This window comes from Sinohyriopsis cumingii, chromosome 5, assembly GCF_028554795.1.
Source record: "Sinohyriopsis cumingii isolate HCF-2022 chromosome 5, ASM2855479v2, whole genome shotgun sequence".
Lineage (NCBI taxonomy): Eukaryota > Metazoa > Mollusca > Bivalvia > Unionida > Unionidae > Sinohyriopsis > Sinohyriopsis cumingii.
The window spans coordinates 990,080-1,113,123 of NC_142965.1; the positions used below are offsets into that span (position 1 = coordinate 990,080).

Consider the following 123,044-nt stretch of genomic DNA (forward strand, 5'->3'; position numbering starts at 1 on the left):
AATCAGACGTCCTCGAAATAACTCAGCAAGTGCTGAGGCAGATGTAGAAATTAGCATATCCTAACCCAAATTAAAATCTAAGCTATAGCTTATTACTTGTATGAACTGTATCAGGAATTGCTTCGGAAAAAGGCAGTTGGCGACGGCATAAAATAAGTATGAGGCTTTCCATTGCCAGGCACGAGTCGTTCAATACCCAAGGACTGAGGTTTTCGATCACACAGTTATGGACGAGTTTGCATTTTGATTTCCATGGACTTGCGTCGCCATTCGAAGTGCTTAAATATTTATCCCGAGGTACTGGTGGAAGTAGACGACAAGGTCGTCTGCCGTCGTTTCATTCGATTATGCCAGTATACAGACGGTTGGTTGGTCCCATATGCGGTCATGTTTAGGAGTTGTGTGCACTGCAACGTTCATTAGCACCGAAAGCACTTTCGGTTTCACATTACAGTACGTGTGATGCTATTATACACAAATATCTTTCGGCATTCACGTGGCTATTCTGCTCGTCGACAAGGTGCTATTGTGGATCTGAGCCGATGTGTCACCAAAACGGATCTGTCTTAGTTTACTAGTTGTTTTAACATTGGTGTTGATCCAGGTGAGCTTGTGATTTTTGAACATCAATCTGGCACACTAGAAACGTTGAACGTGGAGATTCAAGCTATTCATGTCAAGTTGAAAGGCAACTTAATGGTGAAGAATGTGGTTGAGCTAATTTAGAATAGTGAAGTCAGAGACAGCAGCGGTTCGGTTGCTTTGATCAAAAACTCTGTTGATGGAGCTACTATTGCAACAAGACATTACTTGAAAGAAATAATCGCACATATATGCTCGCACTAATGCGTGTAGTAAATCCACAGAGCACATTCGCAAGCCTTTTGCAACATGTGCTGGCAAAGATAATAATGTTTACAAAAATCGTTCATATGTACAATATCGATGTCGTAGATCGCTAGAGTTAACATTCAGCTCGAAGCAATCAATATTTATGCGGACGGGTATTTATCCACCTTTAGCAGTTGTGTTTAAGATTGGATTTTTGTCATTATTACATAAGTAATGTAATCTGACCGTGTTGATAAAATTGCAGTATTTACCATCGACGGTGAGTTGGATCAGCTGGCTGCAGTTGTTAGCATCGAGAGCAATTTCGTTCCAATTGTAGCTGAATATTTGTGTCAAAACGGTGTTACTGTACCATCGTATACACTAAAATATGATCTTGTTGAAGGTCACGTAGAAATTGATAGCTGGAACTGCGCCCCCCCCCCCCCCACACACACACAATGTAGTATTGCCAACTCTAGGACAACATGGAATCATCGCGTGTGCACGTGAATGTACTGAAGCGTTGACTACAGCACCAGGTGCAAGGACACTCCGGGGTTGGTTCTACAATATCGAGGTGGCATTCACCGATGTATCCACTCCAGTAAAGTTCACCAATGAATATTTTAAACCAATTTTGACCAAACTGAGAAGAGGAAGATTTCGACTAGTTTTCAACAACACTTATTCAGGTCACATATATTGAGCAATGAAGATAATTTGATGTTGAACGTTCTGGAATAATCGGTTTGTTTTCAGCTGAAAGGGTTGCAAGGCCACCATAGCGTACCTTCCCCGGAGATTTAATTATTCATAAGGAAATATTATTTTTTTTTAAAACTGCTTGACCAATGAACCAGTCAGAAATGCGCGTGCGTATTGCACCTGCACGTGATGATGAAACCGGGCAAGATCTGCATATCAAAAGATTATAATTGAAGATTGTATTATTAATAGCATAATCATGACAAATGCTCAGTCTTAACGCTGTGAAAAATATTCGAAGCGGAACAACACTTGCGATATGCAGTCGCGAAGAGAACCACGTTGATCTAAGTCTAAGTGCTCGTGTCTGGTCGCAGATGGCATTAGATGGCTTGCTGTGGCAGCAACTGTCGGTCTAGATGAGAATGTAATCACGACAACGTAAACCAGTCTGGACACTAATCGGCATTCTTGTCGGAGCTATATCGTTAGTAACTGGTGTCTCTGCTCTCGCGAGCAAGAAAATTTTCTGCGACTACATTCATGAGTACGCATCGATTCCGAATCGATTGCGGACACACAGAGCAGTCAGAAAACGATCAGTAAACTGTTCTCGGTAGCAACAGAGAATAAAATAATCAGTGCGGCCAAATTCGAGTGAATGTTGTCAAAAATTGAAAATCTCAATCAACTTCGAGCACAAATAAATAACAGCGTGATTGCAGATTACACACAGCAACATCAGAGTATAAAAGCAATATTTAAGCAGAGCGTATATATATATATATATATATATATATATATATATATATATATATATATAATACAAATTATATGGCGAATAACAATTCTTTCAAGTTCATTGGATCCAGCAAGGGACCACATGTTTCACGGACTGGTTAAGATAAACACAATAAACTGACAACGAACAGTGCGAAACTAGTATCTAGCTAGCCTGTGTGTTTTCGACTCTTTAATGAGTCTTTTACAAAGGCAAATACAAAACATAGACAAGACAAACAAATAAAACAGAAAAACGGTTATGTTTGCGAAACTTTACATGGCTGTTTCTACAGGAATTCAACCTGTTAACTCTAGTATGTGTCAACTAGTTTATTTCAGCTTGTTGCTGCTACTGGAAATTATTTGTACTTACCTAAATATTGATGAGCCATACATGTACATAAAATAACAGATGTCGTTATGGCTCATTAATTTCTAGGTCAATACAAATATTATCCAGTACCAGCAGCAAGCTTAAACAAATTAGTTGACACTATAACTGCAAATTAATAACTTCCAAAAGGTTAAACACTAGATACTTGTAACTTCCGATATATTTATTGTAGGTAAAAGTAGAGAAAGAACAGTGTGATATGTACTTTATCTGTATTTAATCTGGCTTTCTGTGCAATTTTGTTTATCATTAAAGAAACAAATAACAAAATGGATGCCATGATTAGTCGTGCACATCTATTTGCGCCAGCAATTAATGCTACACGATTTGCCGTCTGAAATAATGTAGGCACCAGCTCAAACTTTTAATTTCTTTCTCACTAACAGCAGATAATTTCGAGCGTAATATGATCATGAGAGCTGATCTTGCAATTGAGAATAGAATGACATGGCAAAGAGTTGAATCTCTCCCAACTTCATGGCCATACCGTGATCTTGGACTTGGACTTTTGAGGTTCTATAGTTTTACATATATTTTCCTCTTAGAAAATCCTCAGTATGATCCAGTGATCACAGACATCTTCTACATAACATCTTCCATTGTTAGAAAAAAGAAGAAAAGAAATGCCGATTAAGCAACCCCATTGTATACACTACGGCGAGCCACTGATATACAACGCATAAGCTGATAGCTGAGATATTCTAAGAATATGCTGAACTTGAGGAGTGTTTGTTACACATCGTAAACATACGTCACTTAGGGTGTTGAATGTGTGCCTCTGTTGCTAAATTCAAGAGTGTTTAACATTAATAAATACTAGCTGTACACATACCAATATATTTCCTCAGTCCGTGATGCACCTGCGCTTTTCGCGAATATTAGAAAGATGATCCAGTCTAAACATATTCTTAAAATAAAGAAACACATACTAGATGACAAATCGCTTACATCAAGTTCCTTCAAATGACGGAGTGTAAAGTGCTGATGTTTGAGGTAAGAACTAATTTTCATGCAACTTAATTGCAATATCGTACGTGGATAGATTTCCCTATATGAATATTTCATCTTGTTGAAGTAGACATTTGCTCTTGAGCGTTTTATAATGTATTTCATTTTCCCGACAACTATACATTTAAGACGCTTCTTTCTAAATGCCCCCACCCCATTTACAACGGCAACATACATTGTATAGCTTCTTTGTTTTCCTTTTACAGCAAACTACACGACGTAGTACAAACACAAAACATATGTTTGCTCTTGTTCTACGCTAATGCATATGTATCCTATCAGAAGATAAACCCAAGCTAAGACATTTTTCTATCAGAAGATAAGCCCAAGCTAAGACATTTTCATTATATTCCATTCTCACACGAAACAAAACTAAAGGTGAAGATAACTTAATATCGCGCAACATGACGTTTATTTGTTTAGATGTAAAGCGTGTCACCTCTTTGTATTGATTACGTCATTTAGATATATTCCATTTATTTTACAAATAAGATATGGCACTTGTATGGAGTGAAAACGTCATTTAAGCTGCACTTGATTAGCGATTACACAGTTCCAATATTCATATAATTACATTGCGCACAACAAATAAATACATGTTAAGTAAATCTACCAGGTGTTACAGAAAAGATGTAACAGAAATTAAACTAAAAAGGTCATACTCAGGAAATAAATCTTTTGCGCTGAATGGTCAGTATAGAAATAATAATAATAATAATAATAATAATAATAAAAATAATAATAATATTAATACTAATAATAATAATAAGGAGAACAAGAACAAGAACAGGAACGAGAACAAGAAGGAAAAAATAAAAATAATTCATATTGCTCATGCACATAAAATTGACTAGCATATAAACACTCACTGACATAAAACGTTTCCTTCTTTTTTTTATTATTGTGTTCAGTATAAACGCTTCTTTGTTTGTTTAAAGTATCGTTCACAATACACATTTACCAAGCACTTGTAACACTAACCAGGATTGTTGTTCTGTGTCATGGCAGTATTGATTGCCAAGAGGGACAAAACAGCACAAAATACATATCGCATTTCGCGTACAACGAGCATAACATTTACCTGTCGTATTCAGTTGAGAATATCTTAAACATGAGTTTACTCTAGCTGGCTTGGTGAATCCAAAGAGACACATTTTATGTGTTTGTCATCGAAATCTATGAACTATGTAACTAACTTACATTTCAGCTAAAATGACTTATGAAATGATAAGAATAAGTCGGGGATCCAAATATAGTGACCAAAGTGGTTCCCTTGGGAGTTCGATGCAAAACTCAATCATTATGTCAACGAACACCGGCAGTTATGAACATGCTAGACATGAGGATGATAAAAGCCAGGTAAAGCACTAACCATTAGCATGTATGCATGTGTGTAAGTGAGCGTTCGTCTATGCATGTGTGTAAGTGAGTTTTCGTTTATGCATGTGTGTAAGTGAGTGTTCGTCTATGCATGTGTGTAAGTGAGTGTTCGTCTATGCATGTGTGTAAGTGAGTGTTCGTCTATGCATGTGGGTGTCTGTGTGCGCCAACCGTGCCGATGACATCATGTAGAATAGATAGATAGATGGATAGATAGATATATAGATAGATAGATAGATAAGTAGATAGATAGATAGATAGATAGATAAGTAGATAGATAGATAGATAGATAGATAGATAGACAGATAGATAGATAGATAGATAGATAGATATATAGATAGATATCAACATAGATGCATGGATACATCCTCTCATCCGTCGATAGTTTATATTTTACAAAATCAATTATTCAAACAAAGAATTATTGCAGAATGAATACAAAATGAAAACCTTAATGAATCTATTCTCAGTGTTAGTCATTGAACAATTTATAAGTGAATATCAAAATAACATAAAGACTCTAGTAATATTTTAGTTTATTTTTTAGATCCTCAGTTGTAGGCACAAACATGGAATAAACTTTGATATAATAAGAAATTGATATCTTCATCGATTCTTTGGAACATATTATCTGTGATATATACAGATAAAACAGTTGTTTTGCTTTATCTCATCTCAGATTCTTCTTGCTGCTTGATTTGCCATGAAGAAAATATTGGTAATGCTGACTTTAAAAAAAAATCAATGGTCATATTCATACAAATTAAGATACCCGTTATTTCTAAACACGTGTTGTTCAAACCTGAACTGACCTTTTATAATTACCCTTTATCCTGTGAATCTAACGAAGAGCAGCATAATGCCCTGGCAGATCAATGTGTACAATATTGGCCTGAAATTATACATGCTACAATGATATTCATGATCAGCGTGTGCATTATGCATCGATGAATAGGGATATATACTTTTAGAAACTGATATCCTGCTTGTTAGAAACGAGCAAATAAGACAAACACAATTATAGTAGTCGCTCTACCGGACCTAGTTCAGTATTTTAACCCTATAAGACTACTTACATACGGTTAATTTGAGGTTTGTGACTCTAAAATTAAACGATTTTAAATTATATATATGGTCCGGCTGTATGTGAATACTTTAAACAGATGGTTAGAACGTTTATTTGGAATAACTATTTTAACACGGAACAATATTATGTTAACTTAGCACAAATGCAAGAAGACTGCACTCTGACAAGCATTAATATTTGTAATTTCTCTTCCTATGCTAAAAAAAAAATGTCGGTAGTTTTATCTCAAATTAAATGTGGCATTATGTATTAGAGAATCGTTTTAGAATTAAACATTCTTTAGTTGCTGGGATTATTAACCATAAGTACATTTATTTTGTGTGGTATTGGTGCGTCCATTTGAGATGTAAGATTAGAACTGTTCGTCAATGGAGTCATAACTTAAGCGTTAAATACATATTCGATTTGTGCTAATACTTTACCTATAGTCCTGGTGTGTTTACCGTTGTTAAATCTAACACGGCATGGTCTTTATATCACGACATTCAAACTCACTCAGCAAATATTTAAGATTCAAGCATCACTACCCCGATAATTTAGTTTGATTTCAAACTGTGAATGAAATAGCTTCCTTTCAGGCGAAAAAAGACAAATCGAGTCATCACTTAAACAGAACACGTGCTATACAGATAAAACTCAAATGAGCAAGAGTACTTTTCTGTTACGTGTGTGTGTGTGTGTGTGTGTGTGTGTGTGTGATTTGGATTTTAAACGTAGCTTTAACAATTTTTTAGTCATATCGCTACGATGTCTGCAATGTGGCAGTTTATAGTGATGTCTAGCACTGGGGCATCATACCGCAGACATGTAACATGATGTCCCACCCAGTCACATTATCCTGACACCAGGCCGACCAGTCCTAACACTAACCTCTTAATGCTGAGCGTCAAGCCAGGCAGCTGTAAGTAACATTTTTGTAGGTCTTTAGTATGACTCGGCCGTGGATCGAACCCACGATCTCCAAAATCCGAGGCGGACGCTCTAACCACTAGGCCACCGGAGCGGTTTTCTGTTACGTTTACATGGACTATTCTCCGTGTGACATGATGTATTTGCTCCTCCCGAAACTAACCGTTCTACAATAAATCTGCATCTGCTAATTACTAGGTATGTGTATGGACATTACAAAGTTACTGTATTACGTTTGTTCTCAATGTATAATACATATATAGGCGATATTTTATGGTTTATTTTGCAGACCTTTATTAATGAAGACTATTTACAGTGATTCTGCTTTCTACAAATGTACATATTATATTTGAATAATGGAGAGGACACTATATTATGTAAGATTAGAATATGAGATTGAATGCACACTATGCATGCCTGCGCACTGAAAGGTAAACTAAATTTACACACACCATTATTTGCTAGATTGTTCAGCATAAGAGAAGGGATATGGGTTCCTTGCAGTTCGATTTATACAAGCACTGACTCATCCACACAGTCCTAATTAGTTTGCTTCTCCTCAATAAAAACTTTGTACAATCCTATAGGCATATTTCTAATATGTTACTTGTGCAATTAATGTAATGTCAGTGAATTATAAGCTCAGATTTGGTATGCGTTTGTCCCATTCCTCGTCAATATTGTACATTTTCGTAGTAAACATGCTGTTGTTGGCTTCTCAGGGACATACCAAGAAAGGCGTTTGGGGTGGATCTCATAGCAGAAAGCAAACATTCATAATTCAGGTCGCTTACCCGTGAGCAATCGCGGACCTTCCTTCAGCTTTGATAAAGTACAACTATTATATTACTGTGATTGACATAGTATGCAATCAAACCTCGACGAAAAATAAATACAAAATATAAACTTATCAGCAACCTTCATAAAAGGAAGAGCGAATTCATTCAACCACAATTCTATTTCACTTTCATCCTCTAAAAATGGCTCCTGAGACTAGATGACCATGGGTAAAAAATAAACTTGAAAATTATGATATCATGGTTAGTTTGCTGGATTATTTTATTTCCTTAAATCATTGAATATAATTTTAATGCCACAAATAAAATACAAAGCTTGTTCGCATTTTAAACAAATATCTCTAGTTCAATCTCAAAGTCAGATACAGAATTCAGACACAATATTTAAGAAAGGTTAGAATTACATAGTTTCCACTTTTCTTACCTTTGGTTTGTTTACAGACATGCCTGATGACATGTGTTACATGTGTGTACCCAAAACTATCTTAGTTTATTTAGTGGTTTGCTGAACAAGTCGAATGGTTACATGGTCATAAATCTACGTCAAATCTATTTCTCTCAATAAACATTAATAATGAATTTCAGCGACGATTGAACGTACTCCAGTTTAGAGGATACTTTCTTTTCCTGTGTTAATACAGGATATAATTCTTCATGGGGTTAAAATTTCTTGGTTTCACGCCTGTCTGTTGCATGTTTCCTAAAAGCATAAATATAATGTCCGATGTGTGTGTGTGTGTGTGTGTGTGTGTGTTTGTGTGTGTGTGTGTGTGTGTGTTGCTTTAACAATTATTCAGTCATATTGCTACCGATGTCTGCAACGTGTCAGTTTATAGTGATGTCTAGCACTGGGGCATCATGCCGCAGACATGTAGCAAGATGTCCCACCCAGTCACATTATCCTGACACCATGCCGACCAGTCCTAACACTAACCTCTTAACGTTCAGCGCCAAGCGAGGCAGCTGTTAGTACCATTTTTTAAAGTCTTTGGTATGACTCAGCCGTGGATCGAACCCACAACCTCCCGCATCCGAGGCGATAACGTCTGATGAAATGTCACTCTCAACATTGAAAGTTTGAAAATAGGCTCACCATCGTATTCAACAAGCTTGACGTGTCACAAATGTACGTATCAAATATATGAGTTTAGAAACCCTTTTCTCTTTTAAATGGCCAACTGTTGCGTATCTAATTTTGTTCTTCATGTATACATATATATATATATATTCAGGTCGGGATTACAATTGCTTCTCTCTACTACAAAAATAATCCCGTGAAAGGTTATAATTGCCAAGAAGTGGACACATCATTCATTGGGTTTACTTCCAACGCTGTGCAGAGTGAGCAGTCTGACCAGCAAGTCACACGGACATTGAGGAGACGCAAGATAGCAATTATCCTGGTTTTAGTTGTTCTTTTGGCTGTTGCAGCTGCCATCACTCTGCCTGTCATTCTTACCTTGAGGCATCCGGGTATGGCTGTAATACTACTACTACTACAACTATTACTTCTGCTACTACTAATACTAATACTGCTACGACTAATAATAATAATAATAATAATAGCATATGCATTCATATATACATCAAAACATACACACATGCAGCCATGATGGTTTATTTAGCGAAAGTGAACAGTATTTAGCAACAAATGTGAGATCCAATAGGAATTATAAAAATACATATTTTAAACGATACCAGCTTTTTAAGTTCTGTTGTTTCTTCCATTTCCACTGCCGCGACAATTGTATCATTCGCCATTGATATTACATTTAAGCAACACCTCAAGATAATCTGATACCAGCATGCTGAGCGTATTACGTAAATACGATATATTTACATTAGGCATGCATCACTGACATTTTTGAATGACATTGCATCTTAACATAGGTAAATATATGTACTATGTACTTTATAGGTGTCCTTAGACAATCTTTAGGTTTTACATATTGTTAATTATATCCATTTCTAATATATTTATTTGATGAAAATATTGAATACAAAAATAGTAGAGGAGTTGTATCATATGTGTCTGCAGCGTGATCAAATTTATTAATATTTATCGAGAAGATTTATCAAGATTATATATTAGTTTATCCAACGTTCTACATATATCCAATTTCCCATAAATAATATCAGACAATAGGATAAATAAATGATCGAAGTATTTTCCTTAATTTGTAAATATACATATGTAATTGTACAACATATGCATGACTAAAAAATACATTTGCTTAATTAGTTCACTTGTAATAAAGTACGATTTTGAATGTCGATAATGGTTCTTGGTTTAAAAAGCTTGGTTTCAATGCTATAAGGCGGCGTGTAGACTTATGATAAAGACGAGGACATTTTCTAGCACAGTGACTAGAGAAAAACTAAAAATACATGTTCCAAACAAAACGTACAAAACAGAGAATGTAATTTATCTCATCACATTTAAAACTGAAAAGCCACACAAAAGGATCAAAGTAGTAAGGTGGGGCACATTAGGGACAATGGGACTTAGCATTAAAAAGACCCCTGGGTCAGATTAGGGACAATGGAAATTTAACATGGAGAGAAATCGTGGGTCACTTTAGGGACAATGGGAATTTAACATAGAGTTTGGGTCTGTCTAGGGACAAGGGAAATTAACATGGGGAATAGAGTTTGGGCTTTTGGGATTTTTTTTTTTTTTTTTAAATTTTTTAAAATTTAAATTTAAATTTAAATTTAAATTTAAATAAAAGGGGTAGGCAATGGAAAGGCTATCTCTTTTCGAGAAATATGGCTGGCCCTGAAAAGGGCCTTTGGGTTTATGTTAATGTATTCATTAACATAAATGGTACCGCATTGGTCTTCTTCTTGTCCTTAGGCTACGTCTCACTGTTGGTCCGTAAATCAGCACTCTTTTCAGGAATCCTTGTCTTTCTACGTAGATCCTACGTATCCACAGGCTGGTGTTTGTCCTGTGGACAACGGTCCACTTGGATCGGACATACATGGGTATGTCCGTCCGGAACATCATGGAAGACACAAGCGTAGAAGATTGCACATCGGTCCACATCTTGAAGCGACGAGAACAAGTGAATCAATGCACTGAACTGCGCTTATTTATAGGTAGAGGCAGGATTGAAACGGATTGAGTTCATTCACCAATCCAAACACGCGTTACAAAATTCAGTCAGCCCGCATCCAATCCGAAGAGAGTAGTCTGTGACGTCAGTTGGTCTATATAGATTCGCTAGCGCTTGTGTGCAGTCAATCTATGCGACAGTGATTCAACATGACGGAAACTCAGAAAACGATCCATTGGGGTGCACCAGCAGGGGAGACTGCCCAAGGGAACCCGGACTTACTTTCAGAAGAGGTACATTGGGATTTTGTGGATTTTCTTACCTCGCAAGAATTTGTTCCGGAACCTTCGTTACCTTCTTCATTAGCGCAAGTGGAGAATTTTAGACAGAGACAGAAAGAAGAATTGGAGAAATTTATGCAACGACAAAAGGAAGCGGAACAAGCTTTTCTCCTACAGCAACAGCAACAGCAACAAGAAGAGGTAAGAAAAAAACAACAGCAACAACAGCAAGAAGAAGTAGCAGCAAAGAAACAAGAGGGTGAAAATCAAACGGCTACGGTACTGTTGGACATTTTAGCGGAGTTAAGAAGTCTGAAACAAATGTATCAGACTTCTTTATCACGACCGAAGAGAATACGACCTTCCCGAGCTAAACACGCCAACCCTGTGACTAAGCCTGTCGTACCACCCTTAGTGATTTCAACCCAATCATCAGAAGTAGGCCTTGGCCGTGGCAAAGGCTTAAGGCAGTTAAAGTTGATTGGTTAAACTCACCCCTACACCAAAATAAAAAGGCCCTTTTCAGGGCCACCCACATTTCTCGAAAAGAAATACAATTTCAATTTGCCAATAACTCAAAAATAAACCCCACCCATTTTACCCTTATAGTACGTGTCTGTGTATGAGTGCGTGAGTGTAGCTTCTTATTTTAAAATCAAAACTCAAAGACACTTACCTTATATCATTCATGTATTCTTTTCTCCATTTTTTACAATCCAATTCACAATTCACCACAGAACACTTTAATTAAAAGTTCATTGACTTCTTCTTTCTCCTTGTTTAGTCACTCTGTTTTTTGAATTTCTTCACCGTTTTTTCCTCATTTTCTTCCCTTCTTCTTTTCTTCTCCTGTTTCTTTGCTTCTTTTAAATAGAATTGTCTTCTTTCTTCCTCTTCTTCCTCTGAAGAATCCCTCTCTTCTTTCGAAGAATCCCTCTCTTCTTCCGAAGAATCCCTCTCTTCTTCTGAAGAATCCTTCTTTTCTTCTGACTCCTCTTGTTTCTTTTTTGGGCAATCTGGAGACCAATGTCCTTTTTCTTTACAATAATAACAGGTATCTTGACTTTTGTCTTTTTTAGCCCCTGTTTTTTTTCTTTTTTGACGGTCTGGACACTCTGAAGACCAATGCCCTTTCTTCTGACAGATATAGCAAGTATCCTGACTCTTATCTCGAAAGGAAGGAGAGTAGTCCGTCGGCTGGTCTGAAGAGAATTTTCTAATGACCCCTCGCAAAGCTCTGACGAAACGTTCCATCTGGGTAGTCTCTTCCATCGTTCTCCTCGGTTTGAGAGTGAAATGAATAGTGAAAGGACAAGACACACCCTTTTTATATACGCTGGTTTGCCATGACTATAAATTAGTCTATGGTGTTTGAACTTGAGTCATTTGACGTTTTGCACTCAAGATGAAACGATCCTATTCATTCGAGAAGAAAGAAGAAGAAGAAAGTAAGAGGCAGAAACGTGATCTATCGCCTCGTACCAGGGCCGAAATCTTGGCACAAATTCATGCCAGTGATTTTGAAGAGGACATGAGTGAACCAGAATCCGAACCCTCTAAACCAAGTTCACCACCCTTAGTCAACCCTGAAAAGTACTATTCCATTCCAGAGACGGAAAAGCGCTCCTCTAGAAAATTTAGAACCACGGCTTACACCTACACGGTGAAGTTTAAAGATTTCAAGTCCGACGTACCCTTGGAGAAAGCAGAAGGGTTTATCACCGAGATGTGGGATTCTTTGCTCACCGCACTCAAGCGACAATGTCAACCCAAAGAAGACGATCGCTTGACACTATCCATAGATCACGACGGTTTGAAATCCCCTGTTTGGATCGAGTTTAGCAGACCCGCAGAACTAACCCCTTCCAAAGTCATGGACAAGATTCAACACGTACAACAATCTAATGACCAGTTTGACATCACCGATGGTAAAGCCACACTGAAAATGGCTCACGTCTCTCTTCCTCAAGGGACAGGACGCAAAAAGGTCCTACTGGTGAACGACCTTCGCAACACCAAAAAGAGTCTCGTCCGAATTAACAACCATCAAGACCAGATGTGCTTAGCCCGTGCCATCGTGGTGGGACGAACCTATGCCAACAAGAACGACACGGTAAAATGGAAAAGAACCTGGGAGAACATTCGAAAATCGAACCGAACCAAACAACGAAACGAAGCAGAACTCCTGTTGCAACAAGCTGGCCTGTCCAAAGACACACCCTGTGGCATTCCTGAGATGCAAAAATTGCAAGATGCCCTAGCCCCACGCTACACCTTGAAAGTGCACCCTAAAGAAATGCGCGGGTCTCTGTTGTTTCGAGGCCAGGATTTTAAGGACGGAAAATACATTCACCTTTATTATCACGATGACCATTTCGATACCATTACCAGTATCACCGGACTCCTGGGATACAGTTATTATTGTGAGAAATGTGATTATGGTTATAACAATCGAGAGCAACACAAGCATTGTGGATTGAAATGCCCAGGATGTTTGGCCTCTCCACCCTGTCTGAGCGAAGAACCAGTGCCTTGTTCGACTTGTCTGCGCACGTTTGTCAGCCCTGACTGTTACCAGCAACATTTGAAAACACAAGGTTCACAGAAGAAATGTGCTTGTCAACTCCTGAGATTGTGCCCTACGTGTGGACAAGGCATACTTACCAACAATGCCAAGGCACACGTATGTCGAGGAAAGAAAAAATGTCACATTTGTCACCACATCGTGGACTTGGAACACGAATGCTACATGCAAAAATACCAACCCCCACCAGAGAAAGAGGACGGTCACAAGAAGAAAGGCAATTTCATCTTTTTCGATTTCGAATGCATGCAAGAGACTGGCATTCACATCCCTAATTTCTGCGTGGCTCATCGAGCGTGCGAGAAGTGCATTCAAGAACCTATTTTCAGTCATTGCCCTCACTGCAGCAAGATTCCTGGAGGACGTGAAAAAATCTTTCGGGGACCAAACACGTTAGCCGATTTTGCCCAATGGGTCTTAGACCCCATCGACAAGACGTGGAGCCAAGAGGACATCGAACGTTACGGAGATTGTCATCGTCATGCCACGGTGATGGCTCACAATTTCTCCGGATACGATGGACAGTTTCTTTTGAGGTACTATGCGGAACAAGGCACCGAGCGTCCTAAAGTCACTTTGAACGGAGCCAAAATCATTTTCATGCAAGTGGGACAAGTACAGTTTAAAGATTCGATGAGTTACTTGGCCATGCCTTTGAGTCGAATGCCTAAAACGTTTGGAATGACAGAAATGGCTAAAGGGTACTTTCCACACTTTTTCAATACGGAAGCCAATCAACATGCCGTTCTACCCCATTTACCTGAGGCTCACTATTACGACCCCGACAAGATGCGTACCGAACAACGAGAAGCTTTCTACGCTTGGTACCAGGCTCATGCCTCTGACCCCTTCGACTTTCAGGAAGAAATGCTAAAGTATTGTCGTTCCGACGTGGACATTTTACGACGTTGCTGTGGAAAATTTCGAGAACTGATCATGGAACACGGAGGGGTCGATCCTTTGAAAGAAGCTTGCACCATTGCCAAAGCGTGTTCCTTAGTGTACCGCCAACGATTCATGCCTGAAAACACCGTGGCTGTCATCAGTCCTCAAACGACCCACTATGTCAAGCGTCAATACTCGGTCAAAGCCCTACGTTGGTTACATTACTTGTGCGACAAGGAAGACAAATGGATTCAGCATGCCCGCAACGGAGGAGGCGAAAAGACCATCGGAACGTATTCGGTAGATGGCTGGGACTTAGAAAACCCCAAGATCGTGTACGAGTTTAACGGCTACTTATTTCAAGGATGTCCCGTCTGTTACCCTGACCGTGACACTAAAAATCAGTTTTTGCAACGAACCATGGAAGACTTGTACCAGGACACTTGTCAGCGACGCCTAAAGTTAGAACAGCAAGGATACCAAGTGGTGGAAATGTGGGAACACGAGTACGATCACCGTTTGAAAACCGATCCCGAGTTTAAACGCCTCGTGGAAAGTTACCAGTTCATGGACCCGCTGAACCCAAGGGATAGTTTGTACGGAGGAAGGACCAATGCCACCTGTTTGCTGTACCAAGCCGACGAAGAGAAAGGAGAAGAAATCAAATACTTGGACGTGTGTTCGCTGTATCCCTACGTGTGCAAATATTGTCGCTTTCCTGTAGGGCACCCGCAATTGTTCACGGAACACATCGACCTGAAAAACATTCGACAATACGAAGGCTTGATCAAGTGTAAAGTTTTGCCTCCCACGAACCTATACCATCCCGTCTTACCTCACCATTGTCAAGGCAAACTGATGTTTCCCTTGTGCCGTACTTGTGCCGAAACGTGCAACCAGGACCAACCTTGCCATCACAGCCAGGAAGAACGTGCCTTGACGGGAACCTGGGTCAGCGTGGAATTGTTCAAAGCTCTGGACATGGGATACCAACTGTTAGAAGTGTACGAAATTTGCCACTTTCCCAAGACACAACAGTACCACAAGGGTGACCCTACTCAGAAAGGCATTTTCGCCGACTACGTGGATGCCTTTTTGAAACTGAAACAAGATGCCAGCGGCTATCCTTCCTGGTGTCACACTCCCGAAGACCAAATACAATTCAAAGAGAAATACTACGCACAAGAAGGCATCTCTTTAGACCACATCGAAAAAAACGAAGGCAGGCGATCGTTTGCCAAAGTGATGTTAAATTGCTTGTGGGGTAAAATGGCACAACGACCGTGTTTACCCAAGACGGAATATTTGACAGAACCTTCCCGCTACTTCCAGATGATTCACGACAAAACCAAATACATGAAACACGTGGACGTCGTTCGAGAGGATTTGATCTTGGTCAATTACGAAGAAGATCTGGACTTTGTACAAGACGACCCTTTTGGAAATGTCATCATTGCGGCTTACGTGACAGCTCATGCTCGCTTAAAATTGTACGAAGCTTTAGAACTGTTAGAAGAACGCGTCCTGTACTTTGACACGGACAGTTGCATTTACATCCATCACCCGATTCAACAGCACCCTGACATCGAAGGAGACCGTTTAGGAGCCTGGACAGACGAGCATCCCGACGACAAGATTCTAAGTTTCGTCAGTGGTGGTCCCAAAAATTACGGCTACGAATACCGGGACAAACAAGGAGAAGTGCACACGACGTGCAAAGTGAAAGGACTGACTCTGAATCATCGTACCAGTCGAGTGGTCAACTTTGGGGTATTGAAAGAAGCCTTGCAATCGGGAGAGGATGGAAACTTTAAAGTGACCACCTATCAACCTAACAAGATTGTACGTTTACCCACTCACCACATCGTCAGTCGACCCTTGGAAAAAGTCTATCAAATTGTATACCAGAAGCGAGTGCGACTTCCCAATCACTTCATCTTACCGTACGGTCACGTCGGTATTGGTCTGTATATGAAAAGGAACCCTAGGCAAGATCGATAGTTCATTGTTCATTGAAGTAACTTACCATGTCGTTGACGAAGAAGAAACCAGATTGGTTAGGAGTCAAATGTTGGACATCACCGAGACCAGGGTTTTGAGGCTTGGACACAAGAGGTGGCCCAGTATGCACGAGAGTTATTCAAGGAAAAAAGTTACTTTTCAACCTGTGTTAGTGACGGTGCCAGAAGAACCCGTCACCCAGGACAGGACTGTCGTGGACAGGCCTGAGAGACCCTTTCGGGAGGACACTTGTGTGACCTTACCCCTACTATAGAACTGGTTAGAACTTTACCCAAAACATGTTGTACAGACACTTGTGTTTATTCCACGTTCATGGTTATCATGTGCATTTTATTCTTGTACTTAAGCCTTTGGCTTTTATGCATTTTTGTCTTTAGTATTCATGTTTGAAACATTCAATAAACGTGTTCTGAAAAAGTATATAAACTCTTGTCTTGTTTGTTTTTCGTGTCACAAGTGACATTTCTCAAACAATGGCTACCTCTGCTGTCTCTGCTCCCTCTTCCTCTACTTTCAAAGTCATCGACGAACACTTAGATCGTGCCAGTTGGGAGGCTTTGTATCTTCGCCATCCCTTTAACATGCTCATTGCTGGACCTAGCGGTTCAGGCAAAACCGAATTCGTCAAACGTTTGATCGAACATAAACATCATTTGATCGATCGACCCCCTCAACGAATCGTGTGGTGTTACAAAGAGTGGCAATCGGCGTACAGCCTCTTGCGAGAAAGTCAAGGCGATTCCATCGTGTTTGTGGAAGGCATTCCTAAAGAAGACGACGGTATCGTCTCTGACTCCCGTCTAACCCATTTGGTCATTTTCGACGACATGTTAGGAGAAGACGAAGAAGAAATTAAACTGTGGTTCACGCGCAAAGGGCATCACCGTAATGCCAGTGTCGTTTACATCACCCAAAATTTGTTTCAACAAAGTAAAGCCCATCGCACCATCAGTCTCAATGCGCATTACGTGGTCTTGTTTAAAAGCCCTCGAGATAAATCGCAAGTGCAAGTCTTAGCCAAACAGTTAGGAACGCCTTGGCTGACTCAGGCGTACGACGATGCCACTCAAACGCCACACGCCTATTTACTCGTCGATTTGAAACCTACGACTCCCGAGGATTTGCGATTTCGTACCCACCTGTTTCACCACTGGTGCCAAGACGGAGGGCCTGTCCTGTACACGTCTCCGTCCTCGACTTCATTTCACTCCCCATAAAAAAATCTATAAAAACCTCAGACCCTTTTTCGTCTGTCTCACTCTCAGTGCGAACATGACGTCGCTTCAGTCGCATCTTCCCGTCAAATTGATTCGTGCCTTGTATGGCATCAGTCGAGAAAAAGATCCACAAACACGAGCTCGTGTCTTAGAAGCTAGTCTCAAAGAAGTCACGGTGACGGCACGTCAATTACTCCAAGGAGTCATTCAGATTCCTCATCAAACCAAACGCTTTTTCGATCGAAACAAAGTCGCTTTGGTCCAACTGGCCGATCCCCGCATCGACACTCAAACCAAAAAACAAATCATTTTGAAACCTGGAGGGAGCGGTACTCTAGGAGGGGTCATCATTCGCTCACTCTTAAGATGGGATCCTAATGCCCCCAAAGTTATATCCAAGACAAAAGTCCAACGAAGCCCCAACAAGAGAAAGACCAGGTCCCCAAGGAGAACTTCTCCAGTGGCAGGACCCTCCTCTGACCAGACACCACCACCACCCCGGAAAAAGAAAAGAAGCCCCCAGAAAAAGAAAAGTCCACAGAAAACTAGCCGCAAGAGAGGCACTTCGGCCAGGACGCAACCTTACACTCGCAAACCATGACCTGCCACGGCGGTGACTGCGTCTCCGGCAGCTTCACGTTTGTCCACCTCTCCGTTAATGACACCCAGAACTGAAGAGTACTTGGAGACGTTGATCACACCAAGAACTTCTCCGTTGATGACCCCCAAAAGAACCTCCCCAGTGGCTTTACCTTCCAATTTAGTGGCAGTGGCTGCTGCTCACAAAGTACCTTCTCCCAAAATCAAAGTTCAAGAAAGATCGGGCATGTTACAAAGTTTACTGGATTTGTCCAAGCAAGAACTGGCTCGATTTAATCCGTTACGTACCCCTGCACGACGTGTCATGCCTGTCCTCAAACTAATACGACGTCAAGACAATCAGTGGCGACGCGTTCCAGTATAAAAATGGCCTGTGACCAAGTCGGGTATCAGTGTTTTTTGGTGCTCCTGAAGACTCAAAGTTGTCACCCTCCAGAAAACCCCAAGGAAAGAAAAGGAAAGGACTGCCACCACGTTTAGCCAAACATGGGGACATGTTATCTGTCCTGTCCAAAGCTTCTCCACCCCTACGAAAAAAACTCATTCAAACAGCCTCCAAAGAGGTCATCGATACCGTGTGCGAATGTTGTTTGAACGTTTTGAAAGGCACGATCCCTTTGTCCAAACACCAGAAACAATGCTTAGGCAAACATCGTCACGTTCTTCGCCAAATGGTTCAAAAGAAAATTCCCATTCGTCAAAAAAAGAAGATGTTTAACTTAGTGCAACGTGGAGGTATTTTACCTCTCTTGTTAGGCCCCATATTGAAAGGAGTCTTGGAAACCATGTTGGGAGGACTGGTGGGAGCAAGATAAAAAGGCCTCGGAAGTTCCAAGATCTCAGAATCGACCCCTGACAACCCCATGGAAGGACGAAAACTAGCTTTAGTGCCTTACAAACGATGGATGGAATACCATCGGTGGCAAGAACAACACACCCCGCATTTACCTCCCAATCCCAATTTGAGCGAGATGTCCCAGTTACAACACGAATTGCAGTCCTTGATGGATCGTCAAGATTTGTCCGAAACAGAAAAATCGCAAAAGTACGGTCAACTCTTGCAACGACTGCAACTCTTTCACCATAAAGCTTTAGACGAAACAGCTCTACCCACTCTGAGAGATTTTAAGACCTTGATGAAAAGTCCAGCACCAGTACCAGTACCAGTACCAGTACCACCAGTACCCGTGACCAAGACAGAAAAAGGAGAAGAAGAGGAAGGGTTTCAAACTCCACCAGAAAAAGTACGCAAGTAAACAACACCACCTACCTCCAGAATTGGATGGATTAAAAAGATGATGGCCACCCCTTCTTCCTCACAAGAGAAAAAGAAAGTGAAGACAGAAGTGAAGACAGAAGTGAAACAAGAACCGATATCCCCCGCTCAGACATCCTTCTCCTCTTCGACACCTATTGCTGGCCGCACACGCAAAGCATTGCAATCCAAGAAAATACCCCAAGAGAAAAAGAGTAGCATCCTCCAAGAGTGGGTGTCTTATTAACACACCAACCAACACAAAAAAAATGGAAAAAGTCTTAGCCAGCATTTACTACGATCCCTCCCATCCTGCAGGTTACGCAGGAGTTCAAAAATTGTATCGTGCTGACAAAACGCGACTGAAAAGTCTCCGTTTACCTCAAGTGCAACGATGGTTACAAGAACAAGCTACCTACACTTTACACAAACCCATTCGACGCAAGTTTGCCAGAAGTCGCACCCGAGTGGAAGGCATCGATCATCAATGGCAAGCCGATATAGCCGATGTCTCTCATTTGGCCAGCTACAATCGTGGCTACAAATATTTGTTTTGTGTCATCGACGTCTTTTCCAAATTTGCCTGGGTCGTGCCCTTGACTTCCAAATCGAGCAGCGAGTTAGTGCGAGCCCTGCAACGGGTGTTGAAACAAAGCGGTCGTCACCCTCTTCGATGGCAAACGGACAAAGGTACCGAATTTCTGAACCAAGCTTTCCAAAAAGAATTAAAGAAACGTGACATTCATTTTTTTACCACCGAGAATCCCGAAACCAAAGCCAGTATCGTGGAACGTTTTCAACGCACTTTGAAAGAACGCATGTGGAAATATTTTACGCATCACCACACTCTGAAGTACATCGACATCTTACCGCACCTGGTGCAAGCGTACAACCAATCTTACCATCGAAGCATTGGACGTGCCCCGCAAGACGTGACTCCCGACAACGAAGTGCTGGTGTTTGAGCGCCTGTTTGGTACGTCCCCGACGAGGGCTGTCCCCAAGAAAAGTGGAGTGTTGGCCGTAGGAGATTGGGTGCGCATTGGCAAAACCAAACGCACTTTCGACAAAGGTTACTTACCTAACTGGACGACCGAACTGTTTCGCGTCACTGGACGAGTGCATGGCCGTCATCCTGCCGTCTATAAATTGGAAGACATGAACGGAGAAGTGCTCAAAGGAACGTTTTATTTGCCCGAGTTACAACGTGTCACCAAAAAAGAAGACGACGTGTACGACATCGAAAGCATTCTCGAACGCAGAACCCGTAAAGTGCGCAAACGACGTGTCAAAGAAGTCAAAGTACGTTGGAAAGGATATCCACCCAGTTTTGATTCTTGGATCGACGCTTCGCAAGTCATCGACTATAAAAAGAAGTGACCATCATGCCCTTTCACACAGACGCAGCTACGTCGACCACTCCTCCTTCACCTAGTTCTTCTGTGCAAGATTTACAAAAACAATGCTTGTGGCTGTGGTGTGGAGAACGTGTGCCTAAAACGCAAATCGTCTTTTTCTGCCAAATCTTCGTGGTGTATTGTGTCATCGGGGCAGCCATTGCCAATTTGAGTTTGCAACAAGGAGACAAACAATTGTGGACCATTTTATTGAGCAGTTACATCGGTTACCTGCTTCCTAATCCCTCCCTGAAATTCTCCTCGAACGGGAACCCCGGGAACCTTGTGTCCAGTGTCAGTGCCAGTCACCACTTCAACCACAATCAGAACCCCATTTTAGACGGAGACGCGCCTCTGACGTCCACTAACCCCTCGGACAGCCACATAACTCTGGAATTATGAGTCACCAAAACCAATTTTACTTAACTTTACCCAGTGACAGTTCCATGGAGGTGTTTCCCAAGAACACGTTGTGCTGTTACACGGCCAAATTACCTCAGGCCATCCATTTAGATCACGAAGCCCATTGGTAAGTGGCTTTAGTAGAAATGATTCACCCGACCCAAGTCCTCAATGTCCTTCGCAATCAAAATTTTTTTTGATGTGGAAGTTCATGACGTGCAAATGCAACAGTGGATGGATAGCAATGTCAAATATGACAAGAAAACCCGTACACAAAATCAAAAGTACACCACCTATCACTTGTTCATTCCCCCAGGCTATTATTTTAGTGGTCAACATTTGGTCAGCACCATAGCCTCCAGGTTTAATGTCGTGTTTCTGAAAGCTTTGGAGCATGTCAACAAAAGTGTCACCATGGAGTACCACAAAGCAGCTCGTCGCTTCTTGATGAAATTTGAACGAAGTAAAATCATGTCCATTTTATTTTGTCCTGAATTGTTTGACATGTTGGGCGGAGACATGGACATGAGAAAGACCATGCTCAAGAAAAACGAATTACCCATCGTTTACGACAACGAGTCTTTTAGCAAGTTATTTCGTGCCCCGGTAGAAATGAACCAAGGTCTGAATTTGATGTTCGTGTACTCCGATGTGGTGGAGTACAACGTGGTGGGACACACCTCCGTACCGTTACTGCGTGTCATTCCTTTCAAAGTGGATTCTGCCACGAACACTGACGAGGAAGGTGGAAACACTTACCACGTCCACTTTGAATTTGTCCATCCTCACTATTTGCCTGTCAGTAAGTCGTATTTGGACACGGTCAACATTGCTATAAAAGGAGATTTGGGACAAAATATTCCATTCACCAAAGGAAAAGTCACGGTGAAACTCCATTTTCGAAAACGGTTCTCTCACGACTCGTAAGTAAGTCATGTATCCAGCGTACCGAGGGGTTGCTCGACAGCGAGGACACGGCTTAGGAGATATGTTAAAATCGGCCTTTCGTTCGGTGGCCCCGGTGTTGAAACCGATGGTGACACGCGGATTGCACGCCTTGAAAGATGCGGCACTGACGCAAGGCAAAGAATTTCTCCAAAATGTCATCATCGAAAAACAAAACCCTAAAGATGCCTTCATGAGGGCAGGCAAAATTGTCTTGCTGCAAACGGGCAAAGACATTTTAGGCCAACGAGAAACACCTATAAATGCCCTGCACGCTACCGAGTCAGGCATTCAGCAAGGACAAGGCAGAAAGAGACGACGAAGAAAACACCCTTTCACCAGACTTCAAGCGAGAAAGGCCAAGAAAAGAAGAACCGTTCGAGACTTAGACGTTTTCGATTATTGAGAAAGAACAAAAAAATGATGCACCGAGAGTCTTGCGCTTGTTCCAAGTCGGAACTGGATCTGTTTGCCATGCCTCCTACCATGATGACCATGCAAGAATCCCAGTGGGTGGAATTTCACCCCGTCTCCTCACTGACGGATTCCGCTCCCATCGAGTTTGAAATCAAAGGACAGCCCGAAGATTACATCGATCTGAATAGCAGTTACTTGTACCTGAAAGTCAAAATTCTAGATAAGACTGGAGGTGCTATAGACGATGAAGCAGTAGCTCCCGTCAACAATTTCATGCATTCCTTGTTCAGTGGAGTGGACTTGTACTTGAATAACAAACTGGTCAGTAGCAGCATGGATACTTACCCTTATCGTGCCTACCTGGAAAATCTCTTGACGTACGGAATAGATGCCAAGAACACTCATCTCAATGCCTGTGTGGTATGGGAAGCTGACGAACCTACCAAGTTTGAAATATTGGAAACTGATGAAAAGAAAGACAACAATGATGGATTTCTAGAACGAAGAAAGAGAATCACGGGAGCCGAGACAAGTTTAGAACTGATGGATCGTTTGCATTTGGACATGTGGTTGCAAGAAAAGTATTTGCTGAACGGGGTGGATGTCCGCCTGAGACTGAATCGTAGCAGTGCCGCTTTCCATTTGATGGCTGATAGTGACGGTTACAAAACCAAAATCCTAGAAGCCAGACTCTACGTACGCCGTGTGGAAGTGTTACCTAAAGTGGGAAACGACATCAGTCAGACGTTGAGTAGAACGACCGCCAAGTATCCCATACGACGCGTGGAAGTGAAAACCTTCACCATTCCCAAGGGACAGCGATCCATGATCGAAGATCATCTGTTCCAAGGACAGTTACCCAAACGTTTGATCGTTGGTATCGTCGAGAATACAGCCTTCAACGGAGCTGCCGAAAAAAATCCTTTCTACTTTCAACACTTTGGCGTGTCCAAAATCGAAGTCAGTCGCGATGGCAAGACCTTGTGTACCCGACCTTTCGAACCTGACTTTACCAAGAAGAATTACTTGAGATCGTACTTGTCCCTGTACGAAGCCACCGGACAGTTAGGAACCAATACCAGTCACGGTATTACGTACGAGGATTATGCAGGAGGCTACGCTTTGTGGGCTTTTGATTTCACTCCAGACCAAGGCAGCGACGAGGGACATTTCCACCCTACAAACTCCGGCCAGATTCGTGTGGAAATTCAGTTTAAAGACCGAGACCCTGATGAAACGGTGAACGTCATCCTGTATGCAGAATTCGATAATACCATAGAAATCAACAGTTTGAGAGAAGTCATCCTAGATTACTAGAAACCATGGAAGACTGTTATCCCTCTTTACCTAGTGGAGAAACTTTTAGTGTTGGATTATTGTTAAAAAATGTTAGAGTTGTTGTTGTTTAGTGTTAAGTGATTTTTGAATAAAAAATGTTGTGTTTTGAAAAAAATGCCTTTGTCTTTTGTTTAGCTATAAGAATGTTGGATTGATGCTCTTTCATTTCTTACTATCCCTCTCATGACACTCACTGAACGTTGAGACTCAAAAACCGTGTGGGGTATGTTTTCCTTCACGTCCGCGCTTTGACTTTAAGAACCGGGTTGTTTCCAGTCTAACCATCCATTGTCGACTCATCCTCCTAAGAAGATGTGCTCCAAACTAGCTAAACTCAACGAAGCCTACGTGAATTTGCATAGGGTCAGACACAGTCTGATACCGAAGCCAGAAGAAATAGAGAATGTGAGAATGTTAAAAATCACTGAAGACCTGATAGAAGAGCTCTTCAGAGAAGAAATGAACAGGGAAAAAGAAGAATGGACAGAGAAGTACAGACTTCAGAGACAGCAGCAACAACAACAACAAGAGCAGCAGCAGCAACCTGAAGCTGACAGAGGCTTTGTCGATTGTCGTATCGACACCAAAGAGTTCTTCTTCTCCTTCCGAAGAAGCAGACCTATCGCCAGAAAGTCTATCCTCAGAGGACATCGCATTCTTAGAAACTAAAAAGAATGCCATAGCAAACAAAAAAAAAACAGCCCTTTTCAGGGCTACCCAATACTCTAGAAAAGAAATAACAATCGATTTGCCAATGTGTGTAGGCAGAGTAGTGTGATTATAAACACTAACTCTTTTTTAAGATAGTGTGAGGGTATGTGTTTGTGTGTTGGTGCTTGTAAGAACTCAGGTATGTTTGTGGGAATAGTAGATTATGGGTTTCTTTATTGTTTCTTAGCGTAGGTGAAGAGTATAGTTAGGGTTCTGTAAGCGCTCACGTACGATTGTGTGGATAGTAGATTATGGATTAGTTTATTGTTCTTAGCGTATGTGAAGAGTATAGTTTGGGTTTTGTAAGCGCTCACGTAAGATTGTGTGGATAGTAGATTATGGATTAGTTTATTGTTCTTAGCGTATGTGTTTGTGTGTTTGTGTTTGTGTGTTTGTGTTTGTGTGTTTGTGTTTGTGTGTTTGTGTTTGTGTGTTTGTGTTTGTGTTTGTACCCGCTCACGTACGATTGTGTGAATAGTAGATTATGGATTTGTTTATTGTTCTTAGCGTATGTGAAGAGTATAGTTTGGGTTTTGTAAGCGCTCACGTAAGATTGTGTGGATAGTAGATTATGGATTAGTTTATTGTTCTTAGCGTATGTGTTTGTGTGTTTGTGTTTGTGTTTGTGTTTGTACCCGCTCACGTACGATTGTGTGAATAGTAGATTATGGATTTGTTTATTGTTCTTAGCGTATGTGAAGAGTATAGTTTGGGTTTTGTAAGCGCTCACGTAAGATTGTGTGGATAGTAGATTATGGATTTTGTTTATTGTTTCTTAGCGTATGTGGAGAGTATAGTTTGGGTTTTGTAAGCGCTCACGTAAGATTGTGTGGATAGTAGATTATGGATTAGTTTATTGTTCTTAGCGTATATGTTTGTGTGTTTGTGTTTGTGTGTTTGTGTGTTTGTGTTTGTGTTTGTGTTTGTACCCGCTCACGTACGATTGTGTGAATAGCAGATTATGGATTTGTTTATTGTTCTTAGCGTATGTGAAGAGTATAGTTTGGGTTTTGTAAGCGCTCACGTAAGATTGTGTGGATAGTAGATTATGGATTTTGTTTATTGTTTCTTAGCGTATGTGGAGAGTATAGTTTGGGTTTTTATTATATGAAATGAGAAAGTATAGTTTGGGTTTTATTATATGAAATGAAAAAGTAGGGGGATGTTTTCCTTCACGTTCGCGCGTTGTTTGGTCATGATCTAGGTAAGATCAATTTTACGTTTTAGGGGGATGTTTTCCTTCACGTACGCGCTTTAAGTATAAGAACCCATAGTATTCGTCGTTCAAACCATTCTGCAAAGAATAAAAAAGAAGATGGCTTCTAACCAAGTGGACAAAATACAAACATTACAAGACGTTTTAGACAACTTAGGAATGATGGAGCAGATGTTAATAAGACTGGTTGAAGACCATTATTCCTATAGTCCCCATCGTGTAAAGATGGAAATTAATAACTTAAAAAAGGTAAAGGACAAGATTAGTGGTGTCATGAAAGAGATAAAGGAGGAGAAGGAGGATGAAGAGGAAAGAATAAGAATAAGCAAATGGAACGAAAAGATTGAAAAAGAAGAAGAAAATGAGAAGAGGAAGAAAGAAGAGGAGGAAGAGAAGAAGAAGAAAGAAGAGCAGGAGAAAAAGAAAGAGAAGAAGAGAATGAGTGTTGGAGATAAAATAAGAACTTGGTGGAGAAAAAGAAGAAATTAGAAGCAGAAGAAGAAGAAAACCCAAAGGTCCTTTTCAGGGCCAGCCATATTTCTCGAAAAGAGATAGCCTTTCCATTGCCTACCCCTTTTTTAAATTTAAATTTAAATTTAAAAAAATTTAAAAAAAAAAAAATCCCAAAAACCCAAACTCTATTCCCCATGTTAATTTCCCTTGTCCCTAGACAGACCCAAACTCTATGTTAAATTCCCATTGTCCCTAAAGTGACCCACGATTTCTCTCCATGTTAAATTTCCATTGTCCCTAATCTGACCCAGGGGTCTTTTTAATGCTAAGTCCCATTTTCCCTAATGTGCCCCACTTTACTACTGATCAATCTTCATAGATCTGATTGGATGACAAAGAAGCTGTGGAGAAGCCCGGTCCCAGAACACTTCTCCTCCCCTAGCCACACTTTTAGTGATACAACACTTATTGCAATGGCTCAACCGCAACTGGAGTTCCCAAACCAGGACAGAAAAGGAATGTTACTGGATACGTTGCCTTAGAACATCGAAACCAAAAGGTTTAAACAAAATAGACTAGAAAAAGACAGCCATGCATAAAGATAATTATCTTTTCCAGCCGACACATTTTCTATTAAATATTTCTCTACATTTGCCCAATAGATTATAATTATTACTATGACAATGAAATAACTGTGATACAATTTTGCTCTTACATACATTTACATAAATCAACAGATGTCGTTATGGCTCATCGATTTCTAGGTCAACAAAAATATTTTCCAGTATCCGCAACAAGTTGAAATAAACTAGTTGAAACATAATAAATTTAAATATTTAATTCTTGTAGAAACAGCCATGTAAAGTTTCGCAAACATAACCGTTTTCTGTTTTATTTATTTGTCTCGATCTATGTCATGTATTTACCTTTCAAAGAGACTCATTAAGAATCGAACACGGTCAGGCTACCAGGCTAGTTAGATACTAGTTTTTATTCATCTTTACGGGACAATTAATCTAACCTGAACCGTGCATATTTCATAGGATGTCACCTGCTTTTGTAATAGATTTGAGTTAAACTTATATTATTGTATAACCTTGCGTCAAACATATTTGTATTGCAGTTTAATAACATAATATGAATATAATACGAGTTTTCATGCAATGAGAATTGATTAAATATAGAGAAAGACAGAACTAATCTATACAAGTTATGAAAATATTAAGAGGTATTAAGCGCTTTGCATTGTCTCCAGGAACGCGAAATCATACGATTTTCCTTCATCATGGACTAACTCGATACATATAAATATATTATTATGATACATAGTTCAGATGTGTAAAATCCAACACCTGTGAATAATAAAGAGTGAAGTTTACGTTTTTGGTAGAAACATTTTACAATAATATGCATGGATAACATGCAGACGTAGTAGCATTACATAGTAATGAAATTGTGTTGCTGTACATGGTTAAATATAAGATTGTGTCACACATTTCAGATACCCAACCTGACAAAATCAGTGAGTATTTCCAAAGGATTTTCATCTACATAGTTATGAACTTTATATATTAGGATCGTACTTAATGACCTTTTCTTGTATTTCACTGTTATCAGTGCAATCTCGGCTATCCAACCTCTTATCCAGTTTCATATATGTATCAGCCATATGCGGAACTACGTTTTATTCAAATATGTATCAGCCATATGTGGAACTAAGTTTTATTCAAATATGTATCAGCCATATGTGGAACTAAGTTTTATTCAAATATGTATCAGCCATATGTGGAACTACGTTTTATTCAAATATGTATCAGCCATATGTGAAACTAGGTTCTATCTTTCGTTTTTGTAAAGACAGATTATTCTCGGATATCATCCGCCTATGCTGTTTAAAATTTTGTCAAACACGATACCTACCGAACAATATTTATAGTTTGGAAGACAATCTAGATCACCTACGCACCCAGCCAACAAAGCAAAGAAAAGGGGAAATATTTTCTCACCTCAAAATTTACTGTAAAACGCTAGGCTACAAACACACATACCTTAATATATATATGAGTGTGCGTACTGTTTAGATATATATAGCATTTTGATTTTGTTTCTAGCTGTGGCCAGAATGAGCGTAACTGTAGACCAAACATTCGAACCTGAATATAATGATATAAATTCTTCGGAGTTCAAGTCATTTGCGCATGAATTTTCAATTGCAGTAAGTATGTAAGAAATTGGACTTTGTCGTTATGCATCTACTTCTCTCTGTCTCTATTTCTGTCTCTCTCTCACTTATTTCGTTAAACAAGCCTCGAGTTTAGTTGCAAATTTGTCCTAATAACGATGATTTACTTTTCTTTTAATTTGTTAGTACACCTGAAGAATGGATACTATGTGATTACATTAGTCGCTAAAGTCTACCTTCCTAAAGATCTTAGACGGACCTTATATTTACCATTTTTTTTTCACTAATTTATCTCACCTCTGTAGAGACAGAATTGTATATATTCCTGCCCCAAGGCTCTGTCTGGCTCTGTCTGTGTCTGTCTGTCTGTCTGTCTCTGTCTCTCTCTGTCTGTCTCTCTCTGTCTCTCTCTCTCTCTCTCTCTCTCTATATATATATATATATATATATAGTGAGAGATATATGTATGTAATTGCAGTGAAAGGAGCATTTTATCTATTTTGCATTCTTAAAACGACGGCATTTTGATTTAACTTTGGTCGAACGTGCATCCTTATGTCCAACCAGACAAACATGTTACAAATATTGCTCAAGATTATTTATCTTTTACAAAATACAATACATTGGCATATTGACGCTTACGCAATAATTTCATGCCGTTAAACCACGTATATAAAATGGTTTGTGCTTTTGTATATTTCTACCTTTTTATATATACATATGAGTAAACAAGCTTTGATAGCATGATTGCGTTTACCAAATATAATACAAGCGGCATAATTACAATCTAATTTGCTCAAGCAGAGTAGGAATACAATTTGTAGATGACATAAGTTAATCCATATAGTTGGTGTGTATCGTATTGATTTCTATCAAAACTGAGCCATATGTTTTCAAATTTAGTGTCATTTTCTCCATTGTGATTATTACAGAGTAAAATGCACATTTCAAGACAGCATTGCATGTGTCAAGGGTCTCTCGTTGACTACCTTAGTTTGGGGTGGGGTGCTCCCAGTATTATCTTTAATTATTACAGAAGACCTAACGTGGCTCGTTTTTGTTAGAAATTGAAGTAGTGATAGAGATGCAAAGCTCAGAGATCCCCGTCAGCGATGCCGGCAGTAAATTACTGAATACACAAAAGGTGAAATTCAAATAACAAATTTAATGCCATTCAATTACATATAGTCCTTCCTCAAATGAAATTCAATATTCAAAACCCTATCTCTCGTCTTTCACTCGACCAAGTGACGGCCTATTCCATCATCTGACTTAGTGTGATACATTTTCCTCCTGTTCTGTGTTTCTACTCATCTCTTGATATGTAGTATTTATGACTGGTATCCAGTACACCTTCAGTCCAGCAACCACGTCCTTCACCCTTGACTTCCTCCACTTCTGTTCTTTCATTTTCTTGTCTCCCAGAGACTCGGGACCAACTGTACCATAGTATTTCCCTTCTCTGTCTCCTACAGTTCCTCCGGTCCCTAAAAGCTTCCTATCCGAACACACACAAAGACATTAGTATTTTCCTTTATCTATCTAGCCTCACACTAAGCAACAATCTATCTATCATCAGATAAGCCACTACCTTCTTTGGTCACGCATTCGTGCACATCGAAATACCCATACTTTCTGGTATGGTATAAACGGTATCAACTGCTTATCATGCATATATCAATAAATTTCATCACATCGGTATATATAGATTCTCAGTCTTATTATACAGAACAATATCACATAATCAAACGCATTTCTGTACATTACACTTCTACAAAGTGTACACAGATACCCACATATCCATGCTCTGATATATCTTTACACATTATAATCCTACAAAGTATACACAACTAGTAAAATACTCATATTAACTAATGTTGCACACTGCAACCATTATACAAAGTTATAATTCAATTGAACATTTGTAAATCTAGAATATCACATGAATAAATACACGAGGTTACTACGAATTAACCAAATAGCGAATTACAATATTAATTCTTTACGTAAACATTGCTCATATCTCAAAATATGTATGTAGATCAAACACCAAAAATGAATCAAACACCACAAATGGTAATTCTACGTACTAACGATTCTAGTAATGAAGTATACATACTGCACATAATTAAAGTATAATTACCTTGCCGTAATAGATTGCGACAATCGAATAAATAAGTCACTGACCTTTCCGAAGCTTCTTTGTAATTACCAGAATAGCAATGTTTCCCGCCAATTTCGAAAGACGTCATATTAGCTTAGAACTTCCTTATGTAATTCCTGCAAGATGGTTTAGCGACTACTGACGTTTAGTTTCAAGACACTAGATTTAACTTGCGATTCCAATGGTGGCCACGCCTTGCTCAATTCCGAGTGGATATTGATTCACCCATGGTCTACATAGTTAGCAGACATTGCCCCCTCCCCGGCAGTCTGTCAAGGGTTGATTTACGACCCTCATTTGATGTTCTTTTGAGCCGAAACCGGCAATTTATGAATTTATGCCACTTACCTGTGACTCTCCTACAGCAGAATAAGGCACCAGTAACAAGCTCCTAAGGCCATGTTATACACAACTGGCTTCCTCCTGTCTTTTTTATGTCGGTGCACACTCGCAACATTTATGAAGCGAATAATTAGCCTCAGGGTCTATCATATACATCTTGCAATCTGGCTATTGCTCCGTACTTATAACGTGACAGTATGTCAAGTGATTTGTATTGATACTGGCGAGAAACGCAATGTCTAATCGGAAGGACACGATATCATTTAGATTATGGCGGTCGTTATGAAACATTTATGCAATAAACCATTATTTCATTTTATGATCAATCTTATTAAAGTGTGTAATGATTTGAATATTTAGAAATGAATATACAACAGCGTGTCAGTGGTTTAATGAAGCCTGCATACATAACCTTTTGGAAGAAGGACGCTCAAAGATATATAAAATTATACTTCTAATCTTTGAGGAAATGAACTGAATTGAATTTATAACGCGGGTGCATATAAGCTCAACGTAGAGAAGGTTTCAAATCCAAGGATCAGATCAAGGACTAAAAAATACGGTAAACATTCTGATTGCTTGAACATCAGCATATAGACTTTGGTAACAAAGAGTGACTTAGACGTGTTTGTATGTCGATTTTCGATTGTAGATTCCCTAATAATGATCAATATGTAGAGTGTATTGACTCATAGTCAGTCCTTTAGCATATTCGTTACAGATCTAAGTACCAAGATCCCCATCCTAGATACAAGAGCCATCTTTGCTCTCTCGAATGAACAAATCACAATAATGGTCATTTCATCTGTTGGATTTACCTGTAAATGTTGGCTTGGATCTAGTTTTGAGAGTGAATGGATCCTTCCGACAAGATTGCTTTGTAGATCGCCATTTAATACGCTCTTCATGGCATCGTCATACTCTTTCCATAACTTTTACTGTCCAAGGTAGGCCGTTCAGTTATCTCCTTTCTTTCAATATCAACTAGTCTGAGCTTTTCCAGTTGCTGAGGTTGTTCATTAAAGGCAAGGTGTTGAGGTTATGCCTGACTAGAGGTAATAGGGACTCCTTTACTGTTGTTCCAGAACGTGCAGTAGTCGTTGGAGTTATTGCTCAAACTGACTAGAATTAATGTGTGTGTGTGTGTGTGTGTGTGTGTGTGTGTGTGTGTGTGTGATTTTGATTGTTAACGTAGCTTTAAGAATGTTTCAGTCATATCGCTATGTCTGCAGTGTGACAGTTTATACTGATGTCTAGCACTGAGGCATTATGCCGCAGATGTCCCACCCAGTCACATTATCCTGACACCAGGCCGACCAGTCGTAACACTAACCACTTAATGCTGAGCGCCAAGCGAGGCAGCTGTTAGTACCATTTTTGTAAGTCTTTGGTATGATTCGGCCGTGGATCGAGCCCACGAACTCCCGCATCACAGGTGGACGTTCTAACCACTAGGTCACCGGAGGGGTCTATAAACAATGGGGTCACTGCACAAGTGGTTTCAGTTAGTGCATTGGTCCTTCACCAGTACTGACGAAATGCCCTCCATATGCTTCTCTTCCACTCGGCTAACTCCGTTTGCCTGAGATACATATGTTGCGGATATTATCCTCCGTCTCATCAGAGCTAGAGTCTGCGAGTTGAATCGGATTTCCGCAGGACAGCACTGCGATCTTGATTGATGATTTTTTAGACTTCATGTACACTTGCACATCTTCCTTCAGTTGTATGTAGCCTTAGGCTACCACGTCTGATAATGTCCGTTCACGAAACCGTCGTATTGAGCATTTCATCTTTCTCCTCTAGACGTATTTGGTAGTGTTAATGTGCAGTTGCTTTGTAATGGTTACCTAGTAGCTAAGGCTAAATGAAGTAATGCCGCCCCGAAATACATCTAAGCTAGCTATTCCCAGCTGTGATCTGTCTACATCTAAGCTAGTTCTTTCCAGCTGTGACCAGCTGTGATCTGTCTTTCCAGCGTTAACTATCTATCCATGATTGGCATCCAGTCTCTCCTGGGAGTCAGAATGTAGTTTATAGGTAATGCTACAGAGACATTTAAAGACTGAGTAGTAAACTTTGCCCTAAGTCAATCTTTTCTGAAATGTCTGGAAAATATTGGAAAGCATATGGCTGTTGTTGTTGTTGTTCTAGGGTTTAACACCATTTTCAGAACAGGATAGGCTATACATGGCGGCCAGTATAAATGGTGGAGGAAAAACCCAGGAAAACCCCGGAAAGAACCACCGACCCACGAGAAGCTATTGGCAAGCTTTCTCACACACCCACATTGGCCGAACCCGAGACTTGAACCCACGCAGACAGAAGTGAGATTGCAGTGATCCGTAACGGTGAGCGCTTTAGGCCACTCAGCCACTCGTGGCCCAAAGAAAGTATATGGTAATGGTGCTATTATGTATTGGGTATAAGTTATTTAGACGTGACGGGTAACATTTGATTTTTTTCACCTCAAATAACACGCACACATGTGATGTGTTATACTTGTTTGTTTGTTGATCATCCACGATTCAATTTAGAATTGATATGCAATATTGTCTGTACTCTTCGATTAAGAAAATCATTTGTATTTTATGAAAGAGTAACACTCTGTATTTGTTATAATAATAACGCATATTGGATCAATACTATAAGTTATTTTGGTTTAAGTAAATATTGATTCAAAATAAATTTATTCGATTTGATATGATTTACATATCTGCACTAATTTCTTAGTAAACTTCGTGCGCAGTTAGAAATATTTTTTGCAACTGTGTTAATGATTGCTTTCTTCCGACTGGGTACACTTCGTCACCCGCTCTACAGGATGCTCTCTACAGTTAACCGTATTTTTTTTTTACTGATTCAGAAGTAGTTTTTATCATCAGTGGTTTTTGCATGTACTAGTAAACATACTAACTATTGCATTTCTTTTTTCCTATTCGATGGTGCATATTTAATGCATTAACGTTGCATACATTGCTCAATTATATGTGAATGACGTCACTTGGACACCAGCTCTTAAACGCATTATTATTTTTTGGTTCCTATCATTTTTTGTGTGCATACAAATCTCAATTTGAAAACAGTTTAAAGTAGGTTAAGCAGCTCAAATAGTGAACTATTGTTGTTCGGTTCAGTTATTCATTATCAATAAATGAAGGCCTTATTGTAAATTTAAATACATCATTGGCATGTCAGCGTTATGACATCGGCAATATTAAAACACATAAACCGTCAATAGGCACCCTGGCCACAACTATCACGATAAGAGGTGATACTAGTGGTTTAAAAGTAGTTTTCTACTTTTGTCCCTCTGATGAGAGCATATCTTCTTTTAATACATTTAGAAATGGTCTTGCTTCCTTAAATGTTTGTCAATGTTTACTCAGATAACCGTTTCCTGCAAGTAAATAGAGTCTTAATATTTCGATAAATGAATGACCAAATGTGCGCATTCTTAAACTTTATTTTGCAAGTACTGTTATATAAGTCCATTTTAATGTTGTCTGCACTGAACCATATATAGTTACAAATGTTGACGATATACATGTCTTATGACCACATGGAAAAGTGTTTTTATTCATTTATACCTTTATTTATTACATTTTTGTAATTGCTTACGCACATAGAAAGGTTATCTTGCAAAAAGCTATCATAAATACTGCACTTGATGTAACGAGTGTGCAAATGATACTGACGTAATAACATGCACTCAACGATATCGATAAATATGCATGTCATTATAAACCAAAATGCTTCATTTTACGTTAGAATATTGCAGTAGATTAAATGTTGAAGATTAATGAAATGCTATATGCTATGCAAAAAATATTTATAGCTAAAATTCTGCGCCCCAAAAATTTTTGGGATAAGTGAAATCATGTCTTGACTGGTGCCTAAACATTGAATTATATTGATCTGTGCAAATATAAAATACTATTCATTCTTAAAATTGTTCAAAAATATCGACTTCCACTTGATCAAGTTGTTGGATCCCTATATCAAGCGTCAATTAAAAATTTGTACAATATTTAGCAGTTCGTAAAATATTTAAGTCTCTTTATGTCAGTCTCCAAATGTTTTGTGTCCATGTAAATACTTTAAACATTTTTTATCCTGTCGGGCAGCATGCACTGCGAAAGCAAAATCAACATGTGTATCATACAGTTCGATAATACAATTGAGATCGGTGAAAATTGAGCAGATGCCTTTATTAATGATAATAAATCTATACTTGCTTCGTTTCTACTCTCTCTCCCTCTCTCTCTCTCTCTCTCTCTCGATCGATCGATCGATCGATTGATCGATCGACAAGGCTACAAAATAATGCAAGACCTTACAACGTTTCCTTGCAGATCTCTAACACTAAGATGATGAACTATATTTCAGATGGACAAGATTTACAAAGAAAGCACCATCAAAGGTTACCTTGCAAATCAGGTCGAAGAGTTAAAGTGAGTTAAATGTAATCATGAATATTGTTGAGATTTCATCTTTCTGTTAGAATTCATAAGTATCGACAGAAGGATCTATTATATATGTATGCATGTATTAACAACCGATCACACGTAAGTTTCTATATTGAAAACACATTTCAATATATATTTATTATGACTCTTAAAATTGAAAATGAAAACTATATGCACAGCAATAACATTAATTACGTATTTATGCATACGTGATACGTATGTATGTATGTATGTATGTATGTATGTATGTATGGCATCATTGTATGCAAGTATGCATATGTCTATGCATGTATGTAGGTTATGCAATCGCAGCGTATTCACCATTCAAGGCAACCCTGGCAACACTAACGTCAAATTGCACCTAAGCTTCCTATGCCGTCCTCCTCGATAGAGACATGGTCTAAGGATGAGTTTTAAAAGATCCTTCGATAAGGCATGTACTCTTTTCTCTCGCTATGCTGTTAGGGTCCATGTCTCGAAAACACACACAGACATGGAAACAGCGTGTAACCGCATAAACTTGATCTTGGACCCAATCATTATGTTGATGTTATTCCAAAAAGGCAGTAGCCTAGCCAGAACAATGGCCTGAGCAATTCTGGAAAGAACCTCAGATTTTGAAACATAATAGGCTATAGTGCCTTAAAGCATATCACTGTGCCTAGCTCTTGTCCATTCTCTCCTATTTCGTTTTGAACGTCATTTGGGTTTTTGTCATTAGTTTGATTCTGTATACGCGGATTCCATGCCACACCTTACTTGCTTGGTAAAGACCGTCCGATAAGGTTTTCCATTCTTATTTATCTCTTGTTAAACCATCGATATCGTCAGGAAAATATCCTTTGGTGATTGTTTTGATTCTAACACTGTCACTTCCCTAGTGACATTCCAAGGCGCCACAAATGATCCTTTCCAGGATGATGTTGAAGAGATTGTGTGAGAGAAAGCTGTCCTATCTGACTCCTGATTCTAAGATTAAATATCTGTTCTGAAGTGCTACATCCTGTTCCGAAATCTGCAAGTTCTTCATCAAAGGTGTGCTCCGTTTGGGGTCTCAGTCTCTTGAGAATAACTTTAAGGATAATTTTCCTTGGGTGACTGATGAAGATGACTGCTTTGCAGTGCTGGTGCAGCTGCAGATTCCCTTCTTTTACTGGAAGATTGACGACCACACTTGGTCCATTTTTCCATGGGGTGGGCAATTCACCTGTTTGCCAGATTTTGTTGCAGTGTAGTGAGGTCATATATCACTGAGGTTCCACCGGATTGAAGATGTTCTGCTGACATACTGACTACCCCAGCTGCCTTCCCTTTCGTTTGCACCTTTACGGCAGTCTCTACTTCGTCCCTGAGGATAGGGTGGTCAGCCGGTTTTGTGTTTAGTGGTAAAATTAGTGCAGCTTGTTCTCCATATGCCTTCAGGTTGTAAAACTCTGAACAGCAACCCGTCTATCTGCTAAGAATATTTTTGTTCTACTGTGGAATTTTGATTGGCCTTATACTGGTTCGTGGTAGATCTCCAGTGTTTAGCTCTTGTCAGGTCCTGTAATAAATTTCATGGCTTTTTACTGTTATCTTGGTTCAGATTTTTTCGACTTTATTATATGGTCCACTAATTAGCTTCCATTGATTTCTATGTTTTCTTCGACTGTTTTATTCTCCCTATATTTTCTGCTCCTTCAAGGACACTTGGCGTCATCCTCAGTTTTCTCCTCACATGACATAGGTCTAGCATACCTGCTGTTACCCAGTTCTTCTTTATCCTAAGATGCTTGTCTATTACTGCGATGTAGAGGGTGATGGTCAAGGAGTGTAGGTTTATATATTCAAGACCCGAAATTGTAAATGGTGCGAAATGTGCCGCCTAATGATACTTTACATGCTTGTGCCAAGGGTAGATTTTAACGTTTTTCTAGATCACACCTGACCTTAACCAGTCATGGCTTGTTGGTCTTCTTCAAATAAAGTTTGATAATTATCATCAGCTAGACAAGGTCGCTTTCTCCTGGGCAGCACCGTGTTCTGGGAATGTTAACGTTAGACCGGAATTGGTGAATATGGTTGTGATATTTTCCGATCCCATGTTGATGCTTGTTCTCATGCCCAATGAAGTACATCCTATGTCCTTCATATGTTGATCTCTCATTCATTCATCCAGTACATCTCTCCAAAGACTTATCATTGATATTTTTCCATCTCGGCTAGGATTCAAACCCTTGACCTCATGCGTACGAAGCCGACGCACTAACCACCAGACAACTGGCTCTGCCTAAGCACTAAGAAAAGATATATTTTATTTTCAAGTCCTTACATTTAGGAAACATTTATTAAACATGTATATTCATAGTGAATTTGATATCAATTATAAATAGTACTTATCTTTTCTCACGATCAAAACTGTCATCACGTTCAGTATCGCTTGCTCAAGCACAGGAGAAAGGTCGACGTTTACTTAAAGACTTCTGAAAGTTTCACATATAACTCAGATAATGTTGCACTCAGCAACACGTTTGATATTTTGAATGTGAAATTATGTTTACAACTTTTTTTCAGACCCTTTCAAATTCATCCCGTCCAGGATATGTGAGTGAGATCCACTGAAACTATAGCAACCATTTCCATTCATTTCCCGTACTTCCTTTCTTTCACCCCCTGTGTCATTTATGTATTAAACTCTATATATAATATTAGTTAAAAGTGAAATGTATTCGTTAGTCTAGGCATCTCGCCGATAATAAATATAAAAGATCATAATATATCGTTTTTACAGCACGCACACAAACAACCAGAAATATAACTGCGTACAATTATTATATCATAGTACTCTTCATACACATTCTCTTATGAAGGATTAGTATAGAAATTTATTTAGGTTAGTTAAAGTACTAGATGTAAGAAAAGGCACTAATGCAATTGATGATTGATCTGTTATTAAACTACCTTTAATGTAAATACTTTTCTCTGATATTCTCGTATGCGTTATATATTCTTTGCACAATTTGGGAGATTATGTCAGCTATGTCTGAACATTGATTCAAACATATACATAAACTTAAAAGGAATCCACGTTCTTTGATTTTCTTTGTTTCAGATTCTAAAGCTAAGATAAAATCGGGGTGGGGTGGAGGGGCGTTTTTTTCTTTTATTTAGAAACCTCATGTTGAAATTTGTACTGCTAAAACCTCCAGCATCCTCATTTGCTATACCTTTAAACTTTAAATAAAGAAATAACATTAAGCAGAATTCAGTTCTTTTTGAGAGACATCGACTCTATGTGCGATCATATATATATATATATATATATATATATATATATATATATATATATATATATATGTATATATGTATATATATATATATATATATATATATATATATATATATATATATATATATATATATATATATATACATATATATATATATATATATATATATATATATATATATATATATATATATATATATATATATATATATATATATATATATAATTCATATTCCATTCCTTAATGTGTTGTATCGTATTTTAAAAGGAGTATCAACGTGACATTTATTGTCGTCTTCGAGGTACGACAGACCGAAGAACCTCCTCGCGTTGAGGAAATAAAGGCTGTTGTCAGCGAGCAGCCAGGAGATAAAAGCGACAATACTATTGTGATAGTTTCAAACTTTAGGATTCGACAAAATAGTGTTTACGTTGACTCAGTAGAGAAAGTAAAAGCCAACCCTATAACAACGATAAGGACAACATCAGCGACAATAGCGATAACACTGACAACACGATCAGCACCGCCAGCAACAAGAACACCAGCGATATCAACAGCGACCATAACACCTACAACCAAACCTAATAGTATTACTACTACCAGCACTGTATTATTACCATGCCCTGGAACATATTGTACTAGTATACAAGCCTCGACCTCAACAAAAGCCTCAAGGCCAACATCTATCATGACCACTACTAGTAGACCCACAACAACATCGTCTTTGACGAATCTAAGTAAGTTCACATTTGATTGATAATGACATAACATTACATATAATATGCCAGAAAGAAAGGAGATGCGACAGTGTGTGTGTGTGTGTGTGTGTGTGTGTGTGTGTGTGTGTCATATTGCTGCAATGTCTGCAGTGTGACAGTTTATAGTGAAGTCTAGCACTTGGTCATCATGCCACAGACAGGTAGCATGATGTCCCACCCAGTCACATCTTCCTGACACCACGCCGACCAGTCCTAACACTAATCTCTTAATGCGGAGCACCAAGCGTGGCAGCTGCTAGTACCATTTTTACACGTCTTTGGTATGACTTGGCTGGGGTTCGAACCTGCGACCTCAATCATCCAAGGTGGACGCTGTAGCCTCAGGCGTTTAAAGTGTTGGTATCGACCAAATTGATATACCAACACTATTGGTATATCAAATTGTGATCCGTCCATGGCGGAATAATACGAATATGTAAACATTCTTTCAACTGCAGGTCTATAGATCAATTTTGAATTTCTACTTATTCATTAATCATAAATGACATATGAAAATAACCATAAAAAGTATCAATAGTGCCTGTTTTCTAAATGAAATTAAAACAGCACACAATTTCACTGGTATCCTTTCTTTTTTTTCATCCCCTCTCCTCCCCCCTCCCACCTCCTGCGTAAGGGACAACACAAAGCGAAAATCTGGAGTGAGAGACAAAAACATATGGCGCTGGACGAAAACATTCAAACTGAACTTGTACCAAGTAACCTACAGTAATTTGGTTCGTCGTAACGATATGTATACGCTTTCCTTGAGATCTGTCTACAGTGTTTATAGTATCAATGATGCACAGTTGCAGTCGCAAGTCGACACTAGGCCTGTATGCTAAATTTGTCGGTTACGAGGCACACATACTGTAGGGTATTAAATGCTTTGTTGACTTTGTGTCTTAAACCTATTATAATGTTCTAAAACTCGATAATTAATTATTAAATATAGAAATGTCCAAATGGTTGCCCTGCCTCCCTCCCCCCCCCCCCCACTATCTGCCTCTGATTATCGTAGCTAGATACCGGTGAAACTTCATGAAAATACGAGCGTTGGGAATTTTCGCTTGTATCACACGACGATGTCTCTGGACCTATGAATGATGGTAAAGTTTAGTCAAACCGTCCAAAGGAGAGAGAGAGAGAGAGATAATTTTATAATCTTTAATACTGTTAATTAAAGCAGAACAATTATTTAGATGATCTGTGAATATATTAAAATATTTTAATTACCTCTTGTTGGTTCGTCGTTTCGCTAACTTTCTATTCCACTCTAATTTCCATATGCCAGTACGTGAATGCCTGGCAGTTCAAGTTCAGTGTACAAGATGCTAACCGTGTTTGTAGGGCACTACTTTCTTCATGAAAACCATATTTCATATTTAAATCATGAGTGTGTCTTATATTAATTTAATAAATGTGAATGAAAATAGAAACTCAAAAAGAAAACAATCAACTTATCAATTTGCGTATGTGGTTGTGAACAACAAGAAAAATCGTAGAACTATATTTTGTAGCGGACGCAATCACAGAAATGTGGCTAGTTCATTCACTCGGCAAGCCTGGTTTCCTTTTAATGAAAAATTTATACATCTAGTAGTATAACATTGATAAAACGTACACACTATGCAATGTTGGCGATCCGACAGCTGAACTGACGACCTTACAGGTGATAGTCTGATGTCATTGGTTCAGATAAATTATAAATATGCAGATTGACAGACAGAACGATTTTGTTGTGTCTGCCTGTATACACACCAAAGATTATCATTAGAGTAGAATTAGACACATCCCGAGCTAAGGCAGATTAATTATAATAGCAGAATTAATTTTACGTTTCTGTTAATAAAGCGCCGATAGTGTTCAAGAAAACTGGACGTTGTAATTAGTAGAAGTAAACAGATCAATGAACAGTATTAACTAATTTCATTACAATATTAAATTAAGTATGAACAGCAAAGTAAAACACATGCATGTAATATGAACGAGTTTTGCTGTGCGAAAGTATAACACATTCTTACAACTAAATTTAACATTATCGTTCAGTTCAGTCTTATCAGATTTTAATCCCAGAAAATAAATGTTTAAACTAAGTTACTTATTAATTTTGAGGCAGATACTCGCTTTATCGAGACCTTAAGCACGCAATGTTCCAAGGATGTGTTTTATCACCTTCAATGTTGAGACCGATACTCGCTTTATCGAGACCTCAAGCACGCAATGTTTCAATGATGTGATTTATCACGTACAATGTTGGCAATCCGACAGCCGAATCGACGACTATACTTGTGATAGTCTGGTGTCATTGATTCTAATAAAGTGTAACCGGGGTTTATGGTCGGTTTAGTAGAAATAATATGGCCGACAGAAGCTCAGTCTTATCATTTTTTAACCTAAAACCAAATAATTAAACGAAGTTGCTTAGTTATTTTTAGGCTAATATCCAGACCGCAAGCATCCATCTTTCTCAAGTATGTGATGCATCACGTTCAATATTGACAATCCGTCAGCTGAATTGACGACTATACTTATAATAGGCTGACGTGTAACCGGGGTTTATAATCAGTTTAATATAAGAAGTATGGCTGACAGAAGTTCGTCATCTTTGTATCCATCTTGCTTTTTTGAGAGCATAACAAGACTATGTCTCTGGTTCAGTGATTTTCGGGTCGAGGATGCATATTTTTCAGTAGCAAAGCCCCTCCCCAAGCTACTATTTTAGTAATTAGTGATGGGGTCTATGTCATTTTTCATAGGGAGATTGAAAGAGTCAGTCTCGTGTAAATGTTAATAACATGGAAGCACTTCTACAATAGTCTGCAAAAATCTATATCACACCTTTTCTACAGCTGTTGGGCAGAAGAAAGAAAAACAAAGAATTAAGTTAACATTTTAGCAAAATCTTAATGAATTTGTTCAATTCCTCTTTCAAAGCACGACTTTTTGTCACAACATGTTTGGGGAATGCTGGTCGAGGTTGCTAGTTGAAAAAATTTTACTTGTAAAACCAACATAGAACATAAACTTCTTTGGCGAGATGAGTAAATTAATCGTCGCCCTTTGTTAAAGAAGCTCGTTTGTGTGTTGATATTTGCTGTATATTAATGTGAAACTAAAAATAATTCAGCAAATTTAATTGAATAAAAAATCCATACCCTCACTTTTTTTTTCTTCTTCTATTTCTCGGTAAAAATACATTTTCATTTTTCCTTACCTTCCAAAGGATGTGAATGAGGTTCATTTTTGGCCTTTAAGAGAGGATGGTATTTAAAGAAAACAATAGCCCGAACATGTAAACAAGATGTATGCACAAATCTTATTGAATATCCTTCAGAATATTTAATATGAACGAAGCATTATTCAAATGTTAATAAATATATTTTATATGATTTTTATATCGTTTGCTGGCATCCGTTAGTCTCGAGAGAAGGTGGAACCACGCACATGAGAGATGTCCCAGTTTGTGGTTGTGCAGCATCTGCTGTGGCTATGTATTCCAACATGGGAGTGGCAGTCCTTTCTGCACTTGCTGCACTTGAAGGTTGCGTCTGGTGTTGATTGGAGCTGCTTTTTCTTCCTCTGCACTCGTTTATCACCAGCTAGCAAGCGTAGCTTATCCTCGCCGGCTTCCAACCAGCGATCAGAGCATGTTGCCAGCTTGATCTGTCTTGAGCAAGATCTTCCCATGTGTTGACATCGATGTCAAGGGCTTTCATGTCTCGCTTGCAGACATCCTTGAAGCGGAGATGTGGCCGTCCGATTGACATTTTACCAGAGGAGAGTTTCGAATAAAGAATGTCTTTGGGGATTCGTCTGTCATCCATCCTACGTAAATGGCCCAGCCATCTGATGCGACGTTGTCAAAGGAGTGTGACCATGCTAGTAATCTTGATACGCTCGAGTGCCTCGTTGTTAATTACTCGATCGCTCCTGGTGATCCCGAGTATGCGTCGGAGGCATCGCATGTGAAAGGCGCTCAGTCTATTCTCTTGTGAGGCGTACAGAGTCCAAGTTTCACTGGCGTACATGAGAGTGCTTAGCACGCAGGCGCGGTACACGTTGATCTTAGTGTTCAAGGTCATCATGCTGTTGTTCCACACTCTCTGCGACAACCTGGAGAGAGTTGTTGATGCCTTTCCGATCCGCTTGTTGAGCTCAGCATCGAGCGAGAGGTTGTTGGTGATGGTACAGCTGAGGTACATGAACTGACTGAACACCTCAAGTTCGTAGTTGTTGATGATGATGCTTGGGGTGTCTGCGTCCTGAACCATCACGTTTGTTTTATTTAGGCTTATGGTCAACCCAAACTCATCGCATGCTTTAGCTAAGCGATCCGTCAGGCGCTGAAGCTCAGCTTCTGTGTGGGTGGCTAGAGCAGCATCGTCTTCGAAGAGCATGTCCCTGATGGTGACGCACTTTGCTCTTTGCCTTCAGTCGTGCCAGCTTGAAGTCTGCCGTCTGATCCCGTGTGCAGGTAAATCAGTTATGTGGACGTCCCCACAGGCGTGATTGAGCAGGACTGCAAAGAAGATGCCGAAGAGCGTGGGGGCAAGGACGCAGCCCTGTTTGACTCCACTGTGGATGTCAAAGGGGTCGGAAGTTGAGCCATCGTACTGCACTGTGCCTTTCATGTCATCGTGGAAGGACTGGATCATGCTTAGCAGCTTTTATAGGGCATCCAATTTTCGCCAGGATTGTGGAGAGTCCGTCTCTGCTGACCAGATGGAACGCCTTGGTGAGGTCTATAAAGGCGAGAAAATGGGGTCTGCGTTGTTCTCTGCATTTTTCTTGCAGTTGCCTGACGGAGAAGTCATGTCGAATGTGGACCTCTCTGCGCAGAACCTGTACTGCGACTCTGGATACATTCTGTCAGCAAGCGTCTGCAGTCTGTTCAGGATGACGCGTGCGTAAACTTTACTCACGATGCTGGGAAGTGATATGCCCCTGTAGTTGTTGCAGTCGCTTCTGGCGTCTCTTGTCCTGAGGCACTGCACCCTTGTCCCAGCACTGGCACAGGAGGTCGTGCAGGTGTTTGAGCAGCACGCTACATCCGCACTTGATGACTTCTGCTGGATTGCCATCCCTCCCTAGGGCTTTACCGAAGGACAGTTTCTCTAAGGCCTTCTTCAATTCGGCTACAGTGGGTTTCTCGTCCAATTCGGCCATGAGAGGATGGTTTTCAATGACGTTAAGGGCATCATTAGTCACGTGGTTCTCTCTGGAGTACAGTTGAGAGTAGTATTCCACCCAACGCTCCATCTGCTTGCCCTTGTTGTGGATGGTATTGCCTGTGGCAAACTTCAGTGCTGTTGTCACTTTCTTCGTGGGACTCATTGCTTTCTTTATGCCGTCGTACATGCCTTTGATGTTTCCGATATCTGCTGCTGACTGGATGCTCTGACAGAGCTGAAGCCAGTATTCATTGGCACACAGCCGTGCTAATCTTTGCTTCTGGTATACCTGTATTCCTGTAGTGTCTTCTGGCAGGGGGATCGCTTGTGGAAGGTACGGGAAAGAAACATACCCTTCATGGCTGACCGTCATGTAATGATCAAGTTCAGATGGTGCCAGTGTTTAGACTGGAGTTGCATCCAAGACACTTTGTGCTGTGGCTTTGTCTAAAAGAATGAATTGGTGATGCTGAGGTCGTGGTACGAGCACATCTCTAGAAGGCGCTGCCCATTTTCATTCATCTTCCCAACGCCAAACTTGCCAAGACAGGAAGGATAAGAATCATGGTCGGCACCTACCTTGCATTGAAGTAGCCCAGAAAAATCAAGTTCTCTTCCTTGGGAATTTTGTCGATTAGCGAGTTTAACTCATCGTCAAACTCATCCTTGATATCTGTGTAGGCGCTTAGTGTGGGAGCGTAAACGCTGATCAGGTTGACAGGCCCGTTTGTGGTGTGGAGGCGGAGGGATAGCAGTCTTCCATTTCCTTGTTGGCAGGGTTCTATCATCCGCAGCAGAGTGTTCCTGACAGCGAATCCAACACAACCTCTCTGGCTTCGTCGGCGCTCTTTCCTTGCCAGAAGAATGTGTAGTTTTGAGGGACCCGGTGTAGCAGGCCTAATTAACCCCTGCCCAGATTAAACCCGGGTATAGTTTGGCCCAGGCCAGAGTATACTCCGGGGGATAAAGTGTCCTAGGCTAAACTATGACCGGGGATGTAAAATAGCCTGGTCCAGACCATACCCCTTCAGGCCAGAATATGCCCCACTTGTATATTAAATTAATATTTACTTATCGTTCTGGTTTTTACTTGTATGAGGAAAACATGGACAACAATCATCACCGCCTTTTCTGAGTTTATTGAGGTATGTTTTAGCTTCAACTTAAAGAAATAAGAATACCATTGTGATTTAAAAACTAGAACATATTGATGGGAGTGTTGGAAATATAATAGTTAATCAATACAATTGGACTGGAAGAATGTGAGGTATATATTGTATCATGATTCTTGATTCCCTCTTCACGTTTTCCACAAAACGCTCAAATTGTTGTTCAATGACACTACCACGATAGTGTACCACATGATTAAAACTGTTTCTGGACATGAAGAGTGTATATATATATATATATATATATATATATATATATATATATATATATATATATATATACAATCTTATCTTATAATGTATATAATCTTATCTTGTATGTATATACCTTGACAGACTACGAGTACGACTGAAACATGTCATTTAACTGACCTGACAAAGCTGAATCCTCAGTAAAATGTTGAAAAATTAAGTAATTCTTGTGTATATCGCTCAACACTATTGATATCATGGGGGAATACTTTGGCCTAAGGGGTATGCATTGGCCTAGGCCATAATATGCCCCAGGGGTATACATTGGCCCAGGCTATAATATACCTGGGTATAATCTAGCCTAGGCCGCTTTAACCCCAGGTATACTCAGGACTGGGGGTATACTATTGCATGTTACACCGGAATCTGGTAGTCGTGTCTCCTGTAGTGAGGCGATGTCGACCTGGAGTCTTGCAAGTTCGTCGTTGATGACTGAAGTTTTTCGAACATCGCTGATTGTCTGGAGATCATATGAAAGCCCTGTCAGGATGGTCCGAACATTCAAGGTACCTAGCTTGAGCATTGGAGGTTTCCTTATTTTTTTATTTTTCTATTTCTTGGTACAGTAATTGCAGCAAGCTTGTTAGGTACTCATGTACTTTAAGCCTTACGCACCCAGCAAGGCAGGCGAACTGTGGCGGGACGGCACATTATTGGCTAAGGGCTGCCTAGTTTTGAGGTGGACGGTAGCTGTCCAGTGAATCCTGTTGGTCTCTCCCACCGTCAGAAGCAACCCCTGGCGTCTAGCTCTACGCCAATCGAGCGGTGACTTATAACCGGTAAACTGCTGGTTCCCGTGTTGTGTCGACGCTGTGGAGCGAAGCTGGAGTGTCCTCTCCAGGTCGCAAGCCTGGGCATGGTGCTATGGAGAATCAACTGTTGCCCATGCACCTGATCCCCCTCTCCACGCAGCTGATGGATCCAAGGGAAAGGACAAGCCGATACGTCATGGCACCAGCTGCGTCGCAGGAGTTGCCGAGATAACACTGAAATCAATGCCAAGTCGCCTTAGGGACTCCGTCTCCGTATTTTATGTTGGGGTTTGCTCCCTTAACCTTTCCCATGAGAGGGTATAGTCGCAAGGCAGCGAAGGTTTGAAATCGGAGTTTACCTTCTCCTAAGAGGGCGACCACCCAAGGTTAATGAGCCCCATCTGCCCGAAGCATGTGGTTTTGAGGCGCCAGAAACTCGCCTGTCATCCCTTCTCCAATCAGTTTAAACAGGTTCCGCTACTCGTGAAGGCTTGGAGCTGGATTTGGTTGTCAGGAGCACTATCAGACGCAAGCCATTGGGAGATTTCCAAGCAAAGTGGGTGCTTATCTCCCGCATCCGCCCCCGGCGATGACAACCCATACATACATGGAAAAACGATTTAATAATATTGCAAAAGTAATGCATACATACATACATTAACAGAGAATGACACACAGACACGTTACCAGATACAGATTCGTACTCTACGGATATTCGACCGCTTCGGTGGCCTAGTGGTTAGAGCATCCGCCTCGGATGCGGGAGGTCGTGGGTTCTATCCCCGACCGAGTCATGCAAAAGACTTAAAAAATGGTGAGAGGTTAGTGTTAGGACTGGTCGGCCTGGTGTCAGGATAATGTGACTGGGTGGGACATCATGCTACATATCTGAGACATGATGCCCCAGTGCTAGGCATCACTATACTCTGTCACACTGCAGACATCGTAGCGATATGAATGAAACATTGTTAAAGCTAAGTTAAAAATCCAAATCACACACTCTCTCTTTCTCTCTCTCTCTCTCTCTCTCTCTCTCTCTCTCTCTCTCTCTACGGATATTCGACCCCAGTCCGCTAGTAAACGGCACCCATCGCCTTTTCTACACACTCCAGCTCATATTCCATTACTACTAAGCACACATCAACCAAAACGATGGTACTAATAATCGGTATTATAAGCACATTCGCAGGAGAACCTAATAGTTAATTCTCATCTATCTACACAATCATTCCGGATTCCTATGAAAGAAATCACGGTATCTGGGATTAATTATAGAGATTTATAAATATACACCAGCCAGAAGGGAAAGTTATATCCATCGATTATATAGGAGAATGCTTGATAATAATAGATAGAATTAATATTTAATTCAAATAATACTATCATACAGGTTAGAGAATTTTTAATTCGTACTCTACGGAGATTCAAGCACAGGTCCGCAGTAAACAGCACCCATAGCCTTGACTGCACACACCAGCCAATATTCCATCACCACTAAGCAGACATCACCAAATATGATGCTACTTAGTCTTTCATAGGAATCCAGAATGAATGTGTGGATAGATGAGATGTTTGCTACACAGGAGTCCATATAACACCTGTTAAGTAGCATCATATATAGTTTCAATATATGATATATATTTAGTTATAAAAATCACTTTCTTTCAGGTGTGGCTTTCAATATAAAGTATTACACGGCTGTGGTCGGTGTGCCTTTGCAGCTTATATGTACGGTTACTGGTTGGAATGGTAACTTGAGCCTAAGCCGTTTATCAAGAACCAGTCAACAGGAAGTAATGGTTGTCAATTTTGCTAATAATGAAACTGGGACTATTTTGAATGGCTTTGCTGTCAACATAACCTTTTCCGGATATAACGTTGATGTATCCATATTCATTTTAAATGCGTCCTGTGAATATGAAGGATGGTACTATTGTACAAGTGGTGCGGCTTCTGACAACGCCACTGTGAAACGTGAGTATGTTGATAAAGTATGAACTGATATTCCTCTTAGTTTCCTCGTCGTTAGTAGAAGTGGTGAGATCGTCTTAGAAACGTATACATATTCAGGTAGATTATTATCCCTCATGTAAAATTATTGCTTATATAAAATCCCCTATCGAACCTGTTTTATAGATTCATTATATTATCGATTTAACAGAGATAAGGCAAAATTATATGATGTATTCTTTCGTGTCAAGGCTATCCATCTTTGCCTTGACACGAATACAGAAATGTTACTTTAAAGTTGTGTTAGTTATTTCGGCTATGGTTGTCAGCAAGAGGATGAATGAATTGTTTACCAGTCTTAACGCATCAGATTGCATTACTGACCTTATAGCAACCGCGACATATCCTTTTCATTGCATGCTAAGGCATACTTTTGTTTTTGGTAAACTTTGTGGACAAGTTTACAATTTCACATTTTTACGAACCTTGTTTTTCTCTCTTGACATGATTTGATATATTTATGATACAAGTGATGCTTTAATTCATTTGCATATATTATTAGCATCGTCGTTTTAAAGATTCCATCCATATATATATATATATATATATATATATATATATATATATATATATATATATATATATATATATCCATGTGTGTTAGTGTGTGAACCTATATTTCTACGTAATAAAGTCCACTGTCAGCCAGCACTGAAATATTTACAAAAACTTTAAAGATATTGTCGTTGAAGGAGTGAATACAAAGAAACAAATATGCGTATGAAAGGGAAGAAGAGTAATCAAAATGATGAAAAGTAAATTCGGCAAAATATAAGCATTTTGTATATAATTATAAACTATTGCTGATTATACAAATCAAAATATGAACAAAAAAGTACATAAGAACACGCAAAGATATGCATATAGTTGACACCGACTGTTGAGTGTGAAGGATCTTCGAGATGTCTTACTTTATGACAATTTATATTTGATTAAGTACCCTGCAGAGTTACAGTTCATTGTAAAAGTGTCTTAAAAGTTTATGCCTGTATTACAAACAGCCAAATATGTCATAATAGTAAATGGATGTCAGTAGGATATAAAAAGTTGAAGAATATGAGATGGATTAGCTTGCATTATACAAGTAGTAGCAAATCAAATCACATATGGTTTTCGTTTTCGTCCAGGACTGACGGGAAAAGAAAAAAAAAACAACAATAAAGTTTTAAGATAATTGCAATGACGTTAATTATATTTTCGTTAGAGAAGGGGAGGTTGAGAACCCTTGCGGAAAGTTAATAACATAAGTTAATAAAAACGGATGTTATTTATATATTACAATTTTAATATAAAAATACATCAGCGCAGAAAGTACCAAGCAAACATGGTGAAAGAATATGCAAAGTGATAATAGGTAAAATGTGTTTTTTTTCAATCGCTTTTCACTGAACTGTAATCTCAAGAGTTACTGGCGAAAGAGGGTACAACATTTAATCAAATTTTTGTAAATCATGCCGTATAATTTGAGAAGAAGAAATAATTTGCAATTCTCCGGATGAATGGAATATTTAAAAAAATCTAAACCTCCAACAAGAACAAAAATGTTCAGGATTCTCCGGTATTAAAATGTCATTGTAAATGATAATTTTCATTACGGCATTTAATGATAAGACTTACATGTAACAAACATATATATTCCTCATTCCAGGAAAAAGGGAAAAACCCATATTGCAGCTTCCAGATATCATGATTAGAGATAATTACCATAGCGTCAAGTATCCTTTTGCATGCGAAGCGGACATAGAAAATCCAGGCGAAATTTTAATAGCAGAAGTGAATAAAAATGTAACCTTTTATTTCTATGAAGGCTATTATGAAAGACGAGTGAACATTACTACAGATTGTGGAACCAAGCAAAGATTTACATTTTATTTCAACGGAAAATTTACATCAGATTGGGATAATGCAAAAATACGTTGTGTGGTTATTAACAACGTGACTAATGGGGACACTGGTATCCGATTGGTTTCAGAAGAAAGCACAATACGACTAGTCCCAGGTAATCCTTAGTATACAGTTATTGTTTACGGCAATGGTTGAGCCCTCTCAGTCTTAAAATATACATTTGTAATAGGTTTAAAGCTTCCAGGAATCGTAATACTGTATTGCTTTGTTATAATCAACGAAACTACTGAAGAGTTTTTTGACTGAAGTTCTGTACTATATTGTAATGGAATTAATACCGAAATCTTTAGTAATCATACCATTTTGGTAATATTCGATTATGTTCTAAGCACAGGTGATAATTTGCATAATTTGTTATGAAGTACATTTTCGCAGAGTTTTATAGAATACGAGACAGCTATTCTGCCTTGATTTGCTTACCGCGATCTACTCTTCTCAACGTAATAATTTGGTTTGCAATAAAGAATAATTTAGCATATAAGCACTAATTAAGTGAATAAACAACACAATGGTCTGAAGTTGATACTCAGATATGATGATGGTCCCTGGTCTCTCTCTCTCTCTCTCTCTCTCTCTCTCTCTCTATATATATATATATATATATATATAACACTTTGTATAGGTCATAATCATATCAGTCGTTTTCATTCAAGAGTCAATTTATTTGGAGAGGGAGTATTATGTATCCTTTAAGATAACATGACATATTTTCCTCACTTTCTTCAACATAAGTTCGTTTAGTTAACTTATAATGAAGATATATACTTACCAAAGATGTAAATTGGCATGAAATGCTTCAAAGAAGTTTCCTCAGAACTGGATACTTGTTTTGTAATATTCTCAGCCACTCAGCCATGACCGAATTGCTTGCAGTTATTAGCATGCCTTCATCGATGTCCATAGATCTGAGGCATAGTATGAGCAGCCGACAACGTGGGTTTCCCCGAATTTCATCATTAATGTATTCGAACTACGCTTGAAAATAGATCTTGTTAGAATGCTTCATATTTTAATGGGGTGATTGAAATTATGAATTCATCGAATCGAAATACAGATATTGGATATGTGGATCCACAAAGAATGTTAAAAATATAATTAATTAAGTGATTTTACTTTTACAGCTGATATATGCGTAGGCGTCCCAGAAGGATCGAATATTTCGTATCTTCAGAGCGACTGTGAATTGTTTCTCACGTGCCTTAGTGGTGTACCTGTGCCAGGAAAATGTCAGCAAGGGCAATGTTTTTATGATAATATTGGAATATGTCGAGCACGTGAGTCGTCTAATTTCTTTTTTGTACATTCGCGTTAGCTATCAATCAGTTATGTATTAAACCTTTGACTGACACTTGATAGACTGAAAATACACAGTACACCACAGAAACAATGAAAAAAGACTAGACAATTAACATACAGAAAGATATAAGATAATTCAAGCACAATACATTCTTACAACGTCACTTTACACCGATTTCGAATGTTGTATTTCCTTTTCGATATACATTAACAATATTGTACGAGCATGTTTGACATATACGTCATGCGTGCAACATGAAATGTAGTTCGGTACTTTATGCAGCGATTCACAATCCTTGCAAATTTATAAATTGTTAATTTTCTATTTTGAGTTTCTATTTTCGTTATGCAGAATAAATAAATAAATAAATATATATATATATATATATATATATATATATATATATATATATATATATATATATATATATATATGACAGAATTGTGATTTATATATGAAGCAAGGTTTAACGTAGAGGATTGCAAACACAGCACAGTTACTTTCTTCACATACTGGCTAGAATAATAAACAACTAAGAAGTACAGGAAGTGAGGAACCAACCTCTCAAACATTTAAATGTATATACAGTTGATCTAAGTCAGTATTGTGCTTTAAATAATACTGCTACCGACTATTGCATAGCTTATATAGTCCATACCTCTCTTTCCCATTTCTGTTTTGCTGTATATTTTATCATCAATCATCGGTCAAAAGACATCGTCGCATAACAAAGGCGACAACCTGATATGCTCCTTTATTAACTGATTTGAGCCCGTATCTTGCTACGATGGTCCAGAAGGGGGTGGGGGAGAGAGTATCATAAAGTTATTTTATTCATTATCCATCCCTATTTTTCTTGTTTGGACCATTAGTATGCTACCTGACTACCAGACCAACTAACAACATTTAATATTTAAATATATCACGTGGTCTGTTAGATTTAGAATAAAAGCTTTTGACATCCCAAGACAACAGATATATCAAAACGCAATGTGATTCACACATGGCGTATTCACAAAAATATGTATATGATTTTCGCAACGGACCATTGTTGCATTGACCCATAATAACCTATTGCTGCGACAATCTCTCAGTGATAAATTGCTTGTTTTTATGGTAATTAATAAACTGAAAAACTAATTGGTAAATTATCCAGATTCACCTTTTAATCTGCATGTCTAGACTCAATAATGTATGCTGCATAGTTTTAATTGCTTTTGCTTTCGGTTTCATAATGGATCTCTCTAAAGATAATATTGTTGCCAGGAAATGTTCCTTCTGTCTTCCAAAATTCAAATCATTCACTATTGACATTTTGTATCATCATCGTCATTATTATAGTTATCGCTATCGTTATTGTTAGTATTATTAGTATTATCATTAGTAGTAATAATAATAGTAGTCGTACTACTACATAGTACTAGTACCCATGGTAGAAGAATAACTAGTTGTAGTAAATGAAAATGTACCCCAAAATAATTATGAAGTGGCAAACAAATACGCCGGTGCAACACTAAACTGGCTCATTTCGGGGCAGGCTTTTACTATTTCAGTTTCAGTTCACTGCAATTATTAAGTTCCTTGTTTATCATTAGTCTCTTCTTTTTACCACATTTATGATGAAATTTAGTCAATAAGTCATTCAGAATAGCTTTCTTATTTTGGTCAACTTCGAGGGGAGATAATTGAGGTCTGAAGCATGTAAGATTATCTTGTTGTGGCAAATGTTCCTCCGTTTCTTACCTTTGCATGCCACAAGTTTGAACTTGACACAGAATAAGCCTGGCAACTGTGCAGTGTTCACCTTACGTAAGGAGCAGACGCATACCGGACTGCAAAACTAAACTAGCCGAATCTTTATTAATTAATGTAATTGATGTTAAAAACACTGAATGCTGCTTTCCGATATAACATATTTTCCCTCTGGAGAAAAAAGAAAATATAAAGACACTAATGAGATGTATGTTAGTGTTATGTCGCACCGTGATCATCACGGAATGTAGGTGTTTTAATCTTTAAAAGATAGCTTAAGAGACCCTTTTCACAAACTCAATTAGAACGATATTTTCATTTATTTTCAATACATTTCTTATCAATGAACCTGGAATGAAACAGTAATCAAATTGATACTGCACGAAGTGAGAAGGAATACACAATATATCACTAAATGTCACACCGAATCAAGCGAACTATGCCATGCTGTAACTACCCTATGAAGGTTAAATCAAATATCTCACACAGATTCATACTGACTTATTTGAAATGATGTCAAGCTGTAAGTATGCTGGAAAGGGTTGACATGCTAGATTTTGTATATTAATTCGGTGACCACGCTGATTAAGGCGAAATAACCAAATGACGCATATTTGTCATGCAATTGGACGTTAATCTGTATAGTACTTTTCTAAACGAACAGTGCCGTCAAATAAATATACACTTTTAAGACTTTGACGTCTACCCTTGATTATAAGCATACCCTATAACATTTCGACACAATTCAACTGAAAAACATAAAAAGAAATCTCGTTATTATTTTCGGAATATATTTATGAATTTTTATCAACCTCAAGTAGAGTTGTACGAGACCACGTGACAGTGGTCTACAATGTTTTAGATGTCGTCTGAATCTGAGATAAAATGTGCTATTTATCATGGACTTATGGTGTGCTGCATTTAAATATGACAATTAAAATAACTAATTACCTAATGTTTCCAATATATTTAAGTTTTAACTTTTTACGTCTATGTATATTATGTAGATAGTATAGTTTCAATCATAAATTGTAAACCTAGGTCTTTTAATATGTTTATGGTTGATTTACACGATAATATTTCACCTGTCCTGTTTATATAACACTTTAAAAAAAACAGCAACATGGTTATATAAATAAGCTGTTATATGAAACAAAAGGCAAAATTACTATTATGTATATTTAAGGACCTAGTTTAGTCCTTAGTCAGTGTCTACTCTGCGCTTCTTGACTTGTCTCTTGTATTCATTAAAATGGAATATATCTTTTCACTGTCCAGCAATAGTCCGCACGCTTTGATGAGTTCCATTCGCCCTGATAGCGTTTCTCCATTGTTGCAATGTCCGAGTGAAATAGATCGCTGTTCTCTTCGCTCATTGCTCCGCAGTTCGGTTGAAAATAACCCAGATGAGAGTGCAAACATATATCTTTAGTGACATGTTGCAACCAAGGCATTTATATGACTTGTTTTTTTCCCGAGAAAATCTGTTGCAACTAACTGAAAGGCTTTCCATGCCGCCTTTTCCTTGCCATGCAGTGCATGGTGAAATGCATCATCTCGAAAAAGTTCACGAATCTGAGGACCAACAAAGAAACCTTCCTTTATCTTAACTTCACTTAATCTTAGAAATATTCCATGGAGGTACTTAAAAACTGCTTGTGTTTTGTCAATGGCCTTGGCAATGTTCTCCATCAGACACAACTTGATGGTACTAAATTCTGCATTGATTCAACAGGTGGAGAATGATGACACTTTCCCTCCCAGGCTTCAATGGCTGTCGGAGTGGCCAATCTCTCTTGATGCAGCGAGAATCTCCCACACGACTACCCTATTCGCAAAGAAAACAATAGTACTTTGCGTGTCAAGTCTGCAGACCAAACAAGACAGCAATAACTTACAAATCGGCATAAAGCGGCCACTGATGTTGATCCTAAATTTTGCACCTTGAAATTTATTTCAGGATTTCGTAGGTTTCCTTTATATGGACTGCATGTCCAACTGGAAATGATGGCAAAACATTGCAAAACAGATTTAAGACTCGTGTTTGGTGAATCAATGAGCAGTGTCCACTCATTTGGATCATGAACGGTGATAAGGGCTGCCATCACACCATCAGTGTTGTAGTAGACTACAAAATCACCTTCCATGAAGAGAATGTGACAAGATCCTTTCGACGGTAACGGAACATAGAAATCCTAAAATCACCTGCCAGTAGATTCCACAGCACTAGTCTGGAGCCCAACTGCTTTGCCTTACTCTTGAATAGTTCCGATTCCCTGACTAGGTCATTCAGATCATTTTGTGTTATGAGGTGTTGTTCAGAGGAGGAAGATGTAAGAAAATATGGGTCATGTGACATTGATGGTTCAGGACTAGAAGTTTCATCCTCTTCCTTTTCCTTGTCTGACTCAAGGGATAATGATTATGGTGCATTAGGAACAAGCAGTCTTTTTTCGTGGGATACTGGGCTTATAGCTGATGGAATGTTTGGATAATGCACAGTCCACTGTTTCTTCTTTGACACACCTTTCCCAACTGGAGACACCATGCAGAAGTAACAATTGCTGATATGATCTGTTCGCTCTTTCCAAATCACTGGCACTGCAAACGACATATATTTCCTTTTCCTGTTCAAAAACTAGCAAATATGTGTTGCACAAGTGTTGAGGCATATGTGAGAGGCCCACCTCCTGTCCCGAGCTCCAATGTTGCAGCCAAAATGAAGGTGATAGGCTTTCTTAACCATAATGCAAAAGTCACTTCACCGCAAACATAGCAGAAGTTATCTGCATTGTTCACACGAGGCATCTCTGATTACTTTGGCTAACATAAATGTGTCCCTTTGCAGAATCAAACACAAACAAATAAGAGAGCACGACACTGTATGATTTCTAGAGCAGATATATGGCAATGTATTCACAGAGTGATGTAAGCTTAGTTATAATTGCATCATCCATTACTTAATGGAATAACATGTGCAATTCATATCATGTATGACGCAATACCAGCTTGATATTGCATGAGTCATTGTTTTGCAAAAAAGAGCAAGAATTTTGTAAACCCAATCAATGATGTATCCACTTACAGATTATCTTAATCATTTTTGGTTAAGTAGAGACCTGTTCCTTTTATAAATCACTTGTCCTCCGCCATTCAAAAATCAAGGGTCGTATATACTGCCCCAATATCGTATCTTTAAAACTAGAGACAATCAACAATTTTAAGTATCGTTTTCGTTCTCACTGACTCAAATTAGTAAAGTTTGACTACATTTGTTTCGGAAGCATTTTGGTGGTAGACTCTATAGTCGCAATTTCAATAGACAAGTCTGAGTGGCATATTTTGTAAGAGATAGAATGTCTAGTTTGGTAATGCAGATGGACTGGAATGAGTATTCTTACATTGTTCTAGAAAGCAATTGGCCGTGAACTAGAATGAAAAACTATATGACTTGCCAAATGTGGTAAGAAATCTTTTCCTGAACCTATGCATTTCTGAATAGTACATTTAAATGTGCTAAGCATTTACGTCGAAAGTCATTAATTACGGTTAAAGAAAGTAAATATGTACAGACAATGTATTCATTTTGTTCATTTATTTTAAATGTAACTGTTCTTGTTTTAGAAATGTTTGTTTGATTCATTCAACTGTAATCCTTAGTGACATATAGGCATTTACCGCAGAACATATGCCTAGGTACCGGCTTTCATTGCAAGTTACAAGTTTACCAAGACATAAATATAAATACTCTATACCAGTCGCGATCCATTGCGCACTACCAGCGACTGGCCAGTCAAGTGTCTCCTCTTGTCAGTAAAGAAGTTTTCCTGTCGTATTAATTAACTGATATAGCGATTATTTAGTGGTCACGAGTTTACGTGAAATAATATCAATGTTTTATGCCGTAATCTCGTCGATTCAATAAAAGAAGCGAATCTATTCGGTGCATTACAATATGGCGTTAAACTATGGCTGCATCCTCGAACACACATTTATTTCTGAACACCTGCATGAAGCCGTTGTTGTACTGCTCGTCAATAAGTAGTCACCATTTCATCTTCTAAAATGTATCACTAAAGCAATATATTCCATTTGCTCAAAAAGTGCTGCAGTATTCCACCCTTATAAGAGATTACTCTACCAACCTCTACCTTATCCTGTCACATATTTAGTGTTTTTGTTTTCTAAAACTATCATTCCCTCTTTACTTACCAAACAATGCATCAATGTAGCGGAGCTTTAAGGCTCTTTGGAAAAGTAATATTCATAATGTTCAGCCTCCTTCTCTTCTTAAAATTCTTCTTTAAGTTCTTCAGATGCTGGAGGTTGTGGGTTCGGTCCCCGGCCGAGTCATACCAAAGACTTATAAAATTTATATTTACAGTTGCCTCGCTTGGCGCTCAGCATTAAGAGGTTCTTGGTAGAATGATCGGCCTGGTGTCAGGATAACGTGACTGGGTGGGACATCATGCTACCTGTGTGATTCATGATGCCCCAATGCTAGACATCACTACAAACTGCCACGCTGCAGACATTGTATCGATATGACTGACTTGTTAAAGCTACGTTAAATATCCAAATCACACGCACACTCTTTTGTTGTTGTTGTTGTTATTATTATTATCATTATTATTATTATTATTATTATTATTATTATTTTCAGCAAAGTGTCCATGTAAGTATCAGATTTCAAATTTTAATTTATCATTGTCAGAAAGACGGTAATTAATGCAGTACTTTCATCTCATTCGTGTACGATTTTTAAAAAATTCAACGCCATTTCAATAAGTATCAAATTGCTCATAATCTCAAACTAGCATATTAATATTGTATGACAAATTGTACTTTTTTAAATGTTCAACTACTTTTATCAAGAAGTAAATATATCGCATTATAATATTTAATTTTCAAATCAACTATATATTCAGTGAGATCAAACTAAAAAGAATATCATGCAATCGTCAAATTTCTTAGTTAGGAACATAAACATTGAGTTTTAAAACAGTACTCCGAATTACAATCAACAGAACTGTTTGCATATTTTAACATGTCCGATTGTGTGCATTCAACAAAAGAATATTAAATCATCATTATTATACAATCTTAACTTTTAATTCATACGTTTAAAAACGTTGTTGTGGTTAGGAAATATATTCTTAGCTGCGTTTCTTTCTGAGATATTATCTTCAAAATAGTATTGACTTCAGAATGTTCTTTAAGAAGAAACACATATTGCAAAATGTTACGTGTTCTTCTAATTGTATTATCTTTAGATAATCTAATTTAACTAAAGCGATTTTATTTACATTATAGTTATATACTGCAAAGATGCTGATGCCAACATAGGAGACCTGACTTCGATTACATGCAGTCTGCTGTTCTGCAATGACTCATTTGCGCTCTCAATAAAACATCATAATGACTCCCTGTTTAATAATAACAATATTACTGGTAATATTTCTCAGCGTTCAGATGATAGAGATATACAAGTTTCGGTTATAAGTGGGAAAGCGGAGGTGACTGTTACATTGATTAAAACAAACTGCAGCCACAGTGGAGAGTATTTAATCATCCTTGATAGAGGTGAATTCACGGACCGTGTATACCTAACTTTGAAAGGTATATAAAAGCTATGCTATTCAAAACATGATCTTTTTATCTAGAACATAAAACGATGCTGGGAGGATATGGGATCTGTCGCACAATAATTGCTATAAAAGAATTAAATCAACAACATTTTGCTGAACATATATTTCTCGACAAATAGTATGGCATGCCAGACTGCTTTGATATAAATTTTACTAGTTTATAAGGCACCTGTTTTGTGAGATTTTATTTGCTAGAAGTTTTTAATACAATTTTGAAGTACAATGAATATCAACTTAAAGCCTATTGGCTTTTAAATTGTTTTCATACAACAAGAATTTCCTCTTTCTACAGGCTGAGATTTTCATAGTAGTTGCCATAGATTATAAAACATGATACCAGTCTTTACTTAGTCGATCACTAAAATCTAAGAACACTGAACTCGTACCATGTCTACTTTGTTCTTAGGAAGTAATCTTTTTTTGTAGTTCCTCCCAGGAAGCCTACGCTCCTGTTGCCGCAGTCGATAGTGGCTTATACACAAGCAACTATAACCTGCACCGGTGAACAAGGAGTTCCACGACAGAATATGTACATGGAAGTGATGTTTGGCGGAAGCAATTTCACGAAGTATGAAAATACAATTTTGACCACAGATGACAAGAACTGTAGTAGTATGGGTACTCTGGTGATGAATTTTATTGTTGCAGAAAAATGGCAAGGTGCTCGAGTTCGGTGCATTATTGGCGACAACAGTTCATCAAGACTGGAGTCAGACGTGTATGACATCAACACTACAAGCTCTGGTATAGCATCTTGTATTTTCAGATTGATAAGAATACGACTTTCTGAATAATTGTTAACTTAAGTATCCGTACTAATATATCCCATCATTAATTGTAATGCTCGTTAAAACAATCTGATGAAATAAAATATAACTCACCATCAATGATGACAAACGCAATGTAAAAGGAAAATACACAATACAAAATCTGTAACTTTTAAATCTGTAACTTTTATACCAGAAAAGGAATTCTTTAAACTTGTAAGGAAAAGTACCTTACGTTGTTGCACTGCAGATAACGTAAGAAAAGCATATTTGTTTTTGCGGGTAATATATAAACTACACATGGTTTGGCGGATGCGTGAAAAGAGAGGTTCATAACCTTAGGTTAAGTCTTCATAAAAGCAAAATAACGAACAACGTTTAAAGTTTAAGAGAGAAATTGTAGAGCGAAATACAAATACTTTAATGATTACCTTATTGACCTTTTGCATTTTAATAAAACATTAAAAGTGCACAAGTTGAACAAACAAGTTATGCATATAGGAATGGGGTTTTAAGGATTTGTTAAAGACATAGTGCTGCATAATTTTATATTACGTTTGCTTTCTCAAATCTTTTAAGGCTTTCAAATTCGAGTTATCAATTATTATGATTTCCTAGATTTCCTATTTCCTGTTTTCCTTATTTACCTTTCCTCTTTTCATGCTAGATGAATTTACATCTTTTGTGAATCAAAAGTGTATGATCAAATTATCTTCCCTTGGTAGACCACACCAAATGTGATACTCTATAATATGAAAGAAACATACTCTTTAAAAAAATATTTTTAACATAAGTTGTGCAAAAGAGGTCCAACTTGTGAATATAATACCCAATGAAGTATGTATTTTTTATATCTTGCAACATTTTATATTAATAGCAGAGATTTAACTATTTCTGTTTTTAAAACCCCACATGAATTTCATTTTTGGTTCCTTTTCTGTATCGTCTAGCTTCTTACTGTTCAGTTTTGAAACATTGTTTAACAGGTCTAAACTCTCGAATATGTTTGTACATCATTCAGCCATCAAAAGCATGTGAAAGATTTATGTACGTTTGACACAATCATAACAACGATACTGTCAACTTTGTGTACCTTTGTCTCTACACTCTAATTTAATATTATTTTTCCTCTTTGTTTATTGTGGGCGACATCACCTTCACTATTTGAATCGTATTCCAGTTTTCCGTTATTCTCAACATCGTTGATGGCACTGCGATACAACTAATTGGTCTATTTAGGCAGCAAAGATTTATTTGTTGAATATTATTACGTGAGAAGTGTTTTCAAATTCGATCGCTGAATACATTGATATATTTTACTCTAAAAGTTCTTAATAAAAATAAGGTAACTAAAATCCAGTGCATTACTGAACATGATTTTTCCCTGTGTATGCCTAGTAATTAAAAAACATTGATTTATAATCTGCCACAAAATTGCAAGATAAACTCGACTGATATAAAACTCGACTTTAGTACGTGCGAAAATATTATAATAGATAGATACCTATGACTACAACAGATTGATTTGTATCATGTTTGTATGAGTCAATCGTCCAGTCTAAACTCAGTGACTCAAATCCGCTGTTTGATTATGTACTATAAGCTTCTAATGTATAATTCGGCTAACAGAATATATATGATGATTCTCAACAGCATGTGGATTATAGTGTTTTCAAATGTGGAGCACCAATGGAGGGTAAATTTAGTCTGCCTCACGTGTAACCCTAGCCTAGCGTTATCGTGGACTAAGTTGACGTTCTACAGCGAGCATGTTGTAAAATAAGTAGAAAATACTTAACAATTGCAACGACCATTTAAACTTTATTTTACAAAATTCACGATAAACATTATTTATAAGGCACAAGAGTAGTCAAATAAGCAGTACTTGAAGACTAATGTTGCACAGGTAGGCAGTTTCGCAACGATCGACCATTATACATATGTGACTACTTTAGAGAATTTCGGGTCAATCAAGGGGTTGCTGTACATGTTATTTTTGCACACACATATAACCAGTTATCAATGAAAGTGGAACAGAGGACTAATGTATTAGTTTTGGGGATTTGTTTCTTTGCGTAAACTATTTGCATAATATTATTCAAACGCTGCTTCGTACCACTCACGTGGGAAATTCAACCACTATTGATTGAAAGCTAAAATTATATAAAGCTCATTAAACATTTGAACTAAATTTTTAATTCTCGTTCTACCATAGAATAGGTCAACCTTCCAAATTGTTTTTCGGCGAGATCTTATATTGCTATTCCTATCGCTGTATCAGATATCGCAATATACTATATTTTTCTGCACGCATGGTTCTATACCAGATAAAATAGCTCCCTATACACCAGTTGTCACACTTTAGACAGCACCTCTGCTTTAAAAACATTTCTTGAAGACTGCAATAAATTGCCATTGCATTTATATCTTAAATGTGTACGAATTTCTTTCCTTCACACTTTGGATGGCTATAAATTGTTGCCATGGCGCCAAGAGAAATAATTAATATTTGGTCTACATTTATGCAGATAATATAATTTTTATTTTATAGGTTATTGAGTATGGTCATTTTTGCACATTTAGAAACTACCATGTTTAATTGATTGCAAAATATACACCATGCCGAAAAAAGAACTCAATATAGTTGCTTTGTCTCTTTACGAATACATAACGTGGTAAATTGGTAAATTGGAAAAAAATTGTTTCATCTTTTATACTTCTTCGCTTTAAAATATTTCGAAAAATATCAAGTTTACTTTGCTATTAAAGATAGTCACTTTTGATTAGGTATGCCGAGTGTACAACGCTGTTGTCATCGCCGTTTTGAACATGTGAAAAGTTAACGTTGCATTGTTTTCTTCTATTCTTTAAAATCACTAAGGAAATGAACATATCGCATTGTTGTCCGTAAAGACCCATCGGCAGAGCATTGACCTTGATATCTTTAGCAGTGCCTTTAGCAGAGAAAGACAACTGAAATAAAACATCTAGGTGTCAAAAGTAATGATTGAAAATTTAGGTTTCGGTCGCATTGATACCTTTGCTCCTTTCTTCCATCTAGGTTATAATACCTATTTGAAGGCTATGAGCGATTTTATTCAGTTTTGATTAACTGAATAGTACAATTACTGTCGTCTTAATTTCATTTTAAGCATATATTCGTAAACACATTTTATTTTGTTGATATGATCCTTATTTTATAACAAAAAGCAGTATAATTAAATATATAGTGCACGTTAAAACATTGGGTTAATTTAAACCACATTACTTTTTTTCATGCTAAATACTGTTCTTTGTAAAAAAAAATGTAATGAAACTCATTCGTCACGTGGCGCAAAAACTATGCTTAGTTTGTATCGCTTCTTCTGCAAACACAAATACATTTCGTGACTAATCTTTCTACCAACAATCTAAGCCAATGGACCATTATGTGCTTCGAGAAATTGCTTCTCATCACCAGCCTCACATCTCATGCATTTTTATTAATTTTTTCCTCATATTTTTGTCACTAATTTATTTAATTTCATGTTGTTCTTTTTCTAAAGTCCCAACGAGATATTTATCATTTATGAACGAGTTCGGGAAGGCCCAACATATTGCACCATGTTAATGCTATATACATTAAGTGGATATCGTTTCCTTTTCAACCATTACAAGTGCTGTGATATATAAACAATAAAAATACATTTTCTTAAACTATGCATTAACCATGCCTAAGCGTTAGTCTGATATTCCAAGTACAGTTGGATATATGAATAGTCATGCTGCCTAAGTTGTCATTAAAGTGCAGTTTCGTTTGTTGTTGTGGACTAACGTTATGCAGGCTCCAATCCCACAAACCTACCGTCATTTTCTTGATATGAATGTTATTACATCGGATTGCTTGGTCTGCTCTCTTTTTACTTGTAAAAAATATAAATCTGAGTGTGTAATGTTACAACATTTGACATCAACTGTGATTGATAACTTACATGTATTTCATTCACAGTAGTGCCATATTTTTCAATTTTCTATCCTGCGTTCTCGTCCTTAAAAAAATAATGTTAACAAAGTGGATGCATGAGATGGCAGTATTTGTCACTGTTGAACTATTACGTTATTTGCATTGTATTAATTTGGATGTAAGGTTGTGGCTGAGGTCAGTACAAATTCAAAATCCAGAAACGCCTTAAAATTGATGCCTACCTAAGACAAACAAGAGTATAATGTATACTTTGAGGATTTCAAGACGGGACACACACACACACACACACACACACACACACACACACACACACATATATATATATATATATATATATATATATATATATATATATATATATATATATATATATATATATATATAATGACTCAATGTTAAGCTTTTTAACTTGCAATGCCTTTTGATCTAATGTTACCACTCTCATTTAAAGAGTGTCTTTTGAAAGAAACTGGTTAATTGATGAATTAAAGAAGTACCTTGCTATGTTTGCTGCTTGTTCTAGTCTACTGTGGGCCTCGTATAATCTAGAATTTAGAATGGTTCGCCGTTATGTAAAAATGTATATTAATGGTCTGACTTATGATGCGTTTTCTCTATATTGGGTTTTTAAAGTATATATATGCTACAAATCAATAGATGTGTGTAGCATTATAGGGTATGAATTTTTATGCAGTTTCTCTAATACGCGTTTGGGTCTAACGTTGGCCGAGTGGTCTAATGCGCTCTCCGTTACATATTGACACCTCTCCTCTGCCTGGGTTCTTATCTCGTCTCGGGCATCTTGAGTATTTGAGAAAGCCTGCCGTGGGTCTGCAATTCTTCTTGGAGTCTGTCCGTGTTCTCCTACGACTAAACATTCTGGCCGCCATGTGTGGCCTATCATATGCTGAAAATGGTGTCAAACCTACCAAAAGCAAGAGACAGCATCAAGTCGACTTATTTATGATAATTATGAGGATGACCATGATGATAGTGTTTATTATTATTATTATTATTATTTTCATTATTATTACACGTATTCTAGATTCACTGCCAATGTAATTTGAAATTTGGGATCTATTGGATTTCAATCAAGTCAAATGTATGTTCCATATTTAAGACGTGCAAAACAAATATTGGCTCTATATATAATTTTCGTTTGCTGCATTATAAACGGTGAGTAAAGGGCAAACCGAAACGATATTTGCGATATAACCTACCAAATCTGTCACTAAATATAATGTTGTCAATAATAACCAAAGGACGAAACTAAGTGTACAATTGATTCTGCTACATCAACGTCACTTCTGTGTAACATTACATGTGAGAGAAATCACCGTCTGGGGATCACCATTGCGCATGTGTGCAACAAGAACAAACTTGTGAAGAAAAGAAGTATATTATGTTCCTATAATTGAACCGCAAGTTTCCTAAGATATGTAAGCGAATTACTTGTATAACCATGCTTTAATTTCAAATATGTTAATTCGCAATACTTGATTTCTTCTTAGAAAATCTCGTGATTCACCATTTCACCAAGGTCGTCACCGTTTAATGTTTTCAGATAAGATATGTTTTATAGTCGTTCATATGTTGTTAACTTATATACAATCACAGAACAAAACTATATATTCCTCATTTCAAGTTCACATTTATTTAATATATTTAACATTAATTTAATCAAAATTCAAATTGTAACCGAGCATGCATGATTTTCAATTAAATTGTGTACATGTGATACACAATCAAGAGGTGTTTGCGGCTACTTTTAACCTGCAAATACGCGAATCACATATACCACACTTCATGGCAACATCCCATAAACTTAAAATGAGGTGATTAATTATAAATAACTAGCAGTTTAGGTAATCATTTGACACAAACCTGAAACGTTCGATTATAAATTAGTCTCAGTTTGGATAAAGCTGCATGCGCCTAAAGTTATTCAAACTGAATATCCATTTACATTTATCAACACTTAGTGATAACCACACAAATCTGACTTTTATCTGTTTAAAGCAGTCTTTTGTCTTGTCTTAATTTATATAGGTGTCATTATTTCTCCAAGTGAAATTACCGGGTTCATAAATGACACGGTGCAAATAAACTGTACAGTTACGGGCATTTTGAGCAACGATTCCGTCATCATATCGAGACTCACACCCACGTTTCAGGGAGAGGAAATATTGTCTATTCTAACAATTGGCAATTCAACCAAGAACAACCTAACTGGGATACGTTTTAGTACCACTATTTTATCAGAAAACGACACGATAATTCACATAAATATCAACTTCCTCCAGTGCAAAGATGGTGGAACATACTACTGTAAAACCGGAAACAGGACAGCAACCACATCTTTAGTGATATGGAGTAAGTAGTTCTGAATATTAAAGTTACACATTGTTTTCTTTCTTCTGCATGGAATTAGATACTGTTGTCAATGTGTACTTCAACATTGAATGGGCAATAATTTTAGATACAGATTAATCACTAAGCCCAAATATTTGTTGCATCATAACATGGTGGTCAAAATTTTTTATTTCATGTGCAAATGCAACTAAGGTTATAGTTCTTTGCTAAGTCTAGTATCAAATCAAATGTTTGCTTTAGATTGTTTAATAGTAAAGCAACTTACAGCATGAACTCATCCGTCACAGAAACATCCAATTAATTAAATGTCGAGTTAAAGTTTGCAAATATTTCATGTATCTTAATCAGATTGTTTATATATTCACGTTTCAAACGTAACGTTAGCATGTTCTCTGCGAATTGCTGATTGCATATTTTATACACAACTGTACTGACAATTTCAATTTTAGATCGATATCCACGGCAAGGCACTTTTTTTATCATTTTGATTTTTGTTTTCAATACGTTGCCAATTACAACAATTGTCAACACTATGTGAGTCCGTAGTTTAGTTGAATATGGTCTGATATTAAAACATACCATTGATTGTTAGGCAAGAATAATACTACCACTGGTAGAAGAAACCACATATTCTTCTTTCATTATTATTAGTAGTGGCAGTAGTTTTAGTTGTACTATATATATATATATATATATATATATATATATATATATATATATATATATATATATATATATATATTTCCTAAACACAGGTATACCTAATAAACCCAGTTTGATGCTACCGCTGGATGTTGTGAGTGATGGATATAATCATCTCGGAGACCCCTTTGTCTGCAAGGGAAATGTAGGTTACCCAGGTGGAAACCTACTTGCACTAATCAAAAGTAATGGAACGTTTAAAGAGATCCAGCCATTTAAAGTTAACCTGACTAAAGGGAATGTTTCCAATTGTCAGAAAGTTGATAGACTTGAGTTTTACTTAAGCAAATTTACAACGGACCTACATAATTCTACCCTGCGATGTGTTGCAACCAACAACGAGACGTTACCTATTGGCCAATTGGCTCCATATGATGAGAAAGTTCTTCTTCTCGTCCCAGGTACATTTAATGTAATCAGACACTGTTTGATATCCTTTATTTATTCATAATCCGCAACCAATAAGTGTTTAGAGCATCTAAACCATTCTTTTCTGCATAAAATTTAATGCCATGGCATAACATTTTCTCGAACATTCAAGCTCCATTCACTTGGCTTGACATTGCTGCTAATCTGGTTCCCAACATACGTCTCAAAATAACGTAATTAGAACTTAAATGTTTGTCTCACGATTTTACTTACCAATGAATGCCCTGTTTGATTCCGTCTTCTGTATTAATCAACCTAAACGAATCAACTAGGCCAAATGCACAGATCCTTCACACGGAATATATTATCCATGACATTTTGATAATAAAGAAATTTTAGATTTAGACAATCACGTGTTAATTATACTGGAAATGTAGTTTATCAAACAAGTAAAAAGAGAAAATTTGTTTTGGTTAGCTAAAATATATACTCAATTTTTAGTTTTCCGCGGAAATCATGGAGAGCATTATACCTATATTACGGTTGATTGCTAATTGCGTTTGATATCGGAAATTTCGTATCAATGCAGGAACTGCTTGTTATGGTATGGTGGACGGTGTGGTTTTGCCATACCCATATCCATTTGATGACTGCAAGAAATACTTATATTGCACTGGGAATCGCACCTTTGTGAAAGATGTTGGATGTACAGATGGAGAATGTTATTACACTGATATGAAACGATGTGAACTGGAGCGAACAACTACTACAATTGTTCGTAAGTAGAAGTTGTATTTTCCAAAAACACTCATCGATTACATAATTATCAAAAAATCAAAAGTATTTGACAATATCAGATCTGGTAAATCCGTGGTTAGTAATCAGCTTAGCGTATGAAAGCAACTGCATAGAAACATTACAATATGATTCCAAAGTATATTTGGTTAACCTCCCACACACAGACTGGCTGATAGAAGAAAATTTCAGGCATCTGATATTTTCCTTGCTTACAATAAAGGCACGTTGCATTGGTATTTTTATGATTCCCTAAATTTTTATTCTCTTGACCAAAACCGTACAAAAATAAGTGGCAAAATTTCTCATTGCCAGTTTAGTATTATCAAAATCTTATGTGCAATTCTGAATTATTTTTCTTCTTTTTCCTCAGCAACAACGACGACTCAGGCAACATGCCCATGTAAGTATAGCACACGCTGAGATTAAACGTCCGCTGATACATCATTATGTCTACTAAATCGTAGGCTAATACAGCCCTAACTGCATGAAGAAGAATATAATATATTAAGATCATACGATGCAAATAATAGAATCAAACACGCATAGTATAATAACAAACATATTGATAGTATATGAAATAGCTAAATATGTAAAGAGACCCAAAAGTTGAACTCTTTCTCTGCGCCTGATACATTGTCCGGACATTTGACGCAATTGTCAGTTATATGATATCAGATCCCGTATTTTGTTAACAGACGACCGACACTACCTATTTTACATTTTCGACCTACATTTTATATTGGATTGGTTATGTTCTACTTGAAAACCAAACAATGCTCATTTCGGTGAAATTATAGAAAATCGTACCATAAATATAAATATATGTCACTGTGATCGCTGCTGGGTATCATATTGTATTCACTTTGGTTTCTTTCAATGTTTTATAATGCCCAGGTCATGTCCTTTTAGAGATGAAAGTTTAAACTTTGGTGGATTATTATACATTAAACATAAAGCTTCCAAATGTAGACCAAGCCTGTCTACGTATAAATCTTCAATAAAATGGCAAACGTTGTTTATCAGGTCATATATAGCTGGAAATGGTGAAAAAAATAATCTCGCAAAGATTCCCATTGCCGAATTGTAAAACAAATAATCAGTTAATCCATTTGTTAACTAACGCTATCGAGATTATTAACTAACCTAGCAACAATTCATGAAGTTAACTTGTTTAAGTATTGACAGCTTCGGAGAAAAGTAAAAATCAGCATAATTGGCTTCATGTATTAAGAGTCCACTTTCTGTTTTCAAATCCTTATGACTCGATTCAACTATGACGGCCGAAATAATGGTATATGGAGAAATTCCGCCGAGTTTTTAACAATCTCCTTTTTGGTCCAGTGGAACACCGATAAATGTCTTTTTATCCATTAGTACCACACGTATGAGCCATTTCTCTAATTTTCAGTTCATGCATTACTCCATAAATGGTCATCTTGACTTCAACAACTGAAAGTTTATTGGAATCTGCCCTTCATCAAGAACTAAGTCAGATTGTGTGAATTTCATGTTTTCCTTAACATGGATGTTTCCACATCTAAGCCATTTTAACATTTTAAGTGGCTTCTTCCAGCGTTAGGCATGAAAAATAAATGTACAATTACAGTTGTACATGATTGAATATTCTGTTGTAATACGGGACATCATGTGATATCACTATGCAAAGTGTTATGAATTTAATCTAGATTAAAATACATGGACTTTAGTCGGCCAACATAAATTACAGAGATCCTATTCGGCGGGAACTTCCACGAAATTTTTGTTATGAAAACGTAGCTAACATATTTTTAATAGGTGCCGATTACATATATTTCTGCAAAAAATGCTTAGACAATTGTCTGCCAGATTTTACATCCTCTGTCTGCGATTTAAATGCTATGGTTTTCATTTTTGTGCGAAAAAGAAACAAAGTATTATTAAAAAATCAAACATCAAATTTTCATAGGCATCATCGAATGGTATTTTTTTATAAAACGTTTTCTTCCATTGTATGTAATAGTGGATGACGGTGATAATAATGGCTATTTAGTAGTAGTAGTATTTGATGTAGTACTATAATAGCAGTTGGAATAGTAATCGTATTGTTATCATTACTATTTTATTATTAATGTTTTGGTCCGTCTCTCCATCCTGACTGTTATAAATAATTATCTGTTAATACTTAAGGAAAATTGTTTTCCCACGTCTTGGCAGTTGGCAACCAATTTTTTTAAAATCAAAAAGCGGAAATTATTCTTCAATAGAGACGAATGACGACTGAAAAGAGTTATATTTGGTCACGGACACTGTTTTGGAGCAAACGTTTTTATTATTTCTTGGAGAAGTAGCTCAGGATGTATGCAGAATCAGCAGTCTAACTATTGGAGTATAAAGTGTTTGTAGAAGTTAAAATTGTTCTGTAGTTCTGAAGTTGCAATATCTGACTGGGTAGAAAGACTCACAAAGGAGAACATATATTGTTGAATATGTTGAATATGATCTCAGATACAATTGCAAGATTATCATGTCACCCTTTGCGTAATGAGAAAAATATAATTGCTAAAAAAATTTGACAGTTTCCTTCAATGATATTTATTTCAATTATGAGACACAGGAACGAATCTTGTACCCATTTCTCTCTTAACTTTAAACAACGCCACGACAAGTGGAGAAATGTCAATGAATATTTCTTCATTATATTGTATGTAGTGAGTCGCTTGCAGTGGTTTTGCATTTTTCATCATTTGGCATGTCCGAAAATCAAATAACGTCTTCCATGTAAATATGCATTTATCTTTATAGTACCATGCACAGTAAGGCGTTGCAAGACATTCGTGATAACGACAAATGTCTTTGGACAATATTATGGACATTTGATTTGTCATTAAATACATCTATGGATTTCACATTTACAGTTGAAATATACCAGTGATTGTGGTAACTGAGTGTTATATATATTTAATTTATATTGTTGAAATTTGCCTGTAATGTGTGAAGGAGTTAGTGCCCACCTGACTGATGTCATTTTTAACAAATATATTTACCTGTATCTGAGTTCGGGATGTCGGACGTTCCACTGGAAATTATATAGTCTAACTGATGTTTGTAAGATTGTTTGCTAAAAGCAAGTAAGCAGACCTGAACTTGTGTACGAAGCTGATGGGAAAAGTACCTATAACCTAGTAGCCTTATTATGTGTTAGATTTTAATATACGTTTCTGAAGAAAAGAACATTATCCATTCCCATAATAACATCAGTATTTGTAGAATCACTTTTAATTTTGTTTTTATTTAATTTGAGAGGACTCATTTATTTAAATTATTCATATAAGATACAGATTGCTAATTCGGTTGTTGGACTAAAATACTATTTTGGTGATCCAAAGATATTTTAGATTATACCGTTGTGATACATCTTGACAGTCAGGACATCAGCATTTTCGTGGCTGTCGGTACATCAGCACATTCAAGATTTGAACTCTTCATTGAACAGTCTATACTTTTGGACCTGTGATAAAACATTCAGGAGTATCTGTATTTAATTCACAAGAATGTAAGCTCCTCATAATCTGTTTTGTAACTATAAGAATGAAATTGTTTGTTGTATTTTAATACACTTGCTGGTTGGGCTATTTTCTTTCATATTGTAAGACCGTATAGTTGTAACATTGAGGGAAAATAATGTGAAGTTTTGCTTGATTGCTTTTCATTACAGTTATACGTTGTTTGGGAGCAGAGGCCCTTATCAACAGTGCGGTCGCAATTAATTGCCAAATGATACTTTGCGGATCTGATTTTGACTTGAATATCGACTTAAACTCTACGGTACTGTTCAGAGAAACCATTCATGGTAATCGTAGTTCAATATTTCTCGCCAATTCACGTCTCAACCTTGCTGTGGAAGGCAACGCTGGAAACTTGACAATTACATTTCAGAATGTATTATGTAACCAAACCGGAGGGTACAACATCAGCATTTATGGAGGAAATGCATCAAGTGTGGCAACATTAAAGGTTAGAGGTAAGATTATTAGAGGTTAATTATAAATGTATGAATCATTACCTTACTTTGCTAATTCTATAGCTCCGTAAATCAACATACTGTATAATATTAACACATATTTAGTACATGTTGATTCCTATTTTAAAGAAAATAAAAAGAATACCTAAAGCGAGAAGCAAGTAATCTTTCCTATAACATTTTTTATTTTAGCATATAATATATTTATATTCGAGGAGAAATAATAAATCATAACTAAGATTTTCTACATATTTCATTTTGCTCATTTTACTTCTTGCAATCCAGCTGGTAGATAGGTAAATAAACTTCAACTCACTCCACTTACGTCACTTCTCACTACAATATTGAGTTAGGTGTAAAAGTAACATAGATTGAAGCGCATAGGTACATATAGCTACTTTCATTCAATTGATTAGGCTCTAACAATGATAAAAGTTCAACATAATAAAATATGAATATATTGCTTTATACATAATAAATGTACATTTGTGACAAGAGATCTGCTTATGATGATGTTGCAAAGAAATCTCCAGAGAGAAAAATTGACAAATTCAGAGATACATAAATAATTCATTGACACGGTCGGTTTATGTAAGTAATCCTACCGTGTGGCTCATATCATGCTGTCATCTTTCAGTGAATCCCGAGAAACCAAATATCACAGCACCACTCAATATTTACAAAGGTCAGGAGGCAATTTTTACCTGTATCGGTCAACTGGGAATTCCTAATGCTTCGATGTCTTGGCAATTAATGTTAACGGGTGGCAAATTTGAAAAATACAGTGTACAAGGTTCTCCCATTATATCAATAACTGACTGCAGTGTCATCGGGAATTGGACAGTTCAACTATACCCTGAAGATAGTTGGAATGGTGGTAGTATTCGATGTCTCATAACAACGCAAGGAATCAGTTCAACTGAAATATATTCGGATACAATAGCAATTGCTTTAAAAGAACCAGGTTAGTAAAATAGAGACTAAGGTTGTCGGAGCGGTAAGACCAAAATGTACTTTTAATTCGGTTTTTTTTTCTTACATTTGAAACTCTTTTACATTGTACAATTAATACTGAAAATTATTGTAGACACATGCAAAAAATGCTTCGATACATATTAGTGAACAAAGTAACGTTAAGGAAAGACTAAAATGGCTAGACCTCAAATGCTGGTTATTTCTTTAAGATTAATTTAATAACAGTTAAAATTAAATATCTTAAATATTCATTAAATGAAGTGATAAAAAGGAATGTATTCATCTTCCTTGAACAAAGTTTTCTACAAAACCAATTTACCCTTCTTTAAGAATCAAAATATGTGTCCAATTTATGCTCTCCTATCAAGCGAAAACTTTAACAACATCCACACACACACAATTTCAAATGTGGTTTCTTGATTTGTCTCAATATATATGACATAACATGTAATGATTATATACAGTTTGCAGACTGAAAACGCTTGCTGGAGAAAATATTTTTCCGTGTTTGACCTTTTGTTTGTTGATATTTATTGTTTGCTTTATTTTTTAATCATTTAGTCAATACATGTATAATATACCGAAAAACTCTAAATGGAATTTCATGAAACACGATAACGCCTGATTTCAATTTGATATTAAATATGGCTGAGGCCATGAAATTGCATTTGACGAGCAAGCTAAATCTGACCTGATAATAGAAGATTTTTGCTATGAATTTTCGTTTAAAAAATCTAAAATGTTTCTTACCACAATTAAACATTTTTAGAAATTAATATCCATGTGTCTAACATGTTCAATGAGAAAAATATGTTCAGACTTTCCAACACCGAATATACATTCAGATACTTACGATATTCACCATAAGATAAAAATACACTATTATGTTTGTTACATTTCCTCCATTATGTTGTCTTAACAGTTATATACTTTGCCCCACCGACATCGTCTGGTTACATTGGATCACCGCATAGATTAACGTGCCTGGCCAGAAATATGACAAATATCAGGAGTGTCAAAATTGAACGTCACACTGCCTTTGCTATTCGAGATGAAGTTGCTTCCATAGCGCTCAATGGATCCACGACAAGCAATTTCAACGGCATACGAATAAACAGCACTAGTAGCATCAGTGCAACATCTGCTAACATTTATGTGGATTTTGATAATCTTACGTGTAAAGATGAAGGCGATTACTACTGCAACACATCACGTGGTCATATCAGTGTTGTGCGTAAGTATTGATTTGAATGATTATATGCGCTTACAGAGATATGGGGTTTCAGGTGGAATGCACAGCCAATAAAGTAATGCCTTTTCGTTTGAGAGAAATGAGAGAATGCAAAAAAATCTTACAAATCAGTGGTTCATAATGAGTATATTTTGCCGCCATTTGCCTTCTTGTATATTGCATTTATCATTCATCTTCACAGACACATGCAATTGGTTATAATAGCTGGGTCAGTTGCCTTTATTTCCTCATCCAGTATTTACTAAGAAAACATTTTCTATGAAATGTCCTTCAGACTTGATAAGTAATAAAGAAAGTTCCTTACATTCAGAAGAAAGCAACATACAAGCCTTAAAATTTATACAAGATTTATTGAATTCGGACTATCAACATTTCTATGATATGATACAATAAATAGTTATGATAGTTCAAAAATATTGCTAGCATTCAAATTTCCTGTCATTTATCGTATATGAATATATTATAGAATATGCTCGATAACCTATGATGGTATATTTTGTTATATATTTTATGTCAAATTTGATGTCTAACCATTAACTTTTGAGAATATTTAATGACATTGGAGTCGTGTATGGGTTCACTCATACCATTCAATCTTCCGAATGCGGCCCTCAGAGGTGTTACTGAATTATTTTAATTGCCTCCGCAAGCAGATATTGCTCAAAGAAATTCTCCGCCTGACCATCCTGCAGAAAACATGGTTACGCTTGAATGAGTCTGATACCTCGACTCCGTTTCGAACTTCAACGTTTTCTCATCTCATCGGTTGTTAACGCATACTTTCATTTCCTAAAACTAATGTGAGACAATAGGCGATGCTACGTCGTTTGCTGATGCCTGTCTCTCAAGATTTTTCCCACTATCATAAAACAAATATGAACGACCTAGTGGTCTGCGATGATATTTATGCTGCACAAGAAAGCAACCATTCACGCATTTGATATGCAAAATGCAGAAAACAATGATGCCATTCACCTCATACAGAACAGATTCTGAAGGTTATGATAAACAATGCTAATATGATGATGTTGCTCAGCGCCAAGGACCCACACAGGTTAAGAAACATCTACGCGGCATTGTCCTCTGGCGACGTGGATCACAACCGATTATGATCTTCTTCATACATGCAGGGTCGACTCGCACGGATTATTCACGATATCCCTCTCTGATCCACGCACGCGATGAGATCGATCTCAACCAGATGTTGCATTGATTGTGCGATTTCACAGGTGCATAGCTAGTCACCATGGTGCGACAGTCATACATACCGACTAACCTACGAGAAACTCAGAGACATACAACTATGCACGCACCCAAAATGTCTATCAGCAACTACAATCACGCGAATCCATTCGCGATGATCGTACCACGGGATTTGAACCTATATTTGAGTAATCAGAATAACCAAATAGGAGCTACCAACGCAAATCCACTTGGCACCAGTAGCCACAAAAACTGCTGACGAGAGGTTCAGGACGCCGCTTACACCACTAAGTTTGCGCAAGTTTAAAGTGCGAATCTCGAACAATAACTCGCAGACGCAGCACAAAATGAATTTAATCGATGATACATACGGCAGTGAGAAATTATAACAAAACAGATTGCAGTAAAGGCACACGAATGGTTTGTTGTCTAAGATACCACAGATCATCTGTACAGCCGTGTGGGTCCTAGAAATGCCGCTAATAATGATATCGCCACTTTCACCTACACCAACACGGATTTCAATTTGGGATTTAAAGCACGTTGATTATAATTTTACCCCTAAGGTCAACGTTCAAGCCTGATTCAACTGAAAAAATACAGCAGTGTGTGAGAAAGTCATTTTTGGACATAAACTCACTATTGTATTGACCCGTTTTGGCAACGACGCTTAATCAGTTTGGCACGCTGATGCACAATTTCAGACCGACCATGGGGCTACACGGACGAGTTGAACTGACTAATCTGCTGTTGTGGATACACGAGTTGACATTGTCGCTCGTGTGAGAACAACGATTAGCGTCATTGATGGGGAGAATAGATCCGCGTTCACGTCGCGCTCCCCGTCAGTACTCAGCAAAGACTTCGTTCTTGGCCTTGAAACAAAGGATCCAACTTGCAACCCGAATTCAGCAATGAATCTCGGTTACGTGCCACAACCAAATTTAGCCCTTGACGTGCCAATGTCATTTGACTTTCAAGCCACTGGACCGGCCCTACGAGTTTAACAACTTAACGTCGAGGATTTCTCAATAGCCAAAAGAACCATCATTAGCACTATAGCCCACCGTCATAATGTTGACATAATCTATCTGTAGAAGACTCACATAGCAGACCAGGTAGCAGAACGATACACCATTGGAGACTTTATCCTCATCTAATCAACGTTACAATCCAAGCTGAGCCGTGCAACATATTCACGTGCTGACATTACTGATGCCTCTACAGTTTCGTCCTCCTGATTTTACGATGAGATCAAGGATGGAACATACAAGATCGCTCATGTCTACAAACCACCCAGCGCCCACTGAACAACAATATGCTTCAAATCTCGAACACCCAGCTGTCTATATCGGCGACTTTAATAGTCATCACACTGACTGGGGCTACTCGCAGTCCGATGAAGATCGTAAACACTTGGTAGAGTGAGCAATTAACAATGACCTTTTCGTGGCCGTCGTCCAGTCTATACACCCTGTTTTGATGAATAGTGTAAGGCTCTTCACAAGGAATATGAAGCATCTGGACACCCAGACATAGCAGATCACCTGACTGAATCCATGGACATTGTCAGACGCACTCGATGGGAGCAAATTACTGGGTCATTCAAATCTACTCACTCCAGCAAGAAATTTGGGCGCTTGATTCGCCGATTTGGCACAGCACAGCAACCACCAGTTCAAGACCACCCTGTTGTCAATTCGGATGATGTTGCTAGCCATTTTATACAAGTGGCAAAAGCACCCTTGACAAACACAACGATGACAAGTACTAGATGGGTGGTGACAATACGGTCATCAGAAGAAAATACATAGGCATTTACTTGAAAAGGTGCTCTGCAACATCAAATCAGGCAAAGAAGAAGGATATTACAAAATTCTGCATGAGTTTCTAAAGAATCTTGGCCAATAGGCAAAGGTATGGCTCGCTTCTTTAAACAGCCGGGCTGTTAGGGAAAAGTGCGTGCCGACTTTGTGGAGTCAGGCAAAGATTATTACAATCCCAAAGCCTGGCAAAAAAGATCCCCATAAGACGGCGAGCTATCGGAAAATCTCCTCGGTCCAGTCTGTTTTAAGGTCCTGAAGCGCCTGATTCTCCAAACAATCGGTCCGGATATTGAGAATATCATAACTGTTGAGCAGGCAGGCTTCAAACATTGTCTAAGCACTTGCGATCGAATTTGTTGAAAACGGGATTGAGAGGAACCTTAAAACTGGAGTTGTTTTTTATTTATGTAACAGCGCCATATGACACGGTCTGACATGCATGGCTGTTGTAGAAAATGTCAGAGCATTTCCTCGCTGGATAGTTAAGACGTCGGATTAATGGACTACCACGGGGTCTGTTCTTTCACCAAGTCTGTTAAATGCTTATATCAGTCCCTGAAGCCGAGCACAACAGAGACAGTTTCTAGCTTCTTCCACCTTAACAATGCAAATACGAACCGTGAGTATTGCATTCTCCTCCTCCGTGGACAGCATATTAAACACATCCCGACACCAACATACCTTGGTGTGACTTTCGACAGATCACTCAAAACAACATACTCCTAAAAAAGGATTGGCTCTAGTTGGTGCGCTAATGCTCAGACACTCAAGACATCATCACTGGCCCTCTATTACTCGATAGCAGAGGATCGCGCTTCTGTCGTGGCTCGATCGTTCCTTACCAAATTAATTAACGTCCAGTTCAACACAACAATGCACATAATCTCACGAACACTACGACCTATACCTTTTCCATGGCTGCCGGTTATTGAGCACCATTCCTCCTCCACATCTCACATGTTGTAAACCACTTACTCGTAGCTAAGGCATATGTCTGCCTTCCTGTCTTCAACCATCGACAACATCTGTACATCATGCTGAAGCCTTTGCGTACAGGACAGCGGCGTTGTTCTGTCAACCTTGTACGATGGAGCCAGGCCACTGACTCTTCTTGCATCTGTGGAGCCCTGCAGACAATTTAACAGATTGTGAACAGCTGCCCACTGACAAAGTTCCCCGGTGGACTGCATTCTCTATGCTTTACTAATGATGATGCTATTAAATGGCTGGGAATACACTGTACAAGATAAATCAATAAAAGTGTCATTGGTGTTAGAGAGTGGGCAGTCTACGTAGTCGTGGCTGTCAATGATAAACGACCAGTTATGGGAACTGCGGCAGATCTGTTAACTAAGTAGATCAGTACCCAACAAGGAGACTTAGCACCGCGACATGTATGCATAGCATTTCACGACACACGACGGGTGTATAGTCAGATACAAAATCCGACTGTTTTTGGGCACATTAACGTGTCCGAGGTGTCATTGCGACTGAACAGGCCTCAAAAACCATCCAAAGAAGTCGCCAAAGATTCCGATCAGAACCATGCCTCACGAGCATACCATAGACTGATGTTGTTCATAGTGGATAAATTAGAATATCTTCACATGAATGCGGATTTCTCAAAGAAATGTTAGGTAAAATTACCCGATTTATTACTTTTTCCTCGAGCGTATGGCTTTAATTAGACAGTCATCGAATCCTCATAGGCGCACAGCCGGCTGCTGTTGTCGATATCATCGTGACATTGTCAGGTAATGTTGCTCGATGTGTCAATGGAGCATTGGCACGTCCGATATGAACATTCAAGTGGCGCGTTAATGCACACACTACCTGTCTGTTAAAATCGCTTTGGCATGTAGATACAAAATAAAAATATATCATACAAAAACATGTGGTCCACGGTTTCGCAAAAGCAGCTTGAAAAATCGAGATCCACTACGGATGCGTACAAATGCATGCCGTTCATACTATCACACACGCACAAACTGCCACTAACAGCCACGCAGGTGAACAAGATCATTGCGGCAGACAAGCAGTCGTGGGGCCCCACTGAATGTATCTGCGGCTGAATTCGCCGAGATGGCCAAGCACATTGGTACCCGACATAATCCACGGTTTCGCGAACACGTTATATCACCTGATGACTGAGGTCACGTAAGTAGTTCAGATTAGCGCGTCGAGGTTCAGAATACGTTTTCGATATGATCATTTACGTCACATCTGTTGTTTTACATATAACTCACTCGTGATTCTATTCACTATTTAGATCATGAATTGTTTGTTGTGCTCCTTTTGATATTTTCATTCAAGATTTTAACTTAATCGTATATAAGTACGCGATATGAGTTAATGTTTTATTGTTCTTATTTAATTCTTTAAACATAACCGGACCAACACAAACGAGGCTTAAACGATGATAATGATATATTCTTTTTATAACTGTTCTGTGTGTGGGAGCCTAAATATTCCCGTAAACCGCAGTTGAGACTGCGGAATTGCTCATGTTTGAAAAGTGTTAGCCAGGCGAGCCAAGGACTACACAAAACCACCAGCGGCAAGAATCATGCTCACGCGTCCAAAATAGGTCCGCTAACAAGCCCTGTTGGCCTATTTTTGCCTGATAAGACGATGTAGAGATTACAAATGGGTGAGAGTGAATCATAGTTTCTGGGTAGTTTGATAAAGGTACAGCACAACTTCATTATTGCTTGTGTTAATTTTTGAAATGCTGAAAGAATGTCTCCTTGAACTGTTTTATAGGTCTTTGGTATTCAGGACTTGAATTTTTGAAAATATATACAGTCTCGTTGCGTTTCGGAATATTCCTAGTGCAAACCTTAGTCTTTATCAAAGCACTACGTTACAAAGTGTTCATCATTATTTTATTTCTGTCTTCAGGTAGTCCAAATGTTCCAAGTATTACACTTCCATCCGAGTTTATTGCTGGTCAACGGCATCAGTATATAAGTTGCTTCGGAGAAGTTGGTTATCCAGCTGGCTATATTGTTGCAGAGACAAATTTAACAGGAACGTTCGCAGAGTATAACTTTACTGATGTAATGACTGACCTAAAAGTGAACTCTGACAATTGCAGTGCAGTCTACACTCTTAAATTTAGAAACAACATCATAACAAATGAATGGAATAACACACGGGTGAGATGCTTGGCTAAGAGTAATGACACTGCTCCAGGGTTGTCGTCTTCACTGACGTCAGAAGAGAAAGTGATGTTATTGATTAGAGGTAATACCCATCTTCATTTGACTAAGATTTGTTGTTCCATTCTTATAATTTGTTTTCCGAATATAAATGAATCTAAAACTGGTCATCCAGTAACATGCACTGAAATGCTCTAGTTGCATCAAACATTTGCTTCATTTACGTCCTATATCAAGTCCTACCACACAGATTTCTTTTTTTATCATTTCGGAATTTAATTTAACATAAATGCAGATGGAAATCATGCCTTCCTGATGCAAGTGTTTTGTTCATACATGCACATATTAAAATATGTACGAGTTTGAGTAGACTTTAATTACTTAGATATCCTAATCACTTTAACCTAATCTTTTATGAAGTTGTGACAATCAAGGTTATATCGGAAATACACCATGGAGACTGCGTTTGGGGTTTATATATTCCTGATTGCCAGACAAATCCTATGAACAAATGTAAGCTTCTTTATCACTTAAATATCAACGATCACGAATGCTTTTAATGAACAAGCCCTTGAATTAATATAATAACCGTTATGCACATTCCTGTTTCGTGCAATTCATTTCAGATTTAACATTAATGACTAATTGAGAAATAGTTTATACGTTATGATTCTAATTAGTGGATCGAACTTGAACATTAAACTTTTTGGTCACTCCATCCTGTAATGTAAATTATATTCTAAAAAATTGATCAGTCTACTAATTCTCTTTTATAAAACTTCTTCATGCTGAAACTGATGATATACATTTGCTCTCTTTTCAAGCTGATTTCTGCACTGGAAAAGTTCCAAACGGAAAATACAGTCATCCTTATGTCTGCAGTTACTTTGTTACATGCTCTGGTGCGGGAACAGTCCTGAGGCCACAAGTCGTTAACTGCGGATCATTGTGTTTTAACTCAGTTTCTGAGAATTGTGATTGGTGTTACAATGTGAATTGCACACAAATCGTGAACTTCTAAGACCTTTCTCTGATATTGGGTTGATAGCATATGTGTTTTTATTAACGCAAAATGTGTTTGTTTTTTTTAAAAAATATATGTTTTTCAGTTTAAAGAGTAGCTAGTTTTCTCATTGACCAGGAAAATATTAAATATTGTTATATAGTGTGCAACGATCTGGTTCTTTTTATTTTGAGTTTAAAAGCTTATGCATTGTGAGGCAGTCTGATTGTGTCTGCGTTCAGCTAAAAGCCTGTGTATCGTGCAGCAGTCAGTGCTTGCTTGGGTCTAGAGCGCAATGCAACGTGCAACAGTATCATTGTACTTATTTTCCTTCTTTACACTGGATAAATGTTATTGCATAATATATCATATACGTTGACATTTTTGAATTAAATGTAGTACTTTCCTTTTTTATCTGTCTTTCATGAAGCTTAAAAATAAATTTACATTGTACACAGTTGTCGCATCACTACTCCCTGGAATTAGTAGAACACTTTCAGCAAGATCTATTTCAAAATGATTTGTAGAGTAGAATTTCAGTTTTCTTTTTCTTATTCGTTCTTTGTCAATGATCATGTCTCAGGGTTTACATAATAGACCATTTTATTTTATTTTTTAGTTTTCCGTCTGTTTGGTGCTTTTACGGCACATCAACAATGGCATGTTTATAATCCATGTGCGATTGACGTGAATTGTCTTGCACAGGGACAGGGCAATGTGGCTTTTATATCCTGTTCTGGAGAGGATTCGCATCCTTGACATTTGGTTGCAAATCTCACATGCAAACAGCAATAGTAACAACTAAACTTTAATAATATATTGTGAAATACGCAATGTGACTTCAAAAAGAAAATTTTGAAACAGCTGAAATGAGAATCACACTTATGGTTAGTAAATATTTCGCATTAATAAGATAACATTTAAGCAAAAAAATATTTGAATATTCAAACACAAGGTGCTCAGTCAAAAAGGATCAACGTCACTTAAAATTGTGATTGCCGAAGTAAGAAGAATTTTGTACTACATCAACGTTGGAATTATTTACATTGTCTCTATGAATATATAACATTCTTCGAATATTTCCAATACCACCCAAATTCTCATGAACAAATTTCAGATGCATATGACACTGCTGTTAATAACCTATGATCAAACAGGAAGAGCAATAATTTGACATATACAGACATGTTGAGGTAAAACGCTTGGACAGCTCATTGGTCTTTTTTCTTTTAATGTCTAACATAAGGTACGCTTTGGACCAGATGAATGTAGTAGGTACATTAGTCAGTAGATAGTAATGAAAGCAAATATTAAGTAATATCTTTTTTTAACCCAAAAATTTATCTATGTTTCTGTTCAAGACTGATTCGCTTTATTTACATAAATATAGCTTGCATTTCATAGTTATGATCTTTGATATGTTAAAATTTCTTTACAAAATAGGAATAATGAACTGGCGTGCTCACAGGCAGGAATTGATATAAACAATGGAATATGGCGAAGTCCGGTTACATTAGGGTATTATTGCTTATACTTAGTACACGCTGTAAAAGTCAGATATTTTCCGAAAACGGCATGCATAAGTCAAATAAAATGTTGTATATTAATCATTGAAAACAGAGTTAACTAAGAAATCATATTTGGTATCAAGCACACCTTTTAAGATAAGAGTGCTGTATCCATATTGAGATTTTCAAGTCTTTATTTGAAAATAGATATGGAGGACAAATAATGTCAAATTGGGTTTTAATTTTGTGCGATTGAGATTATGTGCAATATTGAAGGCAAATTTTATTCAGCAGTAAAATTTATATTCTATACAGACCATATACATAAAAATTTAATATTTATACAAGTAGTATGTATTATTCTAATAACTAATTTAGACGTAGTGATCAAACAATAGATAGATAGATAGATAGATAGATAGATACTTTATTTTACATTATTTTACATGATTTTGAATTATTATCAGCATCATGCCACATTGTATATTTGTATATATCATAATATAAGAGTTTTGAAAATATGGTTCAATGTCAAACTAAACGAATTGATTGAAAACTAAGCCATCACATTCAGAATCAAAAATATATTAGGTGATAAATTGCGCTAGCATTGTGCACGGAAAAATAATGCCAAAATCTCAGCACAAGAGATTGAAAAAATCAAAAGAAGTTATTGGGTTAACTGGATTATCGACTCAAACTAATAGTCTAACAGTTAATGAGAGAACATGTATATTTTTGTACTGTACAAAGAAGGTGAACACGATTTTGAAACAAAAGTTCAATTTAAGTTATAATGAAAGCAAATGATTCAGAATCACCTTTGCATATTGATATTTTACTTGTTTTCTTTTTTTGAAATTCTATTTGTATTTATGTTGATTAAAAACCTATAAGACACACTTATGGTATAAACATGAAAGATGGTTTTATGAAGAAGTAGGCTGCTACAAACATAACGAATTTATGAAGATTAATGTGGAATAGAAAATAAGCGAAATGACGAGACAACAAGGGGTAATTAAAATGCTTTATGATGTAATTGCAATTGATCTAAGTAATTATACTGCATCATTTAACAATACTACAAACCACAAAATTGATTTATCCTCTCTCTGTCTATCTCTGTCTCTCTCTCCATCTCTCTCGTCAGTATGACGTACCTTTTGCAATCATTCATAGGTCCTGAGACACCATTGCCTAAGACATGCAAAAATCCTCTACGCTCTTTTACATGGATTTTCGCCAGTATCTTGCTTACGATTGAAGACAGACAGAGAGACAGACAGACAGACAGGGGGGCCCCGAGTGGCCGAGTGGTCTAAAGCGCTCACCGTTCCGGATCACTGCCATCTCACCTCTGTCTGCGTGGGTTCGAGTCCAAGGCGCGGCTAGCGTGGGTACGTGGGAAAGCCTGCCATTAGCTTCTCGTGGGTCGGTGGTTTTTCCCTGGGTTTTCCAGGGTTCTTCCTCCACCAGTTATACTGGCCGCCATGTATAGACTATCTTGTGCTGAAAAATGACGTTAAACCCTAGAACAACTTTTTGTTTACAACTTTTTACCATCAAAAGATTGATGCTGTATATCCAAAAAGCACCAGAGTAAAATAAAAGGCAATACAAGTGCTATTGTAATAGAAACACATATCAGAGGCCTCTTACTGCCTTAAACGATGCAGAACCACCCTCCCTTATGGCAACTAACATAAACTATGGATCAAGCATCCCACCTCCAGGATAAAGGTGGTTTAAATTTCAACCAATAAGAATAAATAAACTCGCTTCTTGCGTGACGAAAATATCAGCAAATGCTAGTCTACCTGCTGATAAGACATTAACAACCACAGCGACCGAGAACATTTAATCCAAAATACTGAATGACCAATGCATTACTCCAAATCAAATCCTGCAAATATATTGTCACAAAAACATCCAATCAGCTAATAACTACAGCCAAATCAATGCAAATCAACATTGAAAAAGCTCCTCAATTCTCAACAATAAGTCTAAACCCAGCACAGTATTTGCATCCAGTAATACTCCCTTCAGAGAAATATTGAACAATAGGAATATTTCTCATGCCGGATCCAATGCCGTATCTGTGGTGGACATTATTCGTGGAATAATCAATTTATCTGAGGAAATGATATGAACAGCCACATACAAATTCATGTGTATGTTGCCTCCACTAATCCAACAGATGTAACCAAGTGAACTGTAAAAAACACCTAGAAATTTGCAGTGACGGTCCAGTTTTAAAGCATAATTTTTTGGCAAATAGATTAGAAAGAACGTTTATCTTTATATTATTTGTTATAAAATTACAATTTGTCTCTGGGACTTCTTTCACGCGCTCTAATTGAAAGGTGCATTATCTGAGTCAGAAGGGAAGGCGGAAAAGTATGTTCTCTTACTTCCTTCCACTCGCTACTACACATTACAGTATGTTTACCTCTAAACCGAGAAATTTACCGTATAGTATTGACAGGCAATTATAACTTTGTATCAGTGATTATATAAACACTGTAGATAAATAAAAATGAAAGTGTGCACGTACCGTTACGATGAACCATATTATTGTAGGCTGCATGGTGGAAGATCAGTATCAAGGTTTTGATCAAGCCCATAATCGTTTTCTCTCTCTCCAAATCCAGATTTCTGTGTGTTCTGCGTTTTATGCCTGAGTAACATATGGGGGAAAGGAAAGCAGAAAGGATTGCGAAGAAATCATGTACTAAGTTAATTTTGTTTTGAAAAGGGGGATTATTAATATTTTTCTCACTATTTTATACACCACTAATAATTAACTAATCAGTTGAAATCGATTTGACTAATGCCCTTTACATCAAGTATTAATCTATACTATTATATGGTATTGAAAGTATCCAGTTGCAACAACGTTTAAATATAATTAAATATAATAGTTATTGCGCCCAGTGCGTATCACAGTTAAATATACCAATACTTTGGTATCTCAATTTGCTTTATACCAACCCTCTAAAAGCCATGTTTTTAGGGACTTTCTAATTATAACTAAAATCGTTATATTCCTTCAAGAATAATGTACTTTTCACCCATATCCGGGTCTTTGTTTTACGACTTAGTTTGTCATATAACTGATGATTGAAAGAAAGCCTATCATACATTCTTTAACATCTAGCACAATAAAACTAATATTGTTGTGAACAGTAACTCGTTACGTTCTGGAATTTATTTCTTCAAATTCTTGAATTCAAGTGATTTTGTTCTCTGAAAAAACAGAGTGCTCATATAAAAATAATATTCTTCTAAAGAGACATTCACATGAGTTTGTACTAAATTCAATCCTGGAATTGCATTGCTGTTATCAACCAAAGACTGATTCAAAAAGACAAAACTGATATAGATCATCCAGTGTGCTATTATTCTAAATTAAACAAGTGCCAGAGAAATTATTCCACAATCAAGAAAAAATTTTCGGCTTTAATATTGACATTGCAAAACTGAAGTGCATATTAGCTCAGTTCCTTCTCCAATTAATGTATTGAGTGATTACAACCACCTTACTATCATTGGAAAGACGAAAAAGAAACATCAGAGAATTTTAAGGTGGAGTTTCAAGGCGTATGAATATTATACTGACATCAGGTACATCTAGAGAAAAGACAATCTAAGGGCATATGCCCCTTTACGTTTATAGAAATATATTGTTTCATGTATATATTGTGTCATTCATAAGAATTCAACCTATGTGATTTCTTGGTGGCTTGGATTCAATGTAATCAGGAGGGTGTCAATGATCGTATTATATAATATATTCGTGTATTGTAAAATTATTCAGTACTGTATCTTTACGAAAGACATCAAGTTGTCTGGCGTTACGTCTTCTTGTTCGTGAATACGTGAATAGTACCAGTAATACACTTCGCAAGGTATGTAACCATTTGTAGAATAAAATATTCTTTAAATGGACCAAAAAGGTACAGTAAAGGCATATCAGTTTGGTTTTCATTCCTTCAAATCAATGTATGCATGTATGTATGTATGTATGTATGTATGTATGTATGTATGTACACACGCATGCACGCAAGCACGCACTTACGTGTAAACACGATATGCTCCAGATGATCTAGAAACATGAACTGATGCCAGAAGAATGCCAGAAGAATTTCGTGATGCCTAAATCGTCTCCCTCTTTAAAAAAAAGACAGCAAAGCTGACTGCGCCACTGCAGGGGCATCTCCGTCCTCTCCAATGGTGGCAAAATCTTTTCCCAGGTAATCTTGACTCAACTAATAACTATATCAGAAACTAACCTACCTGAGATTCATTGCTGTTACCGTCCCGGCTGGTCCAAGAGAAATATGCTGAGAAAAAGTTGGACCTTACTCCGCTGTCATTGTCACCAATGCCCTAGATATAGTCAGCAGAGAATCCCTTTTGGTATCTACATGGAAAGTATGGCTGCCCGTCCAAATTCGTCACAGCTATTCTTGCATGGTGAAATGAAAGGAAAGGTCCTTTCAAATGGCGATACATCTGAACAGTTAGGTATCTCGAACGGGGTAGAACATGGCTGTAACCTGACACCAGTCCTGTTTAACTTCTTATTTACATTCGTCCTGAACTACGCCGTAAAGGAGTGTGTATATCAAGTATCGGCTTGTGGGTTCACACTTCGACCTGCGACAAATCGCTGAAAGGATGAAGCTGCTGGAAGATCTCATCCGGGCAGCTCTGTTTGCTGATGACTGTGCCTTCGTGCCACACAAAACAAGACACACACACACACACACACACACACACACACATATATATATATATATATATATATATATATATATATATATATATATATACAGAGACAGACAGTCAGACAGACAGAGACAGATCATAAAGCATCTATATATCTTGCACATGCTTTTGAAATGCATTTCAAGCCACATCAAGATGAATTTATTTAGTTCCTGCTTATGAAACTAAGCTCTTGTCGTTTATCTCTTATCGTCGTATTCTTTACAGTTTACGCATTTCTCTTCCGTGTTCATTTAAGGTAAAATGTCATCTTTTCTTGTTTGTTGTCTCATTTATCGTTCTTTCGCAGATATAGCGCTTGATGTTAAGCTAGAATTGCAATGTTTATCGTTTGTTATCTTATAGTATGTAAGCTCTTCATGTGTATTTATCATCTCGTCCTTTTCCATACATCCTTCTTTTAACGTCATGTGTTTCATTGTCTGCAGTAATCTACTGATGTGCATAACACCAACGTTATGTGGGACCATGACAGATAGCATTTGTTCTGGTCGCTATACTATTTTTCTGATCGCAATGCTATTTCTCTGGTTGCTATGTTATTTCTCTGGTCGCTATCAAAATGACACTAGATTGTTAAATTTTGAATTTTGCGTGTGCGTTTTTGGAACTATATTAATGAAAGAAGCTTTATACGTGCGGCTGATTCTTGTCTATATTCGCAGTGACTATCTTTTTCTGCGTAGTAGGTGGGTGGGTTGGCGTGGGGATCAATACATAGATGACAGAAAGGGTTATACCTTTTTTGTTCATTATTTTATTTTTGACGTAATACGAATTTTTGTATATGTGTAATCTGACTATTTATTATGCACTTTTACTATAGTAAACAAATGGTGAAAACTCGGTATGTTTGCTGAAATAGAGCAATAAAAAAATTATATTAAACTGCGAAACTAAAATTTTCTTGGAAACCGATTTCACATCCAGTCCTATGCTGATGTAACCAAGCGGCTTACATTTCTATGCAAAACCTGAACCCAAAATGTACCATTGTTGAAATTAATGTCACCGTCTATTCCTTTGAAGTGATACTTATGTCTCACGATGATAATGCAATGGAAAAAATATCCATCGGTTTGATTCTACAAAGAAGTCAATGCAACTAATATTGTATTGAAATGTATATGTTTTCGAGTGCGTGCGTGTGAGTGCGCATACGGATATAAGTGGCATACGGATATAAGTGACAAAATAACATCGTCGTCGTTTCTAACATTAGGATTATCAAAGCAAGTGTTTCAAATATGTCAATACTGACTGTGAAAGACAACCCTTTAACCACGACTACAACGAAAGCCTTAACAACAAGTACAATTATAATTACAAATTCAAGAAAAGATGCAATTACAAAGCCGACAGGAAAACTACATACTTGAAAACTAAAACAACAAAATCAACTTCTGCAACAACAACGCCAAGGACATTAACGATGACTTAGACAATAACAACAACATCAATTGAAAGGAAAGCATAATGTCATCAACAACTGAAGATAATGAAAATATTATGGCAACATCGACCTCAAGAAGAACAACAGAGTTAAAAGAAACAAGTATTACATTATCAGCAAGCAAAGACCCGAGGAAAACCAGTAAAACAAAAACAACACCATCAGTCTCAGCAAACTCAACACAGCCAACAACAAGTGGCACTATACCATCACAAGCTCCAGTCCTGAATATTAAAACACAACATCATCAACGCCTGCAACCAATACACAGTCTGTTGGATTTAGCTCTACTTCGTCATTAATGCAGCAGCTGAATAATGCAAGTATAACACCGACTCCTAAACGCAACACAGATCCAAAGACAAATAGTTCATTAACGTCAAAGACTCCGCAACAGAACAATACCAACACGAAGACATGCATTCTGACCAACTCCATACAAAGAACCAAACCTTCATCATCACCAAATGATAAGTCGAATACGAATAGTACTAAAACAGCGATACCTACAACACATACAGTGTCAACCTCAATATTAACTCCGCATACGAATAATACTCGTACGACTACTTTCACTAATGCAACCACCTCATATGCAACCACATCAAGCACAAAGTCATCATCAACCCCACAGTTCAATATTACCAGTATGACAACATCGAGGCATGCAAGCATCATACATATGTCTACAAATAGGTCTGCCTTAGGACTATCCTCGGAAGTTATACTTGCTGTAACAACATGGACCGCTACAACCATCGCACGGAGAAGCATACATAGTGCAATATCAGCATCAACTATCTAATCTTACCGCTACATCAACATTTCACCACACAACAATGGCACGGCCAACTCCAAATAATTCCATATCATTACCAGCTTTGGAGCCGCAAATTGTTTCTACTACTGCAGGAGCAACCATTGCAATCCCAATTCAGCAAACCACAACTACGACCACTTCAACACTATCCCTTCACAGTAGCATTGTTAGTAAGAAATCTTCGACTCCTACAACCACAACTGAACCAACTAATACAAGTGACTTATCATCTTCAATTAAGAAGTCGGATAACAGCACAACAGCGACTTCTACAACTCTTACACAACCAAGTGAACGCAGTATCACGTCGTCGCCAAACCAGGAATTCATTATTACAAATAACACAACATCCCCGAAAAGTATAACGCACTCAACCTCTCCTGGATTTACAACGTCTAAGCTGTCAGAGCCACATATTACCAGCAACGTGATAAAAACATCACAAACCCAAGTACAGTCAACCACCGCTAGCACAATCTCCTCACTAAACCCAGAACCTCAGAGCTCTAGAAATAGTTCCAATCACATCGACACCTTCAATTAATATCCAGAAAATAGACCTTAAATTATCAACAAACTTGAAGCAGGATTCAACAAGTAGCAAAAAATTAGCCCCTACATGTGCAACACAATCAACCACGCCTAAATCAACAGCATCGCCAAATCTTCAGCCTGACACTAATACGGAGGTATCAACAGCAGATACCAAGGCACAGCCAGGAACCGCAGCAACTGTATCATCAACAAACATAAAACCTGATAATACTAGTACAGGAACTTCCACTTGTAGAGCTACCTATAGGTCAACCAACCATCATTAGCAAACACGGAGCGGCATACACCAGGTCCATCTTCCAATCCAGCAAATACAAGTACACATTCTGAAACAGAAACAACAACACAATCAACAAATATAATTCTAACAACAACACCAAAAACATTAAGAACGACTTTGACAATTATAACGGGTAATATCCGTGCTAGCACAATGTCGTCATCAACACTTGAAGATAATGCTAATAGTACCACAACAAAGACCTCAAGACGAACAGCAGTCAGCCTGAACCAGTACAACATTATCAACAAGCCAGGACCGGAAACATATCAGTAGAACAACATCAACTCCAGCAAAGTCATCACAATCAACAACAAGTGGCACTACATCAACACAAACTCTAGGCCTAAATATTACAAACAAAAGATCACCGACGCCTGCAACCAATACACTGTCTGTTGGATTTAGCTCTACTTTGTCATTACTGCAGCAACTGAATAATGCAAGTATAACACCGACTCCTAAAAGCAACAAAAATAAAACGGCAAATAGTTCATCACCGTCATCAACTCCGCAACAGAACAATACAATACGAAGACATGCATTCCATCAAACTCCACACAAACAACCAAACCTTTATCGTCACCAAATGAGAAGTGGAATAAGAACAGTACTAAAATAGCGATACCTACAACACATACATAGTCAACTCCAATATTAACCCCGCACACCAATAATACTCGTATGACAACGTTTAATAATGCAATCACCTCATATGAAACCACATCAAGCACAACGTCATCATCAACCCTAGTTTAATATTACCAGTACGACAACATTGAGGCATGCAAGCATCATATATACGTACACAAATAGTTCTGCATCGAGACTATCTCCGGAAGTTACACTTGCTGTAGCGACAACATCGACCATTACAACCATTGCAAGGACAAGCATACATAATGCAATATCAGCATCGACTATGGAGTCTAATCTTGCCACTACATCAACATTTCACCACACATCAATGGCACTGTCAACTCCAAATAATTCCATATCATTACCACCTTTGGAGACGTCAATTACTGATACTACTACAGAAGCAACCACTGCAATCTCAATGCAACGAACCACAACTACAACCACTTCAACACCATTCCTTCACAAAAGCATTGGTAGTAAGAAATCTTCGACTCCTAAAACACAAGAGAACCAATTGCAACAAGTGTTATATCATCTTCAATTAAAAAGTCGGATAACAGCATAACATCGACTTCTCCAACTGTTACAAAACCAAGCAAAAGCAGTATTTTATCGTCGCTAAACCAGGAGTTCATCATTACAAATAACACAACATCCCCGAAAAGTATAAGGCACTCAGCCTCTCCTGGATCTACAAGTTTAAATTCTCAGAGACCGATATCACCAGCAGCGTGATAAAACCATCACAAATCCAAATACAATCAACCACTAAACCCAGAACCCCAGAGCTCTAGAACCTCCTCATCTACCACGACTATAAAACAACCAAGCACACAACAGGCTCAGTCATCAACAACCCCGAATCAAGACACCGCAGTTACAATCACATCGACAACTTCAATTATTATCCAGCCGTCCTTATTGCCTTTAACTTATCAACAGACTTGGATCAGGATTCAACGAGGAGTACAACATCATCTACATACGCAACGCAATCAACCACGCCTAAATCAACAGCTTCGCCAAATCCTCCAAGGGAGTTCCGCCATCCTCCACACATCTGATAGTAATCGTTTTATTGGTGCCTTAGCTGCGTTTGTTGTATATGTTATGTTATATGATATTAATAACGAATTTCCTTTTTTCTGTCATGAATGGCAGAGGCGGGACCTCGGGGCTTGGCTGATAGCATGGAGAAGCCCAATACTGCAACAACTGTGCTCAGAGGTTCTTTCACAGAATGCTTCAAGGATGGGCCGGTGAGCTTTAGACATGACACGTAATCTTCAGCAACGTATTGATAATGGTTAGATACTGCAGTAGCACGTAGAATGCATTTCATATCAGGTGTGTCAATACTGTTATCAGCAAACAAGAGCTGTCTTCTGTGAATACATACGTTGACAGCATCGTTTGGAGTACAGTTGCTGTTATTTGCCTTCCCACTCGCATAAGTCTATTGTATTCAACTTAAATCCCAGACGTAAGCAAGATATTTTCTTGTTTAGCATATCTTGATGAACGTGTTAACATCGGGGTCCCCGCTCTCTAGCTGCCGACCTACTGCCGATAGAGGAAAATCGTCGATGTAACTTATACAAGGTAGTTGTATGATTTTTCACTTGTGAAAGTTATTGTGAGTTGAGGACAATGTGCTTGGTCCCTTAATGAACCGTCGATGGCAACTGTACAGATCGTTTGGTAATTTAATCTTGATGGCATCTTTAAATGAAGCAGCCAATGTTCATTTGGTTTTACTTTCCTCAGTACATAAGCTGCATTATACATAACCTTCATGTCAATGTCACTGTTTACATTGATGTCTTGCACCAGCTTAATGGCAGCAATGTTTGTTCCCTTCAGAGTTCCGTATTCTGCGTTATTCAAAAAGCTTTGGTTTGTGGAATCCTACCTAGGTTATTTAAGTTTGAAAGAGGTGTATAACTTTTGCAATTGTATTCTGTTGGTAGATAGGATTCCTATGAACGCTTTCCGGAGTACATACAATCAAAACTGCATTTAAATCAAACAACGTTCCCTCAACTAGATTTAGAAATGTAACATCTGTTTGCAATTCACGAGCTGCACTTAGCTTAGATGGTAATGGATCCATTGTTCTGCAACAAACGTTTGCGGCGTGCAATGCACAGAACCGCTTGTGGTATTTGATTTCGAATACATATGTAACTTCTAGGATGACAGGTGAGCAGTGCTTCATGTACTTCTCTTTTCTACGTTTGCATGGCTTCAATGAGCTAACGACCAACGTCTGCTGTGGAAATGTAACGGATTATTCTATCATGTCCTGTTTTCGCAGAAAAAGCACATTTCCGTTTTACAATTAACAAACTGAGAGCTTTTGAATATGCGACTATTGAAGAGTGAGTAGAGCAATATTGTTATCTGGTACTATTGGAAGCCATTAGCATTTTATATATTTATTTGGTTATACAGCACCTTACGGCATGGATTTTGACCTTATAGTACATTCTTTGCCAAGCTGCTCGTCGTAAGACAGTCTAGCGGTACTGTTCAGGACGATTTTATGTACCGTATATACTATTTACGGTGGACGATGCATGTGCTCCCATCATCTCATCGTTCACCTATAACATTCGAGACATGATTGAGCATAGCTATCTCTTAACAGCGTACACGGGAAAACATGCATGATTTCCACAGATGTGGAGTGTATATATTGCGCAGAGCAGCTTTGAGACTTGATGAAATGTGAAGTACATAGGTATAGAACGCAAGCAATCAAAGTTGTTCTAACTTTTAGTTAGGTTTTGTTCTACACCTGCTTAGAAAATATTTAATTAATTATTTATGGTCTACTTATTATGCACAAACTAGTGGACATTCTTTAAACAAACCATCATTACAAATTGGACACCTTCCATAACATAAGAGTTGTTCGAAAGAAAATGTACACATGATGTTGCTACGGAGTCAAACTTTCATTCTAATAATATGTTTAATGTTCAAGTTACTAATCAAGCTTTTTATCTTTTCACCATTTTCACCATGAATTCATCAACTATGTCCTAATTTGAGCAAATAATTCAAAACATTTATAGCAAGTCATAATTATGCCAAACCTGTTTTTTGTGGGTTTCTTTTTACAGACGCAGGATTCGCTCGTCTACAATATATAACATTATAAGTGAAAATTATTATGTTGTATTTCGATTCCCTTTTTTATGTGAAAAATTGACATGGAGTTTGATATTACAATGTTGTGCACAAATGTAGCATCGTTGCAAACAAGCTCAAACAATGTTATTTGTTCATTATTTGTTTGCTGCATAAGCAGAAAGATTCGCGAATCCGTTAAAATACGCAGAAATATATTTTTACTATGACAAAAATCGAAGATTTTGGTAACAATACCAATATATTTGTATTCCTATATCGCTAAGTACGATTCAAAGTATGTGTTTGTTGGAGTTTTTACGAGGTTTAACAATTTTTCAGTTATGTCATAACGATGCCTACAGACACCTAGAATCATGTTATACCCAGTCAAAATAATCTGACACCAGGACGACCCATTATAACACTTGCCACAAACTTCTTTCTTAACAACGTTTCATCATTCCACTCATCTTTTAACTGAATACATTTTGAAGTGTCTAAGTTTTCATATAATGTTGCCTCAACATGAAACACGTTATGTACACAAATTTTTAAATATGAACTCCAATAAGAATAGATATAATGGGCACTCTCCTCCCGAAGTGATGCAAAAGTACAGCTTTCGACTTTTCAACAGCAATATGCGTTATATATCTCTGTATTACTAACGTCTCGTACAATTTGTACGATTGTTTGTTATTGAAAATTGCATCGTGTATTTATATTGTGCAGGCAATACGTGTTTTGGTGCGACAGAGGATTTGATTTTACCATGCCCATATCCATTCTATGATTGCGGGAAGTACATATATTGCTCTTGGAATCGAACATTTGTGAAGGATCCTGGATGTACAGATGGAGAATGTTATTACACTGATATGAAACGATGTGAACAAGAGAGAACAACAACTACAACGAAACGTAAGTAAAAATGTATCTAAACAATGACATTACTCTATCAGATAAAGATAAACAACGACATAAGATCACGTGCGCTTAAAATCACGCAGCATCAGCTGATTAATAAAGGGCGATACTTTGGTAACTTTGAAACGTATTTGACATTGTTATCACAAAAATATTTAGGTTATATCTACCTGAGGGAATATTTTGAGTACTCATTATTATTGCTACTAGTAGCTTACAGAAATTCATATTTGTTAGGTTGAAGTATCTTTTTATCCTTCACACATATTTTCTCTCTCTCTCTCTCTCTCTCTCTCTCTCTCTCTCTCTCTCTCTCTCTATATATATATATATATATATATATATATATATATATATATATATATATATATACACGCACAAAGCAACTTACAATCAGTACATTTTTAGATATCACAGAGATATCACACAGATAGAAATTATACGATGCCCTTCTTTGCTTTTCAGCAACGACGACGAATCGGGTCGGATGCTGTAAGTATAGCAGTGGTTGAAATGAAAATGTCACCTATAGACTTTTCTAGCTAGCAAGCTTCTGGGAATTAAAAGGTTAATTACATGAGCAAGAGGGTATCAAGTGAACAAATAAGTTTTGTGCATTAATAAAATAATGAAATTAGAGATTATTGCCAGGATCGTGTTTGCAAAGACAAGGTATTCTATGAATCAAACCTACTATTTTCTCTTCACATCTCGTAAAAGCTCCAGTGATTGTATATTGGCTGTCCTTCAATTTTGCAGAGACGAGCATGTGCACGACCAGCTACACGAATTGTATTTATTCTTGACTTTATTAAAAGAATTTAATTGATCATGACTGAGTTGTGAAATATTACGTATAAAAATAAGCCTGAAGAAATTATTTGAAAACTGTATATAGAATATAAATGTAGGTCACTTTGAACGAGATTGTAGTTCATGATGTTCTATTTACTTCTATGTTTACAGGGAAATAATATGCTCTTTTATGCTGGATACGTAGTTTACAAAGGTAACTCAATGTTGCTTGCATTTGACTGCATAATTAATTTTTAAAAATTGTTAATCGTGGGGTGCTGCTATTAAAATCAACGAAATATCATGTACAATGTGTCCGGTATAATACCTTATCTACTAACGTATGCATTGTTATTATTATTTTTATTATTATCATTAATTTTCGCCTGCAGCCACCATTCATACCATATGTAAGGAACTGTTGATTGCTACTTTACTTCATCATGAAAAATGGGTCACCTTGTACCATGTGTCAAATTATAACTTACTTTCGTTGATTCCGTCGTTTAGTTTTGTGCCATAGTAAATGGTTAGAGAAATGTTAGTGAGGATGAGAATGCTTTCTGTGAGGATCCGTAGCATGCTGATTCTCAGCAAAGACCTTTAAATATTATATATTGCAGAACAGTATAATATATTTAGATGTGTTGTTCATCGTCTCTATACAGTATTAAATAATCATTCAAGTCATACGTAAACAAAAAGAAGGGTGTTTTTCAGGGAATGTGGATTTTGATTCCACTGTTAATAATAATTGAGAGCGTTAGTTGTCACATACCAATTAAATTGAAAATATAGATGAATGTGTGCAGACTACTTGCCAGATCATACATTTAGTTGTCTTGTTATGGAAACGTACATCGCAGTATGCAATGGATATGTGTCAGTATGGTTTTCGATCAGTACAATGTATGTGCCGCTTAGACCAATAATACAATGCAACCAAAGATTTTACTTTGAATCCAATAGAACACTATGTTTTAAATGACACATAAAGCAGTGTTTATAGTATCAAATATTCACAGCCATCGACAGGTAGAAATGATTAAAAAATAACTTCACCATAAATGCCAACCGAATTACCTAAATTAATATTTATTGAAAAATTCCAACAGGCCAACAACCTGAGTTTATCCTTGACAAATGTTTTCCGCTACATAAAATCAGCAATCTCACTCTGATGATATCTGCTGCAAACTTGTTAGACATGTAAACAGTAATTACAATATGCCGTGTAAAAATTCGATGTTTAATAACCCTTTTCTTTTTTTACATGAAGCAAAATCACATTTCCCCCAAAACTTCAAAGAAAATATGTTTTACGAAAGATGCTACATAAATGAGGTGGTTCTGGTAATTTTTCCATTGTAATAAATAACCAAGAAAGATATTGATATGGAAGCTGTGCAAATGCCTTATATATGTGAAGCTAGTTTACATTTATAAGCATTTACAAAGCACACACATTAATAACAGTCAAAATGGCACACGTAGAATGATCTACGATAAATCGAGATGTCTTTGTACTTATTGCTCGATTCAGTCGCTATCACTATACAAATTGTATTTACATGCTCTTTAAGAAAATTCAGTATAACAGCACAGCAAATAAAATCTGTTGTTTGGAAAACATTAAACTATAGAAGAGGTATGCAAAATTATTTGTAATTTGGGTTTCTTAAGCTTGTGATGTAATTGTAACTAGACACGTTCAGCCACCAATTTGGTCCTATATAAAATAAATACTCAGGGATAAGTTCAAACAAAGTCGGAATAACAATCAGATCTATTGTACATGCATTTGAACAATGACTACTTTGTGTTCGAACAAACCAACGGTTTCAAATTCACAACTATCAGGTTGCACTCTGCAGTATTAAATTTGGGGGAAAAGCCTGTAATAATATTTATGTATTTTCTTTTTACAGCTATAACTTGTTCGGGTTCAGAGCCTATTATTAACAGTGCTGCCACAATAACTTGTGCACCGATACTATGCGGATATGAGTTTGACTTGGTCATTGAATTAAATAAGTTCATTTCAGAGAAACAATTCGCGGTAATCGTACTTCCCCTTTTCTCAGCAACGCACTTATCAACCTGGTTGTGAATGATAGCACTGCTGAATTGAATATAGTGCTTGAAAATATTATGTGCAATCAGTCTGGAGCATACAATGTCAGCATTTACTGCGGAAATGTCTCCAGTGTTGCAGCAATATAAATTAGAGGTAACTCAATCAGTGGTTAGTTTTACATCTGTGATTTTTGTGAGACATAATACTTTTTCGTTCTTTATTTGAAATAACATAAAAATGTATACACGTTTACATAAGTGTGCAGCTGTGAGATCAGAAAAAAAACTCCTCGTTGTAATGGTGTATACAAATAACACAGAACTTATCGTATATAAGAAAGAGGGAGGATCAGACATTCAAACACCCCTCCATTCGTGTTCATTTAATCCTTTATAATAATGCTGGTATATACATCGTAATAAATACCCCATAGCTGATCGTTTTCTTGATATGTTAAATATTGTAAAGTTTATTAAACTGCATCGAGAAAATAAATATGATTGGAAATATTCATGAAAATTGGCTACTACAAATGCATTGCATCAATCGGTCATATACGATGTTGAAATAAAACAGATTAATTAAATTTGTGTTGAAAATATTCCGATTCTATGTCATGCCTATTCGCCATCTTTCAGTGAATCCCGAGAAACCAAATATCACAGCAGCACCCAACATTTACAAGGGTAGAAGGCAATTATTTCTTGTATCAGTCAGCTGGGAATTCCTAATGCATCGATGTTTTGGCAATTAAAATTACCAGGCGGCAACTTTGAGAGTTACAGCATAATTGGTTCGCCAGATATATCTAAAAGCGACTGCAGAATCATCGCGAATTGGACAATAAGCATCTATCCAGAACAAAGTTGGAAAGGAGGTGGTATTAGGTGTGTCACGAAAACACAAGGCAACCCTTCAATCGAAATATATTCTGATGCAATAACAATTACCTTAGAAGAGCATAAACCTACACTATCTAGATTCATTATCTTTGTTTGAGTACAAATTATGATATATGTATACTAAAATGAAAATAGTTGGACGTCAAAATGGTCGAAATCATATACAATGCAATATCACTTTTTCCTAAGTCTTTTTCTATATATTTGATGTGGGTAACTCTCTTACTTCATTACTTCTCTCATCAAATATTTAGTTTATTTTCATATATGTTGAAATTCCACTTTTAATTTATTCTCCTAGTGAGGTGATGGACACATTCTTTTTAAATCCATAACGAATCGTTCTTGTAGAAGAATTCCTTACATGGGGCTAGAGGTATGTCTTTTCTGTCTGCTCCGGCAGACGTAAGTACACAGTAAACAGTGTATGGTGAGCCATTCCTACCTAACCAATTTTTGGCACATAAATTATATACCAAAATGCCGGCAAAATTGAGTTTTTCTATTATATATTTATAAATACAACTACGCCTACTATCAAACTGATATTTGGGAAAGGTTCTCACCAAATGGCATGCGTAGGGCCTGACCTTATCATGTTTGGGTTTTCCTTCAAGACAAACACTTTTATATCATCCTGTAAAATTAAATATCTTTTGTTTTTGCTGTTTGGTATGTTTTGAAGTTTGATATGTTTTATGCCTGGACCCGCTTCCGTTTTCTTTTTCTTCAGATGCTTCTGGTATGTAAACTCTATGGTAACAAAAAGGACTTGTTATGTTTATATGCTGTCTCTTTCAACAGATATATACTTTGTTCCATCCTCATCGTCTGGCTACATTGGATCATCACACAGTATAACATGCATTGCCAGAGATATGACGAACATAATGGGTGTTAAAATTGAAAGGCAAACCACTTCTGGACTCCACGAGGTGGCATCCTTGGCCATCGATGGAACAAGTGCAACCAGTTTCATCGGAATACGAATTAGGAACACAAGTATGATAAACTCTACAACAGCAACTGTATATACGGAGTTTGAAAACCTGACATGCGCAGATAAAGGAGACTACTTTGGCACTATAGATGCATTCTCTTCACGTGGGAACCTCAGCGTCCTGCTTAGGTATGAGATATTAATTTACAAACCGAGCAAGCCATGTACATCATGTCTGCTCATTAGCAAACTATTTCTTATAAACTTCTTTTTTTGTATAATTATGAGCTTTTCATTCATGGTACCTCTCCGTTTAATAATAAAAATGTCACACAAATTGATTTTATGACTGCTTGTGATAATACAAGATAGAGAGTTCAATAGTATGAAAATATATAGTGTATCACAATCAATGAACGACTCTGTCTCACACTTACACAGGTTTCCGGATCCACGTGAAATTATTAAATAAATACTATGTCAAATAATGATTGGGGTGACATTTGCATGCGATAAATTCAAAGTCGAATTTTAAAACAGGTAATAGTTATTGAAAGGTGCTTTAATATCCAGATGCTTAACAATTTTGAAACTAAGGACATGATATAAACCTTTCTCTATTGTTATACATCCGTACAATGAGTAATAGGCAATGAAGAAGGGCTGAATTATCTTTTTACCCTCGGTCCATACGTCGTGGCGTTAGCAATTCTTCTTCTAAACCACGTGGTGGAATCTAGCAAAACATTTGATTTTTATTGTGCCTGAGATAGCCATGTACTGCACATATGCCAATACTGGGTCCCGTGGTTGTGGTTCCTGTGAGATAGTCAAATATTAAAGGTAGAAAGCAACATGTAAATTACAATACCGCTATCAAATATACTCTGACCAAGTTTAATATACGCAGCCGTATCAGAAATATGCATGATTCATACTTTTAATACTATATTGTGAACTTACTGTCACTGTTTTGGGTCATAGATGAGTACTGGGGAGAGAAAATGTGCGGCATTTTGTTGGAATAGACAGTGAATAGTGCCGTTGATGCGCAATTGCAGATGTTCTAATACTATTGTTTTAAAATTGAAACTTTGTCTGCTGTTGAAGTGAGGGAAAACACACAAAAGCAAAGAACAAGTAAAAATGATGTAAGCGTTTGGGCTAATTTATGAATCAAATGGGCATAAATCATCTGCGGCTATACGTTGTAATCTGGGAATATATGATTAACCATGTCGAAGTCAGAATACCTCCATACGTTCTATACACATTCGTCAGTTAATTCCAGTATCTTTCTTCTTGGCATATAATTTCTTTGGAAATGTATGAATGTCATTATATTGCATTAAAAAAGCATATCAGAAGCAGTATGATACTAAATAACGGAGGTCACCAAACATTGACTTTTACAATATTTTTTTCTTTTTGCAGGAAAATCCGAAGTACCGCAAATGGTAACTTTTCCAACAAGTGGAATATTAGAAAATGCAATTTCAGGAACAATTAATTGTACTGCAGAAGAAGGATATCCTGCCAGAAAAATTGTGTTTGAATCAAATAAAGGTGGCAACAACGCATTTGCTTCTCTTCCATTTAGCTTCACTTCAGCTCAGATGGAAGGGGAATGCAGTACCACATGCTCTGCAGCATTTTCTTGTATCTTTAATATGGACTGGAACAGCACGGTTATTCGATGTAAAATAGACACGGGGAACGTATTAGGTGACAGTGGAACATCGCTTTATGTAGATCGGAAAACTTTTAATCATACCAGGTATCTTAATCAATTTTTAAAAAATGAAAAGTACTGTATTCTGCGACATTTCGCACATGTCAATTAAATATAGCAGTGGTATTTCCACTGCAATTCACACTTACGTATCATTGCTAATGAAGATGCTGCAAGCTCTATTCAATGTCAAGGTCAAGCTCTAAATTTGATGTGTTTACAATTTTCATTCATCACAGTTTGTTATACATTTCAACGTTAAGGACATGATTTACATTTCTTAAACTTGGCACATGTATATTATCTAAAACGTACGTGTGGCATACTTTATTTGGGTTCGATTTTCAGTGTAAAAATTGGCGTGATTTTCTACCTATCTCCAAATACACTTGCATGCTTTTTATTCCGCTGTAAAACAAATAATTGGCCGAATCATTTCACCATTAAATATACTTGACGAGGCTGTCTTTGATACGTATCATTTATTTCAGCGATTCTATAAACACATAAAGGATGACTATGAGTGTAATCCGATTAGGAAATTGCAATGAGTAATTTCCCTTAAACACAACCTGTAGATAGCTATGAGTTCAGGCTCAGAAGTTGCTGCGTTCGCTTTAACATTCTCTTTCTATTTGGTTTGGGATACCATCAGAGAGGCAGTTGTATTTTATTTTGTTTGGTTTGTTTTGTAACGAGACAAATTTACCACAACCACACATCCTCCAAATCCAGCATTCCAGCAAGGCAATTTAAAATAAAGCTGGCAGATTGCTTTACTTTGTTTTATGATAATAAAAAATAGTTTCATATATGCCACAAAACGTTTTAAGTTTAATACAGGTACAAATAAATATTTCAGACACTTCAATGCTAGTTATATGCAGAAATTTTTTCCATTTCTGATTCGATGTTATTGAGAGGAGCGATACTGTTTTGAAATGTTTGTCTTTACATGCATCAATAGATTACGGAAACGATGAAACGGTAATTGGTTTACAGCATCGTTTTAAAATATGTCCGTCCCTGGACTTCAATTTTTAACAGATTAATAACTGTTCTAAAGCCAGCTACAATACCAGATATTCACTGAAAGAGGTTTATGCATTTTTGATCGAAACAAAGTACACAATTGAAATTGACGTACATGGTTCAAGACAGGTCAGACATGGCCAAAAAAGGCTGGTGTGAGTCATAATCTGATTGGACAAAAATACATCGTATCAGAGACACATATAAACGTTGCAAGCAATTTGTGAATACTTAATAGCTTTTAATTTATTTTAGAGTTTTACTGATTATGATTGAAATAACGGATTCGTGTTAAGAATGTAGCAGACCGAACGTACACAAAATGAATGAATGAAACTTTAGATTCAAACATTTTTCTGTTGACATGCGCGAGAACACAAGTCAGATAAGTCTTGCCTGACAATACACGCACGTGATCTTGTATATGACATCGCAACGGAAACATACTGTGTACACAAAAAAAGAGTTAAATCGGATTGAAGTTTTAGTATAATATGGTAGAAGTCCCCCAGTCAGTAAACGTAGTAATAACATTTAAACGGCCGTATAGACTCACCCGACAGCGTAATTGTCTTTCTGGATCCAAAGATTGTAAATAAATATTGTCCAACATCTAGTGTGAGTGTATGAATTCTAAAAAGTTTTAGCACATTGCATGATAATATTGGAAAGCACATTGTTCTAGAAAAGAACGCTATAAATCCACAAAGAGCCATGTGGTTCTAATTTTCCTGAAGTTAAGTAGTTAGTGTAACTAATCATAAAGTGTGTTAGAGCGCCCACCAATAAATTATATCAAACTTCATGATTCTGCTGTTGAAAAGTTGAAATTCCTTTTCCAAGCATTGGTCACGTGTATCTGATTTTTAACTGACAGTGGCTTAAACTGTTATATCGTCAAACATGTGGATTTCGGTAATTTCAGATTATACATAAAATATGCACTAATGTTGAAAAATGTGTAACATTTTGTTTAAAAATCCCGGCAAAGGTGCGATAGCTAATTCTAATTGATTTGCCTGAATTATTGTTGCAAGTACCTATTTGCATAAGGATTGGATTTTTTTTATCTGAAGTTATTTACGCTAACGTCTTCTATTACTACATACCTTTTACAATACTATTTACAGACAATAGAGTGGATGCAAATTGTCTGCCCCTCATTATCTAAACAACATTTGCAAATAACTTAAAACGTGTGAATTGGAAAAGAAATATTAGGAAGATATTTAGCAAAATTAATACAAATTAGGATAAAATTGTGCGGATAGAAGTGGCTTTTTCACAGGATATTTGCATGCTATTCAATTCGAAATTCGGTTGCTTTTTTAATGGAATGTAAATGTCCCAAATATATGTTTGAATGTTTACAACATGTAAGCATGTAAGTAATAATAAGGGTACAGACACAGAATCGCCTTTACATGTTCAAAGACATGTAGGGCCGCCAGTCATTTACAGTTTTCTATGATCTGAAAATATATTTTCGATATCAAAATAATTTTCATGAGTCACAAATAATATTTGCTTTCGTATCTTGAAGCAAACAATGATAATCCTATGTACCTATAATGGGATTTACATCCAGGTGGAAATTAAATGGACTTTCAGTGGTAGATCGATGGAATACCATCATTCATGATGAGTCCAATTCTGAGAGTTTCAAATTAAACATGATATAACAGTCATTGTTTTTTTTTTACAGGCAACATATGCGAAGCGTCCAATGCTATATATGTGCCCCACCCATATACCTGTAGGAAGTGTGTATGGTGCGCAGATCGCTTATGCTTTCAGGAATGTTCACCAGCCCTGTGTCATTGGACTGTCCCGGATAATTCTACGGCGTGTGGTTATTGCAATGGCTGCATCGGTAAGTGGAATAACAAGGAAACATTGACACGTTTTCCTTTGCATATGTGTGCATTAATTGATGAATTATCAACCAAATATTTCCTTCACTTTGTAAAATGCAATTAAAAATGATATAAATATCACGCTGACATAATAACTAAACACAGTAAACATCAAACACCGGGCCGTGGGCTGCATGCGGCCCGCCAAGCCGTATCCTGTGGCCCGCAAAATGATTGGCGTCAAAATATGTCATGAGAGATGAAAAAGGTGGTGCGGCTCGTGGGCCATCGAAAATGTCCTCAAGCGGCCTTCGGGGTGGATTGAGTTTGAGTTCCTGGTATAAAGCATGGTTCCAACTGTTCTATAAAAGCATGGGCCACATGGCTGGGCCAAAAGTTCCTTACATAAAACGTAGTGCATAGTGCGCATATCGCATATATTTGCAAAACTGTGCAATAGGCTTTTGTCATCTCGCTGTCCCAGATAATATTAGAGCTTGTGATTTTACCTGCAATGGATGCTTCGGTGAGTGAAATAGCTTTACAACATGAGGCATTATTTGCCTATTTATATACTTGCGCCAACCAATGAAGTATCTTTGCATTTTAATCAGTTAGATTCAATTGTAACATTTTCTTTCCTTTCTGGTATGTAGTTAAAATATATCACTACCATGCTAATATCATAATCTGGCACAGTAAACAAGTAAATCTATCGTAAACATGGTTCCGTGCGTCCTACAATAATAATATGATTGTTACAGATTGGACGACAGTTTTATTAGCAAACGGTACAGTTGTATACAATATTTATATGTATTTGCGCTGTTCCTATGAAGAAAATGCAATGCCGCGTGTGTAAAGGGGGTGGGAGGAAAGGAACATCGTTTTGTATTTGGAGATTTGAGAGCTTCCCACGGGTTCGATTTCAGTTCAGAACGAGTTATAGCTCTGTGGCATGTTTGGTTATATTGTGTCAATCAATAGAACTTATTTAATATAATTATGTGTCCATTCGTGCAATGTGGGATCCTGGGATAGGCACTTTAGTTTATGTTTGGTATATAAGTTCAACTTAATTGTAATATTTCATGCATATTGATATACCCTGAATTTTTCTAGGTATGAATACGCTGGATTTATAAATATCTAATTAATATAATTTCATACACAGGAATCAAACGTGCATTTCTAGGCAGGAAACCATTGGATGTGAGCACATATCCGAGTGTTAATCACATCGTGCCTGGCATGTGAGTTCTTTAGCAACCAAGTCCTTTCTTTCCACCTTGATCGCTTTTTAGTGGAGGGAGGGTGGATGATTGCATGGATCAGTAGAGAAAGACGCTGAGGAATGAGAACTAGGTTGTATTTGACGTGCTACGGGGTCATTCCCACTTCAAAATCATTGTGATTCTTTAATCTGCATATATATATATATATATATATATATATATATATATATATATATATATATATATTTTCCACTTTTACCGCTCCGGTGGCCTAGTGGTTAGAGCGTCCGCCTCGGATGCGGGAGGTCGTGGGTTCGATCCCCGGCCCAGGCATACCAAAGACTTATAAAAAATGATACTAACAGCTGCCTCGTTTGGCGCTCAGCATTAAGAGGTTAGTATTAGGATTGTTTGACCTGTTGTCAGGATAATGTGACTGTGCTAGACATCGCTATAAACTGGCACACTGCAGACGTCGTAGCAATATGACTGAAAAATTGTTAAAGCTAATTTTAAAATCCAAATCGGACACACATTTATTCCTCTTGCAGATTCATTTTAACGACAGGTATCCAGTGCACAGAGTGGTCCATGGACAAAGAGATTACCTTTTGGAGTATATATGTCTTCCTTTTCGTCATGCGTCATGTATCAAAGAAAGCTCTGCAGGCCGAGTGTTGAAATTTACTCATTACACTGTGAATCATGTTCAAGTGTGTAATCTTAAGTAATATATACAAAAAAAGAGTTGTGTTACTATAAACAGTATGTTCTACTGCATTATTTAGCCATAAGTGCGTAAGTTAGAGCTTTCCTTTATTTTGAACATCTGGATTACACGAAATATATAAGCGTTATATTACACTATCTCAAGAGAGACACAGTTTTAAGATTATTCCATTCAGAAATTATATGTTCAGCAGTGGAAGCAATTTCCCTGCAATAACGCACATGTTTCTTTTTTGTTTGCTTTCTTTTAGGCGATGTGTGTTTGTTTTAGTAATCAATTTTGTGTCCAAGCAGTTTTGATAACATTTATATATTGCTCAGATTAGTCAACATAGATGCAGTTTAATTGAAGAATTTCCACTTAAAACCCCGTATGATGCAATATTCATTGGTTTATAAAAACACCAAAGCCAAAAGAGTTAGTGAGTAAATGTAAAGAGTTCCAATATTTCATTAAAGACTAAGATCTTCCTTGACATGAATTTATTCCTCCGACCCATTAAGGCGTTTGGGTAATCCTGTCTGTTCAACGTATCGAAGATAGAATTTGTAGGTGAACTCCTTAGCAAAATGAACCGCTGACATGGAGGGTTATTCAAATGTCAGTGGTTATATAAGTGATTGATATACGAGTTATTTATCTTTATGTCATCACAGATAATTCGCTGTTTATTTTATTTGACATGAATCTTGTCAAATATTTTTCCAACCTATCGAAAACAGCAATTACAATGCCAGTATATAAAAAAGAATGGTTGAGTGATCCGTCAAATATACTTTACCATCGTTTTTATTGGTATATTGATGAAAGATTATTCTTATTAAGATTTCTACACCCACTTTCACTCAAAATATCTTATATTCTGATATTAATCCGATTTTATTCATAATAAGTCAGCAATATTTCAGCTCATGAATATGTACAAATTACAGACTATATAACGACTAGCGATTGGCCAATGCCGGTTGAGTTTAATCCAACGTCAAAAGTTGTAATTCTGGCAAACGTTAATATTTTTTTCAAATTCGAATTTCATTCTGTTTGTGATTAGCATAAACACTTAGGTGTAACTTTCAATAGACAAAGAAACTGGACCAAACATATCCACAACCTCATTCAACCCGAAAAAATGATAAATGCCTGAAAAAGTACTCAAATATTAATGAAGCCGAATACATTTAGAAACTCTATATTTTACATACATTCTATCCATATACTTAAATGTGTTTACCCTATTCAAGATGGCAGTGCTGTTGATGATACTAATAGATTAGGAAAATACAGTTAAAGGCATTGATATGTCTTAATAGACGTTTGTCCTGTAGTACATATTGACTTAACACAGAAACTCGTTGTCCTATCTTATCAGATAGATACGAATCGTTTGTCTTGTAGTACATATTAACTTAACGCAGAAACTCGTTGACCTACCTTATCAGATAGATACGAATCGTTTGTCTTGTAGTACATATTGACTTAACACAGAAACTCGTTGACCTACCTTATCAGATAGATAAGAACTGAATAAATTATGCTAATATAATGACATGTATTACGACATCTATCCCAGTTATCATGTCAGTCTTTTGGTTGGTAAGACAAACATGGTTTTAATTGAAAATGCAAATCATATATTGGAAGATCAAGCTGCTTTCAAAAGCGTGTGATATTAGGAGCAAGAAATAATTATCATATTTTCAACCTGCCACGGTATATTACCATATTTCTATATCCATATTGCTCTATATCACCTTCTATTCCTCACGTTTACTTAGTTGTCGCTTCCAGTCTGTTGTATTTTCCATATTTGTATTGCTTTCTTGTATTTACTTTCTTCCTAATTAGGACAATCAATATGTAAAATTGTACATAGTTTTGATGACTCTTACGATGATTTCTTGGCATGAATAAGGACGGCTTATTTGCATAACTTTTATCTTGACCTTACGTGTTGTATATAAAATATATTTCAACTAAGCGAATTGTGCTAAACGTTTTTCGACTACGTTATACTCTTTTTCCAAAACTTCGATTCACAGAGAAAAATTTCTAAAGTTGGCTTCGAAATCCTGCAGATTTAAGTAGTATATGTTCATGAAAATTAGCAGCTTGGAAGATCGGTCGCGCGATTAAACGTTTAGCTTTGTCAGATTTTTATAAGTAATGCTTCCTATAAAATAACATTAAACGTATAATATGAAACAATCCAATTGGTTACCTGGTTTATATAAGGTAAAATAATAACAATCTGCAATTTAGTTACATTAAGACAGAGTTACCTTTCTTAGAGTGACGTATTTGGTGCAAATCTTCATTCCACACTGGTTACCGTGGGAGCCTCAATCATAATTATGTCTCGAAAAAATCAACAGTGGCAAATCTAGAAGTATCGTTTAGGGTGGAGGTGGGTAAGGGTACGTAGAGGTGAGGTGTCATAAACAAGCAGGTGAGGGGCAGCTAGGACGAAACTCCTAGGGAGGCTATGGAGCGAAGCCCTCCGATGGTTCTCCAGTTTAAACATTCGCAGAGCATAATTTTCACTATCTAACTTTGAAGAAAATTTATTAAAGGATATTTTTCGGTTATTTTGCGCTCAAATGTTTTTTTTTTTTTTGGGGGGGGGGCGGGTAGGAGCCACCACGCCTTCCCAGGATGCGCCTCAAGTCAGCATAACTTCAGGGCATCAATTGAAAATAGAAGACTCTAATTTTATAAACTGTCACAAATTTGAACACTCATTTCGCCCGTACCTTTTACTTCTTTACTGCTGGGGTGGGGTTGAAAACTATTTAGACGGGGAAGGGGGGGCGGAGGGCGGGTAAGAACACCATATGGACTTTTTGGTGGGGGACGGGTAAGAACACTATTGGGCTCTTTGTGGGGGATAAGAACGCTGTTTAGACTTACTGATCTAACTTGCTTTGTATCGTCTTATTTTTAGCGGTCAGTGGAAACTAGTTTTTGCTTATCAAGTTTTATTTTTCTCTTATTTGAAATACTGATGTTGTTTTAATTTGTTTGTATAGGTTTTGTTTATTTAATTATTTATTTATTTGTATTCTGCACCCTCCATGCATGTAATCTTCGTATAAATTGTGTCATTCATCAAATTTTTATTAACGCAATTGTCATACGTCTCATCCAAAGATACATATATATGCCATCTGTCATGTAGTCAAATACGTACCTATGTATATTTAGTCCAAATAAAAATATATATCTTCATGATGCATATGTTGTTGCTTTCCTTTAATGTTGTCGTTGGGATGCAGACGGAAAATGAATGCTGCAACAATCTGAAGACACGAGCAAAAGTCCAGTCTAATCATCCTTTATAATCTTTTCGTCTGACGTATTACGGGAATGAACTAGACAAAATAAGAACATGTATCTGTATGTCACTGACATGGTAATGATGTTGACTGCCATTTGTCGATTTAATATACTTTGTGTAGTACACTATTAAACCATATCTGCTCTTAAGTAATGTGGTATATTCCAATAGATTAGACCCTGCCAAATCTAACGTTTCTTCCTGTCGGCCACTTTTTGCTATATTAACTTTCAGTCTGCTTTCTGGCGACTCCAGTCTGACCCCGACTGTTCTGTTGACGAAAACAAATACCCGACGGTAACGTTATCTGTCACTTTTTTGGATACTGGTAATAAAAGTAAACCAACTATATTTCTGCATTTAACCCTTTGATAAATACGAATTAGCTGTTATTCGAACACACGCGGAAATAAAAGAGTTCAATGAATTGATTACACTCGAGCAAAATAATCGGAAACAAACTGACACTGCATATGTCAACAAGAGCACATCACATATAAACGACATATATACGTCACATTAACGGCCGGATCGGAGGGGTACGTTTCCAGGGTGTCCGGAGCCCCACCCATCCCCGGCTGGAAAACAATGAACACACATATACACACGCACACAACGCAGAGTCACTTGTCACTTGAAATTTGACCATCGTTTTATTCCTGCTCGCGTTTGCTAGGTATTATGCAAACTGTGAGTAAATAGATACATAGATTCGAGAAAAATAAGGACACTTTTGAAACCCATCCCCAACACTTGATCTGAACTGGCCCTGTATTGCATTACATTATATAGTACCTGTTAATGAAGATTACAATACAGTCATATCTACATAGCTATATAATTACTAATGCAGTATATATACAGCATTATGGACATTAGCAACTTCAACACTTGAGTTCGAACCCGCGACCTCCCGCATCCGACGGGACGCTGTAACCAATGAGGCCACCGTAGCTGTCGCACTGAAGTGTGTGTGTGTGTGTGTGTGTGTGCGCGCGCGCGCGCGCACGCATTGTTACACCAAGCGGAAAGTGCTATATTATCCATACTTGACATCGGATTCATTTCTATTAATTCTTTGTTTTTTATGCAAACCCGTCCCGATATTGCTCTGTACAGATCTTATTTACACCACTGAATACTTCTTGTGTAATGTCTTCCAACTCTTATCAGTACTTATATTTCGCACTTTTTTTCTGCATACGCAGTTTTTGTGGCAATGATTAAAATTAACTGCACACTGCATCGTTACTCTAATTATAATAGTGTCTTCAAAGAGATTTATTTGTGTAAATTAGCATAAATTTGAAATTATGTGTAATTATCAAACCTTTTAATTAGAAAATATTTTACGAAAGGAAAAAAAAGATATGAAAAGCATGAAAATAATTTGCTTTTTGCCGATTTCTATAATGAAAGCCAACAACTGTATATGAACACAATTGAAGATATGTGTATTGATGTGTGTTAATGTTTGTTACATGGTATAATAGGTCATATAAGGTTTGCAGCGTGAAAATGCTGGGCAGAACATGATGGAAGACCTTGAGCTCGAGGTATTTTCCGAGTGATCCGTAAAATATTTACAAATACTAAGGTCTTCATTTTTACCGTAGCAATAATTTAGGAGATAAGATGTATGCAGAACGCCTACAAAATAGAGATTTTCAAGAAATAATAAGTGTTTGCTCGAACAGCACACATCACAAAATCAGCTAAATCCTATTAGATTATTCATGAAGTTTATTTCACTTAATATCAAAACAATTATTTAAAGTAAATTGAAACAATAAAACTCAGTCTGATTAAAATCCGATCTCCAGTCTCCTATGTAAATATCTGACAGCGACTGCTTAAGGGGTCATGTTCTGGTGACCTATAGTATTATCATAATCGCTAATTGTATGAGGCAATCAGATGAAGTCGTATATCCTGACCCTTGGGAGACTGACTAGTATCGCTGAAGGGCATCAATGTGGTCCGAACGATTTGATTCACTACCAGATTTATGAAAGCTGCATTTCGATTGTTTGATTCATAAGTCACCAGAACATGGCCACTAAGCGGCTGCTGTCAAATCTTCACGTAAGACAGTGGAGATCTAATTTTGATCAGATTGCTTTTAAACGTATACGGCTTTTAATTGAGCGGTTCTACATATTCAAAGAGTAAACACTTCTAACAAATAATTTAATCCAGATACAGGAACATGTAGCCGAATTAAATGCCAATGTTCGGGTCGTTCAATTTTATTCCTTCTGTCAGGTTCAATAGATATATACAATGCCCCATCATCATCGTCTGGATAGATTCACCTCCGCACAGAATTACTTGAAAATCCAGAAATATGACCAACATCATGAGGGTCAAAATCAAAAGGCACACTGTTACTGGTTTCCGCGGTGAAGTTTTCTCAGTAGCACTGGACGGAAGTAAGACAAGTTATTGCATCGGAATAAGAATAAACAGCCAAAATAGCATAAATAGAACAAATTCTATAATGGTTTGCGATAGATAAATAGATAGATAGATAGATTATATATATATATATATATATATATATATATATATATATATATATATATATATATATATATATCACAGTTTTCTTATTCCGATAAACGTTTTCATCCCACGTTATTTTTGTGGCAAAGCTTTTTTTTCTCAGACAGGCTAGATTTTATGACAGATATTAGGTGTGAAACGTAATACATATATTTTTAATCTTTAGTCCACCTGGTATAAGAAAATAGCAGCAAATGGCAACGAAGAAAATTTTCAACCCCACCCCATTTGCTTGTTTTATGAAATCATTTATTATCATTTCTGAATTCAATCATGCCATTAAATGCTAATTTACTGTATACATTATTTATATAAGTTATTTATTCAGTTTATGAGGAAGTAGGATAAACTAATAGCTGCCATCAAATACGGATATAATAATAGTTATAATACTCAATAACCCTGCATAATAGTGCTGAACAACATATCTCACCTTTATTGTTAACAATATAATATTGAATATTCGATCTTTTCTTCCTTATCCACCTCATTGTAAACGTTATTGTCAAATCATTGATTTGTAAAGATACTATCAACATTACCCTTGTATTTATTACTCTGTCACGCCAGTAAGACCAATCCTTCTGTCAACGTGCCATTATTATTTATTATACCTATATAGCATAATATACAGGTATCACAAAATCCTAAGATTGCATATATATTTTACATTGCCGGGTCACCTTAATTAAAATTTCGTATGTTATTCTTCAGAGTCAGTGTGCATAGCATTCTCTTATTTAAATAAATTGTTTACTGTTCGAACATAAATTTGCACGACCTAATTGTTGTATAGCTAAGGAGATATATGGATCTGTATGTGAACGAATTAACATATATCTAACATTTTTTGTAATTAGGAAACCTTTCAATTATAAAATGTCCTGCCAAAGTAAAAGTTGAGATCAAAATATAAGGATATTGATTATGAGAGACAACTAAATCGCTAACCATTAGCATTTATGAATAATGTATATATTTTACTTCTAACTTATGTTTATATCTATTTTCTATTTTTATATGATAGATAAATAGATAGATAGATAGATAGACAAATAGATAGATAGACAGACAGACAGACAGACAGACAGATAGATAGACAGACAGACAGACAGACAGACAGACAGATAGATAGATAGATAGATAGATAGATAGATAGATAGATAGATAGATAGATAGATAGAGAATTAGATATAAAGGAAAAGTGAATAGATGTATCATTCGAAAAGATGGACATGTATATGGCAGTAATGATAGATTGACAGAATTATTGATTTTTTACTGATGGAAAGATGAATGAATGGACTACCTATGTACTTCAGATTTCATCAAGTCTCAAAGCTTTTCCACGCAATATATACACTCCACATATGTGGAAATCATAGAGATAGCTATGCTCAATTACTTCTCGAATGTTGCAGTTGAACGATGAGGTGATGGGAGCACATGCATTGTCCACCGTAAATAGCATATACGGTACATAAATCGTCCTGAACAGTCCCGCTAGATCCTTGATCGCCATACACTAGATGCTTGTTGTGCTATTATGTTGTTTCGTGCTGGAACTACTTTTCTGTTTGTACGAACATTTTTAAACGGCATTTATCTTACGACGAGCAGCATGGCAAACAATGTGCTATAAGGTCAAAATCCATGCCGTAAGGTGCTGTATAACCAAATAAATATATGAAATGCTAATGGCTTCCAACAGTACCAGATAATAATTATGCTCTACTCACTCTTCAATAGTCGCGTATTCGAAAGATCTCAGTTTGTTAATTGCAACACGGAAATGTGTTGTTTTTTTTCTGCGAAACCAGGACATGATATAATAATCCGTTACATTTCTACAAAAAAAGCGATGGTCGTTAGCTCATTGAAGCCATGCAAAAGTGGAAAAGAGAAGTTCATAAAGCACTGCTCACCTATCATCCTAGAATTAACATATGTATTTGGTATCAAATACCACAAGCGGTTCTGTGCATTGCACGCCGCAAACGTTTGTTGCAGAACAAGGAATACATTACCATCTAAGCTAAGTGCAGTTCGTGAATTGCAAATAGCTGTTGCATTTCTAATTCTGGTTGAGGGAACGTTGTTTGATTTAAATGCAGTTTGATTGTAAGTACTCCAGAAAGCGTTCATAGGAATCCTATCTACCAACAATGATGGACCAGAATACAATTGCAAAAGTTACACAGCTCTTGCAAACTTAAATAACCTATGTAGGATTCCGCAAACCAAACTTTTTTGAATAACGCAGAATACGTAACTCTCAAGAGAACAAACATTGCTGCCATTAAGCTGGTGCAAGACATCAATGTAAACAGTGACATTGACATGAAGGTTATGTACAATGCAGCTTATGTACTGAGAAAAGCAAAGACAAATGGACATTGACTGCTTCATTTAAATATGCCATCAAGAATAAATTACCAAACGATCTGTACGGTTGCTATCGACGGTTCATTAAGGGACCAAGCACTATGTCCTCAACTCACGATAACTTTCGCAAGTGAAAAATCATACAACTACCTTGTATAAGTTACATCGACGATTTTCCTGTCTCGGCAGTAGGTCGACAGCTAGAGAACAGGGACCCCGATGTCAACACGTTCATCACGATATGCTAAACAAGAAAATATCTTGCTTAAGTTTTTGATGTAAGTTGAATACAATAGACATATGTGAGTGGAAAAGCAAATAAAAGCAACTGTACTCCAAACGATTCTGGTCAACGTATGTATTCACAGAATACAGCTCTTGTTTGCTGATAACAGTATTGACACACCTGATATGAAATGCATTCTACGTGCAACTGTAATATCTAGCCATTATCAATACCTTGCTGAAGATTACGTGTCATGTCTAAAGCTCACCGGCCCAGCCTTAAAGCATTCTATGAAAGAACCTCTGAGCACAGTTGTTGCAATATTGAGCATCTCCATGCTATCAGCCAAGCCACGAGGTCCCGCCTCTGCCATTCATGACAGAAAATAGGAAATTCGATATTAATATCATATAAGATAACATATACAACGAACACAGCTAAGCCACCAATAAAACGACTACTATCAGATGTGTGGAGGATGGCGGAACTCCCTTGGAGGATTTGGCGAAGCTGTTGATTTAGGTGTGGTTGATTGCGTTGCGTATGTAGGGGATGATGTTGTACTCCTCGTTGAATCCTACTCCAAATCTGTTGATAAGTTAAAGGCAATAAGGACGGCTGGATACTAATTGAAGTTGTCGATGTGATTGTAACTGCAGTGCCTAGCTTTGGGGTTGTTGATGATTTAGCCTGTGGTGTGCTCGGTTGTTGTATGGTCGTGGTAGATGAAGAGGTTCTAGAGCTCTGGGGTTCTGGGTTTAGTGAGGAGATTGTGTTAGCGGTGATTGATTGTATTTGGATTTGTGATGTTGTTATCACGCTGCTGGTGATATCGGTCTCTGTGAATTTAAACTTGTAGATCCAGGAGAGGGATGAGTGCGTTATGCTTTTCGGGGATGTAGTGTTATTTGTAATGATGAATTCCTGGTTTAGTGACGATAAAATACTGCTTTTGCTTGGATGTGCAACAGTTGGAGAAGTCGATGTTGTGCTATTATCCGACTCTTTAATTGAAGATGATATAACACTTGTTGCAATTGGTTCTCTGCTGTTGTAGGAGTCGAAGATTATTTACTACCAATGCCTTTGTGAAGGAATAGTGTTGAAGTGGTCGTAGTTGTGGTTCGTTGCATTGAGATTGCAGTGGTCGCTTCTGTAGTAGTATCAGTAATTGGCGTCTCCAAAGCTGCTAATGATATGGAATTATTTGGAGTAGATAGTGCCATTGATGTGTGGTGAAATGTTGATGTAGTGGCAAGATTAGACTCCATAGTTGATGTTGATATTGCATTACGTATGCTTGTCTATGCGATGGTTGTAGCGGTCGATGTTGTAGTTGCAGCAAGTGTAACTTCCGAAGATAGTCCTGATGCAGAACTATTTGTGTACGTATGTATGATGCTTGCATGCATCAATGTTGTCGTACTGGTAATATTAAACTGTGGGGTTGATGATGACGGTATGCTTTATGTGGTTGCATATGGGGTAATTGCATTATTTAACGTTGTCGTACGAGTATTATTCATGTGCGGGGTTAATATTGGGGTTGACTCTGTATGTGTTTTAGGTATCGCTGTTTTAGTACTATTCGTATTCCACTTCTTATTTGGTGACGATAAAGGTTTGGTTGTTTGTGTGGAGTTTGATGGAATGCATGTCTTCGTATTGTATTGTTCTGTTGCGGTGTTGATGACGGTGATGAACTATTTTGTCGTTGGATCTTTGTTGCTTTTAGGACTCTGTGTTATACTTGCATTAATTATTCAGTTTCTGCATTAATGACGAAGTAGAGCTAAATCCAACAGCCTTTGTAAGGTTGCAGGCGTCGATGATCTTTTGTTTGTAATATTTAGGCCTGGAGTTTGTGTTGATGTAGTGCCACTTGTTGTTGATTGTTTTGAGTTTGCTGGAATTAATATTGTTGTACTGATATGTTTCCGGTCCTGGCTTGTTGATAATGTTGTACTAGTTCAGGTTGACTCTGTTGTTCTTCTTGAGGTCTTTGTTGCTGTACTTTTAGCATTATCCTTAAGGGGTGATGACGCAATTGTGCTAGCACAAATATTACCCGTTATAATTGTCAAAGTCGTTGTTAATGATTTTGGCGTTGTTGTTAGAATTATATTTATTGATTGTGTTTTTGTTTCTGTTTCCGAATGTGTACTTGTTTTTGCTGGATTGGAAGATGGAACTTTTTTATGCCGCTCTGTGTTTGCTAATGATGCAGCCCAATGGATAGTTGACCCATAGGTAGCTGTACAAGTGGAAATTCCTGTACTAGTATTATCAGGATTTATGTTTGTTGATGATGCAGTTGCAGCGGTTCCTGGCTTACATAATATAAGATAACAAACAATAAACGTTGCAATTCTAGCTTCACATCAAGTGCAATATCTGTGCAAGAACGATAAATGAGACAACAAACAAGAAAAGATGACATTTTACCTTAAATGAACACGGAAGAGAAATGCATAAGCTGTAAAGAATGCAACGATAAGAGATAAACGATAAGAGCTTAGTTTCATAAGCAGGAACTATATAAATTCATCTTGATGTGGCTTGAAATGCATTTTAAAAGCATATGCGAGATACATAGATGCTTTATGATCTGTCTCTGTCTGTCTGACTATCTGTCTCTGTATATATATATGTGTGTGTGTGTGTGTGTGTGTGTGTGTGTGTGTGTGTGTGTGTGTGTGTTGTTTTGTGTGGCACTAAGGCACAGTCATCCGCAAACAGATCTTCCCGGAAGAAATCACATTGGTTGAATTCTTATGAATGATACAATGTGTACATGAAACAATATATTTCTATAAACGTAAAGAGGCATATGTCCTTAGATTGTCTTTTCTCTAGATGTACATGATGTCAGTATAATATTCATACGCCATGAAACTCCACCTTAATAATCTCTGATGTTTATTTTTCGTCTTTCCAATGATAGTAAGGGGGCTGTGATCACTCAATACATTAATTGGAAAAGTACCTGACTAAAATACACTTCAGTATTGGAATGTCAATATTAAAGCCGAATATTTTTTCTTGATTGTGGAATAATTTCTCTGGCACTTGTTTAATTTAGAATAATAGCGCACTTGATGATCTATATCATTTTTGTATTTTTGAATCAGTCTTTGGTTGGATAAAAGCAGTGCAATTCCAGGTTTGAATTTAGGACAAACTCATGTGAATGTCTCTTTAGAAGAATATTATTTTTATATGAGCACTATGGTTTTCCAGAGAACAAAATCACTTGAATTCAAGAATTTGAAGAAATAAATTCCAGAACGTAACGAGTTACTGTTCACAACAATATTACAGTTTTTTGTGCTAGATGTTAAAGAATGTATGATAGGCTTTCTTTCAAACATCAGTTATATGACAAACTAAGTCGTAAAACAAAGACCTGAATAAGGGTCAAAAGTACATTATTCTTGTAGGAATAGAACGATTTAAGTTACAAATAGAAAGTCCCTAAAGGGTTGTTATAAAGCAAATCGAGATACCAAAATATTGGTATATTAAACTGTGATACGCACTGGGCACAAGAACTATTATATTTAATTATATTTAAACATTGTTGCAACTGGATACTTTCAATACCATATAATAGTATAGATTAATACTTGATGTAAAGGGCATTAGTCAACTCGATTTCAACTTATTAGTTAATTATTAGTGGTGTATAAAATAGTGAGAAAAATATTAATAATCCCCCTTTTCAAAACAAAATTAACTTAGTACATGATTTCTTCGCAATCCTTTCTGCTTGCCTGTCCCCCATATGTTACTCGGGCATAAAACGCATAACACATAGAAATCTGGATTTGGAGAGAGAGAAAACGATTATGGACTTGATCAAAACCTTGATACTGAACTTCCACCATGCAACCTACAATAATATTGTTCATCGCAACGGTATGTGCACCCATTACTTTTTATTTATCTACAGTGTTTATATAATCACTGATACAAAGCTGCAATTGCCTGTCAATAATATAACGTAAATTTCTCGGTTAAGAGGTAAACATACTGTAATGTGTAGTCGCGAGTGGAAGGAAGTAAGAGAACATACTTTTCCGCCTTCCCTTCTGACCCAGATAATGTATCTTTCAATTAGAGTGCGTGAAAGAAGTTCCAGACACAAATTGTAATTTTATAACAAATAATAGAAAGATAAACTTTCTCTCTAATCGAGCGACTATTTGCCACAAAATATTTGCTTTAAAACTGGACCGTCACTGCAAATTTCTGGGTGTTTTTTACAGTTCACTTGGTTACATCTGTTGGATTAGTGGAAGCAACATACACATGAATTTGTATGTGGCTGTTCATATCATTTCCTCAGATAAATTGATTATTCCACGAATAATGTCAACCACAGATACGGCATTGGATCCGGCATGAATGATAGCATTCCTATTGTTCAATAATTCTCTGAAGGGATTATTACTGGATGCAAATACTTTGCTGGGTGTAGACTTATTGTTGAGAATTGAGGAGCTTTTACAGTATTGATTTGCATTGATTTGGCCGTAGTTATTAACTGATTGGATGTTTTTTGTGACAGTATATTTTAAAGGATTTGATCTGGAGTAATGCAGTGGTCATTCAGTATTTGGATTAAATGTTCTCGGTCGCTGTGATTGGATAATTTCTTATCAGCAGGTAGACCAGCATTTGCTGATATTTTCGTCATGCAAACAGCGAGTTTATTTATTCTTATTGGTTGAAATTTAAATCACCTTTATCCTGGAGGTGGGATGCTTGATCCATAGTTTATGTTAGTTGCCATAAGAGAGCGTGGGTCTGCATCGCTGAAGGCAGTAAGAGGCCTCTGATGTGTGTTTCTATTACAATAGCACTTGTATTGCCTTTTTTTACTCTGGTGTCTTTTGGATATACAGCATCAATCTTTTGATAGTAAGAATTTGCAATATAAAGTAGTTATTGTGGGCGGCGCGATAAAATGTCCACAGTTTCACCCAATTTATCACGAGAGTACTGCACACAAATTGCTTGAGCTGAATTTGACCACTCAGAAGTGCAAAAAAGTTATGTTAACATATTAGGGTATACAAAAAAAAATACAAAATTAATGCACACACCGTAGGTAAACTATACCGACTATGTGATAATATTTAATTATGCAAATGACGAAGGCCGAACCCCCATGGTCTGTATGTCTTTCTGGCTGTCTCTCTCTCTCTGTCTACAATCATAAGCATGATACTGGCGAACATCCATGAAAACGAGCGTAGAGGAATTTCGCATGTGTCAGGCAATGATGTCTCTGGACCTATGAATGATGTCAAAAAGTACGTCATACTGAAGAGAGGAGAGAGAGAGAGAGACAGAGAGAGAGAGAGACAGAGAGAGGATAAATCAATTTTATGGTTTGTAGTATTGTTAAATAAATAAGTATTATTACTTAGATCAATTGCAATTACATTATAAAGCATTTTAATTACCCTTTGTTGTCTCGTCATTTCACTTATTTTCTATTCCACATTAATCTTCATAAATGCGCTATGTTTGTAGTGGATTACTTTTTCATAAAGCCATCTTTCATATTTATACCATAAGTGTGTCTTATAGTTATTTAATGAACATAACTACAAATAGAATCTCAAAGAAAGAAAACAAGTAAATTATCAACATGCAATGTGATTCTGAATCATTTGCTTTCACTGTAATTTAAATTGAACTTTTGTATCACAATGGTGTTCACCTTCTTTATACAGTACAAAAATAAACATTTTCTCTCATTAACTGTTAGATTATTAGTTTGAATCGATAATCCATTTAACCTAATACCTTCTTTTGATCTTTTCGATTTCTTGTACTGAGATTTGGGCATTATTTTCCCGTGCGCAATGTTTGCGAAATTTATCACCTAATATATTTCTGATTCTGAATGTGATGGGTTAGTTTTCAATCATTTCGTTCAGTTTGAAGTTGAACCATATTTTTTAAAACTCTTATATAATATTATGATATATACAAATATACAATGTGGCATGATGCTGATACTAATTCAAAATCATGTACAATAATGTAAAATAAACTATCTATCTATCTATCTATCTATCTATCTGAAATATGTTTCTTTGTAGAAATCGAAATGCTTCTAACAACAAAAAAATGTTACTTTTGATCTGCCAAATATGGTGTTCAAACAGGAAATTAAACAGGCAATCTTTTAAGTCGTAAAAGGGCTCGTATACATCTATGTTGCGTTAGTTTTGAAACCTGTTTTCTCAATAACGATCTGAATAATACTGCATATATATATATATATATATATATATATATATATATATATATATATATATATATATATATATATACTGCATATATATATATATATATATATATATATATATATATATATATATATATATATATATATATATATATATATGTGTGTGTGTGTGTGTGTGTGTGTGTGTGTGTGTGTGTATCAATAATAAAATAACTATACTAATACGGCTTTAATAGCAGCCTGGGGATTCTATTACATTTACATTTATATCGTTAAAATTAAGATTGCAACAAGCTACGAAGCTGTTGATGATAATGGTCTCGCAAACTAAATATACCATTAACGCTCTCCTGAGATGGTTGTGTGCATATTATTATATGAAACAACAATCTTTAGAAATTCTATTTAACTTTTTTCATGTTTATATTTCACTAACGGCTATTTTACAATCAAAAGGGCTCAAACTATGAAGGAAGAAAAGCTCTGTGGCCAGTGTTTCGCTATAGGTGGGGAAAACCAATATACTTTCCAAAATATGTAGAAAGAACTATAACGCAACCGTTCGCGTTCGCCTTCTGAATCGAAAATGTATCCATAGTGGGACAATTGGATTTTTTTAAGTATAACACACACCTTAAA

At 37.0% G+C, this 123,044-nt stretch overlaps 1 protein-coding gene across 1 annotated transcript; it reads left to right on the forward strand.

Annotated features, from left to right (window-relative positions):
- Positions 1–4,832: 4,832 nt before the first annotated feature.
- On the forward strand, positions 4,833–82,671 carry LOC149798513 (uncharacterized). The gene is made up of 21 exons (XM_089957318.1): positions 4,833–5,083; positions 9,130–9,370; positions 28,180–28,200; positions 28,790–28,893; positions 35,756–35,820; positions 38,389–38,418; positions 39,372–39,841; positions 48,878–49,183; positions 50,868–51,218; positions 52,246–52,398; positions 59,487–59,792; positions 60,248–60,565; positions 66,602–66,925; positions 67,681–68,028; positions 68,586–68,774; positions 69,165–69,194; positions 72,489–72,794; positions 73,432–73,758; positions 74,692–75,003; positions 80,952–81,296; positions 82,036–82,671. The coding sequence occupies exons 1-21, from the start codon at positions 4,937–4,939 to the stop codon at positions 82,230–82,232; spliced, it is 4,890 nt and encodes a 1,629-aa protein (XP_089813444.1). The 5' UTR covers positions 4,833–4,936; the 3' UTR covers positions 82,233–82,671.
- The last annotated feature ends 40,373 nt before the right edge of the window (positions 82,672–123,044 follow it).

Excerpts from the sequence above, each read along its gene's own strand:
- LOC149798513 (XM_089957318.1), top strand. The coding sequence starts at position 4,937 with ATGACTTATGAAATGATAAGAATAAGTCGGGGATCCAAATATAGTGAC. Across the intron at positions 9,371-28,179 it reads TCTTACCTTGAGGCATCCGG|ATACCCAACCTGACAAAATC; the intron begins GTATGGCTGTAA and ends CACACATTTCAG. Across the intron at positions 35,821-38,388 it reads AATCAGGTCGAAGAGTTAAA|ACCCTTTCAAATTCATCCCG; the intron begins GTGAGTTAAATG and ends ACTTTTTTTCAG.